General features: G+C 38.9%; 2 protein-coding genes across 5 annotated transcripts; both read left to right on the top strand.

The window, feature by feature from the left end:
• The first annotated feature begins 37,014 nt into the window (after positions 1 to 37,014).
• On the top strand, positions 37,015 to 104,800 carry LOC116318275 (voltage-dependent calcium channel subunit alpha-2/delta-1). Of its 3 annotated transcripts, XM_039615763.1 has the most exons (38): positions 37,015 to 37,270; positions 45,323 to 45,404; positions 45,624 to 45,740; positions 59,052 to 59,111; positions 60,861 to 60,896; positions 61,803 to 61,932; positions 68,208 to 68,339; positions 69,040 to 69,109; positions 69,737 to 69,787; positions 70,007 to 70,106; positions 73,518 to 73,676; positions 75,310 to 75,414; positions 76,366 to 76,444; positions 76,909 to 76,958; positions 77,063 to 77,152; positions 77,277 to 77,351; positions 77,430 to 77,510; positions 77,884 to 77,958; positions 83,662 to 83,733; positions 84,009 to 84,080; positions 84,616 to 84,677; positions 85,037 to 85,113; positions 87,761 to 87,821; positions 87,900 to 87,991; positions 88,992 to 89,073; positions 92,838 to 92,900; positions 93,495 to 93,598; positions 94,085 to 94,174; positions 94,262 to 94,329; positions 94,420 to 94,458; positions 94,547 to 94,618; positions 97,770 to 97,922; positions 98,106 to 98,158; positions 98,575 to 98,630; positions 98,760 to 98,886; positions 99,527 to 99,639; positions 100,590 to 100,672; positions 102,778 to 104,800. In XM_039615763.1, exons 1-38 carry the CDS (start codon positions 37,182 to 37,184, stop codon positions 102,886 to 102,888), a joined length of 3,231 nt encoding a protein of 1,076 aa, XP_039471697.1. In that variant the 5' UTR covers positions 37,015 to 37,181; the 3' UTR covers positions 102,889 to 104,800. The 3 variants fall into 3 exon arrangements, 2 of the variants coding, with proteins under 2 accessions (XP_039471697.1, XP_039471696.1); XM_039615762.1 differs by lacking the exon at positions 102,778 to 104,800 and having other exon boundaries at positions 100,590 to 101,004; XR_005613971.1 differs by lacking the exons at positions 98,575 to 98,630; positions 98,760 to 98,886; positions 99,527 to 99,639; positions 100,590 to 100,672; positions 102,778 to 104,800 and having other exon boundaries at positions 97,774 to 97,922.
• A 9,200-nt stretch (positions 104,801 to 114,000) lies between these two features.
• Positions 114,001 to 132,431, top strand: LOC116318304 (hepatocyte growth factor). 2 transcript variants are annotated; one of them, XM_031737273.2, is made up of 18 exons: positions 114,001 to 114,162; positions 116,635 to 116,791; positions 117,059 to 117,171; positions 117,752 to 117,866; positions 119,533 to 119,681; positions 121,232 to 121,352; positions 122,289 to 122,407; positions 124,984 to 125,149; positions 125,252 to 125,385; positions 126,184 to 126,277; positions 127,406 to 127,536; positions 128,404 to 128,433; positions 128,925 to 129,030; positions 129,327 to 129,401; positions 129,537 to 129,686; positions 129,777 to 129,883; positions 130,122 to 130,264; positions 130,795 to 132,431. In XM_031737273.2, exons 1-18 carry the CDS (start codon positions 114,111 to 114,113, stop codon positions 130,966 to 130,968), a joined length of 2,136 nt encoding a protein of 711 aa, XP_031593133.1. In that variant the 5' UTR covers positions 114,001 to 114,110; the 3' UTR covers positions 130,969 to 132,431. The 2 variants fall into 2 exon arrangements, with proteins under 2 accessions (XP_031593133.1, XP_039471693.1); XM_039615759.1 differs by lacking the exon at positions 129,537 to 129,686.
• The last annotated feature ends 11,748 nt before the right edge of the window (positions 132,432 to 144,179 follow it).

Raw genomic sequence — 144,179 nt, 5'->3', positions numbered from 1 at the left:
GCAAAGAATTTACTGATGGCTCCGCTGAAAAAATTACCAACATCATCTCAACCATTAAATCGCAACCAGTCTCTCCAAAAAGAAAAGTAAGAGTTTATCCTGTTTATTGAAAAAAAATAAAATCTAGATTATCTAAAAGAGATAAAAAAATAAAACAAAGAGGTTTTCTCTCTGTTCTTTAGTCTTGGCCTGTATAAGATTAGATGTCTTTTTATATTCAAAGCACATCAGATTCTAAACTCTTGTTTTGCTAATCTTGAAAACTTTGTCTTTCATCTTTCAAATTATAAGAATTTTAAAGTTGTTCACATCAGTGATGGCATTTTTGTGAGTATATGGAGTAATATGGAAATTTGTACATTACAGCTCCATTTGGTAACACTGATTAACTCAAAAGGCCAGAATCTTGTTAAGCTTGTTGGTCTGTCTTCTGCAGTAAGTTAGCTCATGACAGATCTTGGGTTCCACAGCATTAAGAGTCAGCTTCATTTATTAAAGAAATGTAATCACAGACACACTGATATGTCTTCCTTTTGATATTTTTAGGATGAAGATGAAGACAAAGTAGAGTTCAGTAAGAACCGAAAAGACTCTCTTTCCACTGCGGAGGTTCCTATAGATGTCCCTGTAACAGCTACTAAGCTCGAATCCAAACCAGAGGGTCATGATGAGGAGCAACCTCAGATTTTACCCATATTACATGAATTGAACGATGAAATAGTGAGTGGTGCAAGCAAAGATGGTAGAGATTCTTCTATACCAGCAAAGGAGGAGATTGATGCTAAAAGAAGGCGCCTGAGTTTCCAAGCAATGGATGAGAGCAGTGAAAGTGAGCTCACACCCTCACCATCACCTACAGTCCAGAGGAGGAGACTAAAGGTGAGCAATATTTCATCCAGCAGTGAGGACATCAAAACTGAGAGTGCTGACTCCTCTGTGGAAGACGAAGAGTTCATCCGCAAGCAGATAATGGGTATGGGTGATGAAGAAGAAATGTCTGTATCAGATGATGAGAAAGAAAAGAATTTGGAGAATGTACAAGCTATAAAGGATACTGACCTTGATAATACATCGGTGACAGTCCAACCACTTTCTAGAAAAGGTAGCACAGATAATGAAGACAGCCCAGCCAGGAACAAAGCAGTCCCAAAAACTGACAGCATGACTGATCAAAGTGTGCCTGAAACATTGCCCAGAACTACTTTCAAGAAAGCAATTCCAGTCACGAGACAAAGACAAAGCACAGATGAAGAAGTAGAAAGCATCACAGAATCTGTGTCAAAGGGTTCATCTAGTGTTCAAGCATCCAGCTTTACTCCAGAATCTTCACCTACATCAGCCTCCTCCCTGGAAGAGGATAGCGATAGCAGCCCTAGTCGCAGGAAACCCAGTGGAGACAAACAGTATCGCAAAGGTAAGCACAGGCAACCAACTCAGCCTCTTCCTACCATTGAAGACTCCTCTGAGGAAGAGAAGATGGGGCCCCATGGACAACTATTGTCCCCACATAAAGATTCTTCCTCCACAGAGGATCTGAAAGAAATCACAGTTATAAAAGAAACTCATAGAACATCTGGCTCTGAGTATTCTGCCAGTATAGAATCAGAATCAGAGGCCACTCAAGCTGTACAGAGAGGACGTAAACCTTCACCAACAGTCATACCATATACCCCTTCTGATCCATTTATAGAAAAGGACAGTGTGACAAAATCATTAAAGAGTGCAGAAGAAGCATATGAGGAAATTATTCAGAAGACAAAAGCTATTCCAGGAGACAGTCCACCTGATATTGAGCCACTCTATGGGGGGATGGCAATAGAGGACTATCTTTATGAATCCTTAGTTGAGGAACCTGAAATTAAAATGGGTGAATCTCAGGAAGAACCCAAAAATGATACTGGCTCTGATTCGCTCAAAAAACTCAGGTCTCCTGAGGAGGTTTATGAGGAGATGATGCAAAAGAAGAGAGAGTTGATGATGATAGAGCATGAATTTCAACAGGCACAAAATGCCATGGAATCTTCTGCCTCAAGCGCTTCACAGTTCACTTGCCCTCCCTCATTTGCTGAAACTTGTGTAGTGACTATAGAAGAGACATACCCAACTGAAAAACTTGAAATGCTTCTTATAGAAACCGAAACTTTAAGTGACATGTCAGTAAAGAAAAAGAAGCGACCAGCCCCTCCACGCCCTTCTGAGCCCCCAAAGCGTCCTGACATAACTGTTGTCCCTAGTACTCCTAGTGCGGCCATAACTTTTGTTAGGCCTATGATTCAACAAGATCCTGCATTAAGGAAAGCATTGTTCCCTATACCAGACCTCAAGATTACTCAGTGTTCATCTGGGGAAGAAGAGGATGACAGTTTTGCAGATGACTATGGCATTGGTATTTCCTCTGACATTACTCCCAGTGATGACTCTGAGACTAAAGAAGAACCATGCATAAGCCCATCTTTGTCTGAAACTGTTGAGATGGATCCTATATGTGTAGTCTGTGAAATTCCAGAGCCAAAACCTATTCCAACTCCAATATCAGCTCCAGAACTGACTACAACACCTTCTCCTGTATCACCAGTGTCACCTCCGACCTCACCAGCTAGTCCAGATTCCAGTTTGGCCTCTAATGCTACATCTTCATCTCCATTCCAGGCTCAAACACCTCTTTCATCAGATTCAACTCCACTGTCTACACCAACACCTTCTGCTTCATTTAAAACACAATCACCTCCAGAGATCTCCTCACCACTGCCTGCCACAGATGCAGGAGTACAATCTAATGAAAACTCAGTCTCTTCTTCTCCAGTCACAGTTATAGTTACAATACCAGATGTTGTGTCTGATCCATCCAAAGCGCAAACAGCTACAGCCATTCAAGTTCAGACTTCTACAGTAGAAGCCATAACTACACCCCTAATGGGGATGTCTTCCATTTCACCTGTTGTGGTACAAATGCCAGACTTGGTTTCATCTCCATCTCAGGTGCCTGACAACATTCCAGCTATTTCACAGGTCTCAGCACCAAGTCCAGCACCTTCTGTTGTCTCCATTCATCCTACAACCCTAGTAGCAGCCCAACCTGTTGCAGTCTCGGCTCCAACATCTCCCATTCTTTCCACTTCTGTCACTCTAGTTTCATGTCCTGAACCAGTCATAGTACAGATGCCTGACCTGGTTTCAACCACAGCTCCCATACCAACACATCCCCCATTACCAGTCTCAGCACTTGTTACTACCCCAGCTCAAGCTGAAACTAAAATGGTACACTCAGTCCCTGTACAATCAGCCATCCCATCAGTGAGTCCAGTGGTAGTCCCACCTCTGGCTCAAACTGCCCAGATGCCTTCAGCAGCAACAGCTTCAACTACTATAGTCAAAAAGAAGGTCCCGCCTCCTCCTCCCCCTCGATCTACTTCGGTATCATTACCTGAAACTAATACAGATGTTCCTTTCGTAAAACCTGTTGAGCATGTCATCCGGACTACATCAGCTATGGGAACCACAGCTGTTGGACAGCCAATGCAGTCTGTTGTTGTGGATATCCAACCAAGAATGGAAGCCATGAAATCAGATGGTGGAGTTGTACCTCAGTTAGTAACACCAAATAGACAGGGGCATGTAGTTATCATTGTCCCCAGTGTAGAGAACAAAGCTTTGATTGAACAAGCCAGAAACCAAGATATACCTAGCACAGGGCCAATATCTTACACTGCTTCTGCTCCATATGGTAGTCAAGTAGCCCCACATTCTGCTTCAGATGTGTGCAGTACAGATATATCTTCACTTCCTACTAAGGTGGCAACAGTGCAGGAAGTTGAAGCTCCACCCATTTCACCTAAAGTTATAGACACAGTAGAAGTACCCATTTCTAGTCCAACACCTCCATCCACTTTACCCAAACCAACTGTTCCAAAGCAATTAGTTCCCACTCCAGTGACAACTACTAAAGTATATTTCACACCAGTTTCTTCTGCAGCTTCTACTCCTAGTCAAACTACCAAGCCTCCTCCACCCATACCACCTAAACCTGTATCAATTCCAGCTGGACTGGTTTTCAGTCATAAACCAGGAGAGAGTGTCAAGCCACCTCCTCCTGTAGCTCCCAAAGCAGCAACCCTCCCCAGGACAAAAGAACCTCCAAAGGCTCTATCACTTAGCCTGACACGACCTGTGGAGTCTAAGTTGGGTGCAACATCTCCTAAATCACCTGTATCTCCTAGACATGCGAAATGTTTACAAACCTATGTAGTGATAACGCTTCCATCAGAACCTGGTTCACCAACAGAGTCCATAACTGTCCAAGCACCTGTAAGAAGAGGGTCCATCCCTTCCACAAAAGTGTCAGGAATACGGACAACACCATCAGAGCAGAAAGCACCCATTGAAGTATTCTCAGCACAGGCTACAGTAAGGAGAGCGTCAGTCCCTACTGTGAGGCATCCACCTCCAACATCTGTAGCTTCAGCTGTCCCTGAACAAATGACAACTTCTGAGGTAGTAGTTTCTGAAGTCCAAGCTAAAACAGACACTATGCCATCTGTAGTGCAGCCATCGCTTCCTGTAGTTGATATCGTAACATTGCCATCAGCTCAGGAAACTTCTATCCAAGCACATACTGTGCCTATTCCAATCAAGAAACCATTTGTGCACCAAGCGCAATCAATGACTCCACCACTGTCACAACCTAAAACAATGTCTGAGGTCATCACAATGTCTCCAGAGCCAAAAATTCTTATTCATCCAGTCCAAGCCACAATTACAGAGATCATAACAGTTCCATCAGAAAGTTTAAGTGAAGCACTGGTTCCTCAGGCTCCCAAACCAACCGTACCTGTCCAGCCAGAGCCTCTGATTGAAGTTGTTTCTACTTCATTGCAGCCTGGAATATCTTCTGACAAACCTGTAGCCCAAGATAGACCATCTGCAACTGTTTTTGATGCACAAGCTGCAGCCCAAATTGAAATCCCAGATACAGACGAGGATGTACCTACTGATGTCGTTGTTGCAGAAGCAATTTCATTAAGATCACTAATGCCAGGTGTTCAGCAAATCCCTGTTGAACATCCACTTACAGTATCTGAAGCAATGACTCATTCGAAAGATCAAGAATTGGCCACAGGTTTTAACTATAGCTGGACTATTTCTGAACCCTCACCTGTTCTACAAACTATTCAACCTTCAGAAGTTCTGCCTGCAGTGACAGAACATCTGCCTACTCAGCAACCACTTCTTGTAGCTGAAGGGGTTTCCCTCCCTACCAAGTCTGATGTACCCACAGAAGTTATTACAACTGATGCAGCTGTTAGAATACCAGAGATAGCAATGGTACATCCATTACCTCATCATCTACCTGTGGTAAGTGTAGTTACCCCTGTTGAGTTAATGCCATTAACTATAGACGATAAGAAGATATCTCCTACAGCTGCTGAGGAAACACCATCACCTCTTATCATGGAAGTTGAACACATAGTTACACATGCAAATATACCTCCTCATATATATATTCCAAAGGTTTGTGAAGGAATTACATCCTCAGTTATGACACATTCAGTGCCACCACTGGCATTGCAACCTCAATTTGAGCCTCCTACACAAATTATAACTAAGGATGCTGATGTCATAGCTTCTTCAATATCATCATCCATGATACAACCTCAGGCAGGGCCTGGAATGCCAGTTATTACAACTGAGGAAACCACCCATAAGAGGAGGACATCCATATCTTCTATAGTACAGCCAACATGTTCCACAACTGAAAGATTTACCTGTTCTACAGAGTATGAAATTCCCAGACAAGTGGTTACAGCTGAAGCCTTTGCTGCCACCAGAAGAGAATCCATAACCATGCAGCAACCATACCAATTAGCACAGGTAGTAAACCTGCCAGCTGAAAAAGATATTTCTAATGATGGTTATGCTGTTCAGCTCCCCTACAGAAGAGAATCTATTCCAGAACACCAATCACATGCATTGACTTATTCATCAGAATATGATCACCCTGTGGAGCTAATAACCACTGAGGAATACACCGCGAGGACCTCACGGCCCACAGTGCAAGACATTCCACAGAGTGTATCTGCAGCTCCAGTCACCATCACTAAAATTCAGCAAGAGTCTATTGAAAGCCAGGAGATTAGAGGAGCAGAAAAGGTGGTCTCTAGTATGAGCCATATGTATTCATCTTCAATTTCCACCTCAGGCCAGCCACCTGAAAGCCTTCCTAGCCTAGTTACTCAAGTAGTTACCACTGAGGTCCAGAGGACCACTGTTTCTGTTGTCCATGAAAGACTTCCACAGGTCCCTGCACCTAGTGTAGCAATAACTATACAACCAGACATTGCTAAAGTCCAACCTGTGCCCAAACAGAATGGTAAAATATATCCTGGTGATGTTATTGATTTACGTACAATGAAGGTTGGTATAAAGATGACTGAGCAAGGCATGGACCTGACTCCACCTGAATCATGTCGACAGTCTTTTTCAAGTGACTCTAGCGGCCGTCAAATTACAGCAGTACAGCCGGAGATAGTAAATCTTAGTCCAGCAATTAGCCCCGCAACCACACTGTCTGTTGTCACTGACAGCATCACAATTGTCACATGCACAGCTACTATTGCTTCATATAGCAACACTCCAGCAGAGAAACCGCTTGATTTGCAAGGTCCCGTTACATCATTGCCACTGCCCCTCATGACATACAAACCATTTGAGCCCTTAGCACAGATTGTATACAGACCTGTTAGCACCCAGCCCATGGTGAGCGCTGTAGCATCCACAGCTCAAGATATACCAATTAATCTTTCCTTTGAAGCTCTTGTGTCCTCTGGAGCAAAACAGCAATTGACATCAGTCCCCACAGTTCTCAGCAATGGAGGGCCTGTCCTTTCTCTAGAGGCCACAGAGGCCATGGATCTGACAAACTACAAACCAATGAGAGCTGTGGTAGCATTGTCTGGTACAAGTCCAGGAGTGGTGACCACTGTTGTAGAGGATGATGGGACCCCAATGGACCTTACAGCAGGAAGGCGGAGTGTGTGTTGTGATGTAATTTACAAGCTACCATTCACGGGATCATGCAGAACACAGCCTCCAGTTACAAGCCAGCCTGACAACCGTTTTGGCTACAGAGATGACCACTATCAATATGATAATGCTGGACTGTATAGTATCAAAGGAACCAATGGCATAAAAGCATCAGTGTCTGAAATGAACTTGACAGAGGCAGGACTGTTTTCCATGGTTCCTAAAAGTGACTATGACTACCTCAGTGGCTCTTCAGATGGCGCTATAGACCTCACTGCAGCTAAACTTTCTGCTGGTGAGTATGAGAGTACTTCTGCATGTTTTGTCTTTTTTACCTCGGTGTTTTCTTTTTTTGAAGGGCATAGTGGGCTTCCATTGGCTTGAATCAAGCTTTTAAAATACCTCTGCTGTGACTAATAGTATGTTTTTACAGTTCAGTTCTTTCTGAAGATAAACATACTCATTTTTCCTTGAAGTTTATTATTTCATGCTTGCTTGCACACTGTTTCCAAAAAAGTTAGGACACTGTGTAGGTTTTAAATGAAAGCAGAATGTAATAATTAGGGGACGATTGTACTAATATCTTTCAGTTTATTAATCAAAAGGATCATATCAAAAGCTGAAACAGAAACAGATTTTTAAAACATATATGCAGTGTTGGGAAGGTTACTTTTAAAATGTATTCCACTACAAATTACAGAATACATGCCCCAAAATGTATTTTGTAATGTATTCTGTTACATTACTCAATAAGAGTAATGTATTCAGAATACTTTGGATTACTAAATATATTATCAAGCTTTTTACAACTACATGAATGTACTATTGCTGTGTGATTTATTACTATTACTGAAGGATACTCGCCATAAGAATAGCAACTAGATTTTTAAATCTTAATATAAAATGAGTAACAGTAGAGTGGACATTAGGTAAGGCTGCACTTTTTGCAGCGATCTCCTATAGAAAACTATTCCACGTGTATATAAAACTGTAGTAAAGGGACCTCTGGCTTATATGTTGGGTTCCATGTCGGGCTCGTAACCGAAAACTAGCTTTACTTTGTTGTCTGGGTCAACTTTGCTAGCGAGAGACAGAGAGAGGCGCTGAAAGGCTGCTCCAACGGAACTTATTGTTTCGGAGAAGAACACGAACACAGTGTACAGTCAAGTCTTAATAGCTTACTTACATCTGGGCTACACTGCCCATGAGGCTACATTCTTTAAGGCTATGCCTGTAACACTCTGCCTATTGCCTTCACATTAAATAACTTTTTAAAATATTTCGTCAAATCATTATGCGGGCTGCAAGTAGGGGTGACATGGGCCGCGAGATTGAGACACAGGCATTAGAGCCTCTTAATGTGTGTTTCGTTTGGCTTTCCACCGTATTTTAAATACGTAACATGTATTCCGTTACTCCCCAACACTGCATATATGCCAATTTAAAATTTCATGCCAGCAGCATGCTTTATGAAAGCTGGAAGGACATAATTTGAGGAATATCTCATAACAAATTAGGAAAATTATTATTCGGTCAGGGCAAAAAAGATAACTCTACCAACTGTGGTATCATTAGAAGATTCTGATAATTTGGGAAAAATTGATAAAAAAATCCCCTTTACCTTTATGGCAGAAATAGACAAAGAACAAAGAGCATACAGATACAGATGTGTTCTGTAATTTCACAAATTAAAAAATATATTGATTCATAGATTCAGTTCCATTTTATTATACTTATACAGCTCCAAATCAAAATAGTTGCCTCCAATTGCTTTATATTGTAAGGTAAAGACAATGATACAGAGAAAACAGAGAAAACCAACAATTATATGAACACCTATAAGCAAGCGTGGCAGTGGGAAGGAAAAACTGTCTTTTAACAGGAAGAAATCTGCAGCAGAACTAGGCTCAGGGAGAGGCAGCCATCTGTCCCGACCACTGGGGGGTCAAGGGAGAAAGAGATTAATAATAACTAATGATTAAATGCAGAATGGTGTATAGGCACATAGTGAGTAAAAAGGTTAGTAAAGAAAGACACTCAGTGCATCATGGGAAGCCCCCAGCAGCCTAGACATTGCACCGTAACTAAGGGAAGATTCAGTGTCCAGCCCTAACTATATGCTTTATCAAAAAGAAAAGTTTTACTCCCAATCTTAAAAGTAGATGTTGTGTACTCTAGGCTAAAGCAGCAATTGACCACCTGGCTTGTTTTCAGCAGACACATGAGAATCTGTATAGTTATAGGTTCCACTGATGCACATAGCATGGAAAACTTAATTTTTTGGAGGCACCATTAATGCTGAACAATGATTCTGTCAGTGAGAAGCTTGGTTATATCAGCAACATAATGGAAAATTCTGTATGTATTACAAAGAGTCCAAGCCTGCTGCCCGAAGGCGAGACCCGTCACCCTTTAGCACACAATGAAATTAACATAAAATTCCCTGAAGTGATTACCAGCTAAAATTCGATTTCAAGCAAAAATGGGAAGTATTTAGCATTTTGCAAACATTTTCTTTGAAAAAAAATCACCAGTATTTTATACATTTTCTACACTTCTCTAATAAAGTGTTTTATATCATTTGTATATCTTCTGTTTTCATTTGGAACTATTTTGGAAACTATTTAATTTGCTTTGCTGTTTAATATGCATGATTTCATTAAATATTAACCTGTTTTTCTTTTCTTTTCCTTTTTTTCATACAGATGCATGTGTTTGCCTGCGTGTGCTCCCTCAGTATTTTGGTTTCGCATCTTGCTAGTCAAAATGACTTCAGATATGCATGTGCAGTTTTTTTTTTAATCCAAATTGCATGACTCATTTGTTTTGTTTTTTAAATAAAAGTTTTTTAGAAGAATAAAATATATATTTTATTACAACAGGTAAAGCACTAGACTACACTAGCAAAGCAACTGGAGTCTACCCTTTGATGACTACTGCTCAATACTCCCAGATCCCTGCAGCTGGGTTTGGTGTAAATAGTGCTCTAAGGACATCAGATGGAATAGTTTACTCCTCTGTTGCTGCCCCAGTTCCATCCACATATGCAATTACGACTCAGCCAGGTTCTATCTTTAGCACAACCTTAACACCCACATCAATAGTCCACAGCCAGCCATTACCACACCCATATGGCTTTATTCCCACTACAGACCCTGGACAGATAATTCCTTTTGACTCTGGGCTATCTAAAGATTTTCTACCTACAGCTTTGGCTGACATCATAACTGGCTATCCAGAGATGTACTCAGATGCCACCCTGGAAGCTATTGCTGCTTCTCTGGATGCTCTAGCTTCTTCTCCAATATTCCCTGGCTTAGATAACACCAAAATGGCCCAGTATCAGATGGAGAGGGAATTTCTAGAGCTAGAGAAGCTTAAGCAACTATGTCTTGCAGAAGAGCTGGAATGGGAAAGGCAAGAAATCCAGCGATATCGAGAACAGGAACAGCTTATGGTCCAAAGGGAGCTTGAGGAACTTCAGGCTCTGAAACAGCAGCTTCTCCTTCAGCAAGAAGAGGAGCATCATGCCCACATGGTGGCTCAACAGGAGACCTATGCACAGCAGAAAGAGCAGTTGCAGCAAATTCAGCAACTCCAACTGCAACTCCAGCGGCAGCTAGACGAGCACTATGGTAGTACTGGTCCCACTGGAAATCTTCTAGATGCTAAATATGCAGGCGTAGGAGACAGTGGCCAGTACTGGCCAGTCAGAGATGAGTCTACAACTCCAGCTGGGACACACATAGAGGAAAGTCAAGATTTAGTAAAGCTTCAAGCTGATCAGGACATAGGGAAAAAAATAATTGATAGTGGGGTGCAGACAGACGATGAAGACTCAGCAGAGAAACAACACGTTGGAAGGAGAAAGAAAAATAAAAGAAACATTGATAGCTCAGCTCAGACTGACGATGAGGACCAAGATGAATGGGATGCTCCAACAAAAGCTCGGCGACGCTCTCGAAAGCATAGCAGTGATGGAAAACATGGCTCCAAGGTCTCTAGCATTGCTATCCAGACAGTGGCAGAGATATCTGTTCAGACTGATCACTCTGGAACTATCAAGCGACCTAATGTCCAGATGGACACAAAAGTAGAAATCATTAAACATATATCAGCTCCAGAGAACTCTCAGAGAGGTGGAAGTCTGAGCTGTCAGACAGACTCAGACAGAAGACATGCACCCACTGAGGTGGGCTACAGCACACACCTCTCAGCGGACATCCCCGCTAAGTCCAAAACCTTCTATACTGCAGTTTCCCCACTGTCCCCAGAAAAGTCACTTGGAGGACAGAGAATGTTGACTGCAGACCCAACCAGATTTTCTTCTGGTCCTCGGATATTGAAGGCTGGTCAAAAATCTCTATCTGACCCTAAGTCCCTTAGTCCTTCCACAGAAGACAGGATGGGTGGATACTATGCAGACAGCTATTCTGTAAGTCATATCACATACGGATGGAAAAATATGAGCCGTCATATAGTAGTCTGAATTGACAAACTGACTGTTTGTTTGTTTTTATTCTAGAGCCGAGGCTCTCCCTCTAGTACAGGTAAGAAGGTAAAGAGAACACTACCAGATCCCCCTCCTGAAGATGACTCTCTCACAGGACGGTCAGGCTACAGCACCAACTCTGCTCGACGCCGTCTAGCACGTAGTACAACTATGGCCCGGGCAAAGATCCTGCAGGACATTGACAAGGAGCTTGATCTAGTGGAGAGAGAATCTTCTAAACTTCGAAAGAAACAGGCTGAGTTAGATGAAGAAGAAAAAGAGATTGATGCCAAGCTACGGTGAGACACATTTAATTTATTTTAAATCATCGCAGTTTAGGATGTAAAGTTACCTATACTTGTATTACTGTATTAAATTATTAAATAACTAATACCTCAGAAAATGATTCAAGCTAACTCCATTGCATCAGTCATTGCTTCCCATGCCATCAAACTTCCTAATTCATCTGCATGATTCCCTTCTTACCCTGATAGCTTATGGGCAAAAAGGCTGCCTTGACATCTCTCAATGAGACTTCTCAACACTCACACATAGTAACAGGTATTAATGTGCGAGAAAACAGAATATTGTTTGCCCCCCCCCCCCTCGATTTTTATTTGAACTTTTGAGTGCTAAAATTGTTAAAAAAAAAAGTATTCATTTCATGTATTTATTCCAGGTACTTGGAGATGGGTATCAACCGCCGTAAGGAGGCCTTGCTGAAAGAAAGAGAGAAGAGAGAAAGAGCCTATCTTCAGGGTGTGGCAGAGGAGCGAGACTACATGTCTGACAGTGAGGTCAGCAACATCAGAGAGACCAGAGGTGATGGTCTTGAGAGACCACGGACAGCTCCCCAGTCGGAATTTGAGCAATTCATCCCCCCACAGACAGAAGCTGATTCCCAGTACAACACACTGACTAGTCCCTACTCTCACTATGGCCAGTATGTTCCCCAGACCCAAACCACTAGCCACTACACCCAACAGAACCTGTATCAGCAACAATCACTTTACCACCAACAGGTGTCTCCTTACCCAACCATGTCCCTCTCCCATGCCCAGACTCAGCAAGGCAGCTACCAACATGCTCTGCTCTTGCAGCAGGGGAAGCAGCGACAAACAAACCTGTCTGATTTAGAGCCCAAAATCACCACTAACTATGAGGTGATACGCAACCAGCCACTGCTCATTGTGCCAACTTCCACAGAAAGCGGATATGGGGTGGCTCACCTAGGGGGAAAGTATGGAAGCTTGGACTTGAGGTTAGGACTTGAGGAGAGGAGCATGGCCTCTAGTCCCATGTCGAGCATTTCTGCTGATTCCTTCTATGCTGATATTGACCACCATAATGCCAGGAATTATGTGCTGATAGAAGACATAGGGGAGCTCACCAAGGCGTCAACAGGGCTGAGCAATACTGGCTTGGGTTCTGGATTCAACTTGCCTGATAAGGAGATGTCCAAGGCAGACAGACTCAGGCGCACAGCAGAGGTAAATCCCATACTGTTAACTTAGTGTCTAGTTTTTGCTACCTTTATCCCCTCAGACAAATACTTATAGCCCAGAATGTTAGTGTTTCTTGTTGTTTGGTCTTTAATTGAAAAAAACAGATTCATGAATTTGAAGTGCTGATTCTCTGATTTTATTTTATTAGGCTTACATGAATGTAGAAAACAGTGTGACTGATATAGCCCTTTTAATTAAGTGGCCAAAACACTTTAGTGTTTAGATAACACTTAACATGTGTTGTATAATTTTATTTTTTAATTCGTTTAGGTGGCAGAATTTTTAGGCTCATCTCGGCTTCAGAGTTATGGTAAAGGAGAAGATGATACTATGGAAGAACCTTATGAGCTGAAGCTACTGAAGCAGCAGATCAAGCAAGAATTCCGACGAGGAACTGAGGGACTCGAACACTTGACTGGTCTGGGCTTACCACAATATCTCCCCAGTGACAGCAATTTTCGCCATTTCCCTAAAGGAGAGAAATATAGCATTGGCAGGCTCACTCTTGAAAAACAGGCTGCAAAACAACTCCCAGCGGCTATGCTTTACCAGAAACAGATGAAGAACAAAAAGGCCCTTATAGACCCTAAGGCCATCACAAAATTTTCCCCAATTCAGGAGAGTAGGGACCTTGAGCCTGAATATGGTAGCTACATGGGATCTGGAGCGTCCTCTGTGTCCAGTCTGGCTGCTAGAGCTAGGCTACTTCAGGATGAGATTACATTTGGGCTAAGAAAAAACTTGTCTGAGCAACAAAAATATTTAGGCTCCTCCTTGGGGGCCAACCTGTCTGGTTCTCTTAATCTTGGTCAGTCTCTTGGACTTGGCTCTACTATCAGGGCAACTGCCCATGATGATGGCACCTACCCAAGTGGTACCCGTTCTCGCCCCTCCTCCCGACCCTCTTCAGTCTATGGTTTGGATCTATCTATTAAACGGGATCTGTCCAGTTCTTCACTAAGACTTAAATCAGAGGGAGAGGTTCTGGATGCAGCGTTTGCCCCTGGGGTGGCCAGAGCAAAACCCACTAGTTTACCTATAAGCCAAAGCCGTGGACGCATCCCCATTGTTGCTCAGAACTCAGAGGAGGAAAGTCCTCTGAGTCCAGTGGGGCAACCAATGGGTATGGCTAGAGCTTCAGCTGGTCCTCTCCCTCCAATTTCTGCTGACTCCAGGGACCAATTTGGGTCAAGCCATTCCCTCCCAGAGGTACAGCAACATATGAGAGAGGAATCTCGGACTCGTGGCTATGATCGAGACATCGCATTCATCATGGATGACTTGCAAGGTGCCATGTCTGACAGTGAAGGTAAATGGAGCCTAAGACTGCTTCAACAGTTTGACCATATCGACGTGCTTGTCATGCATGCTAATACTGAGTGGTCTTATTGACTTTGTGGATTAACTGTTTCTTTCTCAGTTATCAGTGCGCCAGATAATTATTGCTGTCTGTTACAATATTTCCTTCTGTCATGATAAATGTAAAGTCACATGTTTGCATGATTTTTCCTTTCTTTTAATTATCGTTGTCACAGATACATAACACTCTTTGTTTATGTATGCCACGTCTATCCATGCTTTTCTGTGTCATTTCATCAGCTTGATGTTTGTTTGTTTTTTAACTTTAATTTATTCTGTCCTTCCTTATTCTTAGAACCCAACAGTTCTAAAAATGTTAGATTAGATCCTCTCTAGAATCTATGTTATCTGTTTATGAACTATAAAGAGATATGCTAAGCAAACATGCTGCTCACAATGCAGCTGCCTTATTTTTTGTATAAATTTAATTAAAAATCTGAACAATATTTAACAGCCTACACTGGAGCCCTTTTTCAGTGGCACGGAAAACTTCTAGAAAAAGAAATGCATACATTTTTAAGGTTCTTCCTTTAGTTTTGCTCGAAAACAACAGCAGTAAGTTTAAAAGAATACTGCTGAATCATGGTGATATACATGTTCTGCAGATTATACAATTATTTTTGTTTCATTCTAACTAAATTGCTAAGCCAGGCCAGGCCAATTTAGACAATTTCAAATTTGCTGGATGGTTTATATAGATCAAAAAAGATGTAATGCAGTAGCTTTCTATAAAGCCGATGTCGTTGTGTATACTACAAATTGTGTCAACTGTGTTAAACTTTGATTCTGTAATCTTTCAGTTTCTAATTTGGTCTTATTTTCATCCTTGCATGTACATCTGTTTTCCATTTTCATCTTAATAAAATTAATGTTTTCTGCTTGTTGGTTGTTGCTGTGGATGTCTCCTTGTAGTGTGAGATGTCTGTGTTCCCCGGTGATTCACAGCAGATATTGACATGCACTGTTTCCATTTCCATAAGGGTGGGATTGGTAGTGTTCCATTAGCTTAGGTAAATCCAGTCCCTTTATAATTATTTATTTTTCATTTGTTAAGTATCTTGTATATGAAGTAGCAATAAGTAGCATTAAAAAGCACAGCATGAAGGGTGAGATTTTTTTTTCAAAACAGGGTCTGATGTAATTGTCAGATAAGCACTCACAGTGCCATCGAACAAGAATATGTTAAGCGACTTTAATTTTGTTTCAAGGCCAATTATGAGGAATCAATGTAAATACATTCTTGTTGAGACGGAAACATTTGTCTTGACCTTACATAAAAGTGTTCATCTGCCTCAATTGCAGCACAAAGTGAGTCCATGTTGGCTTTGAACAGAGATGATGCCAGAATCTTTCATGAAAGTATCAGACACGGTAGAGTATCTTACAGCATAGTTAAAGTTACTGCCTCTCATGATAATGTGGCTCAATCTTGATATGGCTTTCCCTCCTAAAGAAACATCTTATATGTTTTGTTTGGGGTTTTTTTCATAGTGCTTCTGCTTAAATTTGTGATCTGTCTGTCAGGCTAGTAAATGCAGTAAAGCATGCCTCTCTTACTATTGCTTTCAGTGCATGTGCTGAATTTTAGCCTACTTGCAGTACAAATCTTAGTCTTAGCATTCTAGTTCCTGTAGCTTGATAGAAGAATGAACATATGTTGAACAAATTTCTTAAAAAAACATATAACTTTGTACCACAGCTGGAGGCCCAAACTGGAATATAGAAGGTGAGACGGCATCGCAATTCTCATGTAGTTACTTAGAGACTGTATGCCTCCATGCCGCATATCATGAATGGTTCACTTCTCTGGCTGAGTTTGTAAACATACCAGATTCATTCTGGAATGACCCACCTCACAGTCGTATACAATACATATCATTTAGTGACTCTCTAGTAGTTGACATGTCAGTTCCATGCTGGTATGAACCCCATCTTAATGACACTCGATATCTTTTATGTGTCATATACTGCAGAGACTTAATTTATATGTCATTCAGGAATGCACTGTGGTTTTGTAAACATATCAGACCCATTTCCAGTATTCATGTCCATGCACTAAAATAAATGTGTGTTGTGCATAAGTGTTACCAAAAACATGCAGACTCACAGCACAAATATCAAAGTATTTTAAGATCTTTTATAGAATTCTGAAAACAAATGCTGCCACCATATACCGATTACTCATATGTTCTTACGCACTGTTACATTGAGAAGATCTAATGCTTTCAAGATATTTACAAGATATGTAGCAGTCTATTTTCTGTTTGTGGGCTTGGCTCGCCAATACATAGAAAATTCTATCCTTGTTTGGATTCTCTTACTTTTAACACCAAAGCAGCATTTCAAAGTTGAGATATTACTATAGCTTTCAATATTTTGATTATTTTTACTCTTAAAGGTTTGATTTATAATGGTGATGGTACAATAGAGCACAAGACTGTCAGTTTCTTCCAGTTGTTACTTATAAATGATGATGGTTTGTGGGAGATTTCAAGTACACAGTCCTGTAAAATAAAACAATGAAAATAAAACATTCCATACATTAAAAGCATATCAATTTTTATCAAACTTGAAATTAGTCATACTCCATTTAGTATTTGTAGTAGCCATCTGATCTCACAATTGTGGATAGGATGGAGCAGAGTTTCTGTTTCTTTGCTTTCACCTATCCAGTCAGGACAGATCAGAGATCTTCCTGCCTTTTAGAAAATCTGGGTGGATGTGTGACAATTATTCTTAAATACAAAAAAAGAGATTGCTTGATTCGATGCTCAAAGCATCTAGTCCCTATTTGTGTGCATGGATTTTAATGAGATACTTTCCTTGTCTAGCCTACCACCTGAGAAGAGAGGACACAGACTGGTTTGATAAGCCAAGAGAAGGGCATCCTCAGAGCGGGAGTGTGTCAGACAGGAGACAGGTGCGATTCAAGCTAATAATATTCAGCTCGGTCCTTTTTTTCCACTCTATGTTTATTTTTGGTTTTAATATGTAAACCCGGAATGTTTTTTGCTGACAAACATGCTTCTTTTCATGCTGTGAATTTTCAGATGAAACTTGTGCCTTATGCCTTCCCTCACACTCGCATCAAGCTTAAGAGAGACATGAAGGACCCCAGTGTGTCAGGTATAAAACTATTAAAAAATGCAGACATACAGTTATCATACAAGGATAAAACTCATAAAGATTGTCTATTTCTGATTTTGTAATTAGGATTTGTATCCCTATTTTTACCTTTTAGGGAATGGACTTGGCATTCGTGTGGTAGGTGGTAAGGAGATTCCAGGGAGTCGTGGAGAGATCGGAGCGTACATAGCCAAGGTCATCCCTGGTGGGGTGGCAGAACAAACAGGGAAAGTTGTGGAGGGTAAGAGCAGAATGAAAACGATTCTCAAGGCTCAGGAGAGTCATGATCACAGTGCTTTTTAAGTGTTAATGATTTTAGGGCCGTTTATGCCTTCAGTAAAAATTCATGCCTAAATCACTCCAGATGGAATTGTGACAGGCGGCTGTAGCCTACTGTGTGTTGGTTTGTCATGTCTCTTTCCTCAACACATCACGCGCAAACACACCCTCCACATCAGTGGGCTGTGTTAGTCATTAGACTATATTTAGCGTCCCTGTAAACATACAGATACAGATAGACAGACAAGCACAGATAAACACACACACACACACACAGTGAATTACCATGCAACAATCCCTTCTCAATTTGTTCTTGTAGTTGCTGGAATTTCAAATAACTGATGCTCTAATCTTTGTTTAGAAAGAGAAGCGCCTGAGTACTGATTGCAGTTCCATCAGTATTTTTAATGAGATAATTGGTTCTAGCTTCTCTCTTCAGAAATAGATTATTACATTTAATTCTGATATAGCTTACTCCCTTTTTGTCTTGCTGAACAAGAAAATAATTTTTTTTTAAAAAGGCAAGACAGTAGGTTGGCTGGTTTACTTTCAAGCGTGTGCTGTATGCTATGCATATGTTTATGTTCTGTTGAAAGAAAATGGCAGCAGAACATGCCTTTAGGTGCAGTGTGAAATAAAGTGGGGGAGGATACAGATTATACACAGAGAACAGAGGGAATAATCTAAGAAGAAATACTGGCTCATGCATGAGGATACGCACTTATTAATGTGAGCCTTTACTGTCACAGCAGCTGGTGAGTTGCTTCGTAAGCAGAAGTCTAATCTGAAGACCAGGTTTCAGTTGTGTAAGTGAGGCCTCATATTGCTTTGGCCCTGGGTGGAAAAATTGAGTTTGCTGTGATTTGTTTTGTGTGTTACATCATAAGTATGCACATATTAGTGGTTATTTTCCGTGCTGTTGCTGTGTTTTTACTTCTAATATGCTATTTTTTCTGCATTATTCTGTGTGAGAAAAAAAAACATCTAATATAATCATCGGCAAAACCCTTCTTTCTTGCTTTTGTGCTGGGTGTGTAATTCAACAATGGAACAAAGCCAATGCATAAACCAAACTGAGAATAAAGAAGAATGAAGACAGAGTTAATTCAGTTGAAGTGCTGTTTGCTATTACTATTGTTCTGTGAGCATGAAAACTGCACTCTCTGTTCTAACACGTTTCATGTATAGAGATGAGGGGCAGTCACTCATTTTGCATGCTGGCCTTCATCGTATTACAGGAATGCAGGTGTTGGAGTGGAACGGAGTCCCTCTAACGGGAAAGACTTATGAGGAAGTGCAGTCTATTATGGGCCAGACATGTGCAGAGGCGGAGCTTTGTGTGAGACTGTGAGTAACATCTGTCATCATTTATCCCTCTATCCCACTGAAACTCCTACATGTTTAGTCACAAAATGGTGACTCTGCAGCCATGAACACCTTCTCTCGTCTTTCCTTCCCCTTCTGTTCATCCCACACCCCTTCATCTGCCAAATATCCACTCTGTAACTAATTACTCCTACAACGCACTGGTTGTTATTCCATTATAAATTTCCTGTATGGATCCAAACAGCGACCTAAACATGCTGTCTGACCCTGAGCACCCACAAGCCCTGGAGCACCATGTCCAGCTTAAGGCTGGTATGTACGAGAATCTGTTGCTACGTCTGCATGCGTGCATGCGCCTGTGTACATGTTTCACATAAATACAATGTGAGTCACTATATACACTCGTCTCTGTAGGTGGACAGCGTTCCCCCGGTGTGGATCCTAAGCAGTTAGCTGCAGAATTGCAGAAAGTGTCCCAGCAGCAGGCACCTGGTATGGCTGGTGTAGGAGCTGGGGGCTTGGCGGTCCTGTCTGCATTAGAGCGCTCTGCCCTCCTCCACTCTGGTACTGGATCAGCTGCCTCCAGTGGGGTGCCAAGCCCTGGCCAGCCTGCATCCCCTGCAATAAGCAAGAAGCAGCGACACAAGGTAATGGATTTCATCCATTAAAATGCTTTTTAGTGGCTTACCTCACACACATTCTTATTCAAATTAGTCTTTTGTTGACATTTCTGTGAAATGTGTTTGCTTTAAATAAATGAAGTGAAGACCGCAGGCAAGTTCAGCCAGGCAACTCGAGCTGCACTGCATCAGACAAATGAAACATTCTCCTTATATCATATACCAAACATAACCTCTCAATTGGGCATTCTATTTAAGAGTCTGGGTTTCTCGTCTCTCCCTCTGTGCAGGGCAGCTGGCTGCTTTGACCATCCTAACATCCGCATGTAGAGTCAAGGGGGATAATTACCTATCAGACCCCAATTTCGAAGTCTGATGCTGCAATAAAGAAATCATTTTGAACGCAAGATGTCTGACTAAATTAATTAACGGTGTCACACTACACTGACAGACTTTCCATTCTAACACACCAATCAGATAGTCAGTGTCCCCCACAAGGTGCATACATTCAATGAAAAATGTTAATATCTATTCTGCAAGAGCACCTCTTTCACCAGTACTCTAATAATATATACTGCAACTTAATCCCAGGTTAATGGCTAAAGTCTGTTATTGTGGGCCAGACAAATTCGTTTGCCAAATCATTAAACTATCAATCTAGAACCACTCCACCTCCTGACCTCTCTGCTTTTGTTCTTTTTTTAGCAAACAGAGGTGATGAAGACGCCTCATCCCATCACAGGAGAAATTCAGGTTAAAAAACACACACATGCAAACAAACATTAAGAAAATATCACTATTTACCCCCAACAACATAAAGATGGACCCCTGTAGTTTCTCTCATAGAGCCTCCTCTGCACTCTGTTTCAAACAGCTCCAGATCAACTATGACAGAAATCTAGGAAATCTTATTGTCCACGTCCTGCAAGCTAGAAACCTGGCCCCAAGGGATAATGATGGCTACTCTGACCCTTTTGTGAAGGTCTACCTTTTACCTGGGAGAGGGTGAGCTTTTAGTATTTTAGTGCTAACTAATGTGTGTTCTGTGTCTGCCCTTCTGCCTTTGTGTCTGTATTGTTTTCTCTCTCCCTGATTTTTTTTTTCCTGACTTTGTACTGACTCTGCTGTATCCCACTGACTAACGTCTTAAGTTTGTGTGAGAGAATGGTACAGGACATGATGATATGAGGCAGTCATTTCTGCAGTAATTTGATTCGATTTGCTTTAGTCTATGAATAAAGTGAGTTGTGTTAGACTTTACATAAAGCTGTAAGAGGCGGTCCTTTGCCAGATTGCTGCATTATAATGTATCAAATTAGCTGGCAATAGAGAGTCCACATGGTCAACTTCATGTTCTTACCCTTTCTACTTTTGGCTAAAGCGAGTGCTTTGGTTTTGTCCGTAGTTGAGACCTCTTCTTATCGGTGTTGACTCCACTGTCTTCCTAAGAGGTTGTGAATAGCAAGAGAGAGGATCGATGCAGCCATTATCTCCCCTGTAACAATATCTGCTCTTAGATAATGCCTCCATCAGGCCTGTTTATTAGATTATGCGCTCTTTCTCTCAACCTACACGCTATATAGGTTAAAAATGTAAGCTCGTTGAGAGCACCTTTGTACTGCTGCTTTATTGTAAGAATATATTTGAAATGCATCTGTCTGACATTAGCAAAAGAGTTTACAGCCGCAGTGTCTCAACAAAAGGTCAGAGTAGTGAATTTCTCATTCACCTGTGAGCCAGTAATCACTGTGAGGCTTTTTGGTCTTGAGTCATATCTACTGTGTAGGCACAAAAACAGTGATTTACCCTCAAGAGAATATTGATTGCCTCAGCTCTCTATCCTTTACTGCCTTTTCTTTGAGCTCTTTGAGCTTCTCTGACTGTTATTTTGTGTTTTTGCTTTTCTTGTTTGTGATATATGCCCTCCTCTTCCTCTTCTGGACTCCCTCAGCCAAGTCATGGTTGTCCAGAATGCAAGGTAGTGTGGTGCTGATCTTTGTTTTTAGTTGGTGTTATGTTTTTCTTTGTGTAATTTACCCATCCAAAGTGGTTTTCCATCCTTTTATTGTGGCCTTTGTTGTTCGTCCAATTATCTGCTCTATTTCACAGTGTTTAAGAGCACTTCTGCCATTACATTTTCTCTCCATGCCTCTCACTTTGAACTCCCCTCAGCTTCTATCTCTGTACTCATTTAAAAAAAAAATTAAAAGCATCTTACTCAGAGCAGACAATTAACAAAAATATTTCAGTTTGTTTGCGATCTTTCTGGTGCCTCCAAATAAGGATATTGACCATTTTCCAAGCAGCATCTATTCAGCCCATTTACTGAGCATTGCAGTTTTGTGAATGTTGCCATGGGATCAAGCAGTGGAGAGATTGTTAATAATGTATTGTTAACAACCAATCATTCTGAATGTCATGAATTATCAGTGCTGATAACAAGAGAAGGACCAAGTATGCTCAGAAGACCATGAACCCAGAATGGAATCAGACTGTCATCTACAAGAACATTCATCTGGAGCAGGTACTGTGCAGACCCTCTCTTCCTGTCCCACACTAAAACACACATGCACACAAACATCTTCCCACAGTCACTCTTGTGTAGTTACTGTATTTGCTGTGATTCACTTTGGGCAATGTGGAAGCCTCAGCCTCTAATACGACACTTAGAATTCTGTCCTCATGCTTTCTCCCTAGGGCTGTTTTCAGTATCCTCTATGCAGCCTCTTATCAGCACTAGCAAACCTCAAGTTAACAACCGACATTCTTGCTCTTACACAGTGTCAACATAGACACCTTAACTGCATGCCTTTTTAGCAAAAAGAGTAATAGAAGAGTGTTAGGTAATCATGCCCATGTGTGCTCATCTGTGACTCCTAGAGGTATATATGGGTGCTTGTGTTTATTCTTAGCCATCTGTGTTTGCTTGTGTTGTTTGTGACAGACACCACCATCGTCTTACTGCAGCCTTAAAAAAAATCCGCAGTGCATACTTATATAAGTATATCTGTGTATGTTTTTATGTCCTCCAACATGCTTCAGAGTGTTTCTATACACGTCCACGTATTTGCACACATGCATTTAACAACTCGTGATTTCCTTGCTGATTAAATCACCCCCCTCATTAGCATTCATGGCTGCACTCATTTAGGCACGACTCATTCAGTGTACACGAGCTCGTTTCTTTTGTCCTTCATCCACCCACATTCGCACAGACAAACAAGCTAACACCTCACACATTTTGTTCCCTCACACGATCGCCTCAACGCCTCACCATAATCTGTGACCCTCTCTTTACTTATTTTTTCTTTCTTTGAAGCTGAAGAAAAAAACGCTGGAGGTGACAGTGTGGGACTATGACAGGTCCTCCTCCAATGACTTTCTTGGAGAAGTAAGTGGCTTGTGAAGCCGAGTCTGCCATCTGACAATGTGAAATTTAGCTCACTTTTTTTTTTTTTTTTACCAATTTACCTCATTAAAGTGGTTTTTGCTATTTTATTTTAATTTATGTTGGTTTATTTTTATTGTTTTACTGGTGGGCCTGCATTTCTTAACTCTCAGGTCACACAAACACCAAATTTAAACTTGGCTTCTATAACTATATATATTAAATTCCTATTTATTTTGTACTGTCTCCCGCTCTCACTCTCTCTTTCTCTTTTATTTTCTCTTATTGTCACTCAGGTACTGATTGACTTGTCAAATACCTCCCAGCTGGACAACACTCCTCGCTGGCTGCCTTTGAAAGAGCAGAGTGAAAGCATTGAACACAGCAGAGCCCACCATGCTGCCCAAGGTCCGTCAGGGTCTGGGTCAAGTCAGGGACATGGCCAGGGCCAGGGCCACATTTCAGGTTCTGCACAGGGGCATGGAATGGGTCAGGGTCTAGCACCAGGACAGGGAGATGGGAGTCATGATTCACCTAAAAACTCTGTAATCAAGAGCAGAAGCCATGGAATCTTTCCTGATCCAGCTAAAGGTAAAGAATCACCTCATTCTTACAGTTAATGATTGCTAAATATCAATTAATTCCATATAGGTAGTTTTAAGCAATAAATAATATTAATATTCTTGACCGGCATTCATAACCATACCTTGAACACTGTAAATACATACATATCAGTACTGCATGAAACAATCAGATGACTGTGAAATATTATTTGCACCTGAGAGGGGTTGGTTTATTTATTTTGCAGTTTTCTCTTTGGCACTTGTAACCATTCATTTAATATTCCTTTAGACATGCAAATGATGCCTTTGGAAAAGTCACACAGTAGCCCAGGCAGTTCCAAGTCTTCCTCCGATGGCCAACTGCGTTCCCATGGCCCCTCCCGAAGCCAAAGCAAGAGCAGTGTGACTCAGGCCCACCTTGAGGATGCTGGAATAGCAATTGCTGCTGCTGAAGCTGCCGTGCAACAATCCTGCCTGCAACCAAGTAAATCCTTCCCCTATCCCTGATAAACCACCTTCGAATTGCACCTTTTCCCCTTGCATGCAAGCTTTGTAGAGATTGTTTGATAAAGCCTTGAATTGCTCTGCATTCATCTCCTTAACAGTTTACCTTGCCTTCTGCTCATCTCATCTTGCTTTTCTGTCAGCGCAAAGTCACAGTGATCTATCTGATTAATATAAGTGTTAAACAAAAAGCAAGGCAGATGAAGAATTTTAAAAAGAGAAAAGGTTAAAATAAGTACACACATAAAAATAAACTTGCTGTGAAAACTTATTTAATACACTCTGTAATTCTAAAATCTTATGTTTAGAGATGTGGCACATTCGGTTTACTAAATTGTTATGTGTTGTTTCTGATATTTTTCACCAGTTTAATATTGTCGTGTTCTATTTGGGCATCTTAAATAGTTAACAAAATGGGATAATAGTTTAACAAACTACAAACATAATTAATGGATTATTTTAACTAGTAGTATTAGTATCATTAGCCAAATCAGACCCCTCTGTTTCTACATGGAGTGTGCATGTGCCAATCCCAAGCATATGGTTTCTACAGAACCCCAGTGTGGAGATCTCCAACCCCAGTACAGAAACCAAGCTAGGATGGCAATCCCTTACATGTTGTATGTTCTACTGTGTTAACATGACTTAAACAACATCCATTACCTGTGTATAATCCTCAATGTGATATCCTCAAAATGAACTCTAATGGTCTACTTCTTTACAAAGGAAAGTAAACTCATTGTTGGGGTTTTTTGTACGCATGCAACTGTAGATTCCCTAACTATTATTTCCTGGCCACTGAATATTTTGTGGAGCTGCAATATTGCTGTGTATGTGCATGTGTGTGTCACATGAATTAACCCTTAGAAAAGCACACACAGAGGCAGACACAGGTATGGCACACAGTCTTCTCGCCCTGCACAGTCCTTCCCTATTCCTCCCACCTAAAACAAAGGGGGCACAAATGACCCAGTCAAACCTGGAAACACAGAAACACCAAGAGGTTTCAAAAGTCAACAGGAGGTTCACGCTGCACTCACCAGCCAGTGAGTGGTCAGCTAACCATGAGGGAAGCAGAAATGTCAAGGGAAGGTGAGGCAACATAGGAAAAATGTACTCTATAAATATATAAATAAATCGTATCAATCAGCTAACAACTAAAAATACTACTACTAATAATAATTATAATTATAATTAAATAATTAAAACTAAGCCTTCCAAATAAATGAATGTTTAAATATTGATATTTCTGTTGGAATTATTTTCTGTATGTAGCACTATGAATGTCTGGAAATGCACATATTTATTTTATATATTATTTCATTATTTATATATTTATTTTGTGTTGCTTTTATTATCAAATGATTTCATTTTCATTAGGAACAGAATGACTTATTATTGCATTTCAGTAACAGACTGTGTTTCAAACACATTGTGGTCATACATCATCTTTCAAAAATACACCGGAAGTCACCGAATGTGTTTCAACTGTAATCTTCACATATTTTCTCATGTTCTTTCTTACTGCAAAAGCATAACAGTAACCAGCCAGAGCCCAGAAAAAAATATTTAATTGTATGAACAAACTGCCATGCCATGTCCTACAGTGAATTAATCTTATTTTTTAAATTAAATTTAATGACCTTCATTTAGTTCTAATGTAGGGATTTGTCTTTGTGTGATGGAGAGTGCCTCTGTCAATGAGTGATAGCTGGGTGTGTGTTTTGTTACATACAACACATGTCTTGGGCATCCATGCATGTGTGGTCAAAGCTGGGTCATTTAACATTCTCTGTTTGTTTGTTTTTATGCAAATAATTTATTTTGAAGGGGAAAAAAAAGAGTGATTGATTTCCTCAGTATCACACTCAGTGTTGCCACCCACAGGACCAGGACACCGGCTGAGTGATGTTTCAGGGTCAGTGGTACTATCTGCCCCGAGCCTGGTTGGAGACGCTTATGGAGGTCTGGATAGTGAAGATGGAGCAGGCACAGGAGTGGACAGTGCCATTTTTCAAGTGCCACGGATGTAAGACTATTTGTAGCTCCATACAAGCATATTATGCATTAATGGTTGTTAATGTATATGTCATGTTATACTCTTTTAAATGTATAAAACAGTGTTCACAAATTCATTTGTTTTTTGTTTTTTCTCACAGCGGTAAGACTATTCCTAATGGCACAGACAAAAACCAACTTGAGACTGCAGAAAATGAAGGCAAGCTCTAGAAATGTCACTTTTTCAAATGTTTGCTTTCTTGGTCAGAGGGCTCCCCCTGTTGAGTGTTTTGTGCAATGACGGTTTTGTTGAGTTTTTTTTTTTTTTCCAATTTCTTTGTAACCAAGCCACCTAATTAACTGCCTCTAAATGGTGTTGCTAATATCATTATTAAGTTGCGAGGTCAAATTGTCAGCTAAGTGCTTATTGTCTATGAACAATATTAACCCGAATAATGACTTACTGCATGGCTTGAAAGAAGTGGTTGTCATGCTATCCCACCTGCTATTATATCTACATTTCATGTAGCTCAGGTGTCACGATGCCTCCCTTCCGTCTCTAGTTTCAATTTGTTACAAAGAGCAGAGGGTCATTTTAGGGTATAGCCTGGCAGCTGTTACATTGATGAAGGTCGGGAGGTCATTTCCATGGTGCCTGACAACTAATTTACCAAGTTTAAATCAGCTTGTCTTGTAAAATTCTTAATTATTTCAGGACATAGATACATGTGAAACTTTGGCAATATATTCACTGATGTGATTTTGATTGTGCTCTTTTTTTTGTGTGTTAGCTGGTAAAACACAAGTAATGGGGGAGATCAAGGTTGCTCTCAAGAAGGAGGTGAAAACAGAAGGGGACCAACTGGTCTTGGAGATCCTTCAGTGCAGAAACATCACTTACAAGTTCAAAAGCCCAGACCACCTACCAGGTGTGGAACCAATCATTATTGATGTACATGCATTTTGATTTTTAATCTCAATAGTCCTTTTTTTATGAATTCATATTATTATTTATCCAACTTGCATCCAGATCTGTATGTGAAGTTGTATGTGGTGAATGTGGCCACCCAGAAGAGGATCATTAAGAAGAAGACGAGAATTTGTCGACATGATAGAGAGCCTTCTTTCAATGAGACCTTCAGATTCCCCCTAAACCCAACTGGACACTCAATACAGGTAGTGTACAACAGGCATCTAAATAACTTTCAGACCCCTGCTACTTTTCAAATATGATGAGTGAATAAAACTTAGTAAAGCATGATTGTGTTAGAGCCCGGCTGATAAAGAATTTTTATGACTGATACCGATATTTGGTGATTTAAAAATCCATTTTACTTGGCAATATACTTTTGAAGGGTTTTTTTCTTTCAGACACACAAAACATAAATAGATTTCCCTAATATTTGTTATGCGTAGTGACAAGGACTCACAAACATCCGATAATATGAGAGTGTTGTTTAAAAATAATCTTATTTATTAGCACAACAAGTTGTGGATTACTAGTTTACACTCTTCCCAACTTTGTTTGTTGCCATGTGTGAGAGGCTGAGCTGGTTAAGCACGAGGACACAGTGAGTATTTAGAAAAAAGTGGGTTTATTTACCCCCCAAAAATGTAAAAAAAAAAAAATATACAAGATGAACTAACAATAGAGGGCCCTTAAAAGAAGTCAAATGAATAGAACTAAACTCAATCCAAAAAAAGCAACTTCACATATCTCCAAATTAACTACTCAGCAAACAAAACTGAGCTAACAGCAAGAAACAAAGGGGACTTAAATACGGGCTGATCAGAACAAGTTGATACGTAAGGGGAACACAAATCCTAACAAATTGTCTAACACCAAACAAACAAAGCAACACTTAGTTTAATAATTGCTTCAAATCAATAATACCCAGCAGAAGACTAAGCAAGTAGACAATTCATAAATCAAAGAAAAGGCACAATATTAAAAATAAATTACATATTTATTGCCACCTATGAAAGAGCTGCACTTGGTATGGCCCAATCAGCACTTCAATATATAACACAGCCCAACTGCAGAGGCGTGTGCCTGCAGGTGCGGCCATCAAACCGTGTTTGTAGAGTTCCAAACATAGGGAAGTTGCAGAGTTTCCTCTGGTACTCACAACATGGTTAAAAGCGGTTTCTTCTGCTGTAAATAGCTAATATGGGCTCTAAAATTCCCAGGTCTATAAAATGCATTCATTTTTAGACTGATCAATATACTTGTAACAACATGCTTGCAACTATGAATAATCATACTGAATAACATGCATTTTTTTGAGCTGGCAAAGCACATATAGATAACTAACTGACAATTTGTTTTTGTCTGTCTCATGCATTCCCAGCTTTTCTTGGTGTCTAATGGAGGGAAGTTCATGAAGAAAACCTTGATAGGTGAAGCCTACATCTGGCTTGACAAGGTGGACATGAGGAAGCGAGTGGTCAGCTGGCACAAGCTGTTCGTCAGTTCCACTCAGACCAACCCCTGAACACCACACCAAAAAGATCCAGATGCAGCAGATCAGCCAACACTAAATGCAAAGTGCATAGTTCAGAGATGTGACAAAAAATGAATAAGAGAATGAGAATAAGAGCAAAGAAAAGAGATTCCTTTAATTTGTTGCTTCAGTTTATAAATCATAAAAGAAAGGTTTATTATGTGCTACTAACATTGCAATTATATCAGTCCAACACTGCCAGCACATATCCACCTCCTCCCATTTCAAGTCTCTGCTGGTTTTGGATTTAACATGCAAACATAAAAAGCTGGCACTGATAGACACTCAGCAGCAATATGGCTTTGAGGGCAGTGACGTCTTTCTTACCACAGTTCTATTTCCATAATCCACATGAGATGCCGAGATGTGATTCTGCACTACCGAACAAACATATCTAACAAAGGGAAAGATGAAAAATAGAATCATGGAATTAATTTTATTTCCTTCATATGAGAGACATGGTTGTGCTATGATCGTGACGTGTGTGGATTTAAGTGGTCTTGGAATATTAACTGATGAAGAAATGCATACATTTTTTGTACAATATTCTTTCAGTTTCACTTAAAAAGAAAAAAAAAACACAATAAAGAGCTTATGTAGGCCTGAGTCAGACAGTTGACCTTTGCTGTGGGATGAAGATTAAATGTACAGCACTTCTGATTGTAGATATCCCACATGCAAATATAAGAGCATATCAGAGAATCACATTGTACAGTGTGACGTTTATATAGTATACACAGATATCAGATGCAGAATATATCTAAATATAATATACAGTATAAGAGTTGTTCTCTTGTCACTAGATTATATATATAAATATATATAATATGGTACAGATACACAGACTTTGTTAGATTGAGGCTGTGAGTGGCGCACTGACAATCCAGTAATCTATGGTGTAGGCAGTCACAATAACTATTATGTGAATGTGGACCTATGTGAGCTCAAGGATGTTAATAATCATGTTCAGTAGCTCCCTTGGTTCTCTGATCACACTAATGCACCACTATATCGAACAGGGCTGTGACTGAATAAAAATAAAATCCAAGGTCAATGACAACCTCTAGTGGCAGGTTACTATTTTACTAGCATGATATTGTTAGGAAAGATTAGAATTAAAATTAAAATTAACAATGAACAGCATCTGCTGTGTTGAATGTTACAACTGTGGAAGGTGAGTTTCACACATCTGTCTCAAGTGTACAACATTTTGCTTTAAGATTGTTGTAATGGCTCAGATTTTGCTAATATTTCTTTCTGTGTAGTCCATCGTCAGACATGTAATTCATACAAGATGTGTCAAAAACCTCTGTAGATCTGCAACTGTCATTACCTCAGTATGACAGCCCTGCTGTCTCTGTGTTAGTAAGTCCCTCTGGTCTGAGTTTTCTCTGAAAATTATTTCAAAAGGAAGAAAAAAAATGCTTTACCATTCAAATGTCAAGGTTCTTTTGTGTGTCTGGCTGTACTGTAAAACACTTAACTATTTTGTGTCAGTGACTCCCATTACAACACATTGAACCAGCCTCTTTCACTGCCTGCAACCAAAACACTCAGGCCCACTGGCGTACAGTGATGTATAGGATCAAATGAAAGCATGGGGCCTAGTCTCAGTACTAAGGTGTGAGTAGGTGACCCATGTATTTATCTGTATTCGTCTTACAATGTTTTGTCACCTTTACCTGTACAGAATGAAAAATTGACCCTCAGAACTACTGTCAGTGTGTTTAGGCACATCACAGAGCCAATGCAACTATTTAGAATATATCACTGGAGGCTACAAACATACTTAGAGCAAGATGTCACTTATCGCCTATATTAATTGCAAAGTAAAAAAAAAAAACAAGCAAACAAAAAAGAGTACAGTGAGGGAGAAAACAAGGTTAATTTTTCAATGCTGACAATTATTTTGTTGTGCCAACCGTGATTTATGTTTAAATTCTTAACAATTATATTTCTTTTTTACATTCCAGATCCATTGTTTCATTTGAAGTAATTCTATGCAACATATACGTTTGAATGCATTTGTGTTTTTGAAATTAAAATGTTTTATCTGTGAACATATGTTCTTAAAATATGTAAGAAAATAACTTTAATTTGTACATCGATGAAAGAAAATATGAAATACTCTGATTTTTTTACTGATTTTAATATATATTGATGTTAACAGCTGTTAACATCTACATGGATCTTGTGCACTTTATTATTGCGTTGTCTCATTTGTTCCATCATGACATCCGGGATTACGTGTTTTGTGTTTATGCACTGAAATGAACTGAGTCATGGTGTATGTGATGGCAGGAAATATTGTGGTGTGCATTTTGTATCTATGTGGAAAAAGAAAAAACATGCAGACACACTGGGGTTCCTAAACGTAATGCACAATCTGGGGGGGATAAATATCACTCTAAACTGCATCATGCTCTCAGTGTACTTAAAAAGTTTGTGTACACAGTACAGTAAATTAGACATATTATCTCAATGCTCAGCCTTGACTGTTCAACCCCTGTGTTTCATTAGACTTCACCCAAGCTAAATACTGTTTGTTTAGATCAGCTGTTGCCTGTAATCGTGAATCCATTCATTTGTTGTTGTTCTGAGGGGTGTGAATGTGACTCAAGTTGTTTGACATGTGTACATAAAGTGTTTATTTTCTACAAAGATTGAATGTTTATATTGTCCAAAGTTTGAGCATGTGAGTGTTGAAAAAAAAATCACAAAAGACATATAATTGTACAGCAATTCATGTCTATAGCTGTAAAAGGGGAGTTGACTGTGTAATCAAAACCTGTGCTGTCAACCAATGACTATGTGTGCAACTACGTCCCGTAAACTGCTGAAACAACACAAAGGGAAAAAAAAATCTACTCAACTTCAATAGTTGTCTGAAACTTTATGTTTTGGATGTTGCATGTTTTGTTGATGGTTTGTCGGTATATTTTGCCTAAAGATTACGTTTAAAAAGAGAGAGAATATGTATAGATTTATCTGTATGCTGAGTGTAAAGAAATATGCTTGTAAAATTGTCTTGTTTTTCACTCAGTGTAAAAACAAAACATATACTGTTATGGTTTTGTGGTTGTACACAGGATGTGTTGAGATATGCAAATCGTGCTGTAAAAAAAATCAGCGTTTCCCCTGAGTCTAAAAGAATAAATATTAAGAAGAGTTATATTGCACATTTGGAGTTGAGCTTTGTTTTGTTAACAGCTTTCTTTATTATTACTTAAAAAATAACTTTTTAATGTGATAATAGGCCTTGCTCTGTTAATTATTTTAAGGAACAAACTCGCTTTCCGTGTTTGGAGCAGTTTAATCATTATTTGTTAATTAGACGTGCCTAAGGAAGCACGAGTTCAGTTTCTGACCGTCTGCTCCCTGTGGACACTGCAAACTTGCTCTTGAAAGAAAAACCTACATTAAGTATGCACAAGCTGACATCCTAGTGCCAAAAACTATATAAAAAAAAAAAAAAAGGCACTGTGATTCTTTAAAAATTGTTTAGTAGAAGTGAGTTTGGAGTGGAACACATAATCGCTGTACCATTTTGCCGTGTTTGTGATTATGATATCGACCTGTTTTCAACATCCCATTATGGTTTATTCTCATCAAGACGATACAAGATGTTTTGTCTATTTTTTCTTTTAAAAATTTCTTTTAAATTTATTTATTTAAATTGTCTCTTTTCTTAGGAGTTGAAAATATTATCACCATCTACACAGCTTCAACATTATCTAAATATTTGGTGATTGTATATTTTACATAACTTTACTATGACAGCAGAAGCTGGAACTGGGATGATGAATGGCTTTGGTAGAGCCTCCGATCCTTTATTTGGCTGTAATTTCAAGGCATGGTCACTGTGAGGCAGAATTGACTCACATTAACATCTGGGGATGAGCCACTTGGTATCATAGACTGCAGCTGTAAAAATTGGAATCGGAATACTTTATGAATCCCTTAGGAAATGATGTGGTCACAGCTGCTCCAAGACAGTACAGTAACTGATTAAATTAAATAAAACAGTATATTAAAGTTACAAAATATACAAAATAGCTCAATTATAAATATCCAAAAAATTACAGAGATAAATATATGATGGACATTTTACTATACACTGTTTGTCATTTGTTATTTCTAATTTTCACTGTACATGTGCAAAAGGGTGCAACTATTGCACTCTGCTATGCATTAGATGGAGGAGTTGTACTGGGGGATAGCCACAGGTAGGACTGATTTCCTGTGTGGTTCGGTGGTGGATTTGGGTATTCTCTATCTCTCACTGAACATGCTTCTGTGATTGGCCACAGAACGTCATGGAGTGGGTGGGAGGTACTGTCCAGCATTGACCTTATTACCACATGACTCACTGAGAGATGCTACTAACCAGCCAATCGGTGGCATGCAGTCTGACAAGCTCACATTTTAGTACCTGCTCGGAACGCTTTGAACCTCAGGCGAGCAGGTACTAAAAAAGTACCTGGTACCAGGTACTATGACCTAATGGAAAACCCTGAAAACCATGGTGAACCATGCTGAGTCAATAGAGTAGGTACTAATGGAAAAGGGGCTATCGTGTTTGCCAGCTGTTCCAGATGGGCATAGACAGAACTGAGCTGGTAGATGATAGCATCCTCAGCTCTGAGGCGAGGCTGGTATGAGAACTGAAAGGTATCCTGACGTGGCCTGACAATAAGTTGGGGATGGGAAAGGATGAGTCTTTCCATGGTCTTCATGACATGGAAGTTCAGTGCCACAGGCCTGTAATCCTGGGGGGCATTGGGACATGGTGTCTTTGGTACAGGAATGAGACATGACATCTTCCACACCACTGGGACCCTCCGAAGACTCAGATTCATCATGAACAGTTTATGAAAGACTCCACAAAGCTGGGGGCACAGGCCATGAGGACATAGGGCCACACCCTGTCTGGACCAGCAGAATTGCCTGAGTGGAGTCTTCTCATTTGACTCAAGACTCAAGAAGACTCAAGAGTTTGTCTCTGAACTCAGTCATGAGTGAAAGTGACAGGTGGGGGAGGGGTGTCAGGACTTTCACTTGAGTTTGGAGAGAGAGGGAGAGAGAGTGGCGTGACTGTGGATTGCAGGCTGACCACAGGTAAGTCACTAGGGGGGAGAGCATTCACTGCAGTGTCAAATCTGCTGAAAAACACATTCAACTCATTCGCTCTGTCCTCACTGCTCCCAGCTCCTCTGCTGTTGGATGGCCTGAATCCAGTGATTGTCTTCATGCCACTCTACACCTCTCTCATGCTGTTCTGCTGGAGTTTCCACTCCAGCTTTCTCCTGTAATTGTCCTTAGCCTCTCTGCTCTTGCCCTTCAATAACACCTGAACCATTCACAGAATGAGTCTCAGTCATGGTACAAAAGAAATGTATGTTCTTGGGTCATGACCATCAAGAATTTCAAAGATGAAAGACGACTATGAGTAAATAGGTCTTAGGAAACAAACTCCAATTTAGTTTTACTCTGCAAATAGAAATACAGAATTACTTGTTTACAAAGTGAAGTCAATACAATTCAGAAAGGTAGAAAAATAACCTTATATAATATTTTTTATACAAGGTTATTTTGTATAATAATACTGAAACAGTACAGAGGAGTATATATTTTTGAGTTATTTTATTTCATTATTTTAATCATTAGTTTAACTTATTATGAATTGTATTATTATAAATATGTCATTTAGCTGAATGAACCTGCTTTTGCTTTTGTTATAATTTTTTAGAGTGGTCAAAATAATTGTTTTTAAATATTTTAAATGTGTCTATTAGTTCACCCATTCAATGCTTATCCTCATGTTTGAACAGATATTAAAACTAAGATGCTTAATTGCATTTATTTCACTTTATCTTTCTTCGTTATTTCTCACTAAATTACATTACATAGGTAAATATTTCCACTTTGAATCTTTCATTCATCAAGATTCAGTGCATCATTTAGCTGTTCCCTTAATTAAATGATGGAATGTAATTGATGAAATGCATCATGATGTTCTCCCAGGTGGTCAGATACTACATCTATGTTCAAATTTAAATGTGCATGGGAATGAACACATATATTAAACACAGCTGTTATGATATCTGCACGCTACTGCATAGATGCAGAAAAAAGAAAAGAATGACAGGAGAAAAAAAACAAAGACTGTATTGAAGCTGGTTTGTTCTTTAATGTTTCCAGTAATTTTCGTAGATTACCTATAGGTGGCAGTATCCTCTGTCAAATACACCCAATACAGCTGCTCTTTAACCAATTATGGTTCAACACATTATTCACTAATAATCATAATATAAATCTCCAGGTTGTACTCGGATGTCAGTATTAACTTTGAGGTTAATATTCAAAATAAATATTCTGTACTCTGTGCAGATATTTTCAGTAAATTCCTCATATGGAGTAAGAAAAAACCCATACAAAAATACATTTTAAGGCAAATTATTTATTGTATGTATTCCTGTTATGGTATGTATTTTAATCAATCTAATCATCTAACTGCATTATATGGAATACAGCACATTAGTATACGGATAGAGAAAAACTGACTTCCACGGCCTGTCTGACTCATGCCAGAAGATTTTATTCTCGTCCTTTCCCAATGATCATTTCTTAGACTATATGAGAAGGTATGTAGCAGTGACTCCTTTTCAGGGTGCAGTTTGAGATCCTTGAAGTACTGAATGGGATTGTCTGCAGAAGAGGCCACCATCTCTCCATCTCCTTCTCCCTCTCTGCACTGCTCTTTTCTCCTGTCCAGTTCTCACTAGTCGTTCCTATCCCATCATCAGGCGCATCTGCTTCTTTTCTTCTTGTTGGAGAAATGAGGGTGGAAAAAGGTGTAGGGGGAGAATTTGGGAAAGGTGATGTCACAAGGTGTGAAGGATCAGAACAGTGGAAAAACTGAAGGGCCGGCGCAACAGTGTAGTACAGTAAGAGCAATGGATAGGTGGGGAGGGAGAAACAAAGAGAGAAAGGGGAAAATGGGAGGAGGGGAGGGTGAGAGGACAAGAGAGATGGTGTGTGGTTGCCAAGCAACAATTGATAACCAAATCCCCAAGCACCGTGCTTGTGCCGTCCTGCCCTCCCTCCAGGCTTGAATTACACACACACACACACGCACATGCACAAACACACACATGCACAAGCACACACAGGCACTTTGATAGATTAGGTTTAATGGTTTTGCTTTAATTATTCAATTATTCACAGGGGTGATGATACTAATATCTTAAAATATCAACAAAAACATTACTGCAGTTGTGCAAGACTTTGAATTTATATTGCAACTTTTAAAATTCGAAGCGATGTGCAGCACATCTTTAGAAATTCAATTTTATAAAACGTGATGGATGATACTGAGATTTATTGGGCTCTAATACTGTACTTTGCTGGTAATTTCACTCGTGCACTATATGTGTGAAATCAATGCAGCTGCTAGCCGAGTATTCTCCTTCATTCTCATGTGGGACAGTTAGTCTGCTTGCTGTCTGGATAACTGGTAAAGACTGTGCAGTCAAAGGCAATAATTCTCCTCTACCTCCAAATTGTAGGCAAGATGAGAGGTTTTGAGGTATTTTAAAGAGAAAACCCTGAACCTGTATATATTTGCCTGCATATGTTGTGTGGGTGGTATGCCAGTTAGTCCCTTCCATTGTTTTGTTTTGTTTTTCAAACTGATGTTATAAAAAGAACAAAAAAATGATATATTTGCTACTTAAGCTGCCCACCCGAGAGCAAGTACACACATGGTGCCTGTTTGAATAAAAAAAAGTTATCAAAATTTATTTCAAAAGACCAGAAAAGTTATTCATTTCATTTCAGTTCAATTCAATTCACTTTTATTTATATATCTATATAGTTCTTTAAAGTGTAAGCCAGAGATCCTAATACAATAATGCTGAAAAACAGTCAAACAACCCCATCTGAGCAAGCACTTGGCAACAGTGGTAAGGAAAAACTCCCTTTTAAGAGGAAGAAACCTGTTAAAGGGGAGAAAGAGAGACAAGACAAACACACACTGTGAAAGAGAGTCAGAGATTAACGATAACTAATGATTAAAAGCAGCAATTAAAGTTATGCTTTTTAGTTATCATTTGTGACACCATAATTATACCTTTTCTTTTTATTGCCTACAAAACTACTGTTTGTCGTAATTGCATCCGGTTAATTAAGGGGCAGTCGAAAAGAGCGGGAACAACGAGAGAGAGAGAGAGAGAGAGTGAGTGAGTGAGAGAGAGAGAGAGAGAGAGATAGCGATAGAGAGAGAGAGAGAGTCTGGCATCGTATTCAGCTCCAGTACCTGTTAGAGCGCTGGATGGCCGAGTGATCAGATTAGAGGTGTCAGTGTTCGTTAATCTGTGAGGGAGCGACAGGCAGCTACACGCGCTGCTTTAGCACGTCGGTTCATTCAGCGGCGGTAGAGGGGAGTGGAACAGATTGTATATTGACGTCCATCGGGGAATTTCCCCTCTTTTTTACAATGGATTCCTGCGGGGTACGAGCCTGGGTGTTTCTGTTCCTGCTGTGGCAGGACGGTTGTTGGGCATCGCAGTTTCCGACACAGCTCATGTAAGTAGGCTACAGCTCTTGTAATCCTGTTTCGATCAATTGATGTTCTGGTTTGCAGAGACCTTGTTTCAGGGAGCTTTTTTGCTTTCTCTTTTTTTATTCTCTCTCGCTCTCTCTCTCTCTCTCTCTCTAATGAAACACTCATGGGTGTATAGGCTTCATGGTGTGTGTGGGTGTGAGAGTAGGGTGGGCAGGTCATTCCATTCATGCGGTGGTCATTTTGATCAAGACAGCTTTTTTCAGACCTCTGCCTGCTCGCGTTGTTACGCTGATTAATGTTGGTTACCGTAATCAGCAGTTTGTCACCGGTGGCTTGGCGAGCCGTGACAGCTCTTCTATGAAGTTGTAGCCTAGAGGAGAGTGGCTTTGCTCGGTCCTGCTGCTTTAGCCAATAATAAATGATAAAAGTTGGCGTTTTTTCTGGGGCCCCTTATTGGCCAAGAACCAGGTTATTCTACCCTTTGAGGTTTGTCCCTCGCTATTGTAAACTGGAGTAAAACGCCCCTATTTTCTTTTCGAATATTTTTTGGATTACCAACATAATATGTACAAAAACTATGCTTAAGTATCATTTACAGGATATTTAAATTGTAATTGATAATTTATTATAAATTTAAGTAAAATCTTGTAAAAGGTGCTTCTTTTCTCACAAGAGGGGAAGGCCTCTGAGAGACATTCATTTTTCCTTGATATCTCAAAAATGTAATTTCACTTACTTCAAAAAATATTTTTGTTTGATGTTAAATTAGACAGCCCCCAGGCTAATCTATTACATCAACTCAAAACTATTTTTTTCTTTTCGTTTCGTTTTTAAAAAAAATATTTTTGTTATATATTTGTTTCGTTATATTAAATATATTTGCGCTATTCAAACATGACCAGGCCACCATCTTCTAAGGAAAGATAAAACTTGAATGAGTCAATATACTTGTCAGAAAGGAAATTTCCGGTGGTGGGGGGTGTAGAGAGGTGGGGGGGTGGTGGAGGGTATCTTACACCGGTTTACCCCAGTAATAAAATAGCCAAATATGGAGAAAAAAGTATATCTCAATAATTCCAAGTCTTTTTTCAAAAGCTGTTTAATTTCAGTATTGCATTGCTGCCAGAGCATATAATACTGAACTAATAATAATCATATGCTTATCTACAGAAAAGATGAAACTGTTGCTGAAATGCTCACTGGCCTAAACTGCTCTGGTCTGTTTAGATTTTTAGTAACGCTGCACTTTTTTACCTTGGAAGAGTGATCAGTGCGCCCACAGCAAGTGCCCAGAAAATCCAGAAGTCATTTCATTTGAAACAGACTTACTGAAATGTGCTTCACTTTTTTTGTATAGTTTTAAAAAATAGTATTTTTTTCAAGATGCTTGATTTGCATTGTGGATAATCTCCTCACTCTTATTTGTAAACTTCATTTACTGCTAACCCATACCCTTTCTGTCTTGTGTTCTTTAGACCTGCTGGCAAACTGGCCAGGTTTCAATTGTAGCGGTCCTCAGTGTCATTCAGCTTCTTCTCTAGAGACGAGCTTGTTCTTCATCTGCAGAGAAGAGCTCATCCTGTCTATAGAAAAGAGGATGAGACTCCAGCTCCACCTTCTTGAACAGCAGCAGTCCTCCTTTGGCTCAGATGCACTGAGAGGTAGAGGGCCACTCTAACCAGAATCAACAGCAGGTGAAGAACTGCTCTTGGAGATGGTGGAGCTGGAGACTGAGTGGAGATGGCATATGATTATATTGCTTAAGTTATTTATTTGTTTGTTTGTTTCTCTTCCTCCCCACCACAAATAAATTCTCCATCTATATTAAACACTGTATTAAATAATTCAGTTTCATCACCTTTGCATCTTATTGTCCCTTCCTCTTTTTTGTATACTTGCTTAAAGTGGAGGATGCTGTGGGGATTCATTTTTAAATGTCTTAGAGCACAAATTATCGACCAGATAGTCCTCGTTCTTCAAACTTCTTTCTTGCCAAATGAACTAGCAAACAGTAAGCATGAAAGTGATCAGTAAAAACATGACTGTCCTTGCATGCTTTTCTGCACGGCACATTACCAATGAAGATATTTGTGAGAAATAACTGATAAATGAAAATAGTTCCAGAAAGAAGGGAAACTAAAGAAGTTTCTTTTTTCCTTTTTTTTTAAATTTGAACTGTGCGAGCTAACGAGATATAATAGAATTATTGAACATAGGCATCATGAGCAAAAGAGATATTAAAATTAACTGTATTTTACACTCTGTTTTATTAAGTGCATCCTCCTGGATTACACTGATCAAATGGATGGAGAGAAAACATTTTCATTATGGATAAGCTGTTCTGGCAAACTGTAAACACCTGCTCTTCTGTCTCTTGTCAATCCTAAATAGCTCTGTTGTTAAAGTAGCCACTCTGGAGACAAAACATTTTACATTACCTTAGTTCTCTTCAGCAACTATTTAAAGTGAACAGAAAATAAAACTGGGGCAAAAGCTTACTTTAAAGACATCGCATGGGAGTTTTTGAATCTATTACTGTGAACCCATGTTGGCTGTGGTAGGAATATTTCACAGTTCTACTGTTTGTCCCATGGTTGTAGAAAAAAACAACAACCAAAAAAACCCCCGATTAAGGGTCATGAGGTGGTCAAGTCATTTTGATGTTCAAACCCTTAACTTCACATTAAAGCAACGTTTATTATCTAGGTCATGTTGAACAGGAACTGAATTGGCCACCTGGGTGTCAGAGGCTTCAGAGTGAGAGCAGGCACTGCAGGTTGTTTTGGTGCAGCTGGTGTTTCCATGCCTCATTCTGCTTTTCTGTCTGGACTGGACCTGCTTCAGTCTTTGCCTCTATAATGATGTGTAATTAGACTGTGGTTTAATACAGCCGCCTACCGAGATACACATCATGGGCCAGCTCATTACTCTCTCTAGTTCCAAAGTGATTGTACCACAACATCTGTCTCTCTCTTTCCTGCCTTGTCTCTCTTCCTCTCTTTCTGTTTTTTGCTCTTCTTGTGTCTGTAAAACAATGTAGGGCAGTGCCTGACCCAGTTGCCATTGGTATATGCATTTGTGTCTGCGTATGTGTGTTTAATTATCCAGCATTGTACCACAGGCTGCAGTAATCAAAGCCCAGAAACCAGAGCAGAAAAATGTTGCTACCTCAGCTTAATAACATCGACTTTATTAATGTTTATTACAGGCATCTCTGGATCACTTTTTTGATTTAGCCATTGATAACAGCCCACCTTATGATGAGTGCTAGAGTGCTAGCGCTGTGAAAGATGATAAAATGACACAGATCAGTGTACTTTGCCTTTTGATCTAGATAACAGCCCACCTTATGATGAGTGCTAGAGTGCTAGCGCTGTGAAAGATGATAAAATGACACAGATCAGTGTACTTTGCCTTTTTGATCTAGAAATAGAATAGATCAAATTAAAGAAGATGGATGATGAATATGAGAAAGCATATATATATATATATATATATATATATATATATATATATGAGGGATATATATATATATATATATATATATATATATTTATTAATAAGGTGCAACGACACCATGTTCAACCACTACAGCTTGACTGTGACTTTGCACTGATTCTACAAGTGTCTGAAAGTCTACTGGATAGATGCAACACCATTATTTCAAAAGATGTACCCTCATTTAATGATGGTGATGGAGAATGCTGTTGAAAACATCAATTCAGAACTTTCCATTTATGAGACTGGGTTGAAGCAGCAAAGGCAATAAAATATGATTTACACCAATTTCATAGCATTCAGTGACACCTTGTGCCCCAAGGCTGGGTGCATTGTCATCTAAGACAAGATTACTTCCATCAGAATAGATATACTTTTTCATAGGGAAAGGGTGATCAATCTGAACAACTTTGTATTGATTTGCAGTAAATCCTAATTAGAAAGAATATTTGATTTCAAATATGCATATAAACTGACAGATATGGCTTTGGGGTGTAGCATTGCTCTATACTATTTTCCTCTGCTGCATGAGTCTAGTGAGGTCTGTACTACTAAGACCAATTCCCTTGCATGTTGCAGTGCTTGGTTTCTGTGTATACATAAAACAAATGAGCTTTTCATATAGATTTCCAAACAAAGTGAGTAACCAAAAATTTCCACTCACCCATATTGTACTTGAAGAAGAGCACATGCACACATAGCCAACTATTACAACCAGAAATTTACACTGATAAGATTCCACAGAAGCTAAACTCAGGAAGTCAGGTGAAAGTGGCTCTGCCTTTCTGAATGCCAAATTCCTGGAAACACACATAAACTCTAAGTCACAGTTGACTTGTCTGTGCTTCAGGCTTCAAGAGCTAAGGTCCACATAAACACACACAGTGTGTAAACAGTACAGTTTTGTTATACCCAGTTAAAAATAGGATATTAAAAAGGGTCACAAAATACTTAAAGAAGTCACGCAAACCCTGGCCCATACTGCTAAATTTACAAGGCAGAGAAAATTATTAATCTCTTGGTAAGGTTATCTAATTGACAATTATTATTATGAAAAAATTAACAACTTATGACAGCAATAGATCAACACAAAATATGGGTAACAGGCCCATCAGTATAACACTTAGAATCTGTATTAGCCAATAGGCCATAGGTTCAGTGGAAATAAGCAACCTACATGTGACAAGTAATAATATTTGCAGAGTTCAACTTTCCTCAAATCACTATGGAGTTTAAGAAGCTGTACTTTTTTCAAGTTGGAGATTGAGAAGCAAAGATTAAAATCTCCTGACTTACACTAGTAAAGCTTTCCCTAAACTACTGTATTTCACATTCACTATTCCCTGTGGTATTCCCTATCTTGCAAAGTGTCTCATCTTTCTCCACAAGTGTGCTTGCTTTGAATGTTCCTCATTCACTGTGGATTTTGTATCCCTGATGCATTTTTTTCCTTGCTTTTTGATCTTCTGAACCTTTCTGTCTTGCCAACCCCCTCAGCTGTACTAAATGTCACGGTCGATGTTTTTCACGTAGTAAATTGAATGACTTTCAACACACCGCTGCAATGACAGTTTTTGAAAGTATTTTCTGAGTATGAATATCTGATTTTCAATGTTTGTTCCAGTATGTGTGCGTGTGTGTGAGTGTGTGTGTGTGTGTGTGTGTGTGTGTGTGTGTGTGTGTGTGTGTGTGCATATTGCTTCAAGGCAGCCGAGTTGTGAAATGGATGTTAATGAGAACCTCTCTATGCTATATAAACTTGTCATCATTCTCATACAGTATACATGGTAAAAAAAGTTTCTACATCATTGATCTGCAGGGTCCACGACCCCTATGGGAAGTCTGTTTCAGCTCTCTGATTAAAAAGTCCAAATCTCTGATTCTATAAGTCTCTTACCCAGTAAGTAATGGAGAGTTCAGCTGGAGCCAATGTATGTGAGGGGACTCACCCCTCTGACTGCCTTGTAATCCTCCAAATGTCCTCCACTGTCATCATCTGATAAGAAAAATGCCCGAGTAGCCTTGCAGGATCGGCTTTATCAGCCCCACTCATTACTAAACAGCAGCTCCCCTCTCAGTTGGGCACTTGTTAATAACTGGGTTGATTTTAAAAGCCAGGACAATAGGCCCCAAGGGAGTGTTGCATTCAAATGACGAGAGTAACCTATAAGAGTTATTTGGACTAGTAAAGAACGATACTCAGATTTTTACTTTTACTGTTTCACAAAAGGTTAAAATGTGAATGTCTACAATTTAGAATAATTGCAGGAAATGTTATTAAAGCAGTTTAGCAGGAGCAAAGCAAAATCAAATAGTAATAATCACAAAACAACAATCAAATCACCTGAACTATAATTATCTAATTAACTGACTCTGAGCTAAGCTAATGCTGATTTTGTTCTTATGTTCGGTGAGGAGAGGTTGGAGAAAGGGTGAGCACAACCAGGCCTAAAGATGCACTTATCCCCGTGTTCCGAGTTGATGATAATCACCCAACAGGAAATAAGTATCCCTTGGGAATTCAGTGGAAGTATGCTGTACACACACACACACACAAAATGAGCAGAGAGGAAAGCCAAAAATATACAACCAATTTGCAGGTCCACAGGTCGGGCTGGGTCAATCCCTCTAGCGTCTCTGCTGTAATTTTCAACTGTGAACATCTCAGATCCAATCTTCTGAGCTGCTCATCTCACATAAGACAAAGGGGAAAAACCCTGTATCTCTTCTTCACTTAACTTTTTACATTCACCCTTTCTCCCCTCTCTTACTGGATGTCACATCTTCTGAGATGACATCTAACCTCACCTCTGGGAACATCCAGTCACATTATTAACATCTAATCACCCGATTTCCACCCACACCTTATCTATCTCTGTCTATCTATCCGACTTACGTGATTTAACGCAAAGTTTAAAGTTTAAATTTTAAAATCACTTCATTAAATTTCCTTTGTTATTGTTAACACAGAAATCCCATCACATTTAAACATTCAGTCACATATGGATATAATTCACTTCATGTTTCATTCAGTTTATGTAATTCTGCCTCAGTTAGATTTGTCTTTAGCAGATTCTCAAATGAACATTCATTGTAACATAATCCCTTTTTAATTCAAATACAGAGGAATACTTTCTTTTACTTTTCTTTAAAAAACTGTGTTTGTCAATCATTTATTTGATACAACTTCTTTTTATTAAATCATACTTTTTATAAGTCAGATTATTCATAGACCGGTGGCTCCTGTGTGTCACTTTCACCCCGATCCTGCACCACACACACATACACACACCCATACATACCAAGGTCAGACTCTGTAGAGGTCTGTTATTAGAATCAATGCATAGATTACATTTTCTTATTCATTATCTGGGTTACACTTACACCTACTCATTTTCAACATACCTGATGATATTTTGAACAGTATTAAGGATAATTTACTATCAGCAAATTCATTCATTCTTAATTTAAAATCATGTACAATGACTGGTGACAGAGTTCTTATCTTCTCGCATTCCTGCTGTTACCTATTAATCTACTAAGGTTGAAGCTGGATCATGTCGTTTTTATTATTCAAACTACATTTGTCATTTAACATATTGATCAAAACTTGTATTTTGATCTATATTTGATTAACAATAAAAGTATTTATTATAAAAGTATTTATTATTAGAGAATAGGGAAAAGCTCTGTTTTAGCACTCTGATCAGTTTTAATCACTTAAGGCTGCATGTTAAGACCTTTTACCCCCTCTCAGCTGTGAGGACTAGGGTCAGCCAAAGGGGGTCTTCTTTGGGGGGATCTCTTACAACCTCACATCACCTGACAACATGTGTAGAGTGACAACATGTGATTATCCTAACAAGTCACTGTCTCACATCGTGCATAATGTCTTAGGTTCTCCTCTTCCCAATCATCATCCATGGCCACTTTCTTCAAGTGGTACATAGTGAGTAATGGAGGAGGATGAGACTAATGTATAAACCAGTGTGTGGCACTGATGTACCGTGACTACACAGAAAAAAAAATTAAATAAAAATAAAAGGCAAGCATCAGGTGAGCAATTTTCACTCAAGTGAATGGGTACCATCATTGAGTCTGTTGTTTGGTTGCTATTATTCGTACATCAATGGCACCAGCAGGCTGGAAATGATTAAAGCTCTTTGAGATATAGAAAAGCATGTTGGTCTTAGCTACCGCCCACCTCCTGCCTGTCCACTCACATCACTGTCACTAGTCACAACAATAGCTGGCACCTATCTGAATGGTTGACTTTATGTTTGAACTCTCTGAAAGCAATTGTATTAGTTGACATGCAGTGACACAAGCTTTATTAGATGACATCGTGTTTGTTTCTGGTGATCTGGGTTTGATTGGTTGACATTTTGCCCGACCCACAAGAGTGATTCTCTTTGACCTTGTTTGTTTTTGCGTCATGTGACTTGGTTGGTCTTTTTAGATGATTGATATAAGATAGCTTGACAGACAGTTTAACTGAAATGCATGCAACGTCTCTTCTAAACTGGTTATATCTGAGCTACAGGATTGGTTGTGTGCATTTCTTTGTCCCATAGGATTAAAGAATGGGTTGATCAGATGCAGAAAGAGCTTGTTACCCTGGCAGACACAGCCGCAGCTGGGAAGAGCCTCACTCAGGTATAAACACCAGAATATACACACACATGCATAAAATCAGAGCATAATCCTATTCCTTTCTTAAAATTTAAGTCAACCCCTTGTATATTTCCCCCCAATGTTTTCACTCTTAATTTCCTGTGAAAATTATATTTAGTTTTAACAATAATTTAAACAAATGAATGTCTGAAAGTCTTTTTTGTATTAAAACGGCAATTACGTTTGTCTCTCTCCATGTAGATTTTTCTGAGAAACCAGCACCTCTACACTGTGGAGCAAAACGATGCAGAGGAGCTAGTGGCCAGAGCAGCCAGGAACATAGAGCAGCTGCTACGCAAGAGGTCTGCTGCCTTGGAGGTAAAATTCACTCCTCTCAAAGGAACCAACTGTCAGTTTGCAGTTTGTTTGTAGCTTTTGATGCTGCGCAGGACAAACTCTTCAAGTGCCATGACAGCGACCAGTTTTCCATCTGTTCTTCTTTTAGTCTTCACCAAGGATATTAAATAATCAGAATGTGATGATAAAAACCTAAAGATAAACTGGAGTGCATTAGGTTTTAGTGACACGGGAATGTTTGTGGTATTTAGTCATTGTAAAAGTAATACAAATAACAGCAGATGAACCGATTTCTCATTCAAGTCAAAATCGGAACAGGAATTCACTTTGGGTACATTTAATTCATTTCAGACCAGGGATGAAAACTGTCAACATGGATAAAAGCAATTTGAAAAAGATGATAAAAATTTCAGTTGCTTTTATGTTTGATTTGTCTTTAACAAACATGACACCCTGTGCTATGTGTAGATTTTGTGACAGTCACAAAACTAAAAGCAATTAGATACAAAAGCCTTTTGTTTTCTGAGCTGCATCTGTCACGAGATGTAAACTGACAAAATATGACAAACTTGCAAAGTCATGATCATGTGTTATTAAAGGCAACAAAAAAAGTTAAAGCAAATTCAATCTCTACATAGCATGCAAATTTAATAAAGGTAGCTGAATTATGTGTAACTGTAATGCATATACTGTATGCACCTGACTGGTGATTGAAATCTTCACATACACTGATCTATAATTCACATACAGTAAAATGAAGTTTAGTTGAATATCTAACAATCACACCTACCAGCACAGCAGTTTATGGGGAGAAACTATGTTTTTATGCCAAACTGAATGATTGCTTTTCCTTAAGTAGGACACAACATATAACTGTAACAGCATTATTGTGTAAAGCGTAAGTTGAGTAATTCACAAGTTATTGCCCAAAACGTAACACATAATTCTACATTAACACCATCTGCACATTATCTGTTTGTTTGCATATTTTTCTGGCCTAGTTTTCCAAATGTGGTTGCTTTTTTCTTTGGTTGTAGTCCAAAGCCTTTAAATAGAGTATCATTCAAAACATTTTAGAGTGGTCTAGTAATGGGATCTCCTAGTCCTTTTAAGGTACACAACTACCCAACAGTTGTTCAGAACAACCTTTTGGAGGTCTGTATGTTATCACAATCTAAACCCGAGGAGTGTGTATTACTTTTGATGGGCATTTTATTAGCCAACTAATGTTTCTATTATAAAGTTATGTGTGTATGACGATTTATAAATCTAATTTGGCTCCATAGTAGAGGATAGATGCTGTATGCTAAAGGAACAGTGGGTGAAGCATATACTTAAAAGAGCAGAAAGCAGGGACTGAGATCTTTCTTCTTTTGGACTGAATGTGATAATGAGAGCCTCGACCCTCGGGATGTTCTTCCCCCCAATTTCTGTCTTTCTTTTTTTAAAATATATTTTTAGGGCAGAGATTCTCATCTCCACTAGGAGTCTGAATAGCAAATTGCCTTACATTGCCTTTTTAAGGCCTTACCATTGTTGTCTAATTAGTAATGGAAAGGGAGTGTTTATGAATGTCCATAAACATGTGTCCTGCCAAGTGTCTGTCTGTTGTTTGTTAAGTAAAGACACTCATATTCTTATCAATTTTCCGAGTGCTGGTGCCACGAGATGCATCAGCAGCAAAGTGAGTATTGGCTCTACTGCATGGAAAAGCAATAGAAGAGAGAAATGGCTGTAATACTGGGCAATGTTACGGTGTATTTTCTATGTGAAAAGTTCATAAGGGTAGGTGGTGGGTGGGACATCAACTTTATGTTGACAGTTGATCCAACCTCCACACATCGATCACGTCTCACTCTTTATTATGCCTCATCTTCTTTTATGAGTAACCTCAAGGCACACTGATATTGGATTCTCTGTCATGAGATGTATAGATGAGAAGATAAATGATAAATGCATGCTGGGAAAGAGGGGCAGGTCAACATGAAAATAATGGCTATGTGGATTGATGGACAGATAGACAGTGAGCAAAGGATCATAGTGAGAGCAGCTGAGGAAATAAAGAAGGCTTTTAGCGAATAGTGTGACTGGTTTCCCTTTTGGGTATAGTCTTTCTAATACTTGCAGACCGCATACAGTAGGAGTGACAATAAACACCAGCAAAGTCAAACCAGAAGATGGTATACAGGAAGCAAACTGTCCCACTAGATTTCAGTTGTGCTTTGAGATTTTTGCTGACCAATCTTCTAAGTCAAAGGCAGGCTTTTTGCTCTAAACTTTATTAGGCAAAATGCAGGAAGCGAATCTTCATTGCAACTGGGACTTCCTTTTTTGCTCAGTGCCTTTGATATGAGGTTGGAAGTGACTCGCAATGTCAATATAATTGGAGATTGCCCAAGGCACTCAAGCCATTTTCACTTACTTGACAAGTGCTTTCAAACTTTCATCTTCCTGTTGGCTTTCGTCTTTCTCTTTCTTGTGTCTTATCTGTCTCTCTTTATCTGATATCTAACTCCGCGTGATGGATGGCCTTCCAAAGGCCGCAGCTTACCTAGCCACAGGTGTGTGAAATAAGTGTCCGTTTATGTGTGCCTATTCATGCTTTCATAAATAAGTGTGAGGCAGAATGTAGCATGCATTATTAATATGTACTTGGCTGCACACTGCTAGGAGAGATCACTTTATCAAAGGTTTTACAATGGATACTGTGGCTCGAAGCCCAATGGGGAACACTCACACATTTACACGTGGAAACATTCACCATTCGGACTGTCCACCTGCCCACTCACTGATCCACCCACTATACATCATTTGCTCCATAAAAAACTCAATAGGGGATATTGGCAGACAGTAGTTTGATAGAGCTTAGGCACTGAAATGTAGCCACCTACACAAGCATGAGCCAAAGGGCCAAAGTACCAAAAACTCCTCTATAAATTTATAATAAATGGTAATGAATGCATATTTGTATCTTTAAATTCAGACCACTTACTGTTGATTTCCAGAATCCTATCTTGTTCATCTTACTTTTATTCTTGTTACTTTTATTGTTATTATAATACAGAGAGCATAGTCCATATGCCTAAACAGATTTGCATTATAATGGGTTTATCTCAACCATCTTAAGGCCAAGAAAATTCTTGTCTCTTACACTGAATAAATGGCTATCACACCTTCACAAAAACAGTATGAAACTGTGAAAGGGTCATTAGAGTAAATAATTCTGCTTAGGGTGATATTATAATGAAAATCTTGATGTCAAATACGGTTGACCACTCGGCGAAACTGTGTGAGACTCTCTTGGCTTGATTCACTTACACATCACATCTCTCCCTCCTACATCTTCAGCTTGTTGTCTCTTTCCCTGAATGCCTAAGTACACTGTAATTAAAGGCTCAATTATTGATACAGCTAAACTTGTGCTACAAAAGATAAACTAAATAAACACCGAAGAAAGACACTGATGCACGCTCACACCTCAAACTCTCTCTTTAATATACCTACCATCCACACAAGTGCCTTGTGATTGTGTGGGGTCCCACAGTTTTTTTGGACGTCCATGTGAGGTTTGCTTCATTGATAACATCACTTGAACTGAATATAACATAAACCAGATGTTGAGTTTTGGTGTTGCAGGCTGAGTTATCACTCTAAATAATATACTGGCACATTTTTAGACACTTGCTCTTTGAATGGGTTGTTCCCTACATCCAGAAACCACATATCAGCCGCAGTTATTTGTTTTTACTTGAACAGTCTGCATGGGGTAAATGTGTGTGTCTACAGTACTGTATGTGTGTGTCTGCACAATTCCTCTTTTCTCCTGAGGTGAAGGGCTCTATCCAGTGACTAATGAGCCACTCCACAGCATTACTTAGAGTAATCCCTCAGCCTGCAGCACACAAAAAAGAAAAAAAAGTCTACAGGACACAGGTGGTGGTGGTGTGTGAGACTCTGCGCTGTAAAATGGGGTGTGTTGGTACATGGATATATGTGGATTAACGTGTCTTTGCAAAATTATCTTAATTTTACAATGTTGGCAACGTGATGATGGAACTCCCTTACAAAATGGCATTTAGCAGTAAGTTGATAAAATACTTTACTTGCTTTTTTAAATATTGATTTTATTACTTCAATTTAATGCAGTCTACAAACGGATACGAGAAAATATAAAAGCCACAGTGTGTGGCACATACTCTACTTTCTGGCCTTTTATGTCTTGTTATGAAATAGAAATAACAAGAAGGAACAGAAGGAGCACTGTCAAGCCCTACAATGTGAGCTCTAGTAGGCTACTCCTGTGCATGTTTCTGACCAAACTGTCAAACTCAGACTCATTGAAGGTGGTATGAGGAGCCAGCATCCTTTAATGGGACCTGTGCTCACAGACCAGCATCATGCAGCTCGACTGGCATGCTAGAGAACATTAAAGCTTGCAGGTCCACCACTGGTCGCAGTTGCTTTTGCAGATGATGGTGCAGGCATTGTAATGTTTGCCACCGCATCTCCAGACTCTTTCATGCCTGTGACATGTGCTCAGTGTGAACCTGCACTCATGAAGAGAAAGATAAGAAACAAACCAGAGGAAGAATCAGTCATGTCTGTGACCACCACCTGCAAAACCATTCCACTTTTGGGGCTGTATTGTTGTTGTCTTTGCAGTGCAACTGTTGTCACTGTGCATCAAATTAATTCACAATGGTTTATGCTTTCCAACTGGAAAGATTTTAGCTGAGTTTGTGTTACACTGAAATGATCAAGTGTTCACTTAATTTTTTAACAGTGTTAGCTAAATGCTAACCAGCAGCTTATGTGTAAAACTCATCTTAATACAAAGGAAAAACAAAATCCTGATTCTGATGCCAAGTCGATGTGATCTAATACATTGATTAAAACTTTGCTGTTAGAATTTCCTAACGCAATTAGCCCACTGTCTTTGATTATATACCTTGTTGGATATGCAAATTGGTTTTTGTCTTGGTTATTTGACTGTCAGACTGACCAAAATACAAGCAAATCAATGACTCATTGACTTCTTTGACATTCTGTAAGTTTATTTAAAGTAGACATAGAATAAACAGTAAAGTGGTGAAAATGTCATATTTTTCATGTAGTTTCCACTACCAAAAACATGGTATTAGGTAAATCTGGATTGTGCAAGATCTTTCATTGATAACCTCACTTAAAAGAGGGGAACAAATGCATATTATGGTTCTAGACAAACAACACAATATCATAACATTGCAGTGCTATTTTTATATATTTTTACATATTTATATATTTTACGTATTAAGCATATTAAGAGAAAAGAAATGTCCTAGCTGTCTTTCAATTTCCCTATAATGTAAGCATGATATGGTAATAAAAACATTTAGATTACAATCACGTCAATAATGAAAAAAATCATAGTCATATCTATAAAAGTGTCAGTCTCAAGATTTCCAGGGTAATGCTGCAAAGTTCAATTATCCAGTTCCCTCTGTCTAGAGATGTGTGTTAAGTGTTTAATGTGGTATTTGTAGATCTCTTTAATGGAGTCTTTGTACCCCAGGTGTTGGACCATATTTTTATTAATCTGCTGCCTGCTGTCACAATGTTATAATAATGAGCAGAAGACGCATTTATGTGTGTGTGTGTGTGTGTGTACCAGTGTACAGCAATGAGTAGCAGCTATGACATGATCAGAGATATTCTAGTCTCCAGAACAGATGTTACTCTACATCCCATCACAATTGTGCGCTGATCATATTAAGCAGGTAAACGGTGTCTCTGTGTGTGTGTGTACGTGTGTGTCTTTTTCTGTGAGCATACATTTATATTTATTGTTTGTGTGATAACGAAAAGAGAAGGGGGGAAGCACTGCAAATAGGGAATTCTAACTAGACTTATAGTAGGCCAGGGACAATAGCCTAATACATTAATCAAGATGAAATCCAAACTGTGTTAGTGGATTGCAAAATGTATTACAGCCTTTTGTGGTCTAAAGATACTGTTCCTTCAAAATTAACACTGATCAATGCCAATTAAATATGGCATGTAGCATTTTTCAGAATCAGCATTTCCATACTTTGTAATTATTGCAATAATTGAGATGAAACAAGGTAATTAGGATCAGCTCTTACACTAGCATGAGTGTCTCTCTGCCGTTCTGCTCTCAGCTGCGATTACTACCAAACAGTATATCCATGCTTCCTTTGCACATGTTAATTCTTTTACAGATTGTTATATAATGTCTGTAATCTAATTGTAATTAACCAATAGAAACTGAAATAATAATATTTCATAATAATAAAATGAATCAGTCTAACCAGGGATAGTAAATCCTTAGCATAGTCTGAGTTTATATCCTTGGGAAACAACCAGAGTTGAACTGAGCAGTCAGAAAATTGCAAAGAGTAGAAAAAAAATGAAATAATTTTTTTTTAATACTAAGATTTTTTTAATGTAGATTTGAAACATGAAAAAATTAAATACTGCAGTTGTCACCACATATGATAGTGGTGTATAAAGGACAATGATGTATATTTTCCTACATATCATGGTGTTCTGTATGCTTATGCCACAGTTTTGTACATAAAGTTTTCTCTGATTTAAATAGAAAACATCAAACACATCTTTAAAGCATTTAAGAAGATATAAAAGCTCAAGTGTTAATTAAATGAACATTAATAAAACTGGGATTTTTGGAACAGTATGGTAAGCATTGTACTCATGATTGACGAAATAGGTAAGTAAATAATAGGTATAAATATGTTGTAGATCCTAAATCTATGCACAAACAGTAAGCATATCTAATGCTACAGTTTCTCCATGTCAGAAGCTTTATATTATACGATAAAGCACATGCAATAACAATTAGACACCCCCTAGGAGTTTTTGATTGGTGACAGTGGGAAAGAAAAACTCCCTTTTAACAGGAAGAGACCTCTGGTAGAAGCCATCTGCCATGATTGGTTAAGGATGAGGGGAGGGAGACAGGACAAAGTAAACACTGTGGAAGAGAGCCATTATTGACTCCCATGTTGTGCAGTGGTAAGTATGCAGGGTTCTTTTAGATCAGAGTGTTTGTAAATCATAATAACAATTTAGGGTTGTACAAGAGGCTTTCAGGGGGACCCTCCAAACAGTTGTGACTGCATATCCTTGTCCCTACAAGGACATGGCATTCTCCAAGTGGACTGGAAAGAAGTATATTAATACCAATTATCCATCCATGGTGTCCATGTAGGGGATATAGTTACACTTAGTGATACATCTCTCAGATACATGCATGACAACAAAAATAGCCAGAATATTAAATGGAATGGGGAGCAGGTGTACATTTACTGTTCCTATCAGCAAGGCTCTCCCATGGGTTCTCGCAGCTGCAGATACCTCAGGTCTGTCTCTCTGTCTCATGCTTTCTTCCTCCTTTTACCTATCTCACCTTCTTCTCTGTGGTTACTTCCATCCCTCCCACCTTCTCTGTCAACTCTCTGTTCCAGTACACCCAGTGCTGTCTCCCCTTTGTTCAAATCCTGGCCTTTTGTCACGGTTCTCTGTCAAACTGATATTTAAAATCAACCTTTTGGCTATCTCCTCTGACATCTCTCACTGCTTTATCACTCACTCTATTCTTCTGCCATCTATCTCTTCTTTCTCCATGCAGCTTTCATTTTAAACTACTACTATCCCGTCTGTCTGTCCTTTGCCCTGCTTTCCATGTCTTGCTTTCCCATGATATGAGTCATTTCTTTTCTTACTCTTTTTGTGCTCCTTTATGTATATTCCTGCATATACGTAAAGTATTTATTTGACACGGATGAAGGTGTTTTTGTTTGTCCTTTTCCAAAGACGGAAACCAACCCGTTGCTCGGTAAATCATCCATAAGCCACCCAGCTATATGTTTTCCTCATTCCAGTGTTCATTCTGATGAGCTTTGTTTTAATGAGTTTACTTTGAAGGCACTGATCATGCTGAGTCAGAGTATTGTTTTTTTTCCTCTCTCTAGACTGTCCTTTGTGCTAATACATCTGCTCATTAATTATGTCCTTCCCTCTTCCCTTTTCAGAGTCATCTCTTTCTTTTTTATTTCTTTTTTCACACCTCCCCCATTTTTACTTTCTTACCATCCATTTGAGACGGAGCTCATTATGGCAAGTAAAAAACACGATGTGTGGACACATCAGAACTGAGAAAGAGTAAGATAAGAGCGAATGTGGGTGTTAATGATCATTTAGACTGTTACTACTCTTGTAAGTATTGCTTTGTTGTCTGTGGGAGTGGGGCAGTGTGCACTGAACAGCCTATTGATTTCAGTGTCTGGAGCCTTTAGACACACATGCAAACACACACACATATACACAGGGTGTCTGGGATGCTCTGTGAGGTTTAGCAGAGCCTGTCTCATCTTCTCTGTCTATCCTTTAAGCTGTGCTCTGCTTTCTCACTAAATGCATGGTGGGCTGCTGGGCGGCCCTGGCAGAATGACAACTAAGAGTGGTGAGAGCAGGGCAGAAATATCTCTCTGTGGGACTAGCAGGACTATCCAGCACTCAGGTCAGCTCTCAATGGCAGTAGAACAATGATCTTATACATCAGTGAGTATAAGTAGTTAAAAGCTGTATCTGCCCTATTGGGCTCTTAGAATATTAATATGCACAGCAGTTGTTGCAGTCATCATGAGGTCATTTTTATGTTCATCTGGGAAAAAAGATAGAGCTCACTACTAACTAGCTTCAGTTGCGCTGCCTGTAGATTTTATTGAAGATTTTTGTCATAGACTGCATTTTTCTTGTGAACTCTCTCATTCCCCCTGTTCTCCCTGAAATCTCTGAACTGCCTCGTCCCCCGGAGAACACGACCCAATTTCAATGCCACGATGAATGAAATGTAACTCGGTTTTTAGGTATATTTAGATGTCTTTTAAACTTTTAACCAGTTAAAATTTTTATCAGTAGGAGTCTGAAAACAACTTCTCTTCCCAAGAATCATATACCCAATTCTCACTCTCCTGGTACCCCTGCAACCCTCTGCTGCCAATTGCAGAGGAGTGATAGCTCTTCTCAGGTCTCCAGTGGTCATGAACTGAAAGAGTGAGCTCATTATGGTGTCCAACTTTCACAATTAGTGAAAGTGAGACTAAAAAACCATTAGGTCGGGCGTTTTGCAGAGAGTAATCCATTATAGTGCAAATTTGTGCATTTTAGCGGAGTAACAGTGGCTTCTGATCAATTGGCAGAGACAGCAGTTTTCAGCAGCTCTAATGAACTGTTGTGCTCATTCAGAGAGTTTAGCTGTCACTCACTGAGTAGCCTCTTCAAATCTAGATCCCTCAGTGCAAAGCACATTTGATTGTGTTGTTGCTTTCTTTGGCTAGACTGATAACCTTTGTATGTGTTTGACATAAAAAAAAGAGAGAAAGAGAGAGAGGGATGCAAGCAAAATAGAAGGGTAATTAGGTATCTTTCCTCGCACTCTCATTCTCACCCTCCCCCATATCTCCCAGGGGGAGTGGAGACTCGTCAAAGCCCTGTCATGAATTTTTAACATGCCTGTTGGTCTCTTAGGAAGCGTGTGTAGATGTGTGGTTTCTGCATGTGCATGTTCATATACAGTCAGGCAAAAAAAGGGATTTTCGCACAAACCATTTAAGTCTTATATAATCCATGAATGTCACACTAATGGCTTAAGTATGATGTACGATGTATCAGGAGTTGAACAGCTGTTGGTTATACGCAAGTATCATATCTGATACAATGTTTTGCTGAAGGAGAAACCCAAAGGAGAGTTGTGTAATGCCTATCCGTATGTTTTTAGACTACCTTAAATATGTGTTTCTGTATCTTTTTGCACTGACATTATGCAAGCTTATCATTTTATGAGCAATGGCCTGGTTTTCTGTTTATCTGATATAGCTCAGTTAGTGTACTTGGGTTGATGTGATGCTACACTGTTGACATTTGACACCTCACAAATCTCGCCAGTAGATCAAAAATGCTCTATTTTTTGCATAGCGTATCTGCTGAAGGCATTTATGTCAAACTTAGCCGAGTCAAGTTTCTCTGATAAGTGATGGTCTCATTTTGGGATCTCCCTGTTGCTAAGCAACATTATCAGGGGCACTAATGTCACACTTATCTATGACCTCAAGATGATTTTACAAGTGCATCGGCGCAGTTTAGAATCAACTTCCACTGACTGACACATACAGTGGTGTGAAAAAGTGTTTGACCCCTTCCTGTTTTCCTGGTGTTTTGTTTATTTGTCACACATAATGTTTCAGATCATCAAACTTATTTTGATAAGATACATTACAAAGATAACCCAAGTTAATACAAAATGGAGTTTTTAAATGATGATTTCATTGATTAAGAGAAAAAAGTTATCCTCGTCCTGTTTCAAAAAGTAAATGCCCCTCTTATTAAATCATGAATTAATTGCAAAGAACTGCATTTTTTGAAAACCTGAGCTCAGTTTCACCAAACACACTCAGCCCTGACTACTGGCAGACCTGTTGAATCAAGAAATCACTTAAATAGAACCTGTTTGATAAAGTGAAGCAGGCTAAAAGATCTCAAAAAGCAACACATCATGCCGGGATCTAAAAAAATACCTGAGAACAGTAAACAGTTAAATATGATGGTGGTAGTGTGGTGGTCTAGGGCTGTTCTGCTGCCTCAGGACATGGAAGACTTGCTGTGGTAAATGGAACCATGAATTCTGCTGTTTACCAAAACATCCTGAAGAAGAAAGTCCGGCCACCTGTTTGTGACCTCAAGCTGGAGCAGGACAATGATCCAAAATACACCAAGAAGTCCACCTCTGAATGTCTTAAGAAAAACAAAATAAAAACTTTGGCATGGCCTGGTCAAAGTCCTGACCTGAATCCGATTGAGATGCTGTGGCACAACCTTAAAAAGACGGTTCATGCTCAAATGTGGCTGAATTACAACAATTCTGCAAAAAACAGTGGGCCACAATTCCTCCACGGCGCTGTAAAAGACTCATTGCCAATTATCACAAAGACTTTATTGTAGTTGTTGCTGCTAAGGGTGGCCCAACCAGTTATTAGGTTTAGGGGGTAATCATTTTTTCACACAGGGCCATGTAGGGTAGGAATTTTTTTCCACTAAATAATAAACACCTTAATTTAGAAACGGCATTTTGTGTTTACTTGTGTTATCTTTGTCTAATTTTTAAATTTGTTTGGTTTATCTGAAACATTTAAGTGTGACAAACATACAGAAAAACAGGAAATCAGAAAGGGGGCAAAAACTTTTTCACACCACTGTAGAGTCAAAAAGATTAAAAGAACAAGAAATATGAAGCCGGAAATGAGCATAAGAGGCCAACTTTAACATTTTAATATAGAATAGAACACGCCAATCTGCAGAATTAGCTATCAGCAGTGCAGAAAATACCAGTCGATAAAAGACTTCCCTAACCAACACATGGTGTTAAAAATAGCAATGCTGTCCCTACCATGTGGGAATGCTTAGAATAAATAACAAGACACCACATGTTTGTCTGCATTGTGCAACTGCCAGTTAGACATGTTTTCATTTTACTCCAAAAACTGTAACTTTAAACAGAGCTTTTGATTTAGATATGCAGACGGAATCACTGACATCATCTAAACACTTTAGTGATTGGTGGTTGCAGGGATCAGTGCCTGACTGTGTGTGACTATGATGCTTGCTACCACTAACTGGTAAATACGATTCAGCACTTGATGCACTGTTAGACCATGCTATTTTTATGTACAATGTACATCAGTCACAATGCTTGTAATCATTTCACATTTTTTTCACTGTTTTGGGTTGGTCAGTGTGTGCGTGTGTGTATAGCTGCAGCAGGGTGTATATTTAGCGGTTGACATCCAGTGCATAGGAGCTAGAGACAGGTCTGGAACAGAGCCCAGGACTGGAGGCCAAAGGAATGGAACTGTTGATCAAAATGGAACGATTGCCGACAGCAGACACATGGTCACAGACTCACATACACATACATGCCCACACTCAGTAAAAATACCAATTGAAAATACTATAAGCATCTCATCCAAAGATGTGTCCATCTAGCATGCCTGTTATACATGCTTGCACAAACCAACAGATGGTTGTCAGACGAAGATGCAGCTATAAAAACAGTTTTTCGTAATCATATAAAAAGATTTGATTCTAACATGATTTAACTTTGGTGTTGTGAAGGAAGATTCTTTGTCCTGCTCTTTCCTTTCATTTCTTATTGTACTTTTGTTCTAACCTCTTACCTTTTCCTTTTCTATGGCATTAGTTATGAAACTTGGAACAAGATGTTTTAAAAATTGATGCAAGCCTCGTGGTTAAATTAGTCCACAAATCAAAGTAAAAATGTAGAAATAAGGTATTTATCGCTCTGTCCCCTTTTTGAGCCATTTTTTTTCTTTCGTTAGCACGTTTCTCAGTTCTGCCTTCCTTTCCATACAAATAAAAAGAATGCAGAAGATGAAATTGCACTTTGCTAGATTATAATCTAAGCATCACCTGAATTGTATAGCACAACTGGAAAGTGATATTTCAAGATTTTTCAGTATCAGGACATGCACATAAAATTTCAACCTTGTGATCATGGATAGATGTTTATTTCTCTGGATGCACATCAGAGCACATCAGAACTTGTTTGTTCCCAGAGGGAAGACGTGTTGTTATTCTAGGTTGTGCTTGTAAGAAGTAACAAAACAGCATGTGTATGTGCAATTGGAGGAGAGATGACTAGATTAAAGGTGACATTAATTACATTTTCAATTCAATTCAATTGTATGTATATAGTGCCAAATAACAACAGCAGTCACCTCAAGGGGCTTTTCACTGTCAGGTAAACACCATATAATAATACAAGTGAGGTTAATTACATTTATATTCCTTTCTTAAATTCCTTTTTGATTGATAGCTTTTTCAGTGGGTAATTTATTTGTTCTTCACTTTATTCACTGATCCATCATTTCTTCCAGCACTGAACCCAACTTATTTTATTCAGTTAGCGCTATGTTTCACACTCTCTGACTCGCTCACACATTCAGGCACACACCCACACACTACTTTCTTACAGTACAACCTTTTCATTTTGACATTCTGATACTCTGTGGCGTGGCCTTTAGCGGACAGTGAGTGCTGCAAGACCTTGATAGCCCTGTGGTTTGAGCTCTGCAAGTGAGATCATAATCATTTCTCTCTTGTCTCTAGGGTGGTCTCCACCGTGATTTCTAATGTGCTCTCTTTGGCTCAGGTTTTCTAAAATGAGAGAGATGTTTTGAAGGAAGGATACCCAGTGTATATTCCAGCCTAAATCTTTTGTCGTATTTCACTTCCCAGAAACTGGCCACAGCTGCTGAAGAGTTCCAAATGAAGCATCAGTGGAAGGACGATTTCGAGGTAACAGAGAGAGAGACAATACAGAAAAAAAAACGATTATATGTATTTTTTATGTGCTATCTATTAGGGATGGGTGAAAAATCGATACAGCATAGTAGTGCTGTATTTAGGATGGGGATATTATATCGATACAGGGACACTAAATATCTATATTTTATTAAATTAATTAAAATACTCTGGGAATACTAGCTGTCTGGGAAACAAGACGACTTATCTCATGCACCATTATTCTGAGATAACATTAGCTGAGCAAACCTACATTAACAGGTTACGGAAAACTGTCTGGACACTGGACACATTTAGCTCAACAAACTTACTTCCCAATTCAGAAAAGGCTAATGACTCAGCCATGCAAGTAAAAATAGGGCAGCAACCAAACAAAAATTGATGGCTGCCTGGTAATTGTATGATATTTTTCCACATTCCTTTGCTGATTTCAACTAAATGTGACTTAATTGTTGCCCAGAGCTTGATGGTGTGGCACATTAATGACCATTTTTGATTGTAAACAGTCACAGTCTCACTTGGACTGACTGCAGTCAGAGAGACTCTCAAAGTTTTTCAAATAATTCACATCTAATTTATAAATGCAGACAGATTGCCACCATATTGCCATCAGTTTGAATGAGTCTTTGTCAGTGAGCACAACTCGAGGGGACTTGACTCAACTGGCTGCCAGCTGGTTGTATTTATAGAACAGCAAGGTTGCTGAGTGCAAGTGTAGTGGTTAAATGTGAATTTTTGTCTATGCAGACAACAACAGATTTTGTGATTTTCTACGATTTATCACAGTTAACTGGTGCATTACCAGAAACGGAGTGCATGTGACGTGCATGCAGCCAACATCAACCCATTCAATCTCAGACAGATAACTAACTTCATCTTATGGCAACATTTACCCCAGGCTTTAGTGATAGTGTTGGCATGCTTTATAATCTCATTTAGCAAAAAAAAAAAAAAAATAAAATTAAATTAAAAAAAATATCTGAAGTGAAATCCAATTTATCTTACTGGATAAATCTGATAGTGACAAAGTTTGAGGACATAATTTGCTGTTGATTAATCACTACTGCAATACTCTGCATATCGCAAAATGTTAAAAATCATAATAATATTATTGTTTTGTGAGTGAATTATTGTCATAATATCATATTGTGTTCCTACCTCTAGCACTTATCTTATAGACTAAAGCTACAGATGCACAGATACACAAATGGTGATGCATGTAGTCTGAATTTGCTAGACCTACAATAATTTGATTGTGTGAATAGTTTTTACATGTTTTCAGCATCCATCATTAGCAGTGAGTATAGTTCCTTTTGTTAACTGGTTTATTATACACTGTGTTATGATACATGCCCCCATTTTCAATGACAGATGCTTTGCCTTCTAACAACCTGGGTGGCAAACAATTATATAAGGGAAAAAAGCAATGCTCAGGAAAAATACTTGTCACAAAGGCAGTTATTACATTGCTATCTCACAGACAAAAAATGCTTACCTGGAGCATTGCAAATGGCTGCAGGGACAGAGGGACATATGTGAAATATGACCATACCTTATTTGTTTAAGCAAAAACACAGACTAGTGTCTTTGTTAACGAAATAATAGAATGGATGGATGGCATAATAAAGAACTGCTTAGAAATTGATCAAATATTTAATAGTTGCATAAATGTTAGGGTTCTTTGTGCAACACTCTGAAGCATCCAAAAAGCATTTTTTGTGCTTCTTTGTCACTTGTTTACAGGATGATGAAATTGCCTACTACAATGCAAAGGACAATGTGAGTGTGCTTTTTTTTTGCCTTCCTCTGTTAATTTATTCTCTTTCTCTTTGAGCCCCTGCAAACACATAGGTCATACATGCATCATGAATGTGCTTTTGCTACACAGCATCCCCACCCCCACCCCGCCTTCATTGCCTCATATTCCCTCATCTCCCTCATTTTACTCCTGCAAAAATCACCACATTTGTGTCTGTTTTCACCCCCGCTTTCTCTTATCGCCTTACCTCTGTACTGCAGCCCCCAGTTTGCTGCTTCTTGGAGCTTTTCTTCCCGTGTAGCTACCTCTCTGTCATCCCTCCTTCCAGCCTCTCTCAGGTGAAGAGGTCTCTGCCATGTTTCTCCTCTAATTGACAGATGAGATGTATGAGCTGGCTAGGCTCTTGCTTTATTAGGAAGCAACTGTTCGCACCATTTCTCCCTCCCCCTCTACCTCTCTCACCACCTCACTACCTCGGCCCCTCTCTACCCTGCTTTCGTTCATTGGTATCTCATCTTTTCCTCCCTGTCTCTACTGCTCTCATTGATGTAAATTGGCAAATGCACGGCAGGAGTTATAAATCTCCACAAGGGGCATAAACAATCTGAGTGTCTCCGGCTCCTCCTCCCAAATCAAGATGATAAAATGAAAAAAAGCGAGACATCATCACGTAAACAGTCAGGGTTTTTTTTAAAGCATGCAGGGTGTGAAAAGTGCAGCGATGTTGTTATTATGGTAGCGATGAGCTGTTGAGAATGTGCGTTCAGGCTGTTGTAAAGTCTTTCGTTTTTATGGAGACCAACAAACCATGTCATATATGTGCAATGCGCCTCATTAATTTACATGAAGATGTCTGTTATGATTTCTTAAACCTATGGTGAAAACAGCCAAAGATACTGTTTTATATCATTTTTTTTTCCTTTCAGCTGGATGCAAATGAGACAGAGGGAAGAAAGAACAGGATTCGACCAGACTTTCAAGAGGACCCCTCGTTTAAACGTTTGACTGACTACAACCACACGGCTGTCCACATTCCCACTGACATCTATGATGGCTGTGAGTGCATCGTCACACACACGCACACATACCAAAGTGGTTACCATGGATACGGCTGACACACCAACCCATTATGAAATGTTGTTTACAGATTGTGCCTCAAGCAAAGTTGCCCTTAGCTAAAAGATGGGTTTAACAAAAAAAGCCTCATACAAGTAATAAGCTCTCCTGTAGTACTCTGTTACTTAACAAAGCTGCCTGCCCTTGGAATGTAAAAGAACAGGAGGCACGACAACTGAAAGGATTTATGTGTGTATGTTTTCTTTTTTTGTATAGAAATATATTTGCTATTGGCAGTTATGCAGCTTTCAATTTAATATTCTGTTTAACCAGAACTAGAATGATAAGTATACATTTATTAAAATTATAAATCATATTATGAATGTATTATTCATATGAAAATTGCAGTCACTGAACGTCTTTAGGAACAGATTGATATAAATAGATAGATATAGGAGATATCTCTTTAGAGTTATACACTACTATCTATAGACCATATTATAGATATTGACTATAATAGATATATGCATGCAATTTTTGCTTGACTGGACACTTATATTTATTCTTGATACTGGTATTTTATACTGTTACACATAAAAGAATGCAATAGTGCAACTGAACTGCAAAATACACTGGATTGTGTGTAAATCCTGGAACAATAATATCATCTGTTGAAATATATCAATCAGTACATTTGCATTGTCAGCATTTTTTAAACACAGCATGCTTCATTTCACTGCACCTGCTACTTGTTAAAGGTTGGTGAATGTTCACTGAACATGTAATCAGTTTCTCAGAATGCGAACAAAAATAGGATCATGTACACTCAAGATTATAGAGAATATTAATGATAATCTCTTAAAAACTGAAACATGCTGAATAAACATTTGGTTGTCATGATCTGGATACAGGACAATTAAAACCTAAGCAGCTCTATGTTATAGTCATGGCTGTTTTCATCTATTTATACCATCCCAAACTCACGCTTTACCTGATGGGGCTGTTTCAGTCACATTGGACGTTAAAAGTCTTTAGCCTGCCAGGTCATACTACAAAGTGAGTGCAATATTTACTTGTAACAGGGTAAAAATATAGCAGGTATTTGTTTGACGGATTCATAGTGAATAATCGTCACATATCCTGTATGTCTTGTAGTGAGAACAGGTCTGAGGAGGTTGTTGGGTATTGTTGGACAGCAATAGTAACATGGATTCGGAGATATCCTGTTAAAGAGTATTTTTGCTCCTTTTGTTATAAAAGTACATTTCTGATCATTTCATCATCGTGTGCTGACATTTACCTTGAGTGATACAGCATAATTTAAATCTCGAGAGTCTCTCTGACATTAGCACAGCTCAAGTTGAATGTCAGTGACTTAAGGGTGCCTGGCTGAATAGCTTAAGTGTGGTCTGAATTATGTAATATTTTTAAGTGGCTTTTCCTTTATTCTATTTTTTAGAATTCAACTTGTGGGGTGATGTCCTTAATATAGTGTGACTTACGATGAGAGAAATAAAGCCTTAGGTGATTTGCTCAAGGATGTGTCACCACAGTAGGCCTAGGTTCTCGAAGAACTTCAGAAAGATTCCAGTTTAATTCTGAATGATGTGTGTTTGTATCTGTGTTTCTGTGAAAGATAGATATCTGCGTGTTTGTGGTAAGATGTTCAGTAATTGGTGTAGTGGAATCAGTGTAGTGGAAACTAATGCGTCAGCAGTGACTTGGAGACACAGCAGGATGGAATGACTTCCTCAGCATGGACTTCAGCCTGCTGGGGAACCGTCTGGCCCCAAGGTTACCTGCTTCACCTTGTTGCTGACCCCGGACACATGGGCAGAAAAGGGAAATGTAGATTGGAATGGAAAGCTGTCAGGTTTTGTTATCTGTGGGTGGAAATGCAAGTCTAGTTTATTAGCATTTCTTTTGAACTTGCTGTGAATTTGTCAATTTTTCCCTGAGATCCCTATCTGGCCTTTAATCTGGGCTGGGTGCCACAGCTACTCACACTGCCTTTCTCTCACAAGGATGCTGTTTATTGGTAGCCTGTAATGAGTATGCATAGATACGCTGAGCTTCTGGGACCTACCCAGCGAGATGAAAGAAACTTTAGGTGTGTGTGCGTGTTTACAAGGAAGGACTCAAACCTGGCGGTACATTGTGGGCAACAATCTCAGGTATGGAAATGAAGAACCAGACCATGCAATTTTGTTTTGAGATTGAGACTTGTTTTTCAGGTTTAAGTTTAAATTTCAAACTCTAGGAATATCTAGCTAAAGAAAATTAATTAAAATTACTAATGTATTCAAAAAAGCACTGCGAATATGGAGAAAAACGTATGTCTGAGAGCATACGCAGGCTCATATATTGTGTCAGATATGGACACATGTGAAGGAGTATGTATTTGGTATTCCAGGTCAGAAGATTCATAGTTATTGAGGTTTCAACTCTCCAATTTAATCTCCACCCTATAAATGTTCCCGGAATAGCCTTTGCTCAGCTGGAGAAAATTAGATTTTCTGGGTAAAGTGGGTGACAAGTTTATGAAATCAGACTCATGTGTGTGAGGGGAGTACTGGAAAGGATACAGGCATGACAGAAAGATCACAAAAGCATAAAACGTCCATTGAAGGACATAAAAAAAAGTATATCAGACAACATAGAAAATTGTTTAATTCAGTGGATATACAAGTGGAAGCTGAATATAAAAATGTAAACGTTATGTATTTATAATTCTAGATATTCAATATGAGATATAAAAATATTCAAGGAGTATCTCTTTGTGACATATAGTAGGGTTACTATACATCGCAAAGAGAGCATGCTAAGCTAGTATTTGTGCCACATTTCATAGATAGATAAATGGAAATAGAAAAAAATATTCAAACACAATTACTTTAAATAATTTTCCTCTAAACCTAAAAACTGATTGTGCCACTCTTAGCGGCAAGAACTCCAATCGAGTGTTTGTGACAGCTGGCAAATTGCAACAGGTCTATCACATTGCTTTGGACCAATTTCATCCAACATCTTTACAGAATTGTTTTAATTCAACCACAGTGGTGGGTTTTTGGCAAGTTGTCCAGAAGTAGTCCCATACTGTTACACTGTCATTATCATAAACATGTTTGACATTGTTTAATGTCAGATGTCATGCAATTTGCAATGGCATTGCAAAGAAGAAAACAGCAAGGGGGCAAAATCTTTTTTTCAGAGCGCTATAGAATATAGTTTGTATATGAAAGATAGACCTAGTTTCCAGCCAATGTTTAACTGTCTTACATCTGCGTTCTTTGTGAGAGGGGGCAAGGCTGGTTACAATAAGAAGTTTAGCTGCAGAAATCCATAAGAAAATGACCCTTTGTCTAATGTGATCCCTGATCTCACTAATCATTTTCCTAATGAGTTCATGGCCTTACTGGTTTCAAGTGAAGCTGAATGTTCTTTTGGTAAATTATGGTCCCTAGCAGAGGGAAACACAGTGAAGTGGTGGCTAGCACCTCACGCCCCTTTGTTCTATCCTATGCGGGCTCTGTCCAGGGACACTGGCTGAATGTTGTGTGTAAATGGTTGGGTTGGTTTATGTGTTAGCACTGTGACAGGTTGGTGACCTGGCCAGCCTCTTGCCATATGACAATTGTGATGTCACCCCCCGTGACCCTGAGGTAAATGAGCAGAATAAAATGAATGGATGGTCTCAATGTGATCGGCAAATCGCTACAGTCTTAGGAGGGAATCCCTTGGTTTCACAGTCAGATCCACGCTTGATATTTAAGTCCATTTATAAAGCACCAATATGGCAAAAGCACTTAAAAGTTTACAACAGATGCTTCACTAAGCAATGAGTGATGTCTCAGTGGCCAAGTCCATCTTTTATATTCAGTCGATGTTCCAGAAAAACAAAACGTATAGTTTAAAATTCTTTAAAGCTTTTTTTTGTTTGTTTTTATTTTAATCATATATATTAAACATACATTTGTTTGATTTTTAAAATTTGATCCCTTATTAAAAACACCCCAATGCCTCCTGGCTATAGGCCAGTCATATAGAAGAATTTCTTGTGAGCTCAGCACAAATGTAGCCTAAAGTAAACTTTAAATAATCCATCATAATCAGTGCATCACTTTCTGTTTCCAGGTGTTTCTTGTGTAATAGTACATTTCTTTTTTATTATATATAAGAGATCATTGCATTTGATATGATTGAAATAATAAATCCTGCTGGGTTAATTAACTTGTCTAAGACTGTGGAACGAGTTTTCTTTTTTAATTCAACAATTTCACACAAGTCTGTTTCTGCAAAAATGATTCCTAATTTACAAATTCACACATACTGTAATGTCATCTTGTGTGTCACAGGGAGCTCAGCAGACGTCTTTCACCTTTCACACTCGGGGCTGTACTGCTTATGATTGGAATTCAAGTGCCAGATTTGTGTAGATAGGCAGCAAACTGGAGGGATTTTTCTATCTTTTCTGTCATCCAAAGGCAATTTTCACCATAGTTTTTGTATGGCGTAAACAAATGTAGCGGGTGAGCAAATTTTGTGCAGCTTCGAAAAACAAAGACTTTTTTTGCCCCTCTGTTTTCATCTCCAAGCATTAACTTTTTAGCCAGCAATATTTCCATATCAGAGGTTATTTTGTGACATAAATTATAGTCTTTCAAATATCCAACTATTCTTTTAATTAGTAATGATGGGAAATTTAATGTCTTATAGTTATCTCTCTCTTATGTTAAACTAACTATAAATAACTGTTTAACTGAGCATGTTGTACTGTAGCTGTATAGAACATTTCACTGTTATACAGTGTGTAACTGTTGCTTCTATAAGAAAAAGACTGTAATTAAAGCAGTCAAAAAACAGGGAAAATATACACCAATCCGTATTAAATATTTTTGTGAATTATATTGCCCCCACGATGTCCCGATGAGATTAAGTCATCACTAGGTGTGGATTCAGTGTGGCATACCATGTGTATCCAGGGAATTCATTAGTGTCATTGGCAATATGGGCAACCCGAGGATAGTCTTTCCCTTATGAAGCAGCAGTGGAGTTTAGCTTATTAAAGATTATGACTAACTCAGGGATATTCACAACCAGTGGAGACATTAAAAAGCAACATATTACTAGTTAGAGGCTTGTGGTTGCCTTGTGCCATAATTTCATCTGTCAGTCCAGTACACGTGAGTATCATCTCGCTGTATTTAACTGTCTAGCTGTTTGGGTAAAACAAGATGGCTTGCACTGTCTATCCAATGGCCTAACTTAATCAGTCTTCAATAAAAAATTATACATATAGTTTGCAGTTTCATCATTATCTAACAAGTGCAGTAGTATTTTTTTGGCTCTTGCCTTAAAATTCTAAAATTCAATGATTAATGAGAGAAATATATTACTGTGTGTGCACACGCTTCATGCTCTCTCCCTTTCTATAATGAAAAACGTGCACTCCTGGCAACCGAGGCTTCATTAACTCTTCACTCTAGAGAAATAGATGCAAATGAACACTGTTTGCTTTGCACATCAATGAGACACGTCACACTCAATACAGGATACCAATATGTCCTACACACATGCACACTATACTTCTAGCCACATGTCAAGATGTACAGAGTTGCATAAAAAATATATGCAATGCCACAAAATACAAAAAAGTGGAAGATGGTAAAAAAAATGGCAGAGAGGACAGATAGAGTTGGGGGCAGCATGTGTTGTGTCTCCATCCATCATCAGTCTTAATGTGGCTCTGAGCTGTCTGGGTGCTGTGTCATTACATCCATAATGCCTGTTGCCTCTCACATCGCACACTATCTGTCAAAAGCATGCCACACGCACAAAAAAAAACTTCTGCACACATCGTCATCCAGAGTATTTGGAGGTTTTAGGTAAAACAGTTTAATTGTGTCTGTGCAAAGCCATTACTTGTCTGAGTACTATTCCTTGATATTGATGCCCAATGCAAGCGCTATCTGCTTGTGCTGGAAAAATATTTGGTCGTGCTCTGCTGGGCAACTGGGGTGACAGTGAGGCCTGTGTGTGAATCTTAATGAATGTGTTAAACTGTGTTGTCCATATTTCTCTGCCTTCTAAAGATAATTGCAGAAAACCCACAAAGACATGAAAATATTTATTTTACAGCTGCACACAAAATTAAAATGTAATTACAGTATAATATACTGAATTCCGCTTATGTTGGTGGGTTCATGACGTATTTCTTTTTTATGTGCATGCTTTCTTTTGACAAATGAGCTTTTCATGTGTGTTTGTTCATCCAGCCACCATTGTGCTGAATGAATTAACCTGGACGGAGGCACTGGAGGAAGTGTTTAGAAAGAATAGAGAGGATGACCCAACCCTACTCTGGCAGGTGTTTGGCAGTGCCACTGGCCTGGCTCGCTATTATCCAGGTAAAGAAACAAAGGGGAAAGAAAACAACAACCCCAAAACAAACATTGCCTTTGAATAGGTTTTTATGTGTCTGTTCATATAATTCTGAAGTTGTATGTGCTTAAATACATACTACTTAGTAAATAAGCTCACATTGACTTTATGTGCATCTGCACTTGTCTATTGCTGCTCCCTCTTGTATGCCTGTTATCTTTGCCAAGCTATTTCTATTCATGAGATTCCCTGTCATCATTGACTCTATAGCTTTATGACAAAAGTTTATGTCTCATATCCATAAATTTGCATTGGCTTTGATTTATCCTCTTTCTTTTACTTCTTAGCATGTATGAAAGGCAGTCACTCACTCTCAGTATACTTCCTTGTTTTTATGGTGCCCTTCACTAATAGCTGTGCATCTCCGATAAATAATTTGTGCATGTTTTCCCTCCTCATAAATATTTTTAGTGATCTTAAAACATGTTATAATGTAGGTGGTGTAATAAATTGATTGATCCAAGAAGCGTGTCATTATGTCACAGAATGTATTATGTACACAACGGCTCCTGAGCAGAATATGACACTACATACAGTATGATTTTATCATATTAGTCCAATATATTAGAAATTTAGCCAAAATAGTATTTAGTGTGCTGTTTTTTGTTTTGTTTTCCTGCTTTAATTATGATGAAAACTCAGTACATCTCAAATCTCGTCTTTTAGCTTCTCCCTGGATGGATGCTCGTAAGACCCCGAGTAAAATAGATCTTTACGATGTGCGCAGGAGGCCATGGTAAGAAAACTGGCTCAAGCATGACAGTGTTAGTCAGAATGCAAATTAAAACTTCATCTTTAATGTCATTATGTGTGAATATCTATTTGGCTGTTAAATGTAGAGCTTTATAGCAATAATTACATGTAGCATTATGTGTAAGGGTTTTCAATTCAGTCAAATAATTCAATCAAATAATCCCTATTGAGTTTCAGTGAAATATCGTTATGATTATTATTACTATGCAAATTTGGTGAATAACATTTTTTAGTGTTTAACTGATTGTTCCGTGCAGGTTGTATAAATTTGAGTGCAGTCACACAACACATGAATTGTATTCACTAGCAGAATTAAGATTATTTTGTGATAAAATTTTTTGTTGCTCTAAAAATAATTTGTAAAAACAGCTAATTGTTGATTGCTTTGAATAGCTACCAATTTGACCTTTTTTCATCTTTAAATCATTAGTTATTAACATAATTTTATCCATGTCGCTCAGTCCTATATTAATATGACAATGAAAATATGACTCAAGTGTGTAAAGTGTTATTGTATTTTCTCAGCATAAATGATTATGTAAATGGTTGGCCCTCAGAGTATATGTGTCTCAGTCCAGAAATGTGTTTGCATTCATTTATGACCATCTAGGTACATTCAAGGAGCCGCCTCACCGAAAGATATGCTAATTCTCGTGGATGCGTGAGTTGTTTGATAATCTTACTGATCCATAACCTTCCTGCATCCATCATGATTTCCCCTGATTGTAATGCATGCCTTTCTAGCTTTGCCACATAGTGTGATGTATTTCCCAAGGCAGAAGCAGTTCTAATTACATCGAGTAAAATCTCACAGGACGAGAACTGAGCAGACAGATTGCTGTGAGAAGCTGTCAGGTATTTCTTTCTTGTTTTTTTTTAGGAGTGGGAGTGTGTCTGGCTTGACGCTAAAACTGATCAGGACCTCTGTCAGCGAGATGCTGGAGACTCTTTCTGATGATGACTATGTCAACGTAGTCAGTGTGAGTATTATTAAACTGCCCACTTGCTGAATGTTGGGTGGTCTGTTTATTCAAGGTGACGGTGAGAGGGGGATGCGTGATCAGAAACGGGACTGAGAGTGAAATATGGATTTGAAATGTGTCCATGAGTGGCGTTGAGAATTTACACCCAGTTCGTATCCATTCAGATACATCTTTACACATACACAACAAATACCCATACACAAACACACACATACACACACAAATAAAAGAGAGGCAGAGAGATGGATGACCAGTAACGAAATATGGATTTCTCTCTGGTCTGGCCACCATGAAACAGGCCTTTAATGAAATACCCACTGCTCTATTTGGTGTACAGGATTAAAACTCTGCAGTACATGGCCCCTCCCCACCTCTAGGCCCTCAGATGTGGCCGTGGCTGTGTATGTCCATTCCCAACGCTCCTAAAGGAATTAAAGCTGCACCTCTGACTGGAATGAACCCCAGGAAACATTTATCACCCTCTTGTTCTCTCCATCATTTGTTCTTTTCATCACTGAGCCATGCAGTTCCTGTCAGCATTTCACCATATACCTCCATTCATCTCTTTGTATCAATGAATGCCCTTCCTTTACACTGTATGCCTCCACTTTTCTATACACAGCCAAGAAACTTTCCTCTTCTCACTATTCCTTCTGTTTTTTGCCTTCATTTTTACTTTTCTCGCCCACCCATCACTTCCATTACATTCTTCCTCTACAGCTTTTCATTCTCTGGCCGTCTATTCTAGGCTCTCCACACTTGTGATTACACTTGAATAGAGCCAATCAGGAGATTGTGTGATGTGTAGATGGGTGCCTGTGGAGGTGTTTATTAAGACAGGTCTTTATAGAGATTGGAGCTGTCTTCGTTCTCCTTGCAAATGACAGCCATTCCGACTCTCTTTCCTCTCTCGAGGGACCTTTTGTCTTGGACATAATGTATTCGGTTTCATGGTGGACTTGTGATTCTGCAAAGATGTGCAGTTATTGGCTACTGTTGGTGTGTGTGTGCGTGTGTGTGTGTGTAAAAAATTAGATGGTGGGAGATTTGTAGAGACACTGAAATCCAATTCAGTTTTGACTCAGTTTTATGACTTTTGAACTTGAACTGTTTAAAAGTACAGTGCATGAGATATGATGAATCTATAGTCCAAAGAACTTGCCTGGTTGTATCAAGGTACTAAAAACGTCATTTAGGTTTGTTGCAGTTTAGCCAAGTATTAAGACTATGTGGCTGAAACAAGCCAGCAGTACATCTATGTTATATAGTCAAGGACCGTAAACTAAAGTTTGGGTGATAATTTTAACAGTAATTCTTGGGGGTTTTTTGCAACCTGTAATATCATACTGCTACCTGTTTTCATTGTTCCAGCCTGTCTTTTTTTCACTTTTTATTTTTTAGCAGTTTTGTATTTTTAGCTGTCAACAATATTATTTGCTAAGCACAATGTCAGTATAACCAACAGGAAGGGTATCAAAAACAACAAGACAGCTAAAGTCAAAATGAAATGGATTTAGAATATTCCTGCTGCAATATATCAGTTACATAATGGTAACTCAGTGTCAATTTCCTCCTGTTTCAGCAAAAATCATTATTCCTTCTGTCAGTCACCCTCTATATCTATTTCTTTCTGTCACTGATTCACTCATTTATGCACACACACGGACGCACACACACACATGTGCATACACATATCCACTGCCCGATGTCTGGTCCTCAGGGTGTTGTTACCTGTCACTAAATCATTAGTCTCTGATATTACCCATAAATCCCTCCTCATTAACAGTAGCCCAGGGACTAAGTTGGCATTTGGTCACGGAAGATGCTCGCACTCGTTCTTCACAGCTGGTCAGGTCAGACGATTGCTGATGGCTGCCTCTCTTCCTTTCCTTTTTTGCTCTCTCTCTCTCTCTCTTTTTGTTTTTTTACCCTTGTCGTCTCTCTTTCCCACACCTCTCACACCACAAGCCTCCACCACATTTATCCAGCCTGCTCAGCCATGTTTTGCCGGGATCAATTCTTTTAGCCAGTGTCAGTCCAATGAGCAAGCCAGAGTAGTAAACCAGAATAGAAGACAGTCCGCTGGGATTAGAGCTTGAAGATTAGTCTTCTCTCTTGTGTCATCACTAATCCATTCCCAAGGCCTGGACCATCACACACACATATAAGAGCTGTTGTAATAGGATCACGGCAGAATAGTGGAATTTGCGGTAGACTGCGTTCACATTCGTGTGCAGGGCCAAAAAAGCTGTCTTACAATGAAAGAATATGGCTTTTTTTTAGTCATTTCACAAGTCTCTGTATATCAGTGTTTGTTTATTTAATAAAGTAATTAAATCAGATAAAACTATAATTCTCTGTCATGTACCCTTTATGAGATCATTATTCTCTAAAAGGCAAACACCTCACGTTCGTGCTTAGCCCCCCCCCCCACCACACACACATGTTCTCTTCCTCTCACTTTCTGCTCCTCACCATCCCACATGCTAGACCCACCTTCTTCACTTCTGCTTTAGATAGATTATGTGATAACAGATTCCCATCTGCTCTACACAGTCAGTCATGTGAACTTCCATTGTGTTCGTGGTGTTTTGTGTTGTGCGTGTGTCATAGCCAATATTGTATTGCTTTTCGGTCCAGCAGAGATGTGTATGTCTGTTATTGTCATTCTAAAAGGAACTTCAAGGCTGCCTGGTTCCCTGGAAACGCACACAGACACACATGCACACATACTGATCAAGGCCCACATATAGTCAGGGCTCTTTTTGCCTCCCTGCTTGTCTTTGTACATCAGTGTTTCAGCCTCCCTATTGGCCATCTCACAGAGACGCATTGATTAGTTGAGATCGATGAGGTGCAGTATTGTTTCAGAAGAGTTCTGCTACACAATAGATGTGCTGGGAATGGGACAGCTTGCTACTCTGCTGTCCCATGCCCTTCGTGCGCTATCATTAGAAGTTCTTTTTGTTTATTTAATTTATTCTGTCTTTTTACTTATTGCCATTGGGAGTTCTTTAAAAATGCCTTTCCTCCTCACTCCTAGGCACTCCTCAAGCAAACTCAAACATACCTCATTTTTTGGGGTGGAGTATTTGTGCATGTGTGCACTGTGAGGTGGAAATAAGCAAGTCTCACCTTTAAAAAAAGACGGTGAGGTTGCCTAAGCTCGTTTCTATATAACAGAATCTTGTTTCCATGGGTACCAAATCGTTGAGCTCTGAGGATGTGAAGCAATTAGTGGAGCTTGATGAATGTGTCTGTTTACCACTGCCTGATAACAGCCAAGGCCAGGTGGTAGTGTTTGTGTGTCTGTGCGTGTGCTGCATTTGTATGATGTGTTGAATCTGCACACATGTTATAATTGTATGAATAAATTTCAGGTCATAACTCCTTTCCTCTGTTACCCAGTTTAACACCCTGGTGAAAAACACGGCGTGCTTCGACCGTCTGGTTCAAGCCAACGTGAGGAACAAAAAGCTGCTGAAGGATGCCGTGCAGAACATCAGCGCTAAAGGAATTACAGACTACACAAAGGGCTTTGAGTTTGCTTTTAAGCAGCTCTCTGCAGTAAGAAAAACATGTTATTTTGTCAGACTTTGGGCTGATAGACTGCAAAAGTTGTAAAGCAAGTTTTGAATGAGTGTTGTCTGTAATGCCTCCATTTTTGTTGACAGCCTCAGATTGTTGTGTTTTACTGCCATCTGCTGGTTAAATGTGTTGCCTCAACTCAACTGCCTGGTCAGTGACAGAAATAATGCAATGTTACATTTGAATGATGAGAACCTCAGTAATGATTGAACATTTCCAAATATTACCTCCTACTGCTATTTGCTGAACACATTTCCTTCATCTGATGGAAAAATCCATGAGGTCAAAGAAAGGTGTGAAGGAGAATTTATAGCAACTCAGAAAAAGAGAAGCAAATGCACCTGCAATTTTGCCGACTCCTTAATAAAGTTGTTCTTATTCTTATTCTTATTCTTATAATGTGACACTATAATGTCCAGAAGATGGACTACAAAATGTGCGTCTTGGTGATCCAGTGTAACTCATTTTCTCCTCCTTGTTTAGAATTTCTCCTAATAAAGTAAAATTCGCTCCACCCTTAAATGCACCTCAATCAATTTTATAGCTCATAATCTCGATTTGAGTCTGTATAAATCTACATTCTTCATGCATCTTTGGCAAGAAGCAGATTTTATTGCAGCAGTGTAATGTTCATAGTCCACCTGTAGGTTTAACAGCCTGCTGTTGAAAATTCAAAACCTATCAGTAGGCTGTCGCATGAAATAGCTTTTAAAACGCTTTTAATTAACATTTTCATGATCTGTGCCACTTTGGCAGGTTTGTTGACGCTATAAATTATGGGATGTTATTGTCTCATTTCCTTTCATAAAGGACGGTTCAGTTTATCCGGTGCCAAAGGAGGTAATAAAGGAAGCACTGAAGCACATTTCAGTGTAATTAGAGAATTCAAACCTCTTATTATAGCTAACACACAGAAACCTCCAGGACAGTTCCCTCAATTATGAACTTTCCTAATTGAAATTGACTATTCAATCCCATCTCTTACTTTTTACTGAATGATATTAATGCATCAGGTTAGAAGTAGTGCATATTTGATAGGATTCAGAGTAAGATGCTTAGAATTTCTGCCAATGGATCCAAGCAGCTGCAGTTTTCATGACTTTTTCTGCTGGACAAATCAAAAATATATGTCACTATATGAAAAGCAGATGGATCTTCATAACAAAAGGTTTTATCCTTTGGGCAAAAAAACATAGGATTTGTCTACTCATTTATACAGATATGTCATCTTCATAGATGTGGGCTGCATTGTGGTGCAATGGTTCACACTGTTGCCTCACAAAAGAAGAAGGTCCTGGGCTTAAATCTGCTGTCTGAGACTCCTACAGTACCAAGGCTTCCTAACAGTATAAAAACATGCATGCTTTCTCTGGGATAGAAGAAGATTGCCTTTAACAATTTTTTTAAGTTGCATGGAGTATTGATTATGCAAAATGGGTGGTTTTGATGAAACTGCTAGATAAAATCTTATCTAAGCAACAATGCAAAGCAAAGGCTTTAGTGAATGCCTGAATATTTTTCTCCAAATGACTAATTGACCCGCGTGCCCACAGCACATGTGGCTAAAAACATGACAATAATCATTAATCTCCATGTTTATTCTCTTTGATAGACTAATGTGAGCAGAGCAAACTGCAACAAGATTATCATGCTGTTCACTGATGGAGGAGAGGAAAGAGCCCAGGCCATATTGGAGAAATATAATGCTGACAAAAAGGTATACAAAAGACACACATACACACACGTTTCTATCATTATAGAGGACAGTTAACTCGCGTTAATTCCTTACTTTCTTAAACTAATTCTGACATACTTTGAAATTTAATGATTAACATTATGGGGACTTGCTTTATGTTCAGCAGTGGAAGTGGTAGTAAAGAGATTTACATCACACATTATGAATAATACAAACACACACACCAACAAACTTGTGTGTGTGCTACCTCTTGGAACTCCCTTTGGGTTGTGTTTTCTGTGTACGTATTCTCTTTATGGAAAATTTTCTTCACAAGGCAGAAGAGGGTGTGAAACTAAGGCCTCACACAGTTTCCAAAATAGCTGTGATGCTGTGCAAAATATGAACAAAAGCAGAACTGAATGCCTCTGCAAATGAACCAGGCTAAAGTATGAAATTTCCATTTCCTGCTTTATGTTTCCTAAAAAATGTAAACTTCTAGATTAACATGCAAAAACCAGATCATTACATTTGTTATAATAAAACTTGAAGCTCAACGTTTTTTTGAGTCCAAACTCATTTAAGATGGAAAACTTTCCTGTGGTCTGACAAATTATTTATTTTATTCCTCCCTGGTCCCCACATTTTCCAAAAATCTTTGAGTTTCATCATTTCACATGTTGTTTTTGTACTATTTTCAAATAAATACAGGTTCTAAATGGTCTGTAACTCATTTCATTTATTCACACAAGGATTTTCACAAGGTTGCATCACATTTCAACATGTCAAAACAGGAAAAAGATTACATATGATGCTCAAAGTCACATGATCAAAGACAGATTTCACCTTTGTTTTGTGTTCAGCTTCAAATGTGTTAAATTGATTAATAATTACAAGTATTTACATTAACTTTTTGTGAAACAATTTTTCTTAGTTTGTTTTTCAACATTGTAAGAGGTAACATGGAGAGATTTTTTTAACCTTATGCTTCAGGTTAGGATCTTCACCTTCTCAGTAGGACAACACAACTATGACAAAGGACCCATTCAGTGGATGGCCTGCTCGAACAAAGGTACAACACGGATCCCAACATGCATCTGTGCTTAATCTGTTCTTAGTATTAGATAACATTATGTTCTACTGAAGAATTAATTCTATGATTAACTTGGAATATTTAAGGACACCATAAAACATGCTAGAAATGCTCGAAGGGCACAGCATGAGCACAGGACGTCCTTGGCCAGATGACTGAAATCTTAACAGGAATGGCTGTCTTTAATCAGCCTTGTAGATGGCACAGAAGTAGAGGACATTTTCATAGACTAATCAGTAAACAATCTCATCAGTGATGCACAAGCAAGAAACCTGGATGGCAGTTATTTCATCCATTTATTTGTGTCTGGTAACTCGGCTGACACAATCACATTTTATGATGCAGCAAATTAAACTGCAGATTTACACCCTGCATCATTTACTCCCATTTGGTGTTTCATTCATACCTACACGCTGTCTATTGTTTCCTAATCATCTATCCAGGTTATTTCTATGAGATTCCATCCATCGGAGCCATCAGAATAAACACACAGGTGATTTTTTTTTTTGTTTAACATTATTTAATGTTAAACAATGAAGGAGTATGTTTTAGTCGAAAGAATCTGGAATATTAAATGATGTTATGTGTCCAATTTAGGAATATCTAGATGTCCTGGGAAGACCTATGGTTCTAGCAGACAAGCAGGCCAAACAAGTCCAGTGGACTAACGTATACCTTGATGCGCTGGTAAGTATTTTGCCATTTATGTTACAAATTCTTTTTTTTAAATGAAAAAAGCACCAATTTTGCTCAAAAATTTCCTCTGCTCAAGAATATTGTTAAATAGGGCTTTTGCTTTATTCTCGATCAGGAGCTCGGTCTCGTCATCACTGGAACGCTGCCTGTCTTCAACAGAACCAAGACCGTAGATAAAAGAAACGAGGAGGTATAGTAAATGAATGCATGAACGCATCATGTGAGGGCTCGTATCTGTCCTTATCTTTTCTCTCATACTTCCCATTAGCACCAGAATCAGTTGATTCTTGGCGTAATGGCGATTGACGTGTCTCTTGATGACATCAAGAAGCTCACACCACGCTTCACAGTGAGTGTACCACCCATACCCGTGTGTGATCACATGCATGGAGACAAATGCGTTTGTTGTAAAGGAGCAACTTTACACGACTTGCTCAGTTGTAAAGCACTTGCTCGGATGTTTCCCTCTGGAGCAATTAGTGAGTGATGTGATTCATTAGATGGCTTGTTCTTTTCCAGTCTGTTTAAAAAAGGTCACGCACAGATAAGACTGCTTTTGTTATCAGTTACTGGTCCTTTTTTCCATGGTGTACTCATGTGTTTTGGACCAGTGGAGCCCTTCTTTTGTACAGTGCCCTGACATGTCAAAAATGTAACATAATCACGGGATTTTATGGACTCACATATTATATTCCCTTTCCTCTGTACCTCCTTTGCATCAGATTGGTCCAAATGGCTACTACTTTGCCATAGATCCCAATGGATATGTGCTGCTGCACCCCAATCTCCAGCCAAAGGTATGGCATCTGATCCTGTACATAACTTTGTGTGGCTGAGTAGGTCCGTGTCTGAAAGCATTACATTATATTGTGACTGTTTATCATGGTTTCACAGTAACTGTTTGCACTCAGTGAATATTATTCTGGTTAGCATATGGTGCAGTCTTCTTTCAAACTTTTCCATGTTCACCACGTCACCTCATCAGTCTTCATAAAGAGAATCTATCCCTCTGTTAGAGTATGACTTGCTATCATCAGTCCTCAGATATTGGCTAGAAGGTCACTCTCCCCTTATGGGATTAAATAGATATATAGACTTGGCAAAGAATATTTTTTAAGAGTAGCAATTACTGCATTCAGTCTCAATAATACATAATTTAATGTTTTAATTTTAAAAATTAGATAATACATATTTAAAGTTGAAATATGAAGGAAACGCTTCCATATAAAGCAACAAGAATGCCACCGAGCATACTAACTTTCAAGCTGCTTTTTTTGACCTGTCAAAGGCTCCGACTCATCTTACAATTCCTCAAAGAAATGAACTAGTGCCTCTTGCCACAGGCATGTATTAAGATGTGGCCCATTATGAGTTAGCAATAACCTCACAGATGGTCTCTGCCCACTTTTCAGCAAATCCCTGTGCATTTCACTACTTTCAGCCTGAGGCTAATACACACTCAGAGCCTCCATAAGGCCAATATGCTGCCCAGAACTTAAGAAAAGCAACTCTTAAATCCTTTAAGACACACTTGAGCTATCAATCCACTGTCCACACTCAACTCCATTAAGACAAACATGTATGGAGTCACTTATTTTAAATAGTAAACATGAGGAAAAATAAGGAAACCTTGGGGTCTGAAAGGTTATACCAACTCAGCACTCATTATCTTTATAAATGTTGATGTATTTCTGTCATTATGTTTACTGCAAAGCTATATAGTGTTTGTTTGATCTGTTTTGCAAGCTTGTGTATGTTTCCTTTTTCTTTTTAGTCTCAACAAACAAAAACTTTTCCTCCATCTCAAAAAAAATCAGAGACATCAAAGTGTATCTCTCTATCTTTTTTCATAAATTTCTTAGAAAAGAATCCGTAACAGGAAGCTCAGACTCAATAATAAGTATGCTGTCACTTTTCATGAGGTGAGATAAAGTAGATGCACTGTAGTTTGCAGAAGTAGTCATGTAGTGTTTTCTGTAGATGAAGAGATTTCAGTGATGAAGAAGCAATAACCACAGGTAAATATCACCTTTTGCAGACGGTATTACTGCTCCTTTTAGTAGTTTGCAATTCTGTGTCTGAATCCCCTATACAGAAGCCATTCTACTTTATTCTGTTGCTTGTGATTATTGCTCTGCTGCTATATATATTGTTTGTTTTTGCCGTTATGCACCATCCATCAGTGTGGGTATATTCTGTCTCAAGGCTGGTTCTGACAAAAGTGAAAAATAGTTAGTAGTTTAAACCATATATATGCTATATGCCACTATTTTCTGTTAAACTGAAAGATGGCAGTATTACATAAATAAAAATATACAGTGAAGTTAATCCCAAAAATTAGACATATGATTTTTTTAACCTTTGTAGAGAGTGTATTTGCTGCATTTGCTATTCTCCAATATTTCCATGGCTGCTTGTACTTTCCTTGTATAAGTGAGGTAAGAAGCAGACACTGGTTTATCATTTTACCTGTTTTCTGCTTTTTTATATCAATAGTGTGACAACATGACTTTAGATTTCTTCAAATCTGTAATAACACACATACGGTACTCAAACATACACAAGCATCAAAGTTATTCTCTGAATGACCTCATGTTCACGTGGCATTCAGGCAAGCTATTTTCCCATCAGCCCACCACACACTTTTTAAATACAGTATGTAAGGCTTATTGTCTGAATGGGAGATTGCATGAATACTGATGGGGCCCTCTCTTTCTTTTTCTCTCTCTGTCTTTCACACTGCCTCAGCTCTCTCTGTATTTGATTATGTTTGTGCATATTTCATATTCATCACGCAGACCTACCCTGCTGCTAGAGTGTTTTCATTCTGATCTCACACCCCATCTCTGCTCACTACATTGTTGACATACAGCGCTCCCCTACTTTGTTATCCTTTCTTTTCTAACTCCTTACGTCTCATTTGATTTTTTTCTTTGCTGTTCACACCATCCACCGTTCCCATTTCCCTTCTCTTCATTTTCTTTCCTGTCTAACTCGTGTTTGATGTTTCATTCTCTATCACCCAGTGTTGTACCTCTTGATCTTTTATTCTTTCTTTTCTCGTTTTCATGCTGAGATGCTTCGCCGTCATCATCTTCCTTTGTTGCTTCAATTTATTTCGCTTACATGTAAGAACCTTGACTGATGCCCTTTAGTGTAAATGATTATTCTAGTTAGTTGCTTTTCTTGTCCATGTGCATTTCCCACAGTAAATCATACTTCATTTTAAAACTTAAAAAAAGCAAAGTTATTCCACTGTATCCAACATAGCCTACTTTACAGTCAAATTCTGTATTTTTTGAGCTGCAGTACGGCTTGCACAATGTATACCACTGTGCAAGAATCTATATAGAAAACATCACTTCAACACTGCTATGCTCCCACCACACTACCCTTTATTTTGAGTGAAGAACTATGAAGGACACGCTGGTATCAGATTCCATGTACTGCTGTTTTATAGAGAAGCACAAGATTACTGCTACTATTTTATACCACCATAAAGCCACTCAGACGTATAGGGTTTTTAAGAGAGGGCATTCATAGAGTTCAGTGTCACTTTGTATCAAATCTGATTTAGCTGTGTCTGATGTCAAATGTGCTGTCAAAGTGCTGCCATATGTTAGCCTTTATTTTTTATTCCCAAGATTTGACTAGATTCATGTGTTGAGGAAAATTAATGAACTGACCCAAAAAGAACATCTCAAGTAACTGATGTCCCGCTCATTTTAGTAACACCTAAATGCATATCTGCTGCCCACCTACCCAGTACTGTAGTACACCATCTGTTATACCATCTTCTTTTTCCACTTAAGCGTTTAACTGTTTTTTCACAAATCTTAGATCTTTAACTGTGCTCTAAAAATGTTCCCAAAACTACTAAAACGACATTTTTGTTTATAATGTTTTATTAAAGTAAAAAAATCTGAGGGTTGTTGTCTCATTGTTTAAGTATCTAAACACAAACACAATAATGCATATTTACGCATATTTAAGTTGAAGTTAAAGTAACTTAACAGCTGGGTCATAGGCTGAGCTCAGATCAGAGTTTTGATTTGTTTCAGTAATTTAAAAATATTTTTTGTTAGGGTTTTTTGTGCCGTTTATATGAATAAAATCTTTTAAAATTAGGAAATAATGTATTATATAGCCTTTCTGACCACATCAACCCAGTACCTTTTGATACTTACAGTGGCTTGCGAAAGTATTCGGCCCCCTTGAACTTTTCCACATTTTGTCACATTACAGCCACAAACATGAATCAATTTTATTGGAATTCCACGTGAAAGACCAATACAAAGTGGTGTACACGTGAGAAGTGGAATGAAAATCATACATGATTCCAAACATGTTTTACAAATAAATAACTGAAAAGTGGGGTGTGCATAATTATTCAGCCCCCTGAGTCAATACTTTGTAGAACCACCTTTTGCTGCAATTACAGCTGCCAGTCTTTTAGGGTATGTCTCTACCAGCTTTGCACATCTAGCGACTTAAATTCTTGCCCATTCTTCTTTGCAAAACAGCTCCAGCTCAGTCAGATTAGATGGACAGCGTTTGTGAACAGCAGTTTTCAGATCTTGCCACAGATTCTCGATTGGATTTAGACACCAGACAGGTCAGGGATAAAGTTACTGAGAAATTTAAAGCAGGCTTAGGCTACAAAAAGATTTCCCAAGCCTTGAACATCCCACGGAGCACTGCTCAAGCGATCATTCAGAAATGGAAGGAGTATGGCACAACTGTAAACCTACCAAGACAAGGCCGTCCACCTAAACTCACGGGCTGAACAAGGAGAGCGCTGATCAGAAATGCAGCCAAGAGGCCCATGGTGACTCTGGACGAGCTGCAGAGATCTACAGCTCAGGTGGGGGAATCTGTCCATAGGACAACTATTAGTCGTGCACTGCACAAAGTTGGACTTTAAGAAGAGTGGCAAGAAGAAAGCCATTGTCAACAGAAAACCATAAGAAGTCCCATTTGCAGTTTGCCACAAGCCATGTGGGGGACACAGCAAACATGTGGATGAAGGTGCTCTGGTCAGATGAGACCAAAATGGAACTTTTTGGCCAGAATGCAAAACGCTATGTGTGGCGGAAAACTAACACTGCACATCACTCTGAACACACCATCCCCACTGTCAAATATGGTGGTGGCAGCATCATGCTCTGGGGGTGCTTCTCTTCAGCAGGGACAGGGAAGCTGGTCAGAGTTGATGAGAAGATGGATGGAGCCAAATACAGGGCAATCTTGGAAGAAAACCTCTTGGACTCTGCAAAAGACTTGAGACTGGGGCGGAGGTTCACCTTCCAGCAGGACAACAACCCTAAACATAAAGCCAGGGCAACAATGGAATGGTTTCAAACAAAACATATCCATGTGTTAGAATGGCCCAGTCAAAGTCCAGATCTAAATCCAATCGAGAATTTGTGGCAATATCTAAAAACTGCTGTTCACAAACGCTGTCCATCTAATCTGACTGAGCTGGAGCTGTTTTGCAAAGAATAATGGGCAAGGATTTCAGTCTCTAGATGTGCAAAGCTGGTAGAGACATACCCTAAAAGACTGGCAGCTGTAATTGCAGCAAAAGGTGGTTCTACAAAGTATTGACTCAGGGGGCTGAATAATTACGCACACCCCACTTTTCAGTTATTTATTTGTAAAAAATGTTTGGAATCATGTATGATTTTCGTTCCACTTCTCACGTGTACACCACTTTGTATTGGTCTTTCACCTGGAATTCCAATAAAATTGATTCATGTTTGTGGCTGTAATGTGACAAAATGTGGAAAAGTTCAAGGGGGCCGAATACTTTCGCAAGCCACTGTAAGTAGTTGTGGGAGCCAAATTTCAAACATGGAAGACCAGAAGTGCTCACAACTATATAATTAGCTTTTAAGAAAAGGAAACAGAAGGAAGTGACATAATATGAACCTATTCAGCTAAACTGCTCATAAGGAAATTAACAGAAAATAATGAAGTGACGCAGACTGTCTATGATAACTGCGCAGAATTGTTTTAGTTTGATACGTCACTCTTTGGGAAATTGCAGAAGGCTGTGTATAAGACAAGACAGATTTTATTGTTTTATTTGATGTCAAAATTAATAAAATATAATTCATTTTTGTGACTATTACTCTTAGTGATACACTTTGAAAAGGTTGATGTAGAAGTAGATGAAACTGCCTTACTTGTCCATCCAAGTTTCAAAATGCAGAGGAATCTGTGGTAGACTGATGATGAATAACAACTGTAAAATGGTGTCCTGGAACATTTTTCTATATTAGCTCAGTAGACTTTAGATTAATTGATATGTCCGACCGAATTTTATATTACAAAACTCATAATATATTATTTCAAGCTCAGCTAATCAAAAGTCTATAGTTAAATCAAAATTCTCTTTTGTTTTGATTACACTGATCCTGTCAGTGTGATCGATTGAGCTGTCCTTAGTTAATCTAAAACTGTGCCTCTGTCTGAGTGAAATATTATTCTTTCCACAGAATCCTAAATTTCAGGAGCCTGTTACTCTGGACTTTCTGGATGCTGAGCTGGAGAATGACATCAAAATAGAGGTGTAGTATATAGAAGCACGTCAATCCCCCCGAATCAAACACACTCAAACAAACACTTACAAAAGTCAAAGTTTGCCATGCAAACATACAGATAGGTATGCTGTCATGTCACGTTATAGGCCACTATTCCTAGTATCTGCAAGTGATTTTTCAGGTTGTCTGACTAACTTGTTTATATGAAGCCATGAGACAAACTGTTAAAATTGTCTGTCATTATCAGTCAATCAGAGAAAAAAAAAAGTGTAACTGTGCTGTTTGTTTGTCTCGATGTGTAGATCAGGAGAATGATGATTGATGGTGAAACAGGAGAGCGCACCATTAACACTCTGGTCAAAACTCAGGATGAGGTAAGGCAATAAGCTGAAGGGGATTAACATATTTCAGTGCAGTAATTGGTGGAAGTTTTTAAAATCGCCAAACCCAGTCACAAGTTACATTATATCTTCAATGCAAAATTATATTAACTTTATGAATGAGGCACTGAGAAATGCTACAGGTACTGTAACTGAAAATGATTGAGCCATACTGACATGTTAAGTCAGTCGTTAGAATAAATATGTATTACAAGCTTTTTTAAATTGTTACATTTATTACATTTAAAGAGTTAAAAATGTTTTTACATAAGTTGTATCTCCTGCTACAGGAAGTTATTTCTTGTTCTTGCTTGCTATAACAAAGGTCCTTTTACAGTGAGGATATTTTGGACTATTTTTGCACCACAAGTGAGGCGCTAATGATGTGACAGAGTTTCGGGTTTGGGATGAAAATAGTTTCTTTGTAATTAATTTATTTATTTTTCCACAACTAAAAGGGAGCTTGATACATAACTTTACCATTTACAGAATTCTGAATTCTCTTTTTGGTATGCATCATCTATTGCAGAGGTATATAGATAGTGGAATCAGGACCTACACGTGGGCACCAGTCAACGGAACAGACTACAGGTGACACATATTACAAAAAATTTTGCATTATATATATTTTTTAAGGATGCTCGAGCTGTTTAATGTAAGCTCAAACCCAGTTAGCACTGAGACATCAAATATTGGAAGATGCTACTGTACTTAAGCCAACAGGGGTCACTCTCTTGTTTCTAACACCAGCCTCTGTTGAATGAGAAATACATTGAAGAGATCACATGTGTAGTCCACTATAAATGTATTCCAGAAAAACAACTCTTTGGAAAACATCCTTTATTTTTTTTTAAATATTTAATGTATAATTTCGTACTTACTGTACAATTTTATTCAGATGACCACATAAATGCTACCTTTGAGTCTGTCTGTCATCATATTTTCTGCAGCCTGGCTCTTGTGTTGCCTAAATACAGTGAACACTTCATTCAAGCTAAGCTGGGGGATGATATTAAACAAGCCATGTGTAAGTATGACATACACAGTGATGATAACCAGCATGCAAACAAATCATTACCCCCATGCATACTGTCTTTGGGTTTTTCTTTGGAGTGTCCCCACTTGCTTTGTACTGCTTGTTCATAGCTGGAACCATAGCGACTCCTTTGTATTTTCTCCTCAAAACTGCCAAATCCCTACAGAGTTTCTCTTTTGTAGTGCAACCCACTGGTCAGTCACCCTTCGCTCCCACACAAACTCTTCCACATGCTTTCCCTCTCACATACCCGGCCCAAGCACTGGGTCCTTTGATCTTATCTCTTTTTTTTGCTCTTCTATCCTTCTTTACTCCCTTCATTTGGGCTCCTCTCATCTCCTCATTATCATCACCATTACCAAACTGGTTGTTTTTCTTTTCCTTTGTCTTTTTTTGCACATTACACTTTTAAAAATATTTCTTTGGCCAGTTATGTCTTCCTCTGTCGTTAAGTCCAACTTTTCTTTCCTAAATTGTTAACAGGGTGATGACCTACCTTAAGCAGACATACCTTACTCTGGATTGTTTTTCCTGACTTTCAACCTATTTCTCTTTCTCTTTATCTTATCTATAAACCTGTCCTCACCTCACACTCTTCATTCTTCTTGATACCCCTCTCCCACCACCCCCATATTCGTTTTTTTCTTTGGTCGATTTATTTATTTTTTCACTCTGTGCTCCAAAAGCTCTCTGTATAATGCAAACTGGCTGTTTCTTTTAACACCGCGGAACATAGCGAATGTAATAGTTGCTTATAAATCATGAAAACACAGCTCAGGCACACGCTCACATACACACATTCTGCGTGCCACTCTTTGTACAATTGCTTGCATTTTGATTCTGATGCAGCTTTTTCTGTCTCTTCTTCTGCTTCTGAACCGGGATTTTACAGCTTCTTCTTGGGGCAAGTACTCACTGTTCTGTGTCCTCTGTGTCCTTCTTGCTGTGTGATGCTCTTCCATTGCATAAACCTTTTTGTTCTTTATTGTTCGCATTATTGCATTGAGATGTTCATCATCTTATCAATGCACAGGGATTTTAACTCTTTAACTCTTTTGACCAAGGGTTAAAATTAGCTGAAAAAAACACTGGATTTGGTACATATCTGGCTTTAGTTAATTTTTTGCTAACTTTGATGTAAACACCACAAAGCATAAGCAATGGTGTAGCTATTCCAACAGATGAGATCTTGACTGACTCTTTCAGCCTTTGTATCGCTCCCTCGGTTGCCGTAACGACTTTGTCACTGTGCCATAAATGCTGTCAGAACGTTTACAGGCCTGTTAAAGAAAGTAGCATGCTGTGCCTCAGTGCCAAAGTCTGCGCTGATAGGAAGATTGGACTCTAAAGTTCTCCATATAGCCATATTGAGTTTCCATTTGGAGCCAGACCACCAGACCACCACCTTAATCCAGCTTATCGAGTGAGTGCAGAAACCAAGGTGGTTTCTGCATCCACTTGTTCTCTAGTATATTAGAAATTGTCTTTAAAGCAATGGATATGGTGGATGAATATATGTGGGACTTCTTTATCTATATACTGGAACTTTGTATTTGTTGATGTGACCTAATACTGTGATAGAGGAAGTGATGAGAGAAAAGTAAAGAGCAAAAAAAAAGTATATGGAAGAATGAATGTGTGGAAAGCCATGGGACATAAAGACACCCTTCCCAGTCTATAGAGACACAGCAACGATGAATCTGCTTGTTATGTTTTATATGTGAAGGACATTGTTTCATCCTGCACCAGATTTCCATGACCCCGAGGAAACTCAGCACTCAGTAATTGTTTTTGCAGACTGCACCGCACGAGTCAATATATTTTAAAGGCAATGTCCAAAAACTCTTCATTTTAAGAGACTAGAGGATGATGGCCATTGATGCCTGTCATATCATTTATACGATAAGAATTACCAGACGTTTTTTTAAATAAAATCCAGACTTGCAGCAAGTAACACCCTGGAAGAAAATTTTTCTCATATTGTTGTATATTTACAAATTGTTTCCTTGCATTCCCACAGTCTACCCCACCTTTCATTGTTTTATGTTCTGTTATGTTCTTTTCTACAAAGTGCAATCAGTCTCTGTTATATATATTCAAGGTTTGTCTATTAGACCTAATATCCTTTCAGTGCAGCATAGTATTTCATTACCTACTGTAGGGAATATACACAAATCTCAACATATTTTCCCAGGTATGACATCATTCGTCAGATGACAAATTCACTTTTATCACCCTTTGTCTTTCCTACTTTCCCCTCTCTCCTACTCTTTTTCTCTGGGGTCACAACAGGGCAAGAAGGCAAGTATTTCTCAGTCAGTTATTCTCTCATAGCTTCCCATTCTAACTCCATTCACACTCTCTACTTTAATCCATCACCTCATATCTGTCTAATTCTCTTGTGGCTATGTATGCCTATGGATTTTGGAGCTTGTCATGGAATTTAGACTCCTGTGTGTGTGTATCAACCAAAATAAATTCTGTTTGTCTGCTTATCATGTCATCTCACAGTGAATACTTTCACATATAGCCGTCACACAGCTGGCTTCTATTCTATTTCACTGTGAAAATATATTTTTGGATAATATAATATCTGATAATATGAGCCTAAACAAGGTTGTTTTTTGTTTTTCAAAAGCGATGGAGACCTTGCAGCAGGAGAGATTTGATGAATTTGGTTATACCTACATTGCTCCAAGGTGAGTGGTCCTCACATTTACTATACATCCTCTATATACTATACAGGAGATTACAACTGACCAATGTTGTTTCTTCAGGGAGTACTGCAAAGAGCTGAAGTTGTCACTCAACAACACCCAATTTCTCCTCGACTTCAACCAGTACATTGATAGAAACACTCCAGATGCATGTGAGTCATGCATCTTTTTCAGTGTTATTTCACTGTACACATTTGTAGTGGTTTCCTGCACCGTTCGTACTCATATTGCATATACACCTAGAACAGCATGTTGCATTTCTACGTGTGTGTATGTATTCATGCATTGCATATTTTACAGTTTGTCATGGTCTAAAAGATTTTCCACTCGCAAATCTTGATCTCAAGGTCAGAGCATGACTTTGATGATTACTATATCCTAAGCAGGATGATATCAGAATTATCGACTGAGTTTCCTACAAGTCTGATGCTGTCATGCTGCACAATGACTCATAGTGTTTGTCATCACCTAATGGATCTCACCCAGAGTATGGCTTACCACCATCATCCAGCTAATGGATCAATGTACCACGATCCATTTTAACCCAAGGTCAAGTCATGTACTTTGGCATCAATTCTTTTTTTGCTGTTGTTTATGCAGTATGTTGAGTCATTGGGAAATGTTATGGACATGATTTAAAACAACACTCAGGAGATGTTGTGTTGAAACTCTATAGAGAAACGTGCTTGAATGATTTCATTTTGAAGAGCACGTTTTTGAGATTTAAACTCAGCATCTTGGCATCATCTCCCTCCTAAATATACAACAGTCAATCCTTCACAAAGTACACCTGCTTTCTGAATAGCAATAGCCACACAAGCCTCCCTGCTGGATGGTTTTCGGACAGCTGTCATTTTTCCTTGATTTATCTAGAGAACAACATTGGCTGAGTACACCTGCTCTTTTTTTTCAGACTCTCACTGTCACCTTCGTGACAACTTGTTTTATTCTTACTTTTAGCAAATGAGAAGATCTGATTGGGTTCAGTTTACTGGTGCACATTCCAAAAGCATAAGTTATTAATGTTCCCTGCCCAGATTTGTAAACAAGAGACTGCTTTTTGCATTACTATAATTCAGCTGTCACGCACTGTTGCTGTGCTATGTTTCACTGCCTGGAATATACAAAATATACCTTGTCTTTAATCTATAGGTAATGTGTCCCTTGTGAGTCGACTGATCCTGGATGCAGGTTTGACAGCTGAACTGGTTAAACTTTGGAGCGAGCAGACCATGTGAGTGCCAAAACTTTTAGGTCTTGTGTATTGAAAGCAATGCAAATAAACAAATCTGAAAATCTGCACTTCAATAAAATAGTGATAGGGAATTTAAATCAATTTTGAATGTTATGTGGTGATACTCAGGCAAAAGGGATGATGATTAGAATAAAAAATTTCAAATTTGGATTCATTACTCCATAAGACCTGTTGCAACAGATGTTCAATCCAGTTCTTGTGTTATTTTCTCCCTTCTTCCTATCTTGATTTGCTTTATTCCATTGAGACCATATCTGACGAGGCTTCAGCAAACACTAGGTGTAGCAGGTGTTTGCTGGAATTGTTTCCTGTTTCCTAATTACATGACTTCCAGATAGGTTTATCTGCTGTAGCTAGTTTTTTTTTTAGATCTCTCAATTCTTTTTTGTCCTCAAAACAATTTTTTTAATGACACACTGCATATAGAGCTAAGATAAGCTATATTTTCAGCTAATAGCACTTTGAAAATCTTGTTGGTGAAAAAATACTATTTCATCTATGTCAAGCCATTTTTCATATATATTCAGCTAAAAAAGTTAAAGCAAATTGTGTATTTTTTTTAAATAGGCTGCTAATGATGTGCCTAAATATACAATTTAAAATAGGTTATTTGCTAAATTGTCTGTGTAGAGATGAAACAGGTTAATCCCTTGAGTTTGGTCCGTTTTTTATGCTTGAATGAGTCATGTCAATGTAAAGTGATTTAAAAAACAAACCAAAAAACCCCAGCATTAATTTTAAAATGCTCAGCTACAAGGACTAGAGCAGCGGGTCTCCAACTCCAGGCCTCGAGGGCCGGTGTCCTGCAGGTTTTAGATATCACCCTGGGTCAACACACCTGAACCAAATGATTAGTTCATTACCAGGCCTCTGGAGAACTTCAAGACATGTTGAGGAGGTAATTTAGCCATTTAAATCAGCTGTGTTGCATCCTGCAGACATTAGCTGCAGCACATCGGCTCTCGAGGCCTGGAGTTTGGACACCCTGGAGAGTGAGGGTTCGGGGTTAAAAATGAGCGAAAAAGCAGCTAATGTCTAAAGAAAAACTTTGAAACACTTTTAGAAAACCTGGGAAAGCACTGCCTAACACCATCCATTCATCCATCCATCCATCCAAATTAAGTATGAGTCACAAAACCCTTATGGACAAAAAAACTATGGACCATGGCCCCTCACCAATGTTCCCTCTAAGCTGCGCACGTGCGCAATTGCGCACTGCTGGCACGGTCTCTGCGCACAGAAAATCTGCGTTGCGCACAAAAAAAATCTAACCTGAATTGAAATTAAAATTAAAACTTTAACAATTCTGTTTTGCAGTGTTAGTCAGTAAGTGACTGGCTGCTCCTGTATGGGATTAGAACGATGCCACCTTATGCCATAGTCCAGCCAATAATGCGATTCACATTCGTATATACGCAGCCAATCAACGTGGTTGACAGGCTATGACAGCGTCCTTATGTGCTGACACCGCTGTTTTAGCTAGCAAAGCGGCGTGGCTGATGTGCAGGAAGCCACGTTAATGACATCGTGTACAACCATTGGAGATGTGAGCAGGACAGACGGAACAATTGACGGAAAAAGTGTGGACTTTATACCAGTTTTTTAATTGTGTTGATAGGCCACGTAAAACCAGAGTTATGATAAAAATATTTGCAATGTTTGGTTTTCTTCCTGAATACTATCGTTGTTTATATTTACTGCGGGAAGAAACGGTAAAAACTGCGTTTTATAAGGAAAACGCTCGAAAGCACTCTCCGCCTGTGAGCAAAAACAAAACCAAAAAACCCCCCACCCTTTCCTATTGGTCAAAAAAAGTACCGTGTCGACCAATCAAAAAATGATATGGCAACGTGGCATCTAGTTGTTAAGAAACAGGGGGAAGTTTTAGGAGCGACGGCGGTGTTCTGAGATGTGAGAGATTTGAGACGTTTAGCGCAAATCTTGTGTAGTTATTGTGTAGTGTAGTCAATAGTTTTGTTGTGTGTGTCAGAACAATGAGGCGGCTGCTGAATGTTACAGGTGTTACAGGAGTGATACATCTCCTGTTGTCAGGCCTGCAGGTATCAGGCTGTTGTTCTCCTTTATCTCATAGTGGACAGAAATTATTTTTTGGAGTGGCACAAATAATTTGTGTGGCATCAGATTTGATGCAGAACAGCTGATTGTTCTGTAAATAGTTTGAAATGTTTATTTAAAAAAACGCCTTGGCTGCATTAAAAAAAAATAGCTGCAAAAAACTTTGTTGTTTGCCAAACTGAGTTACTTTTTTGAAGAAGTAACTATATAATTAATTGCCCAACATTGGTCATTATATACTGTATTTTGCAGACAGAGAGTTACAGGACTCTCTCCCAGACCACAGACTCATACTCATAATACAAGTCAGAGCTTTATGGAAAAAAAAGAAAAGAAAGAAAGTTGTGTTTTCAAAATTGGAGTTCAAGTTATTTTTACTTCCAATAGTGTTAACATACTACACAGGTCATGAACAGGATTTTTTACATTTTCATTGTAAGTGGGCTAAAGCAGTTAATTAAAAGTAGTCTAACATAAATGTAAATGGTGTAATTTGATTATTTTAATAAACCATGTAACTTGGATGGATTAGATGCTGGCGTGACCACAGTGCACACGTCTGATGTCGCTCACAGTGGTCCAAGGGATCGCTCAGGGAGTTTGTGTGTTCGCTCAGACACATGAAATATTTGAGGGAACATTGCCCCTCACCCAGATTGAGGTTACTGGCCCCACCCATGAGCTACATTATTCCACCACCCATAGGAGGCGCTGTAGAAGTCTGGTGTAGTATGAATCAGATGGTGGTTGAAGCCAGAGGCCTTGGCAGTCCGATCCCCTGAAACTGCTTTGGTTACATTGAATGCCATGGCTCTGGTGGGAAAGGAAGCTAAGATAGTGCTGAGATTAAGCTAGTGATGAGGCCTAATGATACCGGCTAGATTTGGCCAAACGTCTGATTGAATCCAGCCAGGGGTATACTTGTACACCCCCCAAATGCCACGAAGAGGGTGGTGTTTTCGCAGTGGATGAGACGGATGCTTCCCAGCACCTCTGGGTCAGGGAATGGCCTTCTGGGAATCCCTGAGTTGGGGGATCTGGAGACTCCATTGTCTTGCAAAATGACAGTGTGACCTGAAGGAATGTGATTGTGATGTCTTAAAAAAATTACAAAGTCTTGTGGCTCGTTGGAAGGAAAATTTAAAGAAATGAGGGGTGACTCAAGACATTTGCACAGTACTATATACATTATAGAGTACTGTGCAGTGGAAAACTATGTTCTGTTTGTACACCACTGCTCTGAACTACCCTAGCTGATGATTACTTCATGCACAGTTTATTGGCTGAGCCAACGTTTCACTTCTTTCTTGTCCGCCATGGATGATTTGATCACAACTTATGAGTGAAATATGATAAAAGCAAAGTATAAAATGCATATCACACCCAACCACATTGTGCTTTGCCAAGACGCTGTTTTGAGGGGAAAATAAAATAATTACGTCAGTGTGTTTGCTTTTATGGTATGCCCCCTTGTCTGAAATAATCCCAGCACACACTTACACACACTGAAGGGTATCTGTTTAACATTATGACATGTAGAGAAAATTGATCGGGTACAAAACAGTTTGTGTCTGTAGTCTGATCTCAGTTCACAAATGCTCTTTTTCTGTAATTGTGAGTGTGATTGACTTTGATGTTTGATTTTCTGTTGCTTTCCATGTTCTCAGGGATGGGATAGTGGCCAGGTTTGTAGCTACAGATGGAGGAATCACAAGAGTCTATCCAAGAAGGTACTCTTAGTTTTTTCTTTGTATTTACATTGCTATCATTAGCATTGGGAAATATCACTGAATTCTTTCCCCAAATACCTTGTGGCGAAAATGTGTAAAATGAAAATTGATACAGACTGTAATACTCTTAGGTTGAATGGTTTTGGCTGCTTTACTCACTTGCTTCACGGGGCTATTTTACAGAACATGGAGGATTAAACTCTTTCAGCTGAACTCCCAGGGCTTGCCAGACCAGTATAGGACAGGGGTTAAAACTACAAAAACCACAGCCAAATACAGCAGATTTTCCTCAATTTCTCCTCAATTGCCTGAACAACATTTAGGGGCTCCACTTTTTAAATATACAGTAACATTGCAACTAAAACTGAATGCACATAGTCTTTGTTCTCACAGTCAAAAACATAATATACAGTTCGTTATTGCTTTTATTATAAGGACGTCACACACTACAAAGGGTGTGAGCCTATTTTTATGAGTTACAACTGGCTATAGATTAAAATATGAGTTGTTTAGAAAGATCAAACACATTTACTTGGTGTTTTATGGCTGTAACAGACCCCATATAATATTACACACCTTTATTAATGTTTTCAGTGCTGGGGAAGAGTGGACTGAGAATCCTGAGACATATGAGTCAAGTTTCTACAAGCGGACCCTGGACAATGAAATTTATGTTTTCACAGCTCCATCTTTCAACGGCAAGTTTTCTGAAAGGTTTGGATTTGCATGCACAATTCTGTGTGTGAGGATCTTCAGTGTGGTCTGGCACTGAGCCTTTTCTGTTCTCTGCCTTTGGACGCCATCCCAACCCTACTGGCAGAGATCAGGCTCTCAGCCCTCTGATATCACTCTCTTTATCCTTCTTCTTTTCCCGCTGTGTCTTAAAGTGCTCATCCCCACCTTCCCTCCCTTCTGTCCTGTATACTTCCTGTCATCTCCGCTGATCACTCTAACAGACATCAGTGCAGTGATGAAGCCTTGCTTAAAGCTCCAGTACACGTGACTAGATTAACACGTGCTGGCTTTACAGGGTCAGCTCTTGTAAATTTCGGCAGATAAAAATGTATGGAATTTTGCACTGGGAGTGGAAATTTCTCTCTGCCGCATACTTCTAAACATGATTTCAATTAAATTGCAATGATAAAAGATCATCTAACCTTCTTTCATCTTTTTCCAAATTGCAGCAGAGAGCGGGGAGTCTGTGTCTGAGTCAGGTATTCTGGTGAGCAAAGCAGTGGATCTTGTCATTAATGAAGTCACGCTCAAACCAGCAGGTCAGTCTTGCTAATACCACGCTGATTGCTTCTTGTGATGAAACACAAATAAAAAGACCTCTGCCTGTTTTGTGGTTTGTTCTGTAGTGGTGGGAGTGAAACTCAATGTCTCATTCTGGATGAACAGTTTCATGAATGCCACACTGAAACTGAATGTAAGCTGTTCATTTTATTGTTTAAAATATCTACGAAATGTATATTTTACTGAACCTATTTTTTGCCTCACTCACATTATTTCCTTTTAGTGCAAAGATGAGATTTGTGGCTGTCTAAGGAATGACAAGGTATAACCATATAAAAAACTACCAGTTTATTTAAATACTTTTTTTTTTTTAACACTTTTTCAGTTGTTTAACACTTTTTATCCTCCAGCATGTGGACTGTGTGATACTGGATGATGGAGGATTTCTTCTCATGTCCAACAAGGATGAGTACATTACCCTGGTGAGTTATCATCAGCAATCTTTGCAAACATGTAAGCTTCACTAATTTGGAACATTCCTTTTTCTCTCTACAAATTGTGATCATAAAAATGTGTGGCCACATGTTCAGAAGGAGCGACTTTTCCAGCAGTCATGTTTCTTGTCTTTTCTATTCATTTTTTACTTGTCTACAAACTCAGTTCCTCTTACCTTTGACAGAGAAATTCATCAATCATATATACGGGTCAAATAAAGGACTTATGACTCATTTACAAGAATGGCCTGTTTGCTTTTAGCTCTACTTTTCTACTACAGCAGTGCACCCATGTGTCTGGTAAAGTAGAGCACTAGACTCTGGACGAAGATCAAAGGGAAGGCTCCGATGGGTTTTAGTCAATCATGGAAGCTGTACTGAACTGTTTCCCCTGTGTATGTGAGAAGTCCGCTCAACTGTGTTAACTCCACTCTTTTAGGCTGCCTTCAGCCCCAGCCTGTCAGTTGTAGGATATACTGTGAGCTCAAAAACATCTCATGTCAGTCAAGATAGGACATCTGCTGTCTTTGATCCATTCTACCATCACAAAATCTGACACATACAGTTTACTCTCTTTGAGTATTCTTTTCCACATTGTAAAACAATTGATGTCTTCAGAGACGATGCCAAAGCTTTTGTGCTATTGAAGAAAAGTAAATGTATGCAGTGGCAGTAGTTCTATGATCCAGAAAAAGGATCCCTTTATTAGGCTTAACAGTACACCTCTTCACTTAGAATCTTTTCCAATCTATAATAGAAGAAGTGGAATCCTTAAGACTAAAAATCTTGTTCTGGGCCATGGATTCAGGTATATAGCATTGCCTAAGATGTGTTTCAATGACAAAAAAATTAACCACTTAATAACCTGATACACAGGGTTAGGTCAACATGAAAAAGTCCTGTGACAATGACGTCAGTCTGGCATCAACATGTGTAACTGGCGACTGGAGGATTCCACCACTATCTATCTAGCGAGATCATATGCCCTCTGTGAAAAATTTGAATGGGAAAGCAATACTGTGCATATACTTCACATGGAACAATCTGATTGGTCCCAAACTCATCCTTCAGCATAACAGCCACAAACATACTTTTGTAAAGAACTCTTTTTAGCCACAAGTAAAACAAAGAGTCTCGTAACAGATGGCAAAGCCCCACAGAGTGCTGATCTCAACATCACTGAGTCAGTGTGGGCTTACATGAAGAGGCAGCAGGCTCTGAGACAACCCAAATCCCCAACAGAACTGCAGAGAAGCAAAGTTTGTGTGGAAAGGTCTACATTTTTGTGAACGACTCACCTGCCAAGCAAAGTTATTATTTTGTACTAAGTCTACAAGAAAAGTTAAAGCTAGCGGTGGAAAAAATGTTTAATTCGGAAAAAAAAAATAATTGAAACAATATTGCGTATTTGCATAATTAAAAAAATATACAGGAAATGACGTAAGTTTATCAGTTTTGTCAAATTTGCCATCACAACAGTCATGAGGACGCTTTGTTGCACATGTGTTTATTTAGACTACGATGTTTGTATAACTGTGGCTCATCTACCTCTGCAAAGTACTGTGTTTGTATTGTAATACCTTTTTTCCCATGGAAACTCTCTACATATTAAATCATCAAATACTAAAAATAATACAATTTAAAATTTAAAAAATGCAATTTATAAAAAAATGATAAAAAAATAGGTTACACAATAACTAACCCAAAAATAACTAACAAATCGATTAATGGATTGTAAATTAATAGTTATTAAAACAGTAATAAATACTGCTAAATAAATACTGTCCATTGTCAGGTATTGTTAAACTAACTGACACCTGATGATGATCACTGAGCATGTGTAATATTTTACTTTATTTATCCATAAGTCCAGATAACACACAGCAATCGGTTAAACTGCAGGAATGTCTTGAAGATGTAAAGACATGACCTTTACATTGCTACTTCTAAATTTAAATAAAACTGAGGTTATTTTTCTAAAACATAGCGTCTACCAAATACTTACTCTGAATGACATTACCTTGGCCTCCAGTAACACTATGAGGAAAGTTGGAGTTGTTTTTGACGAGGATATGACCTAGTCATTTGAAATCCTTCTCACATACAAAGTCTTGAATAATTAGGCTTAATCTTATGTTAAAGACCTCATAGTACCCTACTCCAATAAGACAATTTGCTCTCCAACTGCTGGGTGACTTGTGGTTCCCAAGATGGGAGGTAGAATGGGGAAAAAGTAGAATGGGAGGAAGAGCTGCCAGATATCAGGCCAAGAAACAGCTCCCAGCTTGGATTCAGGAGACAGACCCCCTCTCTGCTTTTAAGATCAGGCTGAACACTTTCCCTTTTTGATAAAGTATGGCTGCCTCTCCCCGAGCCTGGTTCTGTCAGAAGTTTCTTCCTGCTAAAAGGGAGATTTTCCTTCTCAGTGTTTCCAAGTGCTTGCTTAAAGGGGGTTGTTTGATTGTTGGAATTTTCTCTGTATTATTGTAGGGTCTTTAACTTATAAATATAATTGAACTGGGAAAAAAGCTATTAACCTCAGACAAAGTTTCATATATATATAAAATGATGATAAATGATGGAATATATTCTACAACCCTAACTCTAATGATTACTTATTCAAGTTGGTAGAGTTATGTTGGAGAGCTTTGTCTAACATTTTGATGCAAAACCTCTCAAAATTCTTCAGCTGACTTAATAACTGCTAATATCTGCTATGTGAGGGTCATACTGTAGCATATGATTTACATCATTATCATATTCATCAAACCATTCACTGACCCCGTGTGCCCTATGAATAAGGCATTGTCATTCTGTAAGAATGCAGTGATATTAGAATAGAAATGTTTTCCTCACCGGATAAAGATAATCACTTAGAACAGCAAGTAATGATTTTTTAATGACCCATACATCTAAGGGGATAAAAAGGGTACCTCAACGCTGTAAGCAAAATACTTACCTAATAGCGCCACTGCCTTTTCTGTTAATTTTTATACTCTAACCAATGCTACTTTAAGGTAGTTAGGACGCAACTCCGTGCTTTGTTTACAAAAACCCCCCCCAAAAAACAAGACTTACTTTTACACTGCTTTTACTCTCTGTTATGTTTTTGTGTGTGTGTATATGTGAACCTGTCTAGATAGGTCAGTTTTTTGGTGAAGTGGATCCAGTGCTGATGACCAACCTGGTCAACACCTCCCTGTACTCCTTGAACAAGACTTATGACTATCAGTCTGTCTGTGATCCAGAGAAAGACAGCAAGGCAGCAGCTGGACCCCGCTCCGTCTATGTGGTTAGAAACCTTACTGAAACCATTACTGTATATATCATTTGGTTTCTATTCGTGCAATAGTAATATATTAACGTAAAAATCAGAATTTATTAATTAATTTGATTTATGAAGCCTTATTAGCTTTATCTGAGGCTTTTTTGTGCTTATTTTTTCACTAGCATTTCTTTTCCTGTCTTTCTACAGCCTACCATTGCAGACTTTCTCAGTATTGGCTGGTGGGCATCCACTGCTGCCTGGTGAGTGTAGAGGTTGTGTGCTTGTGCTTCTATGTTTCATTGATTTGCGTGTGCATGTTAGAGTGGGAGCACACTTGTATTTCAGGGTGGGAGTTTGTACGGGAGTGGACTTGCATGCTGTTGAAGGATGAAGTTGGCTGGGTCAGTGTAAGACAAGGGCAGTTACATAACATGATACCGCATCATTTTCTGCTTAGTTGTCCAACTGCAATATAACCAGCTTTTAAAATAGAATGCCTGATACTTCCCATGACATTTACATCACCAGTTACTCTAACTTTAGACAGATGTGTTGCTTTTACTAAACATCTATTGGTTGAACGTAGTTTAAAAAAAAAGAGATGTTCAGGTGATTTGTTGCCTCCTACATGTGACTCACTTTGTTTTTGTTTTTACTTTTTATTGTTTTTTCCTAGGTCAGTGCTTCAGCAGCTCTTCTTGGGTCTCATGTTTCCCAGCCTTCTAAAGGCAGGCAAGTAACATAACTGTGTATAACCATCAGTCTTAGTTTGAAGAGACAGAGGTCTGTCACTCCAGTTTTAATCCATGTCCTTTCTTACTAATCCTCTTTTCTATTAAACATCCCTCTTATTTCTAGCAGAGTCGACAGATGACGAAATATCAGATGCCATGTTTAAAGAAAGCTGTATCACAGAGCAGACTCAATATTTCTTTGACAATGACGAAAAATCCTACTCAGGTGTCCTGGACTGTGGAAACTGTTCCAGGTATGTGTATGTTTGTTCCCAAGACTCCCCATATGCTTCCATCTTAGTGGCTCTTTCCACTGAATGACTCTAAATGGCTATTGTTGAAGATTTTCAGCTTCTTACTGGGCGTCCATCTGTTTAATGGCCTGTGGGGATTGATCCAGAAAAGAATTGGTTTCCTGGTTTCTTTCTGTTTTCCAGCCTGATTTCAGACAGCTGCTTTCTGATGAGTTCCGATCACACACAGATTACCTTGATCTGTCAGAGCCCGGAATTGCAGAGGAAAGCACAAAAAGCCTTTTTTATCTGTTTTTCTTCCCTTACACTCTGGCTGTATGTCAAACTCACTAATACACACATTTACAGACCGCTGAACATTTACTTTGCTGTAACCTACGTTTGTATCACTTTGGGCTGTCTGAGGGGGTTAAATATGGCTGTAATTACTGGGTGTTATGAGTCCCACGTGTCTGATGCTTTACTCCCCAAAGTTAACAACTGTAGACACAGATACTTTAATGACTACCATAAAAAGTCAATCCCATGTGGAAGGAGGTGGTATGAAGTGCACTGTTTGTGCACAACTGAACACATACCTGCATGTACATGTGTGCTGTGTTGGTACCACGTTATACGTGCTTTATTTTTATTTTTCTAGGATGTACCGTGCTGAGAAGCTGCCAAACACCAACCTTGTGTTTTTAATCACTGATGCCAAAGCAACATGTTTGTCATGTGACCCCAGACCACTGCGACAGGCTGAACAGCCCTGTATCCTTTCACTTGGCTTAAAAACTGAACATAGACTTACACTTTCTTTTGTCTCTTCAGTCCTCCATAAACCACATATATAGCAGCACTTTAACCTGTCAGTATGAGGACGCACACCTAATAAGTGTGCAGTGGGTCCCTACTCAGTGTTCATGTGTGAACCGTAAACCAGATGCACAGCATATGAAAGGTGGTCTCACATTACTTCTAGATTAAATTTCTATGGTTAACTTCATCTGGGCTACAGGTTGCCATCAGGTTAAATTAAGATTAAGAGAAGGGGTGTGTGTATGTGTTCTAGATATGTGTTTGACAGATGTGTCTTTAATGTAGGTTTCTGTTGATGGGACAGTAAAGGTGTCATCACCAGAGGTCACCATGGGGCCACTACAGAGCTGTCCATTTGGTAATAATAGCACTAAATGTAATACACGCTTTTGCTGCCATAGCACATTAAAAATATTATATATTTTATAAACAATACTTCTAATCAATGATCAAGGCTACCTTTTCTTATAACAATAATCAAAATTTCTCTTACAGTCTCCAGTGTTTTCATATAAAATAGCTATTTTTAAGGCAGATATTACTAAATGATGTTTATTAATCTCTATTAGATGTGAATATAAGATTTGTAATTAGGTAAAAATTAGTAATTTGTAATTAGGTCTTTGCAGATTGCTGCTATCCATACTTTAACAGTTATTTCTCTTAAAAATGTGTTATTTCTCTCCACTGTTGCTCCAGTGCTTCCTCATAAGGGATCATTGTTGTCTGTCTAACTATAATGATGCACTGTTTGCAATATAAAGTACCTCGACATGACTGGTGGTGTCATTTGTTGCTATAAAAATGAAGTGTTTCTGAGTACATGTATAAGCATTATTGAATTTTTATTGTTAAAATGTGTTAAATGTGCACAGTCAGAATTTTCCTGAGTGTCCATTCAGCTGAAGGTCCAGATCCGTGTGACATGGTTGATAAAGCCAGATATCGCAAAGGGCCGGACGTGTGCTTTGACAACAATGAATATGTAAGACAGTCACATATGTGCCCTTGTGCAGAGAATATTGCTGGAAACAGCTCTATTAGCCAGACTAAACGGTTGGCTTCTGTCAGTTTCTGTCTGGTTTTCATCAGCAATGTGCTTTCTGCATAGATTTAAAGCAATTTCTATTACCTGCCCTTTGAGCTTCCTTCATCTTTGATTTATCCATCCAGTTTTTGTGTTATTTATCAGTTTTTAATACTTTTTATTTTAGTTCTAATGCTCACTCATTTGTTTATATTCCTTTCTGTCTTCTTGTCACTCATCATTTTTCATTCTTCTTTCATGTTTCTGCTTCCCAATGGCTGCTGCTCTTGTCTGGCAGGATGAACCTTTGTGCCCAGTCAGCAAAGGTTCTACAATGAGCCCTACACCTTTACTCTTGTTTCTGGTTCTGACTTCAGGGTCAGTGCCGTCTCACTGCTTCAGAAGGCTCATTACTAACATATTAACTTCTATGATATTCACAGTTTCTTGGAGATTGCAAAGTTCTTTTTAGGGGCAGTGTAAATCAGGTAGTATGATGGGCTTTCAATCCTTAAAGCTAATTTATTTTTTCACTTTTCCATTATGTTGTAATATGTAATATGATGGTTATTACAATTTTAAAACTTTTATAAACAGTAAAGATTTTAATTTTCATGAGGTATTATACTCACTAAAATAATTCAATAAGGAAATAGCTGATGAGAAAAAAATAAATGAAAAAGTATAACACAGCTTAATAAATAGGTGAGATCTTTTCTTTGTTGAATAATTCCCTTACTCGCAGAATGCTGCATCTTTCTTATATTGTATATAATTTTGCACAGTTTTGTATAAAAAAATAATGTTTAAAGTATTGTAAAAAGTTACTAGTAGACATTCATGTATCATATCAGCTAAATCCATAAAACAAAAGAGCAAAGCAGATAAATTATATGTGAACTCGTTGAGTCACCACCCAACTGTGAACAATTTATAAGACATCTAAATATTTGGAAAAAAAATATCTGGCATATCTTTGTGAACTCTGCCTTTCATTGTGCTATAAAGCAGTAGAACATACACACAACAGGCCACCAATTCATGTGCCTTTTGGTGTTTATATTATGAAGAGGCCATGCTGGGAAGCAAAAAGGGAGGGGAGGAATAACGTAGGAAGTAGATGAACGGAGTAAATGTAGGCCGTGTCCTTTTCCTCTCCCATCTGTCCCATTACTTTTGGCTAAGCTCCTCATAGGAAGACAGTTTGTGTCCAGGCCAGTCCATTTTGTCACTGGAGTAAACAAAGGAAGCTTCACATGGCTTTCCTGCCCTTTGAATACAGAAGACCCCCACCTCTTTCTCCTAGGCCTTTGGCATGCACGGATATCCTGAATACTCCCATTAAATAAAAAAACAGCCACACACTGAAGCTACCAGGTGCAAGCCGTTGCACAAAGATTGAGGTCTGAAAACACCTCTAAATATTTGAACAGAGCTTTTAAATTAATATTTCATTTTGGCAATGTGCTTGTTTGCTTTTTTGCTGACAGTTGAATAAAACACAAGTATATATGTTGATACCGCTCTCGCTGCTTATTATAACACTGGACCGCATAGCTATTTAGCCACAGAAAGAGCTAACCTGTCTCTGCAGCTGTCCAGGAAACACACAAGGAGATAACACCATAAACTGTTGTTTTTACACTTCAGGTTTTGTATGGGTAAAACTAATGATATCTAAATAAATAATCTGTATGCGCTCAGTGTGCTGGGTAGATGTTTTTTGTCAACTTGGGATTGAGCCACACAGTTCTGAGTATTTCTGCTATGCTAACTATCTCCGGTTCCATCTAGTTATAAGAGATATAATGTGGCAGGTATGTACTTTGTTGTTGTATCAAGGGGGAAAATATGCTTCTCTAAAAACCTGTCTATCTTCAGTGTGAAAAGAAGACTTGATACAACACAGGCCAGTAGTCTATAGAATAACTGGATATGATAGCGTTAGATATAGTGTAATCATATTGTTAGTAGCAGCAGTAGTAGTGGTAGCAGGTGACGTAGAGCTTTTGAATGTCAGAGAAGACTGCTTCTAATTTACTTACACTTGATCTGTCCAACAGGAAGACGATTCTGATTGTGGAGGAGGGACTTGTCTAAGACCGAGCCTTTGGCCAGTGTTCGGGTTTCAGCTGCTGCTGTTGTGGCTCAGCACATCTTTGCAACACTCATGACCCCTACACGCGTTTACACACACTCATACACTGATCATCAAGTCATTTCGCTGGAGGCCAGAAGACACTCGAGTTGCACCATACAGGATGTATGCAGAATATTTGCAATGAGACATTTTTATTTTCTCAAGACCAATATCAGCATTTCCATTTGCCAATGCCAAAGGGTGCTCATTCATTACCTCCTCATTATTTTCAAGAAGAGAGACACATTTACTGTGCTCAGCTGCACTCATTTTCATGATATACTCCTTAATATTCTCCTATGGTGCAAGAGTAAGAGCTAACCAAACCCTTTAATTCTGCCTCATTTTCTCTTGTGTGTCTGATTTATTTTGAGGAGGCTGAAAGAAGTTTTCCCACTATGCCAACTAAATCTCATTCGAAGCCTGTATGTTCACTGACAGCATTGATTTGTGTGGTTGTCGATATTGTTTGTTGCTAATTATATTCATTGTGAATGAATAAGTATGCTGTAAGGATCGTTTATTTTGGCAACCAGAGCAAGTATTAAAAGTATCCCTTTTGATTTGTTTTTAAATGTACTTTACCAACCTATCTACATTTCATTTTTGTACTCAAAATCAGTAAGCATTTTGTGTCTAGCTAGGTGTTGTATTGTAGCAGCATGTGCTCAGTACAGAGCGAAAGACAACACCGACTTTTTGACACCAAAGCTCCACACAGTACCAATGACCGCAAACCTACTAAAGAGAATCTGCACAATAGTTTAATTCGAGATATTCCTCAGATGTGGGTGTACATCAGTAAACGAGCTACAATATTAGCTAGATATAATAGATATTTCACTAAGACATAAGTGAAGTCAGGTTGCATCCAATGTGATAATCTATTAGGATATTGCAATTTTCAAATATATTTGTAGTTCAAGTGACAGCTTTGGTTGTCTTCAGTTTGATGCATCAAATTCCCAGTGCCTACGTAGTAAATCAAACTGTCTGGCATCTGAATGAAGCAACACATCAGATTTGTATTCTTACCATGTATGCTTCTATGCTAATGCTTGCTGCAGTTTAGCAGAGAGGGTAGCCCTTGCAGTAATTTGTTATGAAATGGTCCAAATCTGCTGCAGTTATTCTAATTTTTTGGCTTACGGATAGGTGATGGAAACAACCGTTGACTTTGATGATGAGAGAGGAATATCATTCCCCTCTTTTGCCAAAACAAAGCTAAGCCAGGCTTGAGCTTGGGTTCCAACACCTCTCTTTATTAATCCTGTTTCTGTTTCCTTTCTGGATCGCCAGACTCAGGAGCCAAGATGACTTGTGAATGAGATCAGCATATCAAAATGACTGTTTCTTTGTTTTCTTGCTGTTCTCTTTATGCTTGTTTCCTCTTTGTGTTGCTCTATAAGTGCTGTGAAGCAGACGCTGAAGGCTCAGTGTCGAAATGCTGCAATGTCATGGGATGAGCTTGTTCTGTGTTTGAACTCTGTCTATGCCTACGATCAGCATCAGGGCGTGCTGGAGAGAACTTTGAGAGCAATCTTTTACCAATGATAATTTTCCATTGCCTTACTTGGTCTTAGGTTTTAGTAAGTCATAAAGATCATACATAAGTTCATCTTTTCCCTGTTTATTTTTTTTAAGAATAAAAGTAAAGTTCTCTCCACCTCGCCTTCATGGTGATATACTGGTGTGATCAGGTTATGCTGTCTAGCAAAGTTATGTGTTGACTTGTGTTTTACCCAGAGGGTCCCCTGTCTATGTGCAGGCATGTGTGTGTCCCTCCGATATCTGATTGTGCTTTAATACCGTACATAAAATACTCTTTTGTGGATCTTCACTAGCCTGAATAAATTTTGTATACATTTGTACACTAATACTATTTACTGTATAAAAGAGAAAATGGAACAAATGAAAAAAATGTTTATAATATGGTGTTAGTTATTGTGCATATATAATAAATTCACAAAAAATGTTGTATTAGTATGACCTGAGATTCTCCTTATTGCTCACATCTGGTCAGATGCTTTGGCTCCACTGGGAGCAGACCAAACATGTCATCCTTCCTGCTGACAGAGACAGCTGCTGAAAAAGAAAGACCATCTGCATTTGTGTTTCACTGTGTCCGTGTTGGTGTATGAAGGAAGGGTGTGGGTGATTTGGGATTACTCAAGTAGCTCTTTACACTACAGTTGTCTTATTAATGCCTAATTATCAAAGTACTGAAAGAAAGTGCAACTTAACACCTGGCCGGCTAAAAAACATCATGCCTAGTTTGTGTCTGACCACACCCCAGATCTCTGATGTGTGGGATTTGCGGTTGGGTGTTGTCATAGCCAATAGCCTGTCTACATCAGTACAAGAAGGCAATGGTTAGCTTAAATCATATTTCCAGGGTCTTGGGTATTTATTTCCTAAATGTGCTGGCGGATGTGTGCCGAAATGTGTAAATGTTTGCAGCTTTATTTCATTTTATCTTTCATTCCAAACTAAAGTCTGAATCCAGTTATGAAAGCACTTCATTTACTTCAGCATGAAAACACACTTGATCAAGCATAAGTTAAATACAGTAATTGTGCAGTTCAAATGACCACTCAAAGAAGCTTAAATGCTACCTTAAAAGACATGATTTAAGACATTTTTTTTCTTGTTCCACCTCCTTCATCCTCCCTCAACTACACATATAAAACCATACACATCCATTTTTACATGATTTCTGGGGTGAGGAAGGCAGAGGCTCCTCCGGGTGGAAATCTTAACTGTATGTAAGATGTCAAACAGAATGGCAGAGAGTGCCCCACTGAGTACTGTCAGAGGCCTCTGTGTTTTTGATTTTTGTGATGCATGTTGCAGCATTATTGACACAGACAGCTCTGCTATCCTCTGCCTAAAGCAGCAATCAAATGTCAGATGCTAACACCAGTGAGTAGTTGAGCATAATCTATACTTTACCTGATGGGATTTGTGTTTATCTGACCGTAATATAAGAATGAGTAAGGCCACAATTTGGAGTAGTAGGTATTAAAAATATTTGTTTTTCTTAGAGATGTGTCAGCCTGGGAGGTCTTTCTATGTGTGCTACACAGCAATGATCTAGTAGGGAGGTTGTAACGGGACACCCTTGTAAATAGGCACGAGGTCATACCCTTTAACATGCCTGGCTCAAAATGCTACAGACATAGAAGAAAAGCAGGAACTAGTTAGACATCTCTATTTAATGCTTCACAAATCAAAAACCTTCCTTCTAACCAAAACCTGTAACAATGTATTCAAAGTTAAAAAGATCGCTCATTTTACTGGTTTACTGATCCACACATGAAGATTTACAAATATCAGCATGGTATAATATAAGGACTACACTTAGAATCCATTGCTTCTAAGGATTTAGATCGGGTGGCTTCAATCCAATTTAACTTTTTTGTTTTGCTTTTCTTTCATTACTCAATATTTCTGAGGAACAGCATTAATATTAGATCCCTCAAGAAAGACCATGACTCATCTGTGGCTAAGTTAAAATCTTAGAGTGCCTTTTTAGGTTTGTTCCACTAATTGCAGGAAGTGACACACTAGACTAATGCTGCATCAACACCATGACCCGTGACTGGATCTGCAAGGATCAGCATGTCATCAAGTACACTCCTCTAAAGTTCATTAACTCTTTTGTGATTGTAATATAACATCCATTTGCGTAGACCTTTACCGGCAAATGGTTGGGGTTTTTTTTGGAACGGTGTTGCAACTTAATGGCACTCTAAATTTAGCTCCAACACTCTCGGCAGCCTTTGGGTCATGAGGTTCCCGGGGCAGTCAACCCATGTCTGAATAAACTTCCCTGAATCTGGTTAATATAATGTGGTTTACATTAGCTACAACATTTTTAATTGGCACTGTTTGTTTTTTTGCTAACTATTAAAAAAAGGACACTTCCTGTAAGCCGTGACATGGAGGTCACAGTTTTTCCGTCACTACAAGGCTTCAGCCGGGCAGGGGCATCGGGGTCAATAAGGTTTTGAAGTGTAGTAAGAAAAAGTTTTCCAGTATCTTCTGTAAGTGCTCCCTGAGTGCTTGCGTATATTTATGTTGTATTTTCCTGTGAGAGACACACTCTTCCCCCCTCTGAGCTAGGATCAAACAGTATTTGTATATAAATCTTTATGTTTATGGAAGTCCAAAAGGATTTAGCACACTGCAAGAGGAAAAGAGAGAATGTGTCAAATAAGTTGTTAATCACACGAAATGATCCCAAATAGTCTTTAAATATTTTCCTGTTGCAGTTTACTTTTTTTAATCACCTGTTCTTGTGAAACCCTGCACACTGGCTGGCAGCAAAGTAAATCAAAGACAGCCTCAACAATATTTGCAACACGGTGAGAAAGATGTGTGTTAAACAAGCTGAAGGTCGGGCAGAACACAAAACATACACTTGGCATGGACTTTCAGGAAATGCCACAGTCTTTTCCAAACCCATAAACATGACCACACACTTGTCTGTTCTTCCTACCTTGTTTTTTTTCCTCTCAGTTTGTAATCATGTTGTAGGTACAGTACATATCTGCATGTGTGTGTCCTGAATGTAATTGGCATAGCCCGGGTAAAATCTAACCAGGTGAATGGTCTTAACATAACACATTCCACTCCAGCCCCTATTGAGTCTTGATTTGTGGATTTTCTCTGTGTTTAGAGTGGGGCCTAACATATAGTATAACTGGTAACATGAGGTGTTAAGTTTGTTGGGGCCATGTGCATTCACCGAGGTTCTTTCCATGGGATCAGATATTTTTATAAGTCTCTCAACATAAAAACGTACATGTTTGTGAATGACATAGAAACTGTACAACTTTTAAAGGTATCCTGTTAAGTTTGTGGCCACTGGTAGCACAGTGTAGTAATGTTTTTATACGCTCATTCCTGTTTTGCTTGTACTCTGCACATTCAAAACAGATTCTGCAACTGGTTTCCCTTTATTCCACTGATCAGCAGATATGGGTACTTAGATGTAAAGCAATGTGATGTGAGGCAAGCTGACACATAAAGGTAAAAAATAACACTATAGCTTTAAGGGGTGGTTGCAGGCAATACAGGACTAATTAAATAGCACAGTCGTTTTTTTGGTCTATTTGAGTATTTGAATATAGAATATTTTACTCATAAATATAGATTGATTAGTGTGTAATTAGATCTTCAAACAAACTGATTCTCACAATCTTAAAATTAGTTGATTTAAAAATAGGGGGGCCCCTTTGTGGAAGGTGCCATGTTGCTCCACTATCTTGAATACAGTGGCCAAGATGGACACCACTGTTACACCTGATTACATTTTATATATCTGGCTAGAGACCATGTAAGTAATATGCCAAAGGTGGAGGAGAATAGAACTCGTCGGCATACGTGTACATCTTCAGGCTCAAGATATGAAGGATTGTACCTACACTATACTGCCAAAAGTATTCACTCAGCCATTCAAATTATTGAATTCAGTTGTTCCAATCACTTCAGTGGCCCAAGGTTTATAAAAATCAAGCACCTAGGCATGCAGGCTGCTTCTACAAACATTTGTGAAAGAATGAGTCACTCTCAGGAGCTCAGTGAATTCCAGCGTGGTGCCATGATAGTTATGAAATTTCCTCACTACTAAATATTCCTGTTTGGAAGGACTGGGAATGACAGCAATTCTGCCACAAAGTGGTATGCCAAGTAAAATCACAGAGCGGGGTGAGCCGATGCTGAGGTGCATAGTGTGCAGAGGTCGCCAACTTTCTGCAGAGTCAATCACTGCAGACCTTCAAATTTCATGTGGCCTTCAGTTTAGCTCTAGAACAGTGCATAGAGATCTTCCTGGAATGAGCTTCCTTGGCCAAGCAGCTGCATCCAAGCCTTACATCACTAAGCACAATACAAAGCTTCAAATGCAGTGGCCTAAAGCACGCCACCACTGGGCTCTAGAGCAGCGAAGACTTGTTCTCTAGAGTGATGATGAATCACATTTCTCCGTCTGGAAATTTGATGGATGAGTCTGTGTTTGGAGGTTGCCAGGAGAATGGTAGCTGTCTGACTGCACTGGGCTAATGTAAATAACAGTATTGGTTATCAAAATCATTTCTTATATTTCTGTAATATTGAAATTAATTCAGTTAAACTCAATTTTATTTATATACCAAATCACAATAACAGTTGCCTCAAGGTGCTAATATTGTAAGGTAAAGACCCCACAATAATACAAAAAAACAGAGAGAATCCCAACAATAATATGACACCTATTAGCAAGCATCATGGTGACAGTGGGGAGGAAAAACTCCCTTTTAACAGGAAGAAACCTCCAGCAGAACCAGGCTCAGACCACATACTGTGTTGGGGTGAAGGGAGGCAGACAAAGGCAAACAAAGACACGCTGTGGAAGAGAGCCAGAGATTAATAAAAACTAATCCATCAGTACACATAATCTGTTTAATTGAAATTATATTTTTAATGTCAAAATACAATTACTGTTGTTATCTGTGAATTTTCAATTTCACCGTTTAAGAAAAAGCAGAAATACAGTAACTTTCGATTAAAATGCCAAGATAGATTTGCATCACTGCTTTAAATATAAAGCATGCAGCTACAGACAGTGTTCAGCCAAAAGAAGAATGGGATTTCCTGGAATAGACTGACTGATCCCAAAGAGCTTTGAGCTCAGCATCACAAAGACAGTTTGGCATTACACAAAAAGATAGATTACCCTGAGACAGACTACAGCCTACAGCAGTTCCGTGATAAGTTCTCATAGACACTTGTACTACCTAACATGTATCTTTAAAACGTATATAATGCAATGCTGCTTCAACACATCTTGATTTAATTCATATATTTTTGCTACTGCAATCATGTCAAAGGTATCCTCAGTTCAACTGGTGCCTAAAATGTGTGCACATCACTCACAAAACTGAAAAACATATGAAAAAAAAATATTAGACAGACAGGAAGGGAAAATGTCACTTGGTTCACTTGGTTATAATTGTTGCCCCACTGACAATTTAGCGGACCCTCTGCTAGAAACAGGGGAGCAGTAGAACTTTGGCAGGTGGTGCAAAGAGACCTCACAGAGCTGGCATGAACATTCGACTTTTTGAATTATGTTTATATCTCAAGTTACCTGTGTGTACAGTATGTGTGTTCGTGTGCAAATAACTGAGGTAGGCACTAAGAGACTTACAGATCACTTCCAATTTCCCCTACTCTATCCCATGTTCACAGTCACAACATAGTGACTACGTGTACAGGTCTGACACAGACACATGTGGGATGAAGTGTACCTGCTGACCTGGAGCCGCTTTTCTGTCTGTTCTTTAATTTAACTGATCATCTTTCCTCCTCTGTGTGTCTCCAGTTCTATACGAATCACGTGGGGGTAAATTAGCAGTGAGGAGCAGACAAGACAAGGTGACTGTTTGCAGATGTTTAAGAAAGAAGGAAACACAGGTTTAGGCACTATTTTAGGACCTGCTTCCAAATGTCCCCTATTCTAAGTCATTAGTTTGATACTTTGACTCTCTGTTGTAGTGGTCGGAGTGGATGTTTGGTGTTATTGTGTGTTTTGCCTCAAAGTCCAGATTTTGGATAGTCTGTTGTTGTTTAACTGGAGTTACTTTTTACAGTAATCACGTCATCGATCAAACTGGATCTTGGGGAATTAAATTCATTTTCTGTGGTTAGTGACAAATTTCATTTTCATCTTTGTTCACTTCTGGAGTAATCTAATTAGCGAAGTTCCACTGGGAAGAAATGGATACATCTGATCAAAAGGGTTGTTTAAAAAAACATAAGCATGTGTATGAAAGAGCATGACAATTGTATTAAATAGCTTGACCTTTAGAATAAATGCTGAGCACATAAACATGACCTATTTGTGTGTTTTTTTCCCACTTTGTTTCTGTGCTGCACACATTTGAGTGATCCGCCGTCAAAGGATTGGCACAATAGACTCAGTGTGGGATGTTGATGTGTTTGTGTCACAAGCTCCTTGTGTACTATGCTAAAGGATGTGTCATTTAAACAGTTCGGGGTTTTGTGGATATACAAACTCACAAGGCCATTTTGCTTATGAATTGTTCCAAGGCTCAGTCTCAAATGTTCACATCAACACCCATAAACACAGGAGAAGTGACAGACAAAAGGCATTACAAGAACTGTGCTCTTGAACTGAGTGTGGTCTCTTGAATTGTTTAAGTAATATTTCTCAGTACAGGAATTATAGTGCAGACGTTTCTGAGTTTGAAAAATAGCTGTCTAACAAGAAACCGACTGAAGATTCAATTTAACATCACTTTTTTCCATAAAAGAGAGTAAAAAGTGCAATTTCCATGGTGCATCTACAGATATAAACCTAAGTGATGACTCAGCAGTTTAAGATGAGTCATATGTAAAATTTTGGTCTCTATTTTCTGTGATCAATAAGTTTCAGTATGACCATGGCAATGACAAAAGCACTTGTTCACTGATGAATTATCTGAGAGGAAAATCAATAGTGTATTGAGTGGTTTAGAACTGTAATGATTTTCTGATTCTCTTTAAAGTTATTTTTAGGAATATGTTGGTGACTCAGTTCGCTATTGTGCATGATAATGAACTGATGAATTAAAACTCTAGGTTTGCATTTCTATTAGCTGCCCACTCTCCAGCATTTCCCTTGAAATGAGAGTCAGAAATAAAAATCAAATGAAAATTTAACTTGAAGGCAGACAGCGGGGCTGGCATCACACACATTTCATCTCACACACTGTGTTTTTTTATTTGTTTGTACAAGAAGTGTGTGTGCAGTTTATTTGTGGTGCCTGTAACTGTCAGTGGATCACAATTACGAGCAGTGACTATAATCGCATGCACTGACAACAGGAAATGTGTGTTTGTTTAAAGGAGGATGTCTTGACACAGTATCTGTGTTTACAGAGTCTAGCCCCAGCACTGTCATCACTAACTCCAACAGAGCTAACACAACCCCTAAATTTGACTCTTTTCTAATTAGACTGAAATACCTGAGCCACCTCCCCTCTGCACTCCCACATTTCCCCATACAGAGTCCTTTTCTGATTTACGTCGCTCCCTGTCTTGCTCAAACTATTACCCTATTGGTACGCTATTCCCTCCTTTAATTTCTCATTCCGACTGGCTGTAATCTGGAAGAGAGGCTGGAATGATTAGAGGTCAGCTAATTTGCTGCAGATGAAAATGTCCACATAATGGGACTTGCAGGGAAATAATAGTACACAACACAATGCACACAAAATTTCCAAACAAATCTGCAGGAAGTCTGTTAATACTCCACACACTCCACAAATATGCACAAAGACAGCCCAGCCATCAGTACCCTGCACTGCATTGTACCTCGCTCATAAAGAAATTGGTTTTTCTCACATAACTCTTCATTTATACTCGCATCATATCAACTTCTTTACTCTCTATATCATCTCCATCTCTTATTGAACTTCCCCCTTCTATTGACAGCAGGATGAAGATAAGTTTCTGCCAATAACTGGCCACAGATGTCAGGAGTCTTGCATGGTGACAGCACTCTTATGAGGAAAGTGGTGGGCTACTGGGTCTCTCTAATTTCCATCTTCTAGCAGAAGCTGTTGCTCTTGGAGTCGGTGAAAACACCCACTGGATTCTTGCTAGGAGAAGTCAGTAATGAGATTGTGGTGAAGAAGGCTTTCTGTTGGAAACTCAAACTGGTAAAGGTTATCCAGTCATCTGCTGCTCGTTATGTGTGAGCATGCGTGTTTTTGAATCTGTGTGCATGTGAGTTCTGGAAAGACAAAAGAGTGAGAGAAAAAAAGTTGGAATCAATTTCCCTCAAGTATACAGTGTGTGGTTTAGTTATATGTGGATGTAGATGAGATATGGTACACAAAGAAAGAGAGTAAAGAAAGGGAGCTTGAGCATTACTCCAGTGAAAGTATCTGACTCATGCCTGATTGTTTATTATTGCAAATGACTGTAGTCATCAGGAAGCCACAGGAGTATTACTCATTGCACCAAAGAGGAGATAGCGATGTAGTCTGTCTCCCCTTAGACATTTATTCATCTATTGGTCTGTTTTTGTTTTGCACACATGGTATGTTTTGAAAGAAAATACCGGGAATTCCCATAATGCAGCAAACCCCTGCCTGCCTTGTGATAACTTACATGATGTCTCTTTACTGCACTTCTCATCAGGCTCTTATCCAAGGACTGCTCTGTGACTGCTGCATTGAAGGTATTTAGAGAAAACGCAAAGGGCAGCTAAGTGTCATGCTTGCTGTCTTGTGCTGTCATCACTGGAAATAGACATGTCACTCAGGAGATGGATGCAATGTCTTCATGCACCCCCACCAGTAATTTCACTACTTAGACGGAGGGAAGAAAGAAGTAAAGTAGCATAAACAACCTCTCTGTCCTTTGCATCCCCATTAGGTTTATCTTTGTTGACAAGTGCCTGCTGATATCTGTTTTGTTTTGGACACAGTGTTCTTTGGTGAGGTTGTAAAAAAGCAGAGTGTAAAAGGTCCAAAAAGATGACTGAGTAGTAAAAGGTGAGCGAGAGTGAGATAGGTAAAGAATCCGCAGAACACTTTAAAACATTTAAAATAATGTTCTTTTTTTTTTACAGACTTGTAGGAAAACATACTGCAATCTGTCCAAATGTGTAACTGTGGTAGCACTGCTTTTCAATTAGAATGTGAAGTCTTCTGTAGTCTATGAAATGTATGGATTACAGCAAATAAGGTTTCCCAAAATTTGCCACAATAGCAGAATGATTTTTCCTTCCTTCTACACATTAAAACTTTTTCTAATTGTAAGAAAATAACACTCAGTGGAGGGTGGTAAGGAAGAAAAAGAAAGAAAAAGAAAGAGAGGATGTAATATTTCCTAAACCACGGGTCTGAAGAAGCAGATGCGCGTTGCTGATATAAAGATCAGTTATTCAACGTTGTTACGGAAGGGATGGCAATGTGTATGCGTGTGCTTACCTAATTGAAAATTGATGGTAGTTAAAAATAAAGGAAATGAGAGAAAAGAGAGAAAGAGAGAGGGGGGTGGAGGGATAAGCATACTCACCGAGAGAGAGAGAGAGGACAGAGGAGGGGAGGAGAGGGAGGGAGGGGTGACGCGGGGAAGTACTTAGAGAGAAGACGCATCATCTGTGCAGTGGTGGGAGCAACATCTCCTGGTTGCAGTCCGACAGCAACGCAAGCAGCTTTTCCGACTTGTTTTCAGAAACCGTTGTTGCGTGACGAGACCATGTGGATTTACAAGCTCGTTTTCGGATTCGTTTTCGTCGTTTCTTGCTCTGGTAAGTTTGCCGAAAACTACTCACAACTGCTCGCTTTGCTGCCCAACGTGTGACACCAGAGCCAGCGTGTGAGCGCACTGGTTTGCGCTCCCTGCATAACAAACTGTCAAGCACGAGTTAGGAGTGCCGTGATCCATCTGATTGTATTACTGTCGCATGCGATGTTCGGATAATAACGCATTCGTCTTGTGTTTAACTCTGTATAGGTGTGTTATTAATGTAATCTGAGGGTGCGCGATTTATGGGTTAGCGTTACTTAGAGTCAAAACACATCTCTGGTAGTATTTCTTAAGACTGGACTTCAGTGAAAAGAGATGCTTTTGCTAAGAGCCATTACAGAGCTTTTTCATTCTAACTCACTACCAGAGCTCATTGTACTATATAGTGTCGCTTTGAAATTTAGCTGATTTGAACACTGGGTAAGTGATGAGAAAAAAGCATCTGCTTATACGCTAACCCAATGTCACCTAAAGTGACCTGTTAAAATCCAATCAATCGTGCAGTCACCCTGTAACTCAGTGCAACTTTCGCGGTTCATTGCTCCTTGGCACCAAGCCGGTCAACTCAAGCTGACGAGCGGACAAACACTAAGCCTCTGGTACTCTGTGATCCCCAGCTTGCTTACCACACCGTAAACCATCCAGACACTGAATCTGAAATCAACTCTGATGTGTGACGTCTTCCCTTCAAGTGATTCAACGATTTTTGTTTGTATGTTCTCTGTGTGTTTGTGTGTGTGTCAGCCTCGATTTCATTTACGGCCAGTGACAAATGACTGTGCATCCCATTGGACGCTGTAGACCTAATAGGATGCACAGTTATAGCAGACTTCTTCACACATCAAGTATTGTGCAAAAGGCTTGAGTCACCGCTCATTTCTTTTTATTTTAGTAAGAAAATGGGGAAATAGGTGCAGTGATTTATTGAAACGTTTGCAAACATAAATGGAAATATCATTTATAAAGCAAGAACAGTGTTTGCACAATTCTTAGAAACTTGAAGTCAATGTTTGGTATGAGCACCTTATTTTCTTAACACAGCCTGAACTCTTTTAGCCAAGCTGTCTTGTAATTCTGCAAGTAGTCTTCAGGAATAGTTCTCCAGGCTTCTTGTAGGCCATTCAAAGCTCTTCTATGGATGCTGCTTCAAAAATGTTGAGGTCAGGGCTCTGGGGAGGCCAATCAATGACTGATAGTGTTCCATGATGTTTTTCTACAAGGTATACTTTTACTGCATTGGGAGTGTAGTTTTGATCATTGTTATGCTAAAAAATGAAACCACTGTTACTCAGATGCTTTCCAAAAGGTTTTCCATGGTGGATCAAAATCTGGTGGTACTTTTCTGTGTTCATTCAGCTCCAAACATTGACAAAGCATCCAATCTGTTTTACAGATGGCTGTAGACACTCACTAATGTATGTCTCTTCTGACCTCCATATTCATTTGGATCTGAGTTCTCTTGTCACTCATTTTCAGTCCAGTTCTTGCACATTACCTATGCATTTTCTCCTTGTTTCCCTTCCTTAAATATGGCTTTTAAAAGCCAACCTCCCACTGAGGCCATTTCAGATGAGGCTTTGGTGAGCAGTAGATAGATCCGCTAAAGGGCCAAAATGCATCTCTCAGGTCCTGTGTCTGGTTTTTGCAGTTTTTCAGTTGTTTTTGTTTTTTCATTCCCTAAGGCCATGGCTTTTTTAAGACTTCTTCTTTTGTCTTCCATCTCTCCAGTTTCCTCAGGTTTTTTTTTTTTTAAGTGCACATCAAGCCAGATATGCAAAAGCTTTTTAGGAATCATCTTGTTGGTGCAAAAAACACTATTACAGAGTGCACAAGATGCAATTTTAAATTGTTTCTTTGCTAAGTTGTCTGTTACATGTAAACACAATACTGTTTCTTTCCCTGGTGTAGGTGCTTTTTTTAAATGGTTAAATTGATTCAAAGTTGTTAAGTGACTAAACAAACAAAAAGAAAATATTCCTGTGAAAATGATCAAGAACAAGGACTGGAGGAGTGAAAATAAGTTTTTTTTGAAAAAGAAAAAAAGCTGAAAGATATTCAGAAAGTCTGACCACTTAAAATTAAAAGAAAGTCTGGCTCTTTGCAAAATAAAAAGAAATGATGTGTTTGAGGGTTGTTTTTTTTTTTTTTTAAAACAGTCTCATCAGCAGACAACAAAAAATGCTTTGTTTGTATGAATTAATTTTATTATTATTATTACTAGAAGTAGCATTTAGTATCCCTTGTGTTAATATATACAATTTAGAATGGGCAGACTAAGACTACTTTTGTCAGTGATGTAGAGCCAGACAAGTCTTTAGACTGTCATAAAGCTATCTGTCTGTGTTCAACCACAACAGCATCAGGCCCTTCCTAATGATGCTCTCTCTACCTATAGATGAGTCTCATTAATAATGTAAAATGTCAAATTAATACTACTGAGTGATCGTGACCACATTATGTAATTGTGTATCAGAAGGCAGAAGAAATGCTCTCCAGGACTACCAGAAAACTGACAGCATTCAACTGATGGTCCATTCTGATTCCTCCCACCTGACCAAAAGCAGGAAGCTGAGCTTATCGAAGTGTGCTAAAGCCTGCAGTCGCAACAAAAGGCTCCCCTTTACCTGCAGGTTAGTCCATGCTAATGTCATTACCCTTTCAGTTTCAGGATATTACTTTGGTAACATGGGAATGGCTTTCAGTTCGTCCTACTTAATTAATGTTTGCATGATGCATGAATTTTGATGTTTAGTTTAGCAGGCCTCTCCTTTGTGTACTCACAGAATCCCTGTGTTACTGGTTTCCTTTTACTCCAAGATGTCATAAAACTGACCATTATTATTCTCACTCTCCCTCCTGTTTTCTCTTCCTCCTTTCCAATCCTCTTTATTCTCTAGAGCATTTGTGTATGATCATAAAAACAGGAAATGCCAGTGGCTGTCCTTCGACAGGAACTCACCAGGAGTTCAGAGCCAGCAGAACATGAACTACCAACTCTATGAGAAGAAAGGTGCTCTACATTTCCATGTTTTTGCTCACCCAGCTGATACATACACAACAAGTGTCTCTGACTCTCAGAAAATACACATCTGTGAGGTAGCCTTGCTTTCAATAGACACCACTGCTTCTGTAGAGGTTTTGTTGATTTACGTTTTTTGAAAAAAATATCCATTTCATAACAATTTATGCTCGAGTGATTTTAGCTCCGTGATGATGGGAACCCTCTGGGGGGAAGACTAGGAAGGGCAAGGACTATTGTCGTGTTTATTGGGTTGGGCCACATAATGGTTCATTTTCAGTCATTAAGCGGTGTTTATGTAAATAATGGAAATTCCCACCCGTTTTCAATCACACTGACCACAACTGTGAACTGTGAACATGCTGGCTGTGTAACATATTTTTTACTGAGTCCAGATTTTAAAGATGATTAGAAAAACAGATTTGACTTTTGGCATTGTCGCATCTCTGTTAAGATCAGTGTTTCAGATGAAAATCTCCTTCTGTCTGTTTTCTCTATTATCTGTTCTGGCTCTTTATGCAAAGCACTTATCACATTTACCAGATCATTCTCTGTTTCTGTCTTATTTCAGACTATGTCAGAGAATGCATTGTAGGAACAGGTCAGAGTTACAGGGGCCGGAGGTCAGTGACTGTGAGTGGGATCCTGTGCCAAGCCTGGGCTTCTCCTGTTCCTCATGAGCACAAGTAAGAATCTGATGTACTTTACACCACAATGTCAAACAAAATAGTGTTATAAGCTCTTTCTTACTGTTAGTTTTGGCCTGCTAGTAATGCAATTAGCTAGTAGCTAGAGGCTGGTCTGTCTGTGTGCATATGTATATACGAGTATGATATATTAGGGGTTGATTAGGCTCCTGGGAGCAGTCATTCATCAGAACTGACCTCATTGTAACGCCTTACACAGTCACAGATCATTTCCTGCTGTGGACCTACTGTTTATCTAGATGTGTATGTGTGTGAATTCAAGTGTGTGCATTTTACTTTTACTGGCATATGCCACATTTGGTTAAGTTTAAGTTCTAGGTATGTCCCCTAAATATCGAAATCTATTTTTGCTGATAAGAGTGTTTTTCACGGTAAGAAAAAAGTTAAAATAATAAGATACCAGTAAAAGATGACAAAAGTGAAATTTGCGCTGATGTCGGTTGCATTGCAACATGCAGTTACATCGTTTTTTACCCAGTAAGCAACAATATAGTTATATTAATCTAAGCCTATATGACTAAGATCCACTGTAGACTTAATAACGGCAGAGAGCGCAATGTGGTTCCTTGAACATCAAAAACGACTGGATTGTACACTAGCCATACTTTACCGCTGAACCCTATGCTACCTCCTCTCTCTTTTGTTTTTAAACTGTTTTCCTCTTTTTCCCACATTGTTGGAATTCTGTTCATTATTCTCTTTATCATTTCATATTTAAAGGTAACCCAAGATTGAAAGATAGCCACCAATTCCCTGATTTCCAAAACAAAGAGCACATGAATAGTGTTGAACCGTCACTAAAAAAGAAAAATCCCACTGCCCTTTCTCCTCAGAGATTTAAAATGACTTTGAAAGGCTTTGTAGTGTCGAATCAAAGCCGGCAGTGTACGTTTGCACCTCCAGTGAACCTGCTTTATCAGGCCGTTATTAACTTTTCTGTAAATCAGGTAATTAAACCCAGGCACTTTGTATGTTTTATCAGTTCACTTACAGACATGGGAAATTGACATACACGCAAGCACAGATGGATGCACGCACATACACACACACACAAGTTCAAATAGCATTTTTATCAGTGTAAGGTTTCCCCTCCATAGATTGCCCACCAAAGACTTCTCATTTTTGTACCTGTCATTACCAAATCTAGTGAAGGACTATTTCATAGCTTTATCTTTTCCCCATCATGTGGAAAAACACCGCCTGTCTAACAAGCTATGCTTTCTGTGTCCATCATCACAGCTGGTGACTACAGCCATGTGCTTCCCTGATGTAAAAGATATGAGTCATTTGTCAGTATGTTTATGTTACGTCCAACGCCAACCTCATGGAGAACTAACTTTGCTTTTAAGTATTAACCTGTTTTCCCTAAAAAAACACTGCTGTGTCACTGATGATTCAGTCCTTTGGCATAGTTGTCAGTAACTTTTATTTTTGTTAATTTCCACCAGTGGTGTTTACAGAGCAGCACTCTTGTAAATGAGCAAGGAGAAGTCATTCTGTCAGAGATTAAAACCAGAGACCACAAACTGTGACCTTTTGGTGTTTTTCAAAAGGAAATTGCTCTGCATGCGAGCCGAAACGCTGTATTTGGCAGCACGTCTTGGTACATGTGTTTGTTTTGTAACTGCGGCTCTGCTTCTGATAGATTCATGTCTAAGAGGTTCAGGAAGACGGACCTCCGGGAAAACTACTGTCGCAACCCAGACAACTCTGCTGTTGGCCCATGGTGCTTTACCACCGACCCTCGGCCACACTTCAGACATGAGGAGTGTGGCATACCACAGTGTTCAGAGGGTGGGTTTTACACACAGGCACACACGTTTGCAGAAATATATCAGTGTTTATACAAGCACATATTAATGTTAAAATAATACCCATTCTGCAATGTGCATTATCTCACCAATTGAGGCTTGATAGCCTGAAACGAGCTGTGGCAAATAAGGCAATCATATAGTTGGACTAAGCAAGTTCACCTAAACTGTGCTCTCATGTGATATCTATCTATCTATCTATATATATATATATATATATATATATATATATGTGTGTGTGTGTGTGTGTGTTTTACTTGCTGAGGCCAGCTGCAGCTGTTTCCAGGTGTGTGGTTCGGTTTACACTGTCCTCTCTCATTCCATCAGGCTCAGGGTTTGTAAATGGTTTGAACCTGAAGAAGCGGGTGTTGGAATGTTACGGGATATTAATCCCCCTGTCATCTACTCAACATCAATTGTTAGCCATTATATCCATCCCTGTGGCATACATGTGGTTGTGATGAAAGAAGAGGGCCTTCTCAGCATGTTTCAGCCTTTATGTTATATCGCACAATGTTACTGTCAGGCACTGAAGGAGGGGATGATAATGACCTCTGTTATCTAATCCTCGGGGATTCATGCTGTCAGAGGGGTTGTTTCCTCAGCATGCATGGCACTGGATCACTTTAATGAGGAGCCAGGTTGTGGTTGGTTAGGACAAAATGGGAATCCTTCTTGCTCTTTAACTGACACAAGTTGTACAACAAAGATAATGACATTGTGTTTTGATAAAAAGCCCATGCTCTTTCAGTAAAAAAATGACTGGGAGGGTTTCTCCTGAAATTAAGTGGTCCTAATAGGAAACATACACACAGACACGCAAACATGGCGTGTACAAGCACAAATACATGTGCAGCCTGTGGACTCACAAACATCTGTTTCCAATCTGGATCCTTGCTGTTGTTCACACTAGACAGTGTATTCTACTCACCAGGCAGAAAATGAGACTTTGTCTTTATCCAAGAAACCTTTGCCTTTTTAAATCATACATACTATTTGCATCCATATTTTAAATGTCTTTGTTTATAACAAGTCTTCATTAAAGCTGAAGTATGCAAAAATAAAGTCTTTGAACAAAAACATGGCCTTCTTCCTACTTTATACCTGATGCAGTCAGAAAAGAACTTTGATTGGCCAAAACTGATCGTCATGATAAAGTAGGTGTAGAGATCCAGTTCTTGCACAGACCAGTTGAAAATCTAGTATGGTGAAAGGCTGTTAACAACTTGTTTGTCTAGTGAAACAAACAAAAAAATGTTGCTTATCCCACTTTAAGTATTATGTTATCAAAATGTTTAGTTCAAAATGTTGCTTAACAGTTTGGGAATCTAATATTAAACACTAAAGTGTATTCAATTTGATCTTCAACTCTATTCCTGTGTCAGCCCATGGCTATCCTACTAAAAAAAACACACACCTCTCATTTATATTCTGGATATATGATTTTTCATTGATCAACTTAGCGTTTTACTAAGACGCTTTTTCTTATTTTGCATGTCTCTCTGTGTGAACGTGTGTTTCACTGCTGTATAGTTGAGTGTATCAACTGTATTGGTGAGGATTACAGAGGACCAATGGACCACACAGAAAGTGGAAAAGAATGCCAGCGGTGGGACTTGGATGACCCACACAAACACCTGTACCACCCCAAGAGGTGATGCTCACAAGTGCACACCCACAGATACACACTTACCTCTGCAGCCCACAAAATTTGTGCAAGCTCAATCACATCTACTTGCATGCATGCTTATAGCATGACAATACATTATGTTTTAAAAGTAATTAAATGTAGTTTAGCTGCACTTACTTTGGTGATGAAGTGATTTGGATTCAGTTAGTGAAAACCTTCCCCAAAGGAATGATATTGGAATCCAGTGTATGTTTATGTGTTTTTTGTGTGTATTTAACAATAGTATGTTGGGAAAATGCTTCATTTTGACTTAATTGTCCCAAATTGCTTTAAACTCTCAGACTTGGGCCTAAGCTGTTATTCATTTATACCTGTTTAAAGGTTTCATATATTTTAATCTATATTAGTATTCGTTGCATGATCTTCAAAAAGTGTGTGTACACGTCAGCTGTGTGCATCTGTGTCAAGACAGCTAGTGGGATGGCAGGTGGTCTGGATTAGTGGGGACTCGTTAACACATCCTTAATCATCCCACTGTTTATGTAAACGAGGTCCCAGACTGCTCATAGCAGTAATGTAATGAGAGGGTCCCACAGCCTGATACTTCATGCCTAGTGGCTACAGGCCTGAAGGGATGTGGGACTTTGGGATGACTTACTGTAGAACACCTGTAGTGGTGCAACTTATTATCTTCCTCACTCCCCTGAGCTAAGAAGAGTTATTAGTGTGTCAGTTACATGCAATGGTGAATTGTCTCTCAACTATTTTGCACTGCTTGTGAATCAGGAGGAAAATAGAAACATGGATCTCTTGACAGGGACATCTGGACTTTTAGAATATAGTGGCAGTTAACATCAAGGAGTGCTCCAAGTCTGCGATAGTTGTTTTATATTTTATTTATTTGCAATGCTTTTGAGTCTTGTTTCTGCTTACATATTTTTTCTGCCTGTTTTGTATTAGGTACCCTGACAAGGGCCTGGATGATAACTATTGTAGAAATCCAGACGGACGCCAAAGACCCTGGTGCTTTACCACAGACCCAAATACACCCTGGGAGTACTGCAACATCACAGTTTGCGGTGAGCATATATTCATGTTTGTTTGTGTGTGGTTGAATCCATTACCATTTGTCATGCATGTTATGGAGCAATCTATGCCCTTCTGTTAGTGGCTGTGTTGCTGTTTAGTGCGGGTCAACAAAGTATGACTGACTGCATCAAAATGTACTGCTTCCTGTACCTTTCATTTTACCATTCCTGGCTAATGCTAAAGAATATACAAACACACACTCACCCACCCACACAAACAGATGCAGAGCCCCCCTCCCTTCCCTCTTAGGGTTGGCTCTCTGTTATGTCTTCTCTGATAGCCAGAATGTTTATTTTTTTCCCTGCACCACTGGCTTTTTGTTTATTGTTCTATGCCAGCTCTTATGTGTGGTAGTCAAACTGCACAGGTCTCAATTACTGCTCTACATTAACCTCGTGTTACACATACAGACACAACACCAGGGTCATACACACTACAAGCAGATCATTTACACCTCATACACTTAGTGCAAGCGGTGTGATTGATGTCTAAGAGATCGGTGTGTGCGTCACATCTGGCTTTGGCTTTGTGTGTCTTTGCACTTGTAGTAAACCGGCACACACTACGTGCTTGGAGTTCACCCTGCAGTCAGTGACAAGTCACATAGTCACACACTGGATTCTTCAAGAACATAAAACAGAAACAGAGCTGGTGTTGTTGTTGGACTCTGCTTTATTCTCTTTAGTCTGTGACCGGCCTGCTTTCCTGCTAGAATCATCAGCAGTCCTGGCACCATGTTTACTAGATGGCACTCCACCATGTGGACCCAGTGATTCACTGTTCTCTCCCCCTTATTTTCTCCTCTGTAAAAATTGTCTCCTACCCAGGGCATTCAACCCTTCTCTCACTCTTTCTCTATTATGGGAGCTTTTTGGGAACAGACCAAGTTTACGACCCAGTTAGTCTTAATCAAAACAAGGCACACAGAGACAACCAGATAAAGTGTTCATTTGATAAGGCCCCTTCTTTTGTTTACTGTCAAACTAGTTCAAATCTATTTTTATGCATCTACTATGCACAGCAAATCTCTGTTTTAGAGACTTGAAGATCTGGCGCTTTGTACATTTTCGGGTACGGTCGTGTAATGCTCAGGTTAATGAACTTGTAGCACTATCTAATGAGTATCTCCGTGAAGAGGTTGCCTTGGTTGTCCAGCCTAGCTAAACTGCATTCTTTCAAAACCACAGCTATTCTGTTGATGTCAGATAGCCAGTGTACTAAGAGTATTTGGCACCATTTCAAATACACTGTCACACTGAATACATCTATAATCCTGACTGTTTGCTATTATTGACATCACTGTGCACTAATAGAAAGTGGATGTATCTTGAGATGGGGGACTGATTTTGAGATAAAACCTGGGGATGAGGACAGTGTCATTTTTAGGCCAACTAATTTGGCTGCCATCAGAGCAAATTGTTTGTTGCAGTCTGAATTGTAGGTGTTGGCAGTTGGGAGACTGAATTCTGCACAGTGTATTGAGGGTCTAAATTTACCAGGAGGCAATTTACCCCACAACCCCCCCAAAAAGTGCCCCATCGGCAAGCAGTACTTTTCTGAACATAAGTACACTTTTATGGCAGAGCATGCAACACTAATCAGTGTAATTTTATCTATTATATTAATGTTTTCCACAGCAATGTTACACAAACACACTTTTTGTTTGACTTCAGTTCATAGTTGCCAATTTTTTGCAGAGGATGGCATTCAGACTATCATATTTTTATATATTGGTAGACTAATTTGATTATGTTTCGTGTGAAAATGCAAATTACAACAGTGGCAGAATCTTGACCCTGTGGAAGTTCCTGAAACTTCTTCCTGGAAAATCATTCATGGAGAACGATATACAAATTTCAGGCAAATAAAAAACCTCCTGAAGGTTTTGCAGTATCCGTTTTTCAACTTTCTATACAGTTCAAAGTTACCATAATTTATACAAAGTATTCATCACTTTGGGAAATTTCTCTTACCGCTCTCATTTCACTGATCTGTAACTCAACAGCAAATGTTTTCAAAATTTCTCCATACACCATTTCAGCTAAATAAGCTTTTATCAGTTCTTCACCATCTCTGTGCACAGTGTAAATTAGGTGGCCAAACTTTTCTTTTTTTTTCTGTGTTAGTGCAATCATAAATGGTAAATTTGAGCAGATTCAAAACTTGGGAGTCATTTATACACTGTAGTTGAGGCATCTAAAATTAATTTTCATATGCATTTCATATTGCCGCATGGATTCATTTCGATTTTTTTAGCATTATGTATGTTGAGGAAAACATGTGTGTTGGGTTAGCCCTCAGTTGTGGTTGGTAGTGTTTAATTCTCCTCATATACCAGAGATGATCCTCATATCAAAGAGGATTTGTATATCTAACGTATGTAAATAAAGATTGACTTTTGGGGTTATGCTGAAACATCTTCCCCGTTTTAGTTGCAAGAGCACAAGATCCTGAGCCTAAATTACTAGGCTTTCTATATACTATACGATCCTTGCTATATGTTGGTTTGTCTTTTGGTTTGTTTAAGAACATGCGTTAGTATTCATTTTTTGGCTTTTTTTTTTAGAAACCCCTCCTAAAAGTAATGTTGTGGAAACAACTGAGTGTTACCAGGGCAGAGGAGAGGGTTACAGGGGAACCGTAGATATGACGCCCACTGGACTTACCTGCCAGCGCTGGGACTCTCAGTATCCCCATAACCATACATTCCTGCCTGAAGCCTACCCCTGCAAGTGAGTCAGAAACTTACATGATACAACCATCCACTCACTCACCCACATGCATGCACTTACATTTTAGCAGATTACAGCATGACTTTCTCTTGTGTTTTCCAGGGACCTGAGAGAGAACTTCTGTCGAAATCCAGATGGCCAAGAATTCCCCTGGTGCTTCACTACAGACCCAAGAGTCCGCACAATGTCCTGCATTAATATCCCTCAGTGTGGCACCCAAAACAGCCCTGTCAGCGGTGAGAGACTCAACAGATTTATTTGGCTTTGACAGGAGCAAAGGAAAAGACTATTTTCTCTCCATCGGAAGCAGAGAAATGCGCATATTCTGAGAGAGATCTTGTAACCACACACATCCCAGCGGAAAGCTGTTGCCCTGTAAGAGTGTGGGAAGGACTGACCACCATGTATCACACAAATAAAATCTGACAGCAACTCAGGATGGTCAGTTCTTACTGGTCACTGAAAAAAAGATCGAAAGGATTAGTGCTGTTTGAGATTCTTTTCGAGGTAGATTTAGAAGTTCTACATGCAGATCTATAGCTGAGTAGGCAAATTCAGATTCCCTAAGGGATTTTAACGGATATTCTTTCGAGACTGAGTGGACTTGAATTGGAATTATAAAACCACTCTGAGGCTATCTTGTGGTTTACCCTTGAGAGTTCAATACATTCCCATATACAATATACTGTAAATGAAATGAAGGGTAACAAACAGCTAAAAAAATTATGAATGGCGGTATTTTTCTCATTTATCATTGTCAAGGATTACTTTTGTGTTTCCAGCCAAGCATAAAGTAGGACCACTATGACAACTACGATAGCTCAGCTAAGGGTTGTGTATTCTTTTGCTCATATTTGAACTCAATTCACAGTTTTTTTTTCTCCAGCTTTTCAGTTGAACAGCACAGCGTGCATAATTGTACATTTATAGAGACTGTTTTGCATGTTTTTGTTTAAAGCCCTTATTTGTTTGCACACGCAGTATGTGTCCAGACAGTCTATTTAATTCTTCTATCTCAATTTTTCCAAATCCAGACTGCTACAAAAGATTTGGAGAAAATTACCAAGGACAGCAGTCAAGGACTAGATCAAACCTGCCCTGTGCTCCCTGGAGAGACCACAGCAACAGGTCGGCCCACTGGATCCCTGCTACTTCCTAATAACTTTCCCAAACTTCACTATGATGTAGAAAACAGACTTGCACCATTAATAAAACTGTAGACAAGCACTACTGGCTAAAATAGACATCAAATTGTCACACCGGCCCACAACATGTTAACCCACAGACCCCAACAAAGTGTAGGAGATTTTAAGGCACTCAGTGAGACAACAAGAAGAAAGAAAACACAAATTTTGAACAGAAGACGACCTTGTGCACGACAGTCCCGCTATGCAAGTGTAGCTGAGTTTTCTAGAACCATGTGTGCAAATCTGAAACATGGTGTTGTTTTAGGGAGGCACTTTGTAAGTGACCTCTACTTAAGTCTCGCTGTTGTTAGTCAGTCAAGGCAAGCCACTTGTTTTCAAAGGAGAAAACAACTCCTAGCCTCCCCTACAGCTTTTTTATGGCTTGAGAAGTGTTTCCCTGAAAATGACCCCGCTGAGCAAGAAAGACTCCCAGAGATAACTTGGCTGGGCGATGTACTCTTTACAACTCACCCTTGACCCTAAAACCGCTCCTTTACAGGAACACTTCAAAGCCACTCAACCCCACTGTATGGCTCTTTCGAATGGGTCAAAAGCTGGGGTTAGGAAGTCAGAGAGAGAGCTGGCTGCACCAGAAGAACATGAATTTTAAACCCTTGATTGCTATGATTTCACCACCTTATTAGTTAAGGAATTTGGTGTGAGAAGGGATTCAGTTTGTGGTTTTAAAATTCTAGCGAGAATGCTTCATGTGTGGGTTACGTCTGCACGAGTATTAGATATGTGAATGTAGGTGGGAGCATACTGTCTAAGTGAGTAATTCCTTTGCAAATCACCTCATTATCTTGTCTGGAGGGAGAGAGCCTACACAGCTGTGTATTTAACGGTCCAAATCCTATCTGGCTAAATTCATTCAGCTTTTTACACATAGTTATAAATCAGTAGAAAATCCTTTTTTTAACTGTCAAAACAAGACAAATTATCTGCTTAAACTAAAAGAGAGAATGAAAGCGAGAGAGATGTTTCTTTTGTTTTCACATTGTCTTTGGGGCTTAATAAATGTTGTTGAAAGATTTGTTAAGGGATCATTCGGGTTTCTGTGTTTGCTCAGTGGTGAGAGGGGCATGCCGACGGCTGGCCTGGAAGGAAACTACTGTCGAAATCCTGATAAAGACAAACACGGTCCCTGGTGTTACACCAACAATTCTGCCATACCCTGGGACTATTGCAATGTGAAACCATGTGAGTGTCTATCCATACAATATGAGCACTGACACACACACAGAAACATAAAAGTCACTTAGATAATGTGTAATTGAAGCTTTATCATAGTTCTAGAGAAAAGACTGAGCTAGTGTAGATTTGTTTTCACTTCTGTTCCTCTCTCTCACTCTAACACACACAGAGAGAGAGAGAGAGAGGGAGAGTTAGAATAATTTGGAGTGGGTAAGTCTGTCTACACTCACAGGAGATCCATAGTCATCAGGAAGCCTGAGGGTTTTTGTATGGAGCCAGAGGCATCATGTTTGCAACTAGCTTATAAAAGTTTATGAATCTTTTTTTTCCTTCTTTTTTACACAACTTTTTATCTACAAGACCATACCCTTGTTGTATTTTGTGTTTTAGGATTCCTTCTCACTCACTGTTTTGTAAATAACTGTGTTACATTTCAGATATGTTGTTTAATATATTATCCTTGCCATCTGTTATCTTCTCAAGCCTCCATTAATGGTGTGAATAATGCATCCATGTTTGATTACTTGACATGAGCAGATTATGAGAATATACATAAATTCATGACTGCTGACCTTAAAGCTATGGGAAAAGTGCTTTAAAGTATATAAATAAAACATAAGGAGTTATGCATCTTGTGGCGTCTGTTACATCTAAAAATCTAAAATTAGGAAGCAGCTTTAACCTACAGACACACCGCAGCCCTTTTAAGGCGTGTTGCATTCAATTAAACATGACGTGGAAAACAAACTCATTGGCCCTGGTAGCTGTTGCTCTATGCTCACTGTGAAATTTACACCCCTGTGTGAGGTTGGCTCTTACCTTGTATGAGTTAATGCGCCCTGATCACTTGCTTGTCTCCTTGCCTCTCTGCAGGTAATGCTTCACAGAACACCATCCAACTGGGTGAGAGTCTCTCTGTGCTCATCTGTCTGCCTGTGTGTGCGAGTGGCTCAGCTGCTGAACTGTATTTGATAGGCTACAGAACTTGATGGGGTGCTTTTTATGTCCAGCTATAATGATGCATGAGATAATGAGGTTGTGGTGGCATCTGTTTCCCTTTCTGTGTGTCTCTGTTGGTCTTTCTGTGTTACTTTGTACTCTTTTGCACATAGTAATTGTAGAACAAATGACGAATCCTCTGCTCTTTTGACATACAGAGTTCGAAATACAAATGGGTTCTGTTAACATTTTCAGTAATCACCTTAATTATCGGCCCCATCAGTTAATGTTCTTATGATGATGATTGAGCTGCGTCATTAGGCAGCTCGAGTGCCTCTTGTATTGTGACTATGTAAACAATATATGTCCGTGTTAACTACAGTGTCATTGTGTCTGTGACCGTGTCCTTATGGCTAAAATTTAATGTATATTTTATTTGTGTTCTGACTTTCTAGGTGAGGAGGCTTCTGTGAGCTGTTTTGTCCATAAGACAACACGAATCGTAGGAGGAAGTCCAGTGAGCATATCAGAAGGCAGCTGGATGGTCAGCATACAGAAGGGGTATGGCATTTAGCATTCGACACATTTTCCTCTACTAAAGAACAGTGGAGGATCCTGCCCAGACTATTCTTGAAGTGATAAAAAAAATCTGAAGGGTTGCTACTGGTGAAATTTCAGATGTAATGAAGAAGAGCTTGTGAAATGATTCTATTGATTGTATTGTCAGGTTGTCATATAGATTACAAGCTTTTCCCCCCAGATTTTCTCCCCAAAGTGGCACAGTTTCAGGTCACGTATGCTGTGGGATGTCATAGATTTGACCTCAATATAACATTTGTGTTTTGTACTGTTCTCAGATCAATGCACTGGTGTGGTGGTTCACTAATACGAGACGAGTGGGTGCTTACTGACAGAGAGTGCTTCTCCTCATGGTAATGTTGTCTCTCTTTTTGTTTTGTTTTTGGAGTAGGGTGGTAAAAAGTTAAAGGATTTGAGCAGTTTTAACCTGAAGAATGATAACTGTGCAGTATTTCCAACTGTATTAACTTTTTCGTGTGCCTGTTCAGTGTTCCGAACCTCAGCGAGTATCGAGTGTGGCTGGGGGTCTCTGATATTCGAGAGGGCGCTCCTGACTGGTCTAAGAGGCAGGAAGTCAGCATAGCCCATGTAATATGTGGCCCTGAGGGCTCCAGCTTAGCCCTCCTAAGGCTCTCTAAGTGAGTGCCTGGAAAAATCATCTCAGTGATATATTGATATATTTTTCTGTATTTGTGATGCTAATCATATTTTGCAAATATGTTTTTCAGGCCTGCCCTTCCTGCAGACAATGTCCATACGATTCAGTTACCTGTGGCTGGGTGCACCATCCCAGAAGGAACAATATGTAAAATGTATGGATGGGGAGAGACCAAAGGTACTAATATTATATATTGGGTTATAGTATGCATACCTATTTTCTGGTTCTTCTCACTTGCATTTCTCCTGCAGCAGGAGAAATGCAAGTGATTGAGGTGCAAAAGTATAAGTAATAGCTTCTTGCTCTGTGTGCTTGCGATATGTTAATCCTGGGATTTTCTTAACATTGTGTTGCACTGTATTATATTTACTACAACAAAACACAGGCAATGAAGTGCAATTTTTAACTCTTTCAGGCACTGGCTATGAAGATATGCTAAAGGCAGTGGAACTGCCCATTGTCAGGAATAACCGGTGTAGAGAAATGCACAGAGGAAACCTTCACATCACCACCAACAAGATCTGTGCAGGAGGGAAGAGGAATGAGGGAGTGTGTGAGGTAAACTGTTGTAAACAGTTTGTATTGTTTTCCTAAAGAAGTGTTTTGGTATTTACACACAAGGGCAAATAACTGTTTTAGTGATCAGAAGGAAAAGTGCTCACTAGAATTCATACAGTGCACTCAAACCGTGTTGGTAAACAAGAACAGGCTTTTACTCCTATGGATAAAGTAATTGTTCCCAGTGTGAATCTACGTGGGTATTAGCGCCTTTGTTTAACACAGCGCTTCCAAAGCCCAGTTTGATCTAAATCTCAAACAAATGTTATGTGAATCCGTGGGCTTAGTATTCAGTCAGTTGTAAATAGAGCAGCTGGAGACTGTTGCGCTAAATTTCATCAGCTATCAAAGACTTGATTTTGTGGTTTCTGGCTTTAGAAAAGCGCTGCCCATGTTTGGATATAGTATCTATAACAGAACAATTTCATTTGAGTGTCAGAAATGTAAAACATTGATGTTAGCTGTTTAAAACCACGGACAAAGAAAAATGTGCTATAAATTTATTCTTTTTTTTCTTCTTTTTTTTGCAGAGGGACTATGGAGGCCCTCTGGTGTGTCAGGATGGGTATATCAGGGTTATTGTTGGAGTAAGTGTCCATGGCAGAGGCTGTGCTCGGGCCAACCAGCCTAGCATCTTCATTAACGTGCCCTTCTACACGCAATGGATCTACAAGGTTTTCAAATATTACCCCAACACCGTCTAGAAACTTAACCGAGAATGAAAAAAGTTTGGGGGACTAAATCTGACCGAGAGCCAGTGGTGCACGCAGGATGCCTGGTTTATATGTTTTGCATACTTACACAGTCCAGATCAATAGGAAATTGATCCAAGGATGTACTTACACTATGATGTAATATTTAAAGTATCAACAAGAATATTCTGATTCTAAAAGGCACTGATGGCAGTTTTGAATGGATGTTTTATCTTAGACATATGGTAAGAAAGTCAAGAAACAACAAAGTATGGCTTTGACTGAGTTGGGAGCAGAACAGACAAACATACACATATATGTAAATATTTTTTTTTATCCAATTCACATTTTCCTTTTGGTAGCAGTTCCACCATAGTTGTGTATGTGTGTATGTAATTACTCTTGATTCCTGGCATTACTTGAATATTTTAAATACCAAATTGGGTGGTTCAGCAGCTGCTTTTGTAGAGTACGTCAATGGGCCACTTAGAAAACTATCCAGTGGTAGGGCAACGTTAAGGACACTATGACGAGCTTTGATAAAGTGGTCCTTACTGTACATACTATTTTAATGAGTGTGTTTGTGACACTCTTAATTCATTTAGGTCTTATAGATCTATTATAAGAGAACTCAGATGTTGCGGTGGATATAAAGTGTGCTATCTCTGTGTTTTAGCTTTTAGCCACATTTCTGTTTCATTGTGGTGTCAAATAAACAGAAATACCTAAATAAACTGCAACTTCAGTGTTCTTCTCCTAACACAATACACCTGACTGAAAGATGCTCTTTGCTTTCTGTGTAAATAAAATGAGTGTATGGTTACCCAGTCTTCACAGGATTTGAAAAACATGTATTTTTTTTCCTTTTATGTGTGCACAAAAGTTCTTTCTGTACAGAATATAATATTTCGTTTTTAAAAAAAGTTGAATCGTCATCGGTATGTCTGTTTTTTATGTTTGTGTTTTTATGTCCGTGTATGTGCAGAGGGAGAGTGAGTTTTTGCCTGTGAGCCTGTGCACGTTTAAACCAGAACTGAATGAATTATCCCCACTCTCAGACCTTGGCAGACCTTCATTTTAATTCCACCCTAGATATTAGCGTGTCAGAGTCTGTTGTTTCCAACTTTTGTGGATGGGATGTGGTCTTTGTAACATTACTGTCTGTGATGGGTTTCACTGTGATGACTGAACAGCCCTTGAAACAACTTGACACACTTCTTTTTCTACTGTCAGTGATTGAGATGGCTTTACAGCTACATTATTTTTGCATGAGTGAGAAAAATGGTCTGTGTGTGAATGTGTGCACACTAAAAGATTCTGCAAGCTGCTATATTCCACAGACTGTACAGTAATGCCTTATAATATAAAATGTGTATTGTATTGAGTGCATTTACTATGAGCGTGAAATGTTAAACCCAGTTTCAGCATTATTTTCAAATGATGCCTGTCATTATATTAAACTCTTTTTCTACTTATCTGTGAATTGAATTTTAATTTCATGTTTTAAATGTTGCATTCTTTGCATTCTGAGTACAAACGTGCATAATTGAAGTCAGTTTGCTGCATAATTATTAGAACAGAGGATGGTTGTTGTATTTCACTACCAGAAGATGGCACCATAGTAGCATAGAGACTATGAGGACGAATTTGTAATCTTGCTAATCTCTCTTTCTCCCTCTTTCTCACACACACACACACAGACACACACAATCCATACAGCCACATTCACTTTCAATTGCACACACAAAGTGGCATATACTTACACACACCACTGGTTCCAGCCATTTGGCTGTTCCTGATAAAAAACACTACACCAAAATAGCCGAATTTTGGTGTCACCACATTCAGAGTTTAATAGAGTGGGAGTGGGAGATAAATATGAGGGGGCATGAGAGTATATGTGTGAATGCGAGTGTTAGAAATAGAACGCATAAAGGTGAAAGAGAGCGGCTACTGCGAGCTGGAGATTAAACGCTGAATCCATTGATGCTGTATTAAGAAACTTATGGAGCAAGCAGAAAATGCACTGGGATCGACACTTTCCGTTGCAACGTGTGTGCTGCTTGCTGATGCTGAGACAACACACAGAGACACGCACACACACTCGCACTTATGGCTGGGACAGTACAGTATCTGTGATAATGCATACTGTAGCGGTATCAAAGGAAGATGACGTGTAAGAAGTTTGCTTTCATGTGCAGGTCAGCAGGGTGAACGGAAAGACATGGAAATGTAGATACAAACGAGCAGATAAACACAAGGACACCGGTCCCCTCCCCGCTCACCCCCTCTGTGCTACAGCATGCAGGAGGCTAATGATCTACTGAACATGGCTTGTGTCACGGCTGCTCACTCTGGCATGGAAGCACAGTCTACAAGACATATGGTAAAGAAAATGATTAAGAGCAATAATCAATCTTCAAAGAACAATTAGTTGTCGACAGTGCTGCGATGTGACAACTTGAGGAGTAAAATGAGACACTTTTATCTCTCTCTAGCTGGCTGGCCATTGAAATTCAAACACAGTAGCAGGATAGTCTCACATGCTGCCACAGTTGGCTGACGACTCCAGGCAGAGATCTGCTTCTCAATCCCTCTGTATGTGTGTGTTACATATGCGACTAAATGAAAGAGAGGGAGTGGCTGGAAGAGAAAGATGGAAAATGAGAGAGGGACTGATTATTCCAGAGAAAGGCTTTTATAAGCCACAAGACTCCTATTACAGATCATTATGTTTCAGATTTAGTTAAGAATATCTTTCATAATCTAATTGGGTTGTCTTTGTAATGTCATTTAACCTCTTTTTAGGCACTTTCACTTCTCTCTGTGGAGTCGTCAGTTTTGGGCCTCTGTTATACCTGTGTGTATTCGAGTATGCTTGTGCGCGCGCGTGTGTGTGTGTGCCCATTTCCGATTGTCAGATTATTATTACTTCCAAGTGTAGGCTTACAAGAGTGTAGAGAGGAAGTCTGATCATATCCAAGCTTTTAAAAGTATCTTTCTCCTATCAGGATTTCACCTTGTAACATGACACACCTTTCCATCCCAACACTAACTCTACCTCATACTTTTCATAGTATGTTCAGTTAAAAAACACACAAATGCACACACAACTACACACACACACACACACACACACACACACACACACACACACACACACACACACACACACACACACACAAACACTGGACAGCCATACACACCAAAGTGAACAATAAAATACATTTTTTTCCAAATAAATTTTAATGAAAAAGAAAGAAAAAGCTCACTTTTACTTAATTACTAAAATTGGAAACCTGTTTTCTCACGGACTTGCGAAAGAATATTTTGTCACAGCTTAAGATGCGTTTTCAGACTTGTTCCCATTGTTATGAGTCCCACGTTTAAAAAAAAAAGATAATATAAGAAACAGTAACAAATGGGATGCAATTGAGTTTTCCAGAAATTCTGACAGGTACAATGGTCTACAAACAATCAGCAAACACAGAGCACATTGCCCATGAAATTAACTCCCCACATCAGCTCAGCTTCTGATCTTCTAGACACCGACTGAATAACTGTTTGAGTCACATCTTATTGTAGAAATGTTTGAAAATGAGCGAGAAGAGGTAGCAGCAATCAAACTACAAGAAGGCACAAATTATTTTTCAATCAATTTTCAGTCAAGTGTTATTCTCTCAACTGCTTTCCTTCTTAAAACAAGTACACAATCTTGTTATACTTACCACTTGTATAGTTTTGCTCATTTTTGACCTGGATTATCATGTTTGGAATCATCTGCTGAAGGATTTTTTTTTTAAATTTTACATTTAATGCTATTTTGTTTCTTCCTAATGTTACAGTTTCTAGCCTACATCTTTGTTTTGATTACTTCTCACCTATGTTCTGTTTATTTTTTTTAACAAATTAGCTCCACTCTTCCTCGCCTTTCCAGTTTGACACAGTTGATAAAATTAGCATCAACTGAGGAAAACAATGAGGCATTTAGCAGCTAATAGGAAGCTACCCCTCCAAAGAATTTGTGGAAACCAAAATAGACTTACATGGAACATGGAATAATACTGCAGCAATTGTGTGCTGCTGATTGTGTAAAAAAGTCATTTTTTTATGGGATGGTTGCTGTTTTAGTGTTTGCTTGTGTGTGTGTGTGGCTTTCCAATTGTATTGGCATAATGATCAGACTTGTTCTAGATAGACAGTGCTTGTACTGGCTGCAGAGTATTGGTGGCGAGTTTCACTACACTAAAATTAGTAGTGCCATTAGAGGAATTAAATAATGTGTTAATAATATCTGTAGAAATGAAAGGAGAGCAACAATGTCTGTACAACCAGGACCATCAGAACCAGTTAAGCATCCATAGTTTTTATAATTGTGATCACAAATGTTTTTAACACTGTACAGTGGCAAAATCAGTGTGGCAACAAAGCAATTTTTAGGAAAGTTAGCTAATATCCAGGGACTGTCTTTCATATTTTATTGAGAAGCATTAAGTCTCTATTTTTGCTTAGCAACTGCTTTCTCTCTTTTTTTAAGAGTCCCTCAATAAGCAAGTCTTGACACTTCACAGTCATCTTTGTTAAAGTCACAGGACATTTTCTTTTTGGCCTAACAAGACCAGGACCTAAAAATGAATAAGAAGTTCCAGTTCCTGTGGTTTTTTAAAAATGTTATTGTATCATATCATCACATGTTTACTTGATTTTCAAAAATGCATCCTGTTAGATAACAGATTTTAAAAGTTTTGCCTTGAGCAGTGTTTTTGTCAAGCTTAGATAATGTAGTTTTATAAGCCTTTCATGCCATTCATTCAGCAATTTCAGGACATCTCAAGGTTTGGATCAATGGATATGGTAAATCAGTTGCTAAGGCAGTGGCTGTGCTGATATTAATCATGAGTTATTCAACCAGGACCACAGGAGGCAGCATGACAGACTAAGGGACAGACAAGCAAGAGGCAGGAAGGCAGACACGCAGCAGGGTGAATCATCAGAAGGGGGGGAAAGGCTGGGGGACATTAAACAGCATAGTCTGGGAGATCACAAAGTCTCAAAGTGACAACTAACTTCCAGGTTTATGCCCAGAGGTTTCACATCAAAAATGACTTTCCATATGAAAAAATTTGTGCATTTTCTGATTTGATTATAAGATTCTCCTTGCCTGCTGCACATTGATGAAAAACAGGGTCAAGATTCTATGTGAGGGCAACTACACAAGCAGAAAATAAACATAAGCAACACACAGTATATCTAGTATATGTGTGTTTATATCCTAAATCCCATGCATTTGAATTTTCTTATATGCTTTGCACACATACCAGGATTAGACTTCAAATAATACACTTTAAAGTTCTGCACAACACAGCAAAAATATTTGATTTCTTCTGGGACCAGATGCTAGCAGCGCCTGCACTGTCTGTCATATAGTGTCAGTGTTGATGCAAGGATTTTTCCAAATTATATATCCAGCAGAATCTTGTCCATTATCCGGAAACGTGAATTTAAAAGAGGCGATCTGTTACTGCACCAATCTTTAGTCTGTCAATCTGTCTGACAGTCTTTCTGTGTCTTTCCCTTTCACCTTGCCACTATCTGTCTGAGTCTTTCTATCAGCGACACAGGGATGCTTTATCTGGGTAAAGTACACCACAGTGCAGTAACATCTCCCAAGACAGCCAGGGAGCTGATAGGTATCACTCTACAAACAGGTTGTTCCTCCTAGGACTCTGCACACAGATAATGCTCTGCTTTCTCTTCCACCTTTTTCTCAGTTCTGTCTGCCTGTGTCTCTGACTCGGTCTCTCTCGGTTCCCCAACCCCCACCTACCCAGTGTGTCTGTGTCTCTCTCTACATGGATCTCTCTCTCTCTGCTGGTCTCCCTCGTTCTATCTTTCTCTGTCAGGATGATCTCATGGGGATAGAGGTGCATAACCTCTCCCAGTTGGAGATCCTGCAGATATTAGCCTTCTGTGTTCTCTCTAACCCAAGATGGAATTAGAAACACCACCCCCTGAGTGAGCAACATTAGTGCTGGATTAAGGTGCAGTGAAATTACACAAGTGCGTTTGCATTTGCGTGCATTTGTGCTGGATGCCAGCTGTCCTGCAGTGTGAGTGTGTGTCTAGTGCGTCACCCTGCTTTCTCCGGCCCAGGTTCCCAGTGGCGTTCGGCATATGGTAACCATGGGATACAGGCCACAGATAAAGCTATGTATGCTACCAGCTACCCTTTTACGTCACAGACCTCCTCTCCTCCCTTCTACTCCACACCACTTTGTGCTTATAATGCTTTATCAATAGATAACATTGGTTAACTTGATTAAAACTACTTGCAAACAGGCAAAATAAACTCACAGACAAATACTCTTAGCTAAATGCCATTTTTCTCACAATGATGATGCTAGCATTTTAAAGCAGGTGTAAAACTTTGCATGCTCACTGTTTTAACCGTAGTTTGGCATGGTAGGACTCATGTCAAGATAGGCTCCAGGTGCAATTTATGTTTGGAGTTCTGTTTGCCTGTGCCAGCTTTATACAACTATATTACTACAAATTCTCATTTTATATCCTTTTGAAATTCCCTGCAGTATTTAAACTGGGAAAAAAAAACTTGTGCACCTCAAAGGGGTAACTGACTGTTATGTTACCAAAGATGGAATTTTTTACAAAGATCCCTGAAGATCAGACCCTTTCTCCCCAATAAAGAACCCACTGACAAATAAAAGAAAGAACAAAGGGAAGGTACTAGGAGGCAATGCCATCTTAGAAGCAGTAAAGCAGTTCACTGACAAGGTGGACACACCTGCTGGACAGCATAGATGTGGCAGCTGAGTTAAAGCAGAGATCAAAGACCTGAACTATAGAACTGGTCCCATAAGTTGAACAATGAGTGGCACTGAAATCTTAGCATGAGGGTAAAACAGGAAAAAGAAGGTAAAGATATATGTAAGGTTGCTCCTACTAAAATTCTGATATTTTCACTTTCACTAAAGTAGATGTGTGATCAAAGATGCAAGAAACAAGAGCAGCTGCAAAATGCAAGTATCAAATATTTATTGCTGGATGTACATAGAAGAATATCTACACAGTTAATGATTAAAACGGGTCTTTTTATTCTATGAAATATATTTTATAATTCATTAGGAATATTGCATATTTAAGGGACATTACTTTCTTTGATACTTAGAAGTAATTAATAATGAATGGATTAATAATTTTCCTCAAAAAATCTCAATACGTCTTCGATAACTCTATCCCATTTCACAACTTATTAGACTCCTGGTGATTGAAATATCAAGGCAGCAAGCACGAGTCCTAGTCCAAACCAAATTTTGCAGCAAAGTCAAAAAATTGATTTCTGGTTAATTTCTCTCTCTGTGATGTACTTTGTTTCTGATTGCTGCATGTCAGCAGTGCCTCTCACGAATCACTTTGTTATTAAGTTGATTTTTAAATCTCCTGGTGTTCGCAGCACAAGGGAACTGGAAATTCAATTCCAGTTTATTAAAATGCCAATCAATTTTTGATGGTTCTGAAGCCATAATATCTAATGCAGTACTCTTAAATGTTTATCAGGGTAAAGACACTTTTGCTAAAAGATAAAAACCGGGTACCCCCACACATATACTGCATAAAAATGTGTTGCATATTAAACTTGATGTGTAACACAGCCTGTTAAATTATGTATGAATTCATCTTTTCATGCATGCAATACTATTATTTGTTTAAACATAACTATTTGAGCATGGCACATATTCTTAGTGAGATTTCAGACTTGAGGAGTATCACAGGGTCTTTTGGTCCTAGGGCAGCTGGAAATTGTCTGGGAGAGAGCCTCATGCCTCAAGCTACAGTCTTGACCTGTGCTGACTCTGGTGAAGGAGGAAAACTCACACAAATTCAAAGCAGTTAACTGCTTTTCCTGTCAATTGTTGGATTTCTTTTCTGCACTGTAAAACACGTGTAGTATTGTGTGTATTCATGTAAATAATTTAAGCACTTTTTAAAATTCAGTAAACGCAGGAGAAAAAGATTAACTGAATGATTGAAATGGGATTTAAATGAATTTAGTTGCAATCTAGACCTCAGTGCAATAGTTGATGCTGTTTACCATAATATTTTATAACAGAGAGTAGAGCATACTGGGCTGCAGTGGTTTGAATCAAACCTATCGTTTGTTACACACTAAGGATTACATAAAGCTTGTAGTTAGGGCTGGATCAGGTGACTGAATCCTCCCTTAGTCATGCTGCAGTAGGCCCACATTGTTGGGGGCGTCCCATGATGAAGTGTTTCTTCTTTACTCACCTCTTTTCGCTCTGTGTGTTTAGTTATCATTATTCTCTGGCTCACTTTCATAGCATGTCCTTTTTCTTGTCTCACTCATCTAACCCCTAACCATTCACGTTATATGGCAGCCTCTCTCTGAGCCCAGTTCTGCTGGAGGTTTCTTCCTGTTAAAATGGAGTTTTTCCTTCCCACTGTCACCAATTGCTTTTGGGTTTTCTCTGTACTCTTTACAATATAAAGTGAATGCTTTGATGTTTTGCTATATAAATAAAACTGAAGGGAAATAAACTGAACTGAATGCGTTATCTCAACGCTTCCATTAGGATTTATCATGACAGACTAGCAGGACCAGCTTCAAATCTCGTTGCTGTTTCTCATTCATTTGATGAAACCTTCAAACACAGACATTAAAAAACACACACACGAAAAAAAACTTTATTTACTCGATGTTAAACATTCATAATTGTATACATGGCATTTTCCTGTTCATTCATTTCTCTTTCCATTAACAGCAAAAATATTCAAATAATAATCAGAATAAACTTGTACTTCTGGATGTTTAATTGACAATTTTTCATAGTAATCAATAACAAAATATTCGTGACATTTTATGAACCAGATTCCCTTGTTAATATGCTGGACACTGATAGACACACTTATGATGTGTAACATGTAGCAGACAGATGCATGTCCGATGCACATGTTGTCTATAGTAGAGTTTTCTCCCCATAGACACAGAAAAACCATTCCTTAGCACTGGAATAAAAACTGCATATAGCACAATTTCAAGTTCAAATGGAGAGCATAAATCAGTCAAAATAATCCCCCCCCCCCCATGCATCTCACTGAGATCTGTGAGACATTAAAACCTCGAAGATGACTGACAACATCGTGTGTGTTTTAATGGGAAGTCCTGCAAGCCGTTTCTCTTGACATAGTGAGTGAGATAAAGTAGAGCTAAGCTTAGACATATGCATTTTTAAACACTTAAAACGTAATTAAGGCCATTACGGAAAGTTGTAAGGAATGTGAACTTATAGAGGTTTTCTCAGTTGACTTGAGCAAAAACAAGGGAGAAAAAAAAGAAAAGAACTTACAATGCTTTGTTATTTTATAAACATTTCCTTAATATATGGAGCAGAAAATCTGCTAAATTAAATGTGTGTTAATACCAATATTTGTGCAGGACTCTCATTCCATATGTCTATTTAAAGAGTTACTGATGTGGATAATTAATTTACCTCTTACATTCAAATGAAGATAACTCCAGGCTTCAACAAGTGAACACCTTGCAGCATTAGTGTTTATTGCAAAATCCTATCTTTGCATTTCCCCTGACAATAATCCCTTAATGAGCTGTGTGAGTCACATGAAGGTCTGCTATCACTTCACTCATAAAAAAGCTTCAAGTGACTGCAAGAAGAAAGACTGCTTATCAGTTATTTCTATTATAATGGGGTGAGCTTTGGAAGTCAGATTTACTCATAATAAAGATTTTGTTTACCTGGTAAATATTACAAATATTACAGCCTATTCTCAACATTTAGTCCAGGTTGAAAAACAGCTCCAAAATGATGCATCAAAGATAGAACGCCGTGCTTTGCTTCATATCCTTTTAGGAAACCAAAGTTTACATTCAACAGTTTATTATATATTAACCTTTTAACAATTAGAACTATATAAAGCCACCAACTTCTTGTGTGAAGGAACAAAAAAACTCAAAAAGATCATTCACCAAAGACTCAAACTAGCTCTCCAGTTGAGCTAAAGAGCTGTGCACTGTGGGCAGCTCTGCCACACAGAACAGCAGGGAACCAGACAAAGACAATGTGTTTTTCAAGGCTAACAGGTGTTTCTCTTGACAGAATCATTTGTGCTGCAGAGAATAACTCCAAATTGAGTTATTCTTTTTGGCAGAATAACTCTAAACAGAGCACCTCTTCACTCCTTTGCTGTGTACAATAATGGTAAGATGATACACTACCAGTCAAAAGTTTGGACACACTTTCTCATTCATTGTTTTTCTTTTATTTTTACTACTTTCTACATTTTATATACTGAAGACATCAAATATATCAAGCAAGATATATGGAATTATTTAGCAGAGAAAAAAATAAATAAATAACTCTAAATATGTTTTATATTTTAGATTCCCCAAAGTAACCACCCTTTGATTTGTTGACAGCACTGCAAACCCTTGGCCATCTCTCAATGAGCTTCATGATGTAGTCACCTGAAATGGTTTCACTTCACAGGTGTGCCATGTCAGGGTTTATTTGTGGAATTTCTTGCCTTCTTATTGAGGTTGGGACCATCAGTTGTGTTGTGCAGAAGTCAGCTTGGTACACAGCTGACTAGCCATATTTGACAACTGTTAGAATTCATATTATGGCAAGAATCAGTCAGCTAAGAGAAATGACAGTCCATCATTACTTTAGTAAATGAAGGTCAGTCAGTCCAGAAAACTGCTGAAACTTTGAATGTCCCCAAGTGCACTCACAAAAACCATCAAGCGCTACGACAAAACTGACTGACATGAGGACTACCCCAGTAAAGGAAGAACAAGAGTCACCTCTGCTGCTGACGATAAATTTATCTGAGTCACCAGCCGTAGAAATCACAAGTTAACAGCACTTCAGATTAGAGGCCAGATAAATGTGACACAGCGTTCCAGTAGCAGACACATCTCCACATCAACTGTTCAGAGGAGACTGCACGAGTCAGGCCTTTATGGTCAAACAGCTGCAAAGAAACTACTACTAAAGTAAAGCAGCAAGCAGAAGAAAGGTGTTTGGCTCAAAAAACACAAGGAATGGACATTAGATCAGTGGAAAGCTTTCGTCTGATGAGTCCAAATTTGAGAGCTTTGGTTCCACCTGTCATGTCTTTGTTTGATGCAGAAAAGGTGAATGGATGGTCTCTACATGCATGGTTCCTACCATGAAGCATGGAGGAGGAGGTGTGATGTGTGGGGGTGCTTTGCTGGTGACACTGTTGGGCAGGGCTGGACTGGGACAAAAAATCGGCCCGGGCATTTTGACTAGAGACCGGCCCACCAGGATAGAGATTGAAAATGTGACGTCATTCAGGGGTAAAACCGCAAAGGATTCTGGGAACTTGAGGCAAGAGGTACTAGCGCACGCAGGCTTTCAATTGAACTCAGTTACACAGCGATAAAAAGAAACCCAAAAAATGGCAAGAAGCTGTTGTATTATTAACTGCAATAGCCGGTTGCATGACAGCCACGGGAAGCCTACGGGTAAAGAGATCGGGTTTTTTTATCGGATGTCTTTGAAGAGAAATTTTTTAAGCCATGTTTCCGAAGTAAGAGCCAACGGATGGTCTAGATATACCAAATATAACGTCTCAGAACACTCCAGCTCACATGTTAGTCTGCTCCAAGCATTCCCACAAAGGTCAGTGTTTTGTAGTACTTAATACGTCATTTTTCTTAACATAATTGGTGATATAGGTTACAAGCAAGTCTGGCGCTGAACAGAAATTGTCACGCTATGCTTCTTTATTTATTGTATATAATATTGCGTTTCGCTTCTGTTATTACCAGGGTACATTGACAAAAACATATACTTTTATTCACAGGATAAAACAGTTGTTTTGTATCACTAATTGTCCAGTGCGATTACAACATACAATATTATTGTCACCAGAAATTATTTCCACTACTAATTAATTACCGTTGAGCTCAAAGGTTATATTAATAAACGGTTAACGATTGTGTATTTATGAAGACGATTTGTGAGACTGGTAAACTTACCTTTGTTTGTACATGGTCTTTCGTTCTACACAGTGCATTTCAAGGTCCTGTACCCATCCGTTGGTAAACTGTACCGGGCTTGTTGCAGTGACCTGAAGTTACTAAAAACTTCATGAGTGTATGCACTCACTCCAAGATCCATATAATTATAAATCTGAGTGTGGTGAAAGTTGGGCAGCACGCTAACGTCTTTTGTCCACTCTGTGTGCTCCTAAGGGTCTGACCCTTTCACTCCTTTGATTTTTTCCTCGTATCTTTTCTTTGCCTTTTCGTCGAGTCTGTCTTTGTACGGACCGGCATTGTTCTCCTTAGTTTTGTACATTCCTTTTTGTGCGGCAAAAAAACCAAGAAGGTATTGGAACCGGAGAATGAACGTTTTGCGGTGCTGCAAATGCTTGCATTTGATGCGGTATTTGGATTGTTTTGCCACGAGTTCCTGGCATGCAATGCGCGAAAGTCACGTCATCTGTCAATCGCTATAGGAAAAACCATAAAGCCTTTGCATGAAAACAACTGCTTTGATGTACACTGCCTTGTTGGTATATATGTATCAATCTAATAAACTTAAACCTACACCATCCTCCCTATTCTGGATTTTAAACAGTACATAGCGGAAACAAAAAGACTGCTTGGTCGAGTTAACCTCCTGAACTATCTACAACACATGGTAGAAACCTTAAATTAAGACCAAGAACACTAGAGGTGAGACATGATCATTAATTAATATTAAAATTAATAAATGACAGGTTTAGTGATATTTTCATAAACACCTCCTTTCCTTTTTTTGTTCTCCATTTTCTTTAGTTCGTCTATAAGATTGCTGAACAAGGGGGAGGGTGCATTTGGCCTCCTCGGCTGTAATTGGTCCAGCCCAGAGTCGATCATGACCAATTGGCCAATCCAACACCTTTCATTATATATACCCTTCCTAAAAAAATTAAAAAATAAATAAAAAAAATCCATCGGCCCATAAAAACAAAAAATCGCCAGCGGCCCACCGGGCAAATGCCCGGTATGCCCGATGGCTAGTCCAGCTATGCTGTTGGGGATTTATTCAAAACTGAATGCACACTGAACCAGCATGGCTACCACAGCATCCTGTGGTATTTATCTATCATAAATAATAAAGTGCAAAACCATGATTTTCTAAGGCCACATT

This window comes from Oreochromis aureus, linkage group 7 (assembly GCF_013358895.1).
Source record: "Oreochromis aureus strain Israel breed Guangdong linkage group 7, ZZ_aureus, whole genome shotgun sequence".
Classification (NCBI taxonomy): Eukaryota; Metazoa; Chordata; class Actinopteri; order Cichliformes; family Cichlidae; genus Oreochromis; species Oreochromis aureus.
The sequence above is the reverse complement of the archived record's forward strand: the minus strand, read 5'-3'. Positions and strand labels throughout refer to the sequence as shown.

What these genes read in the sequence shown, in the direction of transcription:
- LOC116318275 (XM_039615762.1), top strand. Translation starts at nt 37,182, where the DNA reads ATGGATTCCTGCGGGGTACGAGCCTGGGTGTTTCTGTTCCTGCTGTGG. An exon ending in ACAAGAGTCTATCCAAGAAG is followed by an intron (nt 92,901 to 93,494) that starts GTACTCTTAGTT and finishes TAATGTTTTCAG; the next exon opens with TGCTGGGGAAGAGTGGACTG. An exon ending in GACCCCGCTCCGTCTATGTG is followed by an intron (nt 97,923 to 98,105) that starts GTTAGAAACCTT and finishes GTCTTTCTACAG; the next exon opens with CCTACCATTGCAGACTTTCT.
- LOC116318304 (XM_031737273.2), top strand. Translation starts at nt 114,111, where the DNA reads ATGTGGATTTACAAGCTCGTTTTCGGATTCGTTTTCGTCGTTTCTTGC. An exon ending in ATGGTCAGCATACAGAAGGG is followed by an intron (nt 129,031 to 129,326) that starts GTATGGCATTTA and finishes TACTGTTCTCAG; the next exon opens with ATCAATGCACTGGTGTGGTG. An exon ending in GCCCTCCTAAGGCTCTCTAA is followed by an intron (nt 129,687 to 129,776) that starts GTGAGTGCCTGG and finishes TATGTTTTTCAG; the next exon opens with GCCTGCCCTTCCTGCAGACA.